Source organism: Triplophysa dalaica, chromosome 8, assembly GCF_015846415.1.
Source record: "Triplophysa dalaica isolate WHDGS20190420 chromosome 8, ASM1584641v1, whole genome shotgun sequence".
Lineage (NCBI taxonomy): Eukaryota > Metazoa > Chordata > Actinopteri > Cypriniformes > Nemacheilidae > Triplophysa > Triplophysa dalaica.
Window position 1 is genome coordinate 3,654,447 of NC_079549.1, and position 115,423 is coordinate 3,769,869.

At 39.8% G+C, this 115,423-nt stretch overlaps 1 protein-coding gene across 2 annotated transcripts; it reads right to left on the reverse strand.

Moving 5' to 3' along the window:
* Positions 1-19,409: 19,409 nt before the first annotated feature.
* Positions 19,410-92,475, reverse strand: nrp2b (neuropilin 2b). 2 transcript variants are annotated; one of them, XM_056755015.1, is made up of 17 exons: positions 91,500-92,475; positions 85,340-85,514; positions 74,005-74,186; positions 63,686-63,913; positions 61,249-61,404; positions 60,981-61,150; positions 58,070-58,225; positions 47,000-47,144; positions 45,012-45,361; positions 44,269-44,413; positions 36,108-36,185; positions 34,489-34,632; positions 31,454-31,719; positions 30,554-30,650; positions 28,659-28,691; positions 21,828-21,890; positions 19,410-21,189 (listed from the first exon to the last, which is right to left on the reverse strand). In XM_056755015.1, exons 1-17 carry the CDS (start codon positions 91,570-91,572, stop codon positions 20,885-20,887), a joined length of 2,766 nt encoding a protein of 921 aa, XP_056610993.1. In that variant the 5' UTR covers positions 91,573-92,475; the 3' UTR covers positions 19,410-20,884. The 2 variants fall into 2 exon arrangements, with proteins under 2 accessions (XP_056610993.1, XP_056610994.1); XM_056755016.1 differs by lacking the exons at positions 19,410-21,189; positions 21,828-21,890 and adding an exon at positions 21,904-27,001.
* Between the last annotated feature and the right edge of the window lie 22,948 nt (positions 92,476-115,423).

Genomic DNA, 115,423 nt, shown 5'->3' on the forward strand with positions numbered 1-115,423 from the left:
TTTCTTGGACATTATTCTGCTGATAAAGGATGTGCACTGACCTCAGCAGTTCTCCATGGGAAACAAATTACCTCAAAATCACAAACATGTCTGCTGGCAGCACAAGTTCTGTCGAGTCGGTCGAATCAAAGACAGACACATAGCAGGACTGCAAAGCATTTTGGTGGAACATTGCTTTAAATGTTTTAATGGCAGGATTCTTTTTTGATATGGCCAGCTGCAAAGAATGGCGGTTAGCGGACAGTATGAAAGGGGCAGGTGCGTTGGCAGGCTGGGAAGGGCAGGGAGGAGAGGAAGAGAGAGGGCAGCTGGGGCTTTCCATCTAGCCATATGTGCAGGGCGCGACTTTTGTGAACTCCAGGGTAAACAAAACAAACATTCAAAAAAGTTCATCTTTCGGCCTCTCCAAGAGAAAACGGCACGACTCATTATCTGTTGTTCCAGGCATCCATAGCAGCGCTTCCATGAACATTAAAATCCCTTTGAGAAAGAACGCCATGTAAGGAGTGAGGAGAAAGGGGGGCGGAGATGCTGGAAGCGACGGAGCTGAAGAACTGACACGCCGGAACGGTGAATTATTCCCGCCATCCCAACCGGCCTGAGAAAAGTCTGCCATCGTCTCTCTCGCTCTTTTGCTCCCTTTATTTTCCGCAGACGCGTACCAGCCCTCTTTGGCCTGCGGATATAAATATTTAAGAAGCAACTGCACTGTGTCATCAATCTAAGAGTCAGTTGCCATTACAGTGAGCTACATGCGGATTTGTGCTCGCTAATGGACACCTAAACAGGCCCGAAGCCTCGGGGTCTCACATGCACGCGCACATACGCACGCTGGGGGAACATAAAGACGGTCTGCTTTCAAATTAAGACCTGTAGCTCCATTGCTGTTAATCCTTCCACCCCCTCGGTGGCACACGGTGCCAGCGTGCTGCGTAGACCTTAATAAATGTTCCGACGGTGAGCTGCGGTGAAATGTAGAGCTCATAAGAAACCAAAGAGGCTAATAAGTCAGACGCCGTGCGGATTTAGCAAACGGCACATGGTGCGATGGGAAGGAGCAGCCTCGCCAAAGCAATTGTTCGAATCCATCAGAGGAAGCATGTGAGAATGGAGAAGAAACAATAAATCGGAAAGAAGAATGTTAATTTTAGTAGATGTGTAAGAGGGAAATATGGCATGCCTGTGCACATACAAAAAGTCATTATTTTCTCGGTCTACATTTGAAAGGAAGGCACACAGATTGATATCGGATCATTGAATCGTGATGATATGGTTTCACTGTGATGTGATGGTATTACAGCGAGAGAGTGAAAGAATGAACTGTGTGAAGAGAAGAAGCCCTCAAATAACTTGAAGATCAATGAGAAGCATAACCATAGATTTCTTCCCACTGATCCGGGTTGAAAGGCTGGAGGCAACTAATCTTTACGTCCATATCGAGTTTTATGACAAAGACTACTAGAAATATGTGCTCTCACAGGCACATGACCAACAAAGTTTCGATACATTTCTGCATAGCTTAAAACTTTAAAAGTACTCCATCTTTTCAAAATATTGTCGGAAGACCAGAAAAGAGAGATATGCATGCCATTTTCTATGAATGATGTGACCTGATGGGAAATGGCTGTGCATCTTAAGCATTGCCGTCATCACTGTATTCTTACTTTACCATTGCCATCATTGTTGTGACATCATCAGAGTCCTTACCAAAGTAATCATTCTCATCTCTGTTCATCGCCACTGTCAAGATTATTCTAGTCAGAAACCCTATCGTCAAAAAATGATTGACACTCATCACATAGTTTAGATTGGCGGTATGGTTCTGTTCTGGGAAAAACTCCCAGCCCATCCATACAACCAGCATGAATAAGAGCAGGGGGCGCAGCGATAACCCTGTTTTGGTAAAACAAGGTTATTTTCGTTAACTCAAATTAAAACTTTGTAAACATTTCTGTTCATTGAAATCAAATCAAATATTGACCTAAAAAAGATTGGAAAAAAATTAACTATGGGGGAAATTTAAATGTTGCCTCAAAAATGTTACCTACTTACTTAACCGAGCTTTTATCACGTTACAACCCATCACGCTCGCTGAGATCTCAAAACTTAGGACTTTTGACAATACCTAGAATAACAAAATCCACCAAAGGTGGACGAGCTTTCTCATACGTAGCACCTAAACTCTGGAAAAGCCTTCCTGATACTATTCGAGGGTCAGACACACTCTCCCAATTTAAATCTAGATTAAAGACACATCTTTTCAGCCAAGCTTTCACTTAATGCATAGTTAATGAACAGCAGCTACGCTAATTATTCTCTTTATTCTCTTTCCGCCTCTGCCTCGGGATGCCCATCCCGAGGTAGGAAGAAGTTCCACCATGTCCAGACGACCGACAGATGCCCATCCCCATGCCCATCCCGAGGTAGGAAGAAGTTCCACCATGTCCAGACGACCGACAGATGCCCATCCCCAATTTGAGATTACACCAGATACAGCTGCAGACTGACTGACCATCCCAGCTCCATCTAAGGCAATTCCACCAGCTGCCAAGAGAAATATGACCATCAGACCATCCCAGCTCAGACCACTACATCCCCAACCAAGAGCAAAGACGGACTATTTGTCTTATTAATGCTGAAGTTACAATATTTGGTATTAAATGCTAAACTAAAATCACATGTCACCAGTCTGAGTGCAGCTACGACACGTCAGAGGGGATCTGGCCCTCCCGGTTGAGCCTGGTTTCTCCCGAGGTTTTTTTCTCCATTAATCAATCATTGGAGTTTGGGTTCCTCGCCACAGCAGGGCAGTGTTGGCCTGCTCACCGGGAGACTGCATTCATTCATTTATTTATTTAGAAATTAGATGTTATTTATTAGAATGAACTTACTCGTTGTATAAATACCATGCACTGTGCTGTGTTTTAACTTTTCTGTTTTTCCTGTTTGCCCCTGTAAAGCTGCTTTGAAACAATACACATTGTGAAAAGCGCTATATAAATAAAAAAAATAAATAAATAAAAAATCAACTGAAATAAGTTTAAAGAACTAAAATTATAATAATAAGCAAAAACTAAAATAAAAGTAAATCATTTTTTTATAGGAAAAAAAACTATTAACAGATACATTATAAAATGACAAAAGCATATACCTCAATTGCTAAAACTTCAACAAAAATTTACATAGAACTGAAAATCAACAAATATTGCTTTTTGGAATTATTTGCCTTAGGTACTCTTAGACAGGTGGACCCCATAGAGTCCAATTATATGAAGCACAGAGGACTGCGGATTTACCAAACAATCTTCTTTATGGTTCTACTCAAGACAAAATGTCACCTACATCTCGGATGGCTTAAGGGGGAATAAATAAATGGCAAATTGGAATTTTTTACCCTTTAAGAGTAACATAATTGAGAGTCATAAAAAGGAATATCAGAAAGTCGAGTATTGATAGTATAAATGAAGCGGAGATGGGGATGGAGGAGGGTAATTTTCTTTTGAGCAATGTGATAAGCTGCTGATAGCTGAATTTATACGGAAACTGTGATAGCGTCAGATCTATAGTTAGATTAGGATTAGCTGAAGCAAGCTTGACTCACATGACGTGCCAGAACTAACGCTATTGCTTGATTGATCATCATCATTGCATTGTAACCGTTCCATCATTTGATCAGCCTTTTTATAACTATTATCACATCAAAACCATTAGCAACATCACACCATCATCATATTAAATCATATCATCACTTTCATCATCACTGTTGTCACTGGATTAAGGGTGCTCGAAAGAATACTTTATCCTTCATATGCCCGTCCCTTCATCCTTTGCTGGTATTTTCAGTATGTGTATGTGGGGGTGGTAGAGAGTGTTAGTTCTTAAGACCTGTCCACCCCCAGTGCCATATTTCCACCCGCAAATCATAAAAGTCTTACGGGAATGATATTCCGTGAATACCTCACTAGTCAGTCTGATATTTATTTCACACAATAAACTCGGATCTGAATGACATCGCAATGGAAAGTGTTAGTGATTCCACAAACATGACCACCGAGGGAAACTTAGATTCAAAAGGTTGTGTTTTAAACAGGGACACGCCGTGTAGCCAGACTTGACGTGAGTGAGATACCGCGTGGGCATCATCCCGTTAAAAGCGAGGTCACTGCATTACCTTTTAACACTAAAACAATTCTCTTTTATTTTCTCTCACCTCCGACAGAAATCTCAGAGGAGGCAGGCCTAGATCACAATAAAATGCTCTTTTCTATAATGCAGTATTTTTACGGCTCTCCCCGTGGAGCTAGTGTGTTAATGAGACAATATTTTAGGTGTGTTTTAGGTATTTTATTTCAGTGCGGTTCCAACCGTCTTATATCAGACCTATGATCTATAACGACAGGAGCCCAACCAAAGAGCAGTAGCACAATAATGCAATTTTCCTCGAGGCACAGGCACACATGGAGGAATTCACAACCAATGATTTGTGTCTGTTGCTAGTGGTAGTTATTTACATCCCTATTAATGTGCTGTCCATGTTGTTTTGCAGTCTGATTTACTAAAGGAATCGCAAATGAAGTGCTGGGGCAAATGCAGCCTCAATTCCTGTTGTTGAATGCCAGATCTGAGTTCTTCTGGCACACTTTATTAAAGACTGTACAGCATCACTTCACCTGCGGTCCAGGCATCAGATATATCTTTCTTAAATAAGGAAAATGTCTGGGTATAGGTATGTGTCGGCTTAAATTTCTCTTCTTCAAATTGATATTGATCATTCTTTTGATAAATTACAAAATTAAAATGGACAGAATGTAGAAAATGTAGAAAAGTGAGCTGTTTACGCATGAAAGAATGATAATGATTTAATTGAAACACTTGTCCACGGTGGTATTGCAACATTAGAGGGATATTTCAATCAAAAATAAATTGTGCGCCATCATTTACTAACCCTCTTTTCATTTCCAACCTGTATGACTTTCTTTCGTATGCAGAACACAAAAGAAGATATTTTGAAGAATGTCGGTAACTGAACAACTGAACATTGACCTGCACTGGTTTTTGTCTGTGCAATATAAGTCAATAACCAATGTTTGGTTAACATCATTCTTCAAAATATCTTCTTTTGTGTTCTACAGAAGTAAAAGTCATGCAGGTTTAAAATGATATATGATGACAGAATTTTCTTTTTTTGATGTACTGTCCCTTTAAGTTATGTGCTGAAATACATGCAGAGCACTATTGAAACTGTTTAGTGAATTCGCCTCGCAGAATAAGCTTTTTTAATGGAGTGCATATAGCTGGGACAAATGAGATGTCGTTGTTTGCATTTACAGGCATAGTTCAGTATTATTAGTGGAATTAGTTTAGTATTTAATTATAGTGTATGTGTAGGGAGGGCTCGTGCTTTAGATGTTAACTGAAGTGTCACTGTTTATTAGTGTTGCTATTGTTGTACCACGGCTTAATGGAGCTGCCTGCGGGTGGCCCTTCCTCATCTCAGTGGAAAGTTAACAAGACACACTTGGTCATGTTGTTTGGCTCATGTTGTCCTGCACTGCACATCAGAGACTGTTAACTAGTTCACTGTTAGTCTTGATTTATCTTCAGTTAAAGTGACAATTCTGTCATCATTTACTCAACCACCTGTAAGATTTTATTTCTTCTGCAGACTACAAGAGAAGATATTTTGAAAAATGTATTTGATGTCAATTGACTGAAATGCAGTAATAGTTGGAGTTTTTTGTAAACTCTAATAAACAGTTCTTACAGGCCTATAATATTAAATTACTCATTTCCTTATTCATTGAATGTGGTGATGTTTGATGTTTGACAGCTGCTGTTGTTCAAATGATTTTAATCTCTTTCTTGTTCCTCATAATGACCAGACAGATTGTGTGGTATGATCCTCTTGTCTGACTGTCTGGGTCAACGGAGTGGTTTGATTTACAAGATAAAATCCATCTCTACGGTCTGTCTGATTACTGTTGCCAGGCAGGACGGAGCCACACCGAGGTCACTCATATACATGAGAATGAAGTGTCCAGAGATCTCTAATGCCATAAATTACTTCACAAGCTTGGATGGGTTCAAAAATATATCAAAGCCAGCTTTAATGGCAGGAGAGGTAACCGAAGAGTTTTGAGAAGGCTGAAGTCTCCGCCATGGATTGTAAAATATTGTAGTGTCGGCGCACAGTGTGTACCTGCATAAACCATAACGGATGGATTTTGACTGGGTAATAGCTCAAGGATTATGATTAGCAGATGGTGACTACCAACTCTTTACAGTGTAAAGAACATTTCACATGATCTGAAGAAAATGTGAGAGACGTTTGCTTGGGTAATACTCGCCACCATGATGATAGGATGTCTTGGGCGGGTGGCATAGTCATGGTTGAACTGAGATTTTTTTAAGCAAGATGGGTTATTTTATCCCACCGTTGGGTCAAATATGGACCTATGCTGGGTGGTCTTAACCCATTGTTGGGTCAAATATTGTTCTTCTTAAATGATGTCCAAATAATGATTTTTTTTGTAAAATGATTTTTACAAATTTGTAAAAAAAAATTAAAATATTAAAATACTGTATTGTTAAAGTTGACAAGCACTTTTAATACTTTATATTGTTGAGAAATTTGCAAAACCCATTGGCAAACATAAAGGGTGACTTATAATAACGATTCATGGGACTAAATTAAAGATCATAAAACATGGAGATACGAGGTTTCAGGAGGACAGCAGCTTTATAAACAGGTTAATTTTACTGTTGGGTTTGCCCATTTTTGACCCAACGCTAGGTTGAAATAAACCAACATTTGCAGGCACAATCAATTATTTGGATAAGTAATAATGCACTGAAAAGTGACAATGACAATAACACGCAAGAACCGATGATGTGATTATGGGATTAAAATCATAAGGAAATAATCATTCTGTATTTTATTCAAACTCCACTTAATAAGTCTGGTTCCATTACAATTCTTTTAATCATTTTTGGCAAAGAAATAATAGACAGCGAAAGCAACTCCTTTTGCATTCAATACCCTGAGCAACCTGTTTTGTCGAATGATAAGCTTGTTTCACATCTGAGACAACAGAATGGAATTGAATATCAAAAATAGTTTAGCAATATGCCTGTACACAAATTTTGGGAAGCAAGCATGCATACTTTTATCGTATTAAGCGACTTCACTATTTGTTTACTTCATATTTAATTAGTGAGATATATCATGTGCCAAATCTGCACTTTTCTACTGCAAATGCGATACAGAAGTTTTTTCGGTCACATGAAATAATAATAAATGGATCATTATAACAATCATTCACCATTTCTTTATCAAACAAACCTGGGGTTACATATCTGTTACACAATCATCTGTTTTTCATTATTAAAAATAACTGTTAATAGCCTATTTCTAAAAACCGTCCTCAAACCAGTTGCTAATTGCTAGCAAAACATCATCCAGAAACCCTATCAACCATGTTTCAGTCCTGGTAAAACAAGAAACGCTGAGCAACATCCCAGACGCCCAACAGATCTCCAGATTTCCACATGTTCTTATACTGTACTCCAGTTATTCTATGCACAGCTTGTACGATAAATCACTTTCCTCTCCATCTAAGCCACTGAAGATGGCTTTCACAGACCAGCTGCTTGCATCTGCTCTTACCTTACTGAATACCCAAGAGCTTAATTAGCATTGGATCCCCTCGGATCTCTCTACGGAGGGAACATCTGAAACAAAAACAAATTCAGGTAGAAAAACAACCTGTTACTGCCTGCTGCTTTATCACACCGGAAAACACGCGAGAAAAGGAAGGAGATCACTGCGCACATCTGGTGGGGTTTAATAATACCTTTGTTTTATAGATCATGTTTATGCTAGCGTGCATAGCATTCATGTCAGGTAATGGCTACAGTAACTGTACAGTCGGTGTGTGAGTGTGGAAAAAGAGTGAATGTTTGTGTCCACCCCGAGGCTGTGTATTGTCAGCACACACTCTTCAAAACAACGGGGAAGAAATTAATGGACGAGGAAATGAACAATGTCTCAGCCAGACTTCAAAGCCACATTACTAGAGGCTTGGAGTGCATGTCCCCCCACACAAACACTAACTACCCACAGTGATGTCTCTCTCTTTCTCTATCTCTGACACTGCACAAATTGGGCAGGTGTTATAGTCTGTGCGAAATCACCCCTCTCTCTCTCTCTCTCTCTCTCTCTCTCTATGTTGTTGATAAGTGTTTGGTGTGGGAACTCACCTGTGGAAAGGCGAAGGTGGTGTTTTCAGCCAATCAACAGGCATATATTGCGAGGTGTGAAGTCTGTGAATAATGAAACCACTTGATAATATTCAGCAAGTATTTCAACACAAATAATGTATGAAAGTAATTGACATATATTTGATAAGCACATTTTAGAGCAAAAAAATTCACAGACAGAAGGTTTTTGGGCAATAGATACGATGTTAATTTGAATAAAAGGATCTGGTTGTCTTTTGGTTGTCAAAACTTGTTTATAGTGAATGTGATGACTGTGGATACTCTTTCATTATTTGTTATTATTGTTTGCAAAATCCTCTTAGATTAGTACTTTGTTAAGCAAGAAAAACTATAGTTGAGTTTTAGGCTACTTTATTTAAATTCCAAATTGGTATCAGATGAGCCCTCCTTAAATTGCTTAGGAGAAATCAAAAACAATGGATGCAGATTATATAGACCACTTCGCACTTTAATATTTAATTTTTAACATATTTAATTGAAAAGATTACATACAATTGATATTCTGTATAATTTCCTAATCCTAAAGGCCCAGTGTGTGATTTTTGGAATGATCTATTGATAGAAATGCAATATAATATGTATTAAGAGCTTACAGTGAAGCATTATGTTTTTATAATGTTAGAATGAGCTATTTCTATCTACATACACCGCGGGTCCCATTGCATAAGTCGTCACGTTTTATTCGCTGTCGTAGTGTTTCGAAGGGCGGGGTGTAGTGAGCGTCTGGTTGCAATTCGCAACCTTGTCGCGAGATTTCACTGACTGGACCTTTAAGGATATTCATTTGACATTTGAAGTCGCTGTTGTTTTTTCAAATGTTTTTCAACTGGACCAGTGTTGGATCGTTGTACTTGTAAAATCTGATTTCAGTTTGTGTCGTTGTAGAGATCTCTTTTAAAACTATAATGGAGACATCTCTGAGATTTAAAGCTCTTTTTTGAGGACAAATGTTTTCACCCTTTTCAAACCTGTATGACTTTCTTCTGCAAAACTAACACAAAAAAGAAATATAAAAGAAATTTGGTAACTGAACAATGGCAGTACACTTATTCGACTGTAGGAACACAAAACCAATGCAAATCAATGCGTTCCGCCAGAGTGCGTTACCAACTTATTTTCAAAATATCTTCTTTTGATTTCTGCAGAAGTAACTCATAGTGTTTTGTAAAGTCTTAGTATGCAAATGTTTTTGGCTCACATGTAATGTACATTCGCTTGTGCAGATTTGATGGTGAACATCACAGGTTTGTAGTATTTACTCTAGAAACATTCATCTGCATGCATGTAATTGTCCGTGTATTTGTACGTGTGTGGGCTTTAGATTGAGCAGCTGGGGCTGTCAGTAATTCCTGCTCCTGGGGGGGTTGTTATTTTACAGTTTATAGGACTTTACAGAGCTCCTTTCCCTGTCTGAGATACAACCACAGAGACAGAGATGGAAAGAGAAGGAACCAAACCACAGAACTCATATGCCATTATAGAGCCTATAACAGTCATCTCACACACACAGTGGTGCACACTAATATAGCTTCTGAGGTGTGTGTGTGATGTCGTTATGTTTAACTAGCACACACCGGCGCAAACACTCATGCAATACAGACCACCTGCACGCACACATTGGCAGGGGCTAAACTAATGTCTTCTATAGGCTGTGATTGATAAAACATGTCTCGCAGCGCTTACCCACTGAATGAACCTGAGAGCGTTAAAAGGAAAGGTAATGATACCCCTCTTTACCCACTGGAACCGGCTAAGCCGCCCTCTGGGTAACGATAATGTTTTCCTCTTGTGCTCTCATGGCCATGCTGAAGCAGTGGAATGTTAAAATAAGCCCATTAAAAGTTGGGAAAAGTGAGGTGTGTGTGCACATTCACTATGATTATGATCAAAACGTATCCAAGATCCAAACTCTGCTGAACCATTTACAGATTCCTTCTCTATGTCTATTACTCAGACAATGTGCCATTCTGGTGGCTTTTAAACAGTAAATATCCGTAAACAATACTGAGGTCAGATATGTGCCATTGGTGGCTATCGGTATTAAAGCACTGTTGAACCAATCAAAATAAAAGCATTTGTATACACTGCATATTAGACACACATAATGAAATGTTTTTGATGTTTTTATCAAATGTTTTTCTGCTTAAATATATAATTGAAAACATTAACAACAGTGAATTAGTTTCAAACATTTTATTTAATTGTTTTAATAATGAAATGTGAGACAGATGAGAGAATACTTTAACATGCCCAATTTGTATATAAGGGAGTTGGTTTTAATTAAAGGCACAACATGTTATTTTTTCTTTGCTAGAGGTTGCATTTAAAAAAAAATAAACAAACAGCAAAGAACAAATGGATGCAAGTTATCTTCACACCCACTGCAGATGAAAATCAATCCTATGGGACTCACAAGTCAGGTATATGAATGATGGAATTTAATTCTGTTTTTTAACCATTGTGTTTAACCACATGATTTTATTTCAGAAGCCACATGTTAAAACACCAACGCTACATCACTTGACTGGGTAACATGTTCAAAACAATCAAAAGTACATTTGATTTTGTGTTTTTGCAAAAAGAATAAATTACTACTTGTATACATGTTTTAAGACTCTTGTTGTTTTGCAATGCTTTCTATTACAATAAATACAGAAATGCAATGAGGAAGGAAGTTACACTGCTAAAAATAGCTCAATCTGGATAAAAAATTGTGTATAAACCTCTAGGATAATGAACACAAATAAACAAAATATATGACCCTGTGCTTGTTGTGTTTGGACACTTTAAAGGAAAAATCATACATATTGTGCCTTTAAATTATTTTATTAAGTATAATTTTAATATAAATGACAGAATTTTATGGTCAAGATCATGTACAACTGTGTCTGAAAGTTACCTGAATGCTAAGAATGAATGACATAGTGACAGGGTATTCCAGTGTTTAAATTACATTTATTTTAAACAATATAATTTGTGTCTCTATTTAAACAGAAAGCTGTATTTGTGTGGTAATTTGTGAATCCTTGTGAGGACAGGTCTCCTGCCAGGTTGAAGATTTAAAAAACTTGGCGTAAGAATGAGGGTCGCTATCTCCTTCGTTGGATGTCAAATTCCAGGCTTCTGATTGGCCAAAACGGCGCTCTGGAATACTTGATTCTGATTGGCCAATTGCAACATTCCAAGGGTTGTTATTCTCAGATAACTACCGATCCCAACTAATAACACCCATGAACCCGGATGCTGCAAATCATTTTGAAAGGTGCAGTTTAATATTACACAAAATAAAATGTAAATATGTCTTTTAATAAAATACATGACATTATGTTTACAAATGATTATTGATTGAATATTCGAAAGTAAACAGCATTTCCTCGCGGTAAAATGGGCAGATCGAATATTTCAAATTTACATTTCATGTCCAGTTGTTTTCTCATGTGGCAATAAGCGGGATAATGTACAAGCAGCCGGCTGTTATCGTGAAATAAGCCCCTCCAGTATGAAACACCTGATCACACTGTCGGCGCTTATTTCTGTGATAACAGCCGGCTTCCTGTACATTATCCCTTACATCATTTGCATAAATTGAGCAAATCTCAATTTTACTTTGAACAGGGCGTAAGAGAACGAAGTGAGGAAATGAATGAAGTGAGATTTCTTTAAAGGGCAGTTTAAGGTTAAAATGAGGTTAAGGTTAGGTTAGGGCAAGGCTCTTAGTTGTGATGATCAATAAGAAGAAGAAATTGCATTGTGTCAAGGAATGTCCATAGGCCTACTAAAATAGATGAACATGTGTGTGTGGACAGATCAGCTTTAATCTCACAGATTAAAACACTTTACACATTAAACACTGCTCACTAAACACACATACCCCATACACAATAACAGTGTTTGTCCCATGTATTGCTTCAATACACAAATTCACTACACACTGACTTAGTGGGTCTATTAGGTCTATGTGTCATCTGTCAAAAGTTTGCATTTCAAAGACAATTATTTCTCTGCTAGTTCTGTTTGGGAAATAATTGGCAATTTCTCTCTGCCGGGCCAAATATCCTTCTGCTTCCTTCCAGCCATTCGGACTCAACCAGACTTTTTTTTCTTCCACCACTGGAAAAAGTACATCAACGGATATCGATGTCCAATCCAACAATCTCAAGGTAACACTAACAAAATAAAACAACACATTGTTGATGCTACAATTACAGAACTGATCATAAATTTCATCTAGTTTAGACACAAGCACCCTTTTTATCTCTCGCTGTCTCTTCCTCTCAAAACACACACACAAAAACACACACGGGGACGCAAACATTGTCATTTCTTCCAGCGAGATGCGAATTTGATTATCTGCTGAATAGATAATAAGCACCAACGATGATTTATAAAATCGTTATCGATGAAGGCATTTTTACAGCCTCAATATAACCATATTTCATAAAGTTCATTCTCCCGCGACAACCCAACCTAAAACTTTCACCGACGATATAAAACAATCAAAACATCCCAAATAATTATTTTCAAAACAATCATGGCGGAGAAAGAGACGGTGAAAGATTTTCAGTGAAATGTAATTTGATTTTGCTGGAGGCGGGTGAGTCAGAGACTTTCAGTGCGTGTCAGAAACAAGACTGCGAGCTGCCCGCAAAAGCCAACTTAAATTTCCAACAGTTATATGACTGGGCATTTTTAACCTGCCTTCACCCCAACCCCCCACGTCTCCTCATTTACATATGGAGGAATAATGACCCAGAGATGCCGAGCTACAGAAGCGATGTGACGTGCGGTGTTAATTTCACCTTGGCTATCAAACATAATTGCGGCACAAAGGGAAAAGTGAGATGTATGGAGCCCCGTCTGATCTCAGCAGTAATTTGCATGCTGTTACCAAATACCTCGACGGCGGCAGACTGAGCAGCGAGACGAGGCTAAAACCAGCTTTCATCGGCCCAAACATCCCACTTATGGCGTTTAAACAGCCTTAATGGCAACTAGCGCCAACTGTCTCCCCGCTTCGAGGGGACTCGGGTCTGCCCAGAGAAAGATTTCATTGCTCTGAGGTTGCTCTAACTCAGGAGACATATTGGAGTTCTCAGATGAGTTTCATTCAAATATTTACTTCGTTCAATAGATTTCTCCTTACATTCCGTAGGGGAAGTAAGAATAGAAACAATCTTACCAATTGATGGCATACGATAAAAGTGGAGACCTCTAAACTTGATGTAGACCTTAGAACATGTTTCCTAAATGTTCTCAAAAACATTCCGGATCTTTCTGGACGTGATAAAGTAAAAGATGTAAAAAACAGGAGAGGAATGTATTTTTACTGAAAGTTTACACGGTCCATCCCGTGCTCATAAAAAATTCCGACCCGAATGAATTCAGAGTCAAGAAAGCCACAACTTTCTTGACTCTTTCCTTTTAAAGCCACAACTGGTTTTGTTCTTAAAAGGACATAAAATGAAACTCGAATGTATAAGTTTGATTTGCTTTAATTTTGTTTGAGTGAGACGGTTAAAGTAAATATTTAGTTTTGTGTGTGACTGGTTTTATTTATGTTTGTGTAACACAGTCAGACTCGAATCGGCCGTTTAAAGTGACCTACATACAGTAGTCAGTTGATACATAGTTATCACAATCATCTCTCCTGAAGTGTATGCTTTCTTCTAAACAACACATAGGAAGATATTTTGATAAATGTTGTTGACCGAACAGCACCGGCACCCATTCACTTTTATTGGATGGACACCAAACCATTGCAAGTGAATGGGTTCTGCTGTCGTTCGGTTACCAACATTTTTGCAAAAAATCATCTTTTGTGTGTTCTGCATAAGAAAGTCATACGGGCTTTAAATGACGGGAAAAAAAATTGGGTGAACTATCACTTATGTTACAGAATTTTGTGTATTTTTGAAATACGGTAAACGATATATTAAGTAAATAACCTGCAAGTTTACAATTTTGAGTGTAAAATAAACATGAACTTTTACTTTACAAAAGATTACATACAATATCTAAAAAAATGTAGGGATGTTTTTTTACAGTGGCAGTGGATTTGCTGTTTGGTAGCTGTGGTAGTGTTGTTGTTCACTGTAAATATAGCGGAGAGTTAAAATAGTAAAGATTTTTTGTTTCTAAATAAGCAAAGATAAAGCATGATGTACATTAAAATAAATTCAGTCAAGGCGTCCAGGACCTCATTGTGAACCTTGTGTGGGTCATGCATCACCCATCAAGGATTATTTTGCAAAACTGATTGGCTTTTTGTTATCTCTTACTTTACAATCTCAGAGCTTGAGGTGGATTCGAATCAAATGGTATTTTGAAAAGCATTTTTATTTCCTGGACCAGAACCCTACTGTGATGATGAACGCAACACACCTCACACCCCTCCTGATCTCACTCCATTGACTACTTATCGCTTCAGGAGAGGAGCAGAAAATTTGAATCTTACCTCAACTCACTCCTACGGATATACATCCTCTGCCATCATCTATGCTTTATCATCTATCTATCTCTTTCTCTTCTATAGTTTTCCCTTGCCTCAGCTTTAATCCTATATTTACAAACAAGACTTGGTTGTTCTTGGTCTTTGACAAAATTTTAAATGCTCTTTCATTTGTAAGTCACTTTGGCTAAAAGGGTCTGCAAAATGAATAAATGTAAATGAGTGTTAAGCAAGTCAATAGTAGTACCTCAAACATTTAACATGGGCCAGATTCTCTCACACACACGGAGTATGCATCCTTTCTTTCCAGGTCTCTTGACACTTTCCCTCGTCTCCAGCCATCTGCCACTGGGAAGATCTGAATCCAATTCAAAAGCCCCCGAAAGCTCTTTGTGATTTTACACACCTTCTGCCTGCCTGTGGTACCACATTCGTTCCTATCAGCATCTTTAAAGAATCAGACCCATGAGAGATTCTTTACTTTTGGCATTTGGCATGGAGACAGTGCATCGATTGTACCGCCTCAAGAGTACTTCTTTTTAGTGAGCAGAGATTCTGAAAAGGGTTTGCATCTTGTTGAGTACCTTGAGTTATAACATTACATGCTGATATGAAAATCAACGAGAACAAATTATGTAACAAGAATAAACAGATATGACAGGAAAAATCAATAAAAAGGATTTTCCCCCAAACCATTACAAGATAGCAGGCATACTGAATAAACAACACAGACCAGACAGAAATCTACACTTAGCCAACGTTAAGTGATCCATCACATCTCCTTTCAATGAATTAGCTTTTGAAAAGATGCTGGAGAGTGTCCAGAGAGTGCTTTTATCCATTTTATGGTGTTTTATTGAACAATTGATTTTAAATGCATTTCATTGATCTTCGAGATGGGTTTTTTATTGTTTACTGCACATTGTGTTTTACACAGTTTTTTTTCAGCTGGATTATTATTTTTGTTGCGTTTTAGGATAAAATTGAGCTTCATTAGCAAAAGCTTCTAAAGTAGATATTCTCACTCTGGACTCTAAAAGCATCTGTAGAAATAGGTCACAATAAAAGGTTTTAATATGATAATATGATGTTTTAACAAAATTCCATATGAAATATGCTCATTTTCCAACTCCCCAAGAGTTAATAAATTGAGTTTTACGGTTTTGGAATGTAAAAATCATAACCAATTTGTTTAGGAACTATAGTCCTATTCCGGCGTAATAATTAATGAAGTTTGCTGCCGTAACATGGCCGCAGCAAGCGTAGTGTCATCACGCAGCGCCTGAAATTAGTCCTAAACTAGGTTTAACTGGCTCTTACTGGTGTTTCGAGTCAGATCTTTGGGTCCTTGTTGGTTTTCACTAAATCCTTGATGTTTCAAGTCTTACGAAATCTTTACCCTAACCCACACCCTTACCTTACTCTAACCATATAAACTACATATGATTGTTAAACTTGCCAAAAAACACGCATGCGTGGTGACGTCAGACTCGACACCAAGGATTTATTGAAAGGTAACTTGTATATGTTGACTGAAGTAATCCTATTTGCACATGCCCTGAATGATAACTCTGCACCTGCTGCGGCCATGTTACAGTGTCATGAGGTTTCGAATCCCCCCTGGAATTCGTTTCCCTTTAGGAACCCGACTCTTACAAAAATTTACATTTTTGTGAATGTTCGGATAGTGCTAGGGCAAGCTTTTTTCGAAAGCGCTAGCTTACCACTTAGTTCTATTCTAAACTAGTTGATACGTAAGCTAACTAAAACAGTAAGAACGAGATTTGTTTGATTTCACTACCTATAGCAGCATATGCATACTAGAAAAGCAAGCACTTAATGTAACAATTGTAATCAGGCGCTAAAAGAGTACCCAAATAGACGTTCTTTCAGCTAATGGAATCACTCGGGGTCCTAAGGGGACCGAATTCGAAGGGGGGACTCGATTCCTCATGACACCGGCAGCAAACTTCCTTGACAATTATGCCGGAATAGGAGCATAGTTCCTAATCAAATCAGCCTAGAAAATCACAACTTTTCTTTTACCGCCAGTATTAGTACACGATATAACTACAGAAGAGTCAAGTTATAAATATGAAAAATATCAGAACTAATTGTTTATTTTTGAACGCGATGCTACTGGTCTAATTGGATTCAATTATCTATGCTAGCTATGCTAAATGTGCTATGGCTATACCCGGAGATCGGCAGAATACATTGCAAAACGGTAACTTATTTATTAACTTGGAAAATTAGCATATTTCCAAAAAAGTGTAATGTCCATAAAATAAAGGAAAATGTACCGGTCATTTTCTGCCAGTACTTCATCCGTTTTTTACGAGAACCTTTTTAACGGTGTGGTGTACACTCGGAGTTCTTTAGCAGGATTAGATTAAGTTTAAGAAACATTGAAGCACGTTCACAGGAAACAGAGATAAACAGCCCCACCCAGGAACAATAACGTGCCGAGGGTCCCTGTACACCCAAAGCCAACAGAAATCAAATCCAGAGCCCCCTACACAAACCCAAACGTCAAATATTATTAGAGAAACCACAAAGCTGAGTGTGCAAACACATTCCTGATCATTGAAAACACCCCTGTTCAATTCTACACCCCACAGTCTTTTTGTTGATAGATTCCGAATCGCATCCTTCAAAAGTGGCATCATTGCTAATGAGAGAGGATTGCGGGCATCCACATGACAGCACATTCATGAACGAGCCACATGACTGACGTTTCATCATGTTATTTGGTTGCTGGCTGTCAGGATCCATAACAAAATAATTATGAGCCCGGATCCTTAGTAAAGCCTACATCAGACAGGTAAAAAAAAATGTGCCCTAGCATCTGCCTGAATATGGATTCAGATGAGACGGGGACCACTGTTTCACTGTGATCCACCTCAAGCCGCTGTAAATTAAAGTTATGCACCACAGAAAATATATCTTATGTCATGTTGCTTTTTGCTTCTGTGCTCATTATTTGCTATGTTTATGTTTCAAGTGAGAGACAAGACCACAATATTGTGTTTAAAGAAAGGCATGAGTCATGGAGGAATGTTATTGTTGAATCTCTCTCCATGTATGGACTTTATGCGTTTGATTGGATTGTGTGTGGTCTAGTCTGAACGGCTGTCTATTAACTGACAGTGTTTTGCAAACGGTGGCGCTCGACTCACCGCTGTCTCCCCACAGCCCAGCTGCGCGGCGATGTCAGGCGCTGAATTAAGGCTGCAAACGGATTTCGATGGATCGCCTGAGAGGAGCTGAACTCAAATGGGACTGAAATGGACTTGATGTGAAATTTACCCCACCGTTATTTGAGTGTTTTCAGAAGGATCGATGAGAAGTGGAACTATTGAGCTAAAGCAAGAAAAATGGGCTTTGTGTGGGTAGATAAACAGACAGACGGACAGAGACTGTCAGAAATACAGATAGATAGAGAGAAAATAATTAAAAAAAGATTGACAGACAGACAGAAAGAGTCAAAAATAAACACAGACAGACAGACAGCTAGCTAGCTAGTCAGGAAAATAGACAGACAGAGAGATTGATAGAGACAAACAGAAAAAAAATTCAATGGACAGACAGAGAAACAGATAAAGACACAGACAGACAGTCAGAAATATAGAAAGACAGACAAAAAATAATTTCATAAGACGGATATGGAGAGACAAAGAAATAGAGATACAGACAGGTAATGATTTCAATAGCCAGACAGCTAGATAGATATACAGACAGACAGAAAGACAGACTGATAGAGACAAACAGAAAATAATTTAAATAGACTTTCAGAGAGACATACTGTATATAGACACACGCAAATGCACACATGCACGCACTCTCTCTCTCTCTCTCTCTCTCTCTCACACACACAGATATGAAATAATCTCAATTGACAGACAGCTATACAGACAGACAAACAAATAGATGATAGATAGATAGATAGATAGATAGATAGATAGATAGATAGATAGATAGATAGATAGATAGACAGATAGATAAATAGATAGAGAGATAGAGAGAGAAAGAGAGAGAGAGAGAGAGAGAGAGAGAGACAGAGAGACAGACAGACAGACAGAGAGATAGAGATACAGACAGACAGATAAAACATAATTTCAATAGACAGACAGAGAGACGCACACGCGCATTCATACACTGACAGACAAACAGACAGAGAAATTTCATAATTTCAGTAGGCAGTGAGAGAGACATATATAGACACACACACACAGAGATAAACACATAGTTATAGAGACAGACAGAAAATAATTTCAATAGACAGACAGTTAGACAGACAGACAGACACACAACATACAAACAAATGGATAGAGAGACAAATAGAACATTGCCTAATAGACAGACACACACACACACACGTGCACACTGACAGAAAGACAGAGAGACAGGCAGGAAATAATTTTAATAGACAGACAACTAGCTAGATAGACAAAAAGAGAGAAAGACAGACGGAGACAGAAAAACAGACGGACAGAAAATAATTTCAAGAGACAGACTAACATACAGACAGACAGAGACAGACAGAAAATAATTTGAATAGATTGACAGACACACAAACGGACAGACAGAAAAAAATCAATATACAAACAGAAAACAGTTTCAGTAGACAGACAGACCCCTTGGATCTCAAAAATGCCAAATAATTTCAGACCAACCACAATTAGCATTATTCAGACTTTATTAAATAATAATAATAATAACAATAAAAAAGAACTTTTTTCTGTACAAAGTCTACAAACAACAATTTTCGAATGATCTGACCAGTGCCGGGATGTCCATCTCTTTTGGTGTTGGCCTCCTGTCCCAGACAGTCGAGGTAATACTATCATAGCTCTGCAGCAAAGCCAGAACAGGCCAGAGCTCAAAGGCACTTGGAATAGAATCAACAAGAGTCCAATGAAAACAGAGCTGAATACACAATCTCTCCTTCTTCATGTCTGCGGCTGCTTTCCGTACCTCCTAATAGGACGAGCCCACCCTCCCCTTACCCACAATTCAACAGGACTCCGGAGTGGATCAGGGGGGCGAGAGGCCAGTCTGAGGTACAATAAAGAAATTTACACATATGTCCCTCACGCGCTCACTTGTTCTAGCGTTCTTTTCACCTTCAGGCGAAAACGTTGGAGGAAATTCTCACCTCTCTCCCAGGTTTACGCCGAACGGTCTTTTAAGCCTTCGTTCTCAACAGCCCGAAATAAACCGTGGAGTAAACAGACAGGTGAAACGAAAGAAGAAAGCGTAAGGCCGGATTCCTCCGAGGCCCCAGTGGCTTTAAACCCAAGAACTGGTGTTTCGAAATGGCTCTCCTCCAAAATACTTTGCTTAAGGCTTGATTGTTTGTACATGAAAGTGGCTTGGGGATTTCACCAAAGTCGCTCTGCCAGCATCGAGAATAGAGTCAAGAGAGAATTTGAAGATGCTCTCTCTCTCTCGACACTCTTTAGCTCAGTGGCTCTGTTTCCTAAGCAATCCATAGGTTGCAATATAATAAGTTGGAAATTGTCAGCACAGTGTCTTTCACGCTATGCATTTAAGTCAAATAGTCCAAAGCAAACAACTGAAAATAAAAGACACAAAACGCAATCCCAATACTTCAATCTAACTTATCTGTAAAAGGATTTTCTACGAATGTCGTCTAATGGTCACAACAAAAACATTCTGCTACAAACAGACTGAAACATTCATGAGGCGCTTGACACTTCACGCATGTGAAAAGGACAATAATAGGATGGGAACTTAAGCAAGTCAGCAAAAAGACACAAAGAGTCTAAACTAAAACGAACGTCCACAATATTCTAGGCCGCAGCGTTCCCAAAATAGAGGCCGAGACTTCACAAGCGACCTCCTAGTCCTAGTACCTCTCTCGTCTAATGTCCATTAAGCTTTATTAGATTGTATTTTTTCTTTATAATCTATAACAATATACATTTCTTTTTTTCTCTCATAAAAGGGGAGTCATTAGATTGAACTGTTTCCACGCTCAATGAGCTGTCCAAAGGGAATCTACGTCCCGCGGTGATCCTTCGACAATCACGGTCAGATTCAGACCAGCGCCTTGAGGTCCATTCACAGTTTTGGATCGAGCCGGCACCCGTTAAAGAGCAGATATAAAGGGGAACCAGAGAGGAACATCTCTCAGGCCTCGGAGCAGCACCGCTGCTGGTTGATCTTGACCTTGTGCTTGATTCCGTCATACAGCTCAAAGTTGTAGTTCTCCAGGGTGGTGGTGCTGCGAGAGGACAGGCTGTTGTAGGAGCATGAGCAGTAAAGCAGAAGTCCGGCACACACGGCCCCCAGCAGAACGCCAAGGGAACTCATGACGATGATGGTGACCAGGATGGGATCCAGAGAGTACAGCCAGGCGTTGTCTTTCTCTGAGATCCGCGTTACTGGAGGTTCTCGTGAGGGGTTGGGCGTGGTCCAGGCAGAGAATGGAAAACCTTAAATAAGTACAAACAGATTTTTGTTTTATTTATACTCTATAGCATAATTGGTATCAGACTTTTGTGAAAATCAATCAAGCTTATGAGAGGACCATTTAAAAAATATACTACACAGCCATGGAAAAAAACGAAGAGACCATTTCAAATTGAGTTTTTTAAAATTGTCTATTTCTATATATAGGGATGTGTTTAGGTAAAATTGACATTTTTGTTTCATTATGTGAACTACTAACAATATTTCACCCAAATTTTAAATAAAAATATCGCTTCTATTTGCAGAAAATGAAAACAGGGGAAATGGGTCGAAATAACAGAAAAGATGCTCTGTATTTATTCACACCTCAAATACTGCAGAGAAAACAAGTTCATATTCAATGTTAAGCAATACCACAGTAAGATGTATTTAGAAAAAGGTTTTAAAAAGGTTAGATTTTGTTCAAATTCAAGAGATACTAGAATGAAATGGCTACACTCCTATATCTATACATGCTGATTTAATAAAAACATTCAATTTTTTCTGTGAATGTATATTTAAAAATGCACTTGCATTTCTGTACTTTTTTAAATGTAAAATACTGTATGCTTGTTTAAAAAATTCTTTGAGTATACACTTGAAGGTTAAAGAATAGATATACCTTGACCGATTCGTTCTCTGCCATGGATTAGAGGATTGTTTCCAAGGTCGTCTGGTCTTCGCTCTGTTTGGAAGACAAACAAAGCCCAAAATGAGTCGAAGGTTGCATTAAACAGAATTGTAAAGAATGCAAAAAGAACAGCCTTGTGCATTTTTGTCTCAAGAGCTAATAATATCAATAGTGCAATGTGTGAATACAAAATGAAGAAACAACATTTGACCAGAGAACAAATAGCTGTAGATGTGATAAAATGTTAAATCATTCATCGCTCAAAAAGCACAAATCACTATAGTTGTAGAAAAATATCACTTTATTGTAACATTCCATACAACATTTCCAAGACCATGAAATTCAAGCTAAAATATACCTTATACTGTATTGAAACATTCTGAAACGCTGCATCGTGAATCAAACAGAGAGCTCATATTCATGATGGTGTGAAGCCATGAATTCACAAAAAGTGCACACGACCATTACATCATCAGCGATCATACTGATGCAAATGAAGCATGATGTCAACATAATAAAACGTAATTCTTCAAAGGATTTCAAACCCGTTCCTGACTTCATGTGTAAGCACACAATATACAACCTGTAGCATTTTTCCTACTCTGACTCTCGAGAAGGGTGAAAGAAGTTTTATGCAGGTATCACAGTCCAGAGATGGGATCTTCTTCCCTCAGAGTACTTTTAGTAATGAATATTTTTCAGGGACAGCAAAAGCAAAGACTCCCAGCGAGAAAGCTTAAGACAGGCTTCATGAAATGGAATCTGGTGCATTAGCTAATTAGCATAGAAGCCCTGAAACGCAATGTAAAAAAATATAGCGGTGAAGAAAGAAATGGTCGTACATTCCCCTCCTGTAGTCTAGCCTAATTGTTTTTTACCCTTCAAAAATGTTTTTGCTCATTTAAAATTTGTTTTCTCTTAAAAAAAGTTTTTAAAAGACAAAAAAGTATTTTTGAAGAGAATTAAACAATTAGGCTACAGTCTAGACCTAAACACTTTGACTTTTGATGTTCAAAATGAGAGAGGAAGAGACTGGTCTCAATACTGGCATTACACTGCAAAAAATGATATTCTTACTAAGCACTTTTGTTTTGTTTTCTAGTAAAAATATTTCAAACTTTATAAATGACGATACATTTACATAACAAGAAAAGTGACCTGAGATATTTAGTCTTGTTTTATGATTGAAAATATAAGAACTAGGTAAATTTATGTTTTAAAAAAACTGTAAATTAAATCTACAGTAAGTTCCTGGCAAACCTGCTGCAGACCTACAGCAAAGTTTTACAATATACGCTACAGGAGGAGAGTGTAAGGAAAAAAATGTCTTCACTAAAAAGAATTACATTGCTGTTACGGGCTTCCGTAAATTAGAAATATTAGCAACTCAGCTTAAAATGTGATGAAAAGCACTGAGAACAGTGATGAATCAAATGATAAAAAATGAGTCTTAGTTAAAGATAAATTTGTACATTAATCATACGCATATAATGAACCACCAGACTGATCAGTAAAATGTATCTAGCTCAATGTGAGACGTCAAAGAGGACAAAATGCTCAAGACGAAACAAGACAACTACACATTCAGCTGTAAGAACTCAGAAATCTGCTGCGTATCCTCAAATTCTGCATTAAAGAAGAGGACGATTCATGACATAATGAAAATCACGTGACTCAAATCCTAAAAAACGTTCAGATAACTGTATATTTGATGTGTCTTTTAGATTTCACATTAAAAGCTGTCGCATGCTGTCCCGTGATTCCTGAACACACTTTATTGTATTGAGGATTATGTGGGATGCGAGGAGACAATGCTCCGCTACAGGCCTGCCAGGTCAGGTGGTCTCTCTGGCTGTCTGTGGGATCTTTCATGTGCTTTTGTGATTCAAACAAACCCCTTCAGACCCTAGATATTGCGGAGAAGGTTTATATTTAGAGAGGGCTTTCCTTTGATCTCGCCTTCCATCTCCCCACACATTCTTTCGTGAAGAGCAGATAAATGGGCGAGAAAGGAGCAGGCTGTCCATGATGGGGGATTATTTTCACCTATTGCCAGATGGAGGACAAAACAAGATATCAGGATTTACTTTCTTCTTTCATCTCGCTCGCTTTGGATGGAGCCAAAATCTGACGCGAGCACGCCCGGCAGATGCTTTCGGTAATGGATGGAGCTTCACACTCTTTATGTGTAAAAAGGAAAATATGTTTGGTCGGGGGAATTTCCACCCGGAGGTCTGATGGTGCCTATTTTGTGTTTGTTTAGTAAAGAAGAGAACATTGTACATCTTAGACCGTAGCATGTTTTTCTGTTCAAAGGTACGTCGCTGCGTTTTTCAAGACATGAAAGAGATGGATCTAATACTCAGAGTCAGACTTTGAATTAGTATGCAGGGAAGGTGTTTTGAAGAACATTTTAAAAGAATATTTTATAGACATTTTTATAAATAACATTTGAGACAAAAAATACGGTGTGCAGCAAGATTGTCATATGCAAATAATATAGATACAAGCAAAAAACTTTTTTTGCAAGAATTCCTTCATGTACACATTCAGTTATAGATGGCCTGGTGACTAGTGCACATGCTTATATATTGGAAAAAAAACTTTAGTTCAAAAGCTGTATTAAATATATAAGTTAAATCCGATTGGCTTTCCAGGTTACTTGAATTTAAATGATATTAAACCTAGTTATAAAATGAAGTTAAAATTGTGAAGTCAGTTAAAAAGTAGTCAAACGATAAATCGCATCCAGAGTAAAAGTTTCAATATACAGTTTTTCCTGTGTACTGTTTATATTAATTATGCAATTACAAATACATACATGTATGCATATTTAGGAAATATTTACATGTATTTATTTAGATGTACCAATGATTTAAATTATATATACAAATATTCTTAAATATATGCAAATATGCATGTATTTGTTTATAAATAGAAAATGAATATGCAAAGTACACATACATATATAATGTTAACACAAACTTTTATTTTGGATGCGATTAATTGTTTGACAGCCCTAGTTTATTATCATTTCAATTCAATTGATATGTACAGTAAAGCCAATTTCAATACTTTTAAACTCAAGTTTTTGGTTGTAAAAGGTGGATTCTTACAGTGTATTTGGACATTGTTGTACACTCTAGCCTCATTTAAAAATCTTAAAAGTCATAATGTCATGGCATTATATAGAAAATATAAAATGTGGAATCTGCAAACCTTTTCTCAGAATTAACTTCACTTTACTTGCCTTTTTCTACTTTAAAGCAACTCTAGTTCGTTGTATTTTATTTAAAACGTAACATATTACATGAAATGTTCTGCTTGAAAAATAATGCGCATTTGTGCTATATTTTTAATAAGATGTCTTTGTCATACAATGCAATGATCTTTTAACATTTTTAAGTGTGAACTAAGTGTCCAAATGCTCTTTACGGAGGTGTGAGTCCCCCCCGCCTACTCTCCAAATGTCCCTATCAATAAAATGTCAAACCCCCCCAAAATCGAATCATAAAGTGTCGGTTATGAATTCAGTAAGACATCAGCAGGTATAATTTTTGAGGCTATAAGGAGGTGGACAGAGAAATGAGCTGCAGCTGTAAATGTGGAGTGTGGAGGTATAGGGCCAACGTGCCAGCTCGACTAGATCCCTGCAGCAAAATCATCCAGCCAAGTGCTTTAGCACCGTATGACATTTGGCACATATACAAAGATTTCCTTTCTCTCTTAAAAGACTGTGTGTGTAATCGAAATCTCTGCGGGAACAACACGCTAGCGCACACACACACTGCTTAAATGTTTTAGAGTCGACTATAAAAATAAAGCGAAGTCAGTGCATCAGTTAACTGCATGTGCGGCGGTATTAATCTCCACTCAATGAATTCATTTCATATTAAATAATAAATGTGAACAGTAATCGGCTAGCCCACGAAAGCGTCTTAAGGCCAATGTTTTGTAAGTTAGCCAATCAGAAGAGTAGGCTGGCTAAGGCAGGGTCATGTGACCTTTGCATATATGCAAAAAACATTCTGTACATATCTCCGATGACCTTCCGAAAAGTTTATACATAGACATATTGACGGACATTCAAATGAATCCTCGGCGGCATTCAAAATGCTTTTAAGAAGCTTCCGTCGGTTCATTTAATGGCGAGGAGGAGATCAAACAGGTCGTTCAAACATCCGCCTGAAGAATAAAGATCGAATCCGTTGCTCTAAAGGTCTCTTACTGATCTAAAGCTCTCAAAGTAAAGAAAAAAAGACCAGTCCTCATAGGAGGGCACTTTGTACACGGATTAAACAATTCTGTATATTACCCAACCCATCCACACATACAGTATTATGTTAAAACACAGAGACAATCTGGTTCCGCCAGCAAGAACGGAGGATTTGTGACACGTGTCCCACAGTAACGTTTTTTTGACACTCATGCTTTGAATATTCCTGTCACACGTCAAGCCTGGAGTGCACGTGAGATCCAGTACACATGCGAGTTTCCTGTTTTTCCTCAGACCCGTTGCTTTGCTCTTGTCTCAAGCTCTCCTCACAATTTGGCACCGAGTTCTCTTGACTGTACAATCGGATTGGTCCTGAACAGGAGATTAGAGCTTTCTCCACAGCGAAAAAGAGAGAAGGAGAAGCGGGGAGTGCCTGCCAGTCAGGATTTTGGCTCCTCTCTCACAGCGCCACAAAAGAATCCTAAAGAAACCCAAAACTTTACAACTCTGGTGCTTATGTACGTCCTTCTCGCATCCCCGGTTATCTCGTTTAGCATCACCACAAACGACATCCAGAGCTGATCCGAGTCTTTAAGGTGTCTGGATATTACAAACTTCATTAGCAAACACGTCGGCGTTCAGCACTGTGAACTAGGCTCCTCCTTCTCAAGCCTTATAGTTAACATGGGCTCCACCCCGGATCCGGCGACCGCCCCGGTGCCGTTCCCCACGTACTGTCCTGTGTACGTGCTCTTGTAGGACACCGAGGGCTGGCTCTTCTTGGCCGCCAGGTGGTAGCGATGGCAACACAGCACCATGACCAACGCCACGCAGCCCAGGAGGAAAAGAGCGCCACCTCCGGCTATTACGTAATACCAGTAGGTGGGCATGGGCTGCAGGGACACGGTGGTGTCAACCGTGGGGTCACTCCAGCCAGGTAAGGCTTCCCCTGGTGGAGAGACACAGAAGAGTTGGCTTGGGGTAGAGAGGCATGCAGACTGCATAGCGTCAGCCATCTTGGATTTTACTTTGAATGATTTGTGCTCTGATTTGGTGCCGCATACAAACAAAACAGACACAGACACGCAGATGCACATGCATGTTGCCTGTCCACAGCCCCTACGTGGTTCTGTGTGAGCCAATAGGTGCGACTGTCTCTTTTTTGGTCTCCTTAAGGCAGATTTATAAATCACATTACGAGTGTGGCTGCGTGTTTTATGGGGCGTGAACAGATGCTGTGTGATGAAGAGCTCGGAGAGTGTGCCTGAAACGCCGTCTAAATGTCGTCGCAGAATTTCGTTTCTCAACGTTAAGGTCGAATGGGGCGCAGGATAATGTCGTGTATATGAATTAAACGAGTTTGTGTATATGTGTCTGTTTCTTTTCTTTCTCCTGCATGCATGGATCTGCGCCAGCTTCGTCTGCCTCAAGCCAAAGTCTTCCATGAACCCAACTCGGCAGTACATGGAAACTGCTCAGCCAACACACACACACACACACACAAACACACACGCCTGTGAGATCAATAAACCCACTTTTTCATCTCATCTTTCTCTTGTCTCCGTGTAAACATGAGCGCATTCTAGGAATTCTAAGTCCACCTACGGGAATTTCGGCTTCAGTTAGAAAAATGGATGTTAGTTACAAAATAAATATTTTATTACCGCGCTTGAGCGCAATGTCATTTACTACAATGATTTAAAACAGGGTGTATGGGGATTATACCACCGCAGTCGGCTGCATCCTATTGGCCGCAATCATACAGCTGTCGAGAATAAACACCAGCCATCCACAGCAGGTCACACACACCATCAGCGTAATGCTGACACACTCCGAGAACTCTCATTGCAATGTTTTAAACATTTTATGATATTGCCAATGTGAGATTACTTAAGTCTTCGTAGGAAATGTTGAGGCTTAGTTCACCCAAGAATGAAAGCCTCATGTCATTTCCAACATGTATGTCTTTCTGCTGCAGAACACAAAAGAAGATATTTTGAAGAACGTTGGTAACCGAACAACATCGACTTCCATTGCGTAGACACAAAAACCCCCAGACATTTCTCAAAATATCTTCTTTTGTGTTCCACAGAAGAAAAGAGTCATACGCAGGTTTAGAATGAGTAAATGATGACAGAATGTATATTTTGGGGTGCACTATCCCTAATGAGAAACGTACAATTCTGCGGTACGATTCAAAGTATTTATATGAGGGGTAATTTGTTGATTGAATCTATACTTTATCTATTGACGTTAACACGCGACACCATATGAAACGGCACACATGCTGTGATTCAGCCCATGCTCAAAACATCTGTGTGGCAACACTGAAGGTGATGGGAATGGTTTGACATTGAGGCAACAACACCACTGAAATCACAGCGTGACACACAAGACTGCAGTGGATCAGCTGTTTTGTATCTGATTGAGTTATGAACCTGGGCTGCGGGACTGGAAACAAACTCGGCAGAAACCTAAGCTGTGCAAAACACGACTAAAATATATAATGATACATAAAGAGCCCTTCAGATGATTCGAGCTGCTAGGCAACAAGCAGGAAGCACAAACATTGGCACAGGAAATGACAATATGCCAGTTAAACTCACCAGTCATATCAGGAGGGAACGCTGAGAAGGGTTCTGAAAAGAGAAAAAGTGAAGTTGAGTGAAATCAAGTTTGGCAATGACAAAATATATCCATATAAATAACAACAGGCCAGATGGAATTCAGACACACGTGACTGAGAATGATTTATATTTTATGAAAGAAAGTGGTGACAAATTCATTTCTAAAGGTGCTGTGAGAGGATAAGAACACACACACATTCTACAAAACCCCGCCCCCAAAGCCATGTCAGCAAATCAGATGTCAGCAACATTTTCTGATTAGCTAAACAATAACAGGTTCTTTTTTGGAAATTTAAAGCTGTGGTCCGCGAATTTTACCTCATCAAATTACACAAACATAACATAACAAGATACTTAACATCATCGAAATGACAATATGTGAACAAAGAGCTCAAATAGTAAATACTATAAGCTTACTGTTGTGAATCACACACAGTTTTTATTGTACTTAAACGAACAGTTCACCCAAAAATGAAGATCTGTCATGATTTACTCGCCCTCAAGTTCTTCCAAACCTGTATACATTTCTTTGTGCTGATGAACAGAGAAAGATATTTGGAAGAATGTGTCTAACCAATCAGTTCAGCACCATTGACTACTATAGCAGGAAATTCTTTATCATTTAATTTCTTTGTTCAGTTAAACACAAAAGAAGATATTCTGAAGAATTTAGGAAAGAAAACAATTTTGGGGCACTATTGCATTCCTACTACGGTAGTCAATGGTGGCCAATAACTGTTTGGTAATAAGCATTCTTTCAAATATCTTTATCCGTGTTCATCAGAACAAAGAAATGTATACAGATTTGGAACAACTCGAGGGTGAGCAAATGATGACGGAATGTTCATTTTTTGGGGCGAACTGCTACTTTAAATAATTCACTCACTAACTCTTTTAACCAAAGAAGTTAAAGTTTGCAGCTTTAAAGTGTGTGGGTGTGATTTCTCAGGACACCTACTGCAGTGACACAGATAATAGGAAAATATTCTGCTATTATACAGCTGCCTTGTTAAGCAAACTTCCCAGAAAACCCCTTTCCTTCACATAAGGACACTCGCTTGACCAAAGGCAGGTACATACAGTATGAAAGACAGAGAGGACAGGAACATCAGAAAGAGAAAGAAGGAGCGGATAAAGGAGAACAGGATTGGGCCGTGTGTCATCTGGCAACCTGTCTGCACACACTCGCAATGCCAGAGAAACAGAATGTTTTGAATGCACAGGCTTTTAAAGGGAACACTGTGGAGAAGCAGGGGACAGATTTGGCAGCGGCACAGGGGCTGGCGCGTGGAAGCCGAACAGCTTTAATTGATAAGAGCGCTCCCAGAACCAGGACGTGTGACAAAAATGAGTATGTGAGTGAATGCAAGACAGCTCACGAAAATATCTCGATTCCGTCAAACATGACCCCTTCTATTTTTGCTGATCGTTGTGTTTAAGTACAAGTAAACTACACGTCCTTAGAGAAAGGCTGTTCTTCTCAGTAAATAACCTTCACAGTTCAGCGTTTTGAGTGACGGGTTTGTGGCGAAAAGCTTTGTTAGACATTGACGTCTGTTCTGTGTTCTGTGAAAAAAGCCGGGCTGCCTGGTTATTCCCTGCAATGGCTCTGAAAAGCTCTGTTTACAAATAGGAGCGGAGAAGGAAACTAATGAAACATAGATTGGGATCAGAGCCCACAGGGCGAGTGTGGCCTAGTTTTCAGCTTTAGTCGAACACTTGAAGAGTGTTTCCGTGTGATGAATTTGGGGTTTAAATGACTAGACTTGGGTGGTAGAATGTTGTGTCGTGGTCAGAAAGTGTCATTCGGTGACATTCATTTAAATAGAAAATAAGTGGTGGGCGAGAGTTCAAAAAGAGATGTTGAAACTCACGTGTGCACTGCTCAAGCTCTGTGCTGGTGCTCATATGAATGTTGTCGACCCAGATGTGCCCCCGACTGCCGCGATCGAAGAAACCCTCGAAGACAACCTGGCACATGGAAGAGGAGAGAGAGGGAATCGAAGGCCGTGAGTTAACACCATGGACATGGCTATTCTGATCTCAATTTACTTCTAATCTCGATTGAGTGGATGGTTGTCTAGACGTTGTTAAATGGTTGCTAATAAGTTCTGAGTGGTTTGCAATGCGTGTCATGGGTGTTTGCTAGATGGTTGGTTATTGGCTGAGCCCCGACTTCAAATGTCCATGATATTCTGGTCTCTAGATACATTAGTGGCCAAAAGTGATGCCCAGGTATTTGTTTTTTGTTCAATTATCTAAACTGGACAAAAGACCAAACTAAAGCATATAAAGGATTTTTTTTAAATACTGTATATAAAAAAGGGACAAAAACTAAAAAGCTTGTTGGAGGAAATAAAGCATACATTGACAATTTGATCTATTATTAGTATTTGTTGATTCTCTTGTGTGATTTTAGGCAGTTTCCTGAGATACATCTTTTAGCCAAAGTCACTTAAATTCTTCTCAAAATTAAGCTTGGGTTTACACTCCAGTAACACCAATGTGACATGAATACAAATAATAAAACATATACAATGATAATATATTAATAATGCAATTATACATATTAAAATAATACATCATTTTACAATGTCTTTAAAAACAAGTGTTCAATTGCCAAAACCTGGACATCACTTTTGGCTGGGACTGTAGTCTACATTACTCATTCAATGTAGATTCATTTTTTTTATTTTATGGTCTGTCAGCAAATAATATATAGCTTAAAATAGCAAACAAGCGGTTTGAAGAAATTGTACTCCCTAACTATGTACCTGATATTCTTTAGGGGACTGAGGCAGGATGGTGCGGCCCTCCCTCCACATGGGTCCCTGGTCTCCTTTTAGCATCCAGAGCAGCGCCTCTTCCTGTTCATCGTCTCTGAGCAACACACGCAGACTGTCCTGACTCTCTCCCTGCAGCTGGTAGTAGAAAAGCAGGCAGACGGGCCGGCGTTCGGGTCCGACCACCGGACTCACTAACCGGGCGCGCTGCGGCTCCGTTTTATGACCCGCCTCCACGTACAGGAAGTCACCAAAGTCTGTGGTGAGAAAGATGCAAATGAAAATGGTCAGACAAAGCGTGCACATTTTTATTTTTTATTCTCTTTAACAACTGATACTGTAAGTGAAAAATAAAATAAAATGCGTCAGTGGAAACTTCTTTTTTTTTACTTTACTTTCTCAATACTGTAGCATGACGTTGATCATGTTAGTACACTCTTTATGTTTGCCAGTGATAAATAAACAATCAGGTATGTTCGTTCTCCTTTCAAACAGACAAGAAAGCAGAAAATAGGCCCTGAAGTGAAACTGAAAAAGGACAGAGGAGAGGAAGAGCGGAAAAGACGACCAGAGAGGAGCAGAGACAGGAGGAGGCTGGGAAAGACTCCTGTGAATGATCCGACTGGACAGTGTGGCACCAGAAATGATCATCATTACCCACGCTGCCTCATCTATAACACGGATGCTCCCACCTCCACTGATGTGCAGAGAGACGGCAACGTAATTCCATTCAGTCTGTCCTACTTTGACACATTTACCAACTCTGAAAACACAGCGCTGAAATCAGATCAGCCTGTTGTTGCGTTTCCTTTCTGAACGGCCTAAACAGATTACGCATTTAAATAATGCAAAAGAATTTCCTCTGTTTGATGCTGCGTACACATACAAGAAAATTAATTACCCTTTCACAGGGAACGTTCACAGCAGCCTTGAGTCTTCTTAGAACAGGTTGATGTTCCTGTGAGGTAACCGGAGGGAAAGAAAAGCTACTTCTGGGATTATCGTTTTTAATTGGAGCCGTATACATCTAGAGTTAATGAGCCTGCCTGCCAATTAACCCTTTCTGAACCCCTTTTTCCTGAGACGCACACTGGGGTGTGAACACTTTCCAAGGGGTTTTCAAGGAGCCGTGAGTTCTGTGATGCTAAAACATTTGACGAGATTGTAAAGTGGACAATCATAACTCGGATCAATTGAGCAGATCTCGTCCAGGGATGTTGAAACATCCCTTTTAGAAAAGACACATGTGAAATGGGATAACCTGTTAAAACACATGGGATGACATGTGCGGCGTGTGGTGATATGTCTCCACATGTGATCACGTGTTCTTCACATGTCACCACATGTTGCACCATGGGTTACATGTTATCCTATGTGTTTCGCATGGGTATTCTTAAGGGATTCACACCAATATGTTCCAAAAACACGCATTTCACATGTTTTTTTTTCACATGTTAAACACATACATGTGGTCACATGCGGAAAAACACGTGCAAGGGATAGTATGCAAACGCATAAATGTAGGTGCCTAGTTCTGGCATAGTTTTTTTATTGATGGTAACAATTTCACATGTCCTAAAGTGTGTGTGTGACAGAAGAAGAGTGATTGTAAAGATTTGATCTGGGATTTTGAGGGTAAATTTGGCTTGGGAATAGTTAAAACAGGAGTGAATGTTTTCCGCTTGACTCCTGGATCTCTCTTTAAAACCTTACATATGGAAAACAGAGCAAGACTGTTTTAACAACCTCCCAAGGCAGAGTTGTCCAAGAACACACTGAGGACATGAAGAACTGTACGCTTAGTTTGTGTGCACATGAGAGAGAGAGAGAGAGAGAGAGAGAGAGAGAGAGAGAGAGAGAGAAAGCTAAGAATTTTTAGGTAGGTACTCATCGGTTTGTTTCAAGGAGGCTTTATAAAGGTCAGGTAAGCTCAGGGATGGAGGGATGAGTCCCATAGAAAATGATGACGATGAGAGAGAGAGTGACAGATACTATTCCCAGATTACAGCTATCACATTAATTACACACCAGTCGTGAGATGGATTAGCGCCCCGCACGGGCCTCAAATTTAGGCTCTAGTCCGGCCCTTGTCCAATAGATTATCAGAACTCTCAGCCAGAGTCCGACTGAACAGTTTTTTTTAAGTAGTTGTTTTTAATGGCAAATTATTCATATTTCCTAAAAAAATGTTTGGAGTATTTTTTGTTTGTGGCTCAGGTGCTGAATCTAAGTGTGGATTTAAAGTCATGATATGAATGAGACTGTTTAAACTGTTGCAGTGGTTATAATGGTGAAGTTTTTTTCTATTGGTAAATTATATTTCGTATAGTTTGTTTTCGAAAAATGTTTTTGTTTGTTTTTTTCTTAGGCAGAGAACGCCAATTTGAATGATTTAAATACATGAAGGGCATGAGTCTGCTTAAATTCCTCCTGTAACTCCAGCTGTCACTGTACATTGTAAGAATAATTAGCCTACGGATACACGCAACACGATTACCCGGTGTCACTGCATTCCAAACTGATCAAAATATCAGTTTTGTCGGACATCAAGCAGCGCTGCACAAAACAATCGGTGTGTACCGCAGGAGAAAGTGTCTTTCGTTAATTGTTCTCATGTTACTCTGATATCACAAGCTGATGGGTCTGCGCAACACGCGCATAAAACTGAAAACATATACATCACGAACCTAAAATTACTCTGTTATGTTGAGACAGAGTGTGCTTTTCTTACACTTTAATTCAAAACAGTCGAAGCATAGTCCGGGGAGAAAAGTGATACTGTCATGCAGGGGAGTGGGAACCATGGCCATTGGGCATGAGACGGTGAAAAAGGCCCGACCCGCGTTTTAACTATATGACTTGAAAACTGTCCCAAAGCCCGGCCCCAGAAGTGTAAATTATTGGGGCCCGTCGGGCTGAAATGCAAGGGTTTATTTTCACCGAAATTACTGATACTCCCGATGTCCTCAAATGTTGTTATCGCAAATATTTGTTAGTAGAAATATCTTCAATTTCACTGGACTTACTGTCAGATCCAAGTGTCTGGTCGAAGTTAGGACTAGAGGAACTGTAGTGAGACCATTTCAGATCAGACATGGAGTCGTGGGTCCATCCACACATGCTTTTTTCAAAGTCGCACAGGCCGCCAAGAGATGAGAAAGAGGTCGGAGCTAGAGAGAGAGAGAGAGAGAGAGAGAGAGACAGGGATAAAAATGACACTATTTTCTATATGCACAAACCCATCAGAGAGGTTTCTCACACACAACATGAACCCATATTCCTATGTCCATATCTCAAATAGCAACAGTAATTGATTTAAAGGAATAGATCACCCCAAAAAATGGTCCCCATTGACTCTCCACTTTCCAATTTAACAGTGATTCAATACTAAATCATTTATCTTAGCTAAGTGCAATGGTTTGGTCTCCATTGATCTTGAAAATGTGTAAAATATCATTATATCAAATGTTTTGTGCGAAACCTGCCTGATCCTTATGTAAATTTGCATATATGATATATTGATGCACTGCATGCACAGATTCCCATCTCTCAGTCTCTACATTTGCACAGGTGTTTGTGTTAATGTGTGTGTACACAGATTTCCGTCTCATTGCATTTGTACAGATTTCTGTCTCTCTTTTAATGTGACAGTTGGGCGTGCTGCTGTTGCTGTGTTAACATACAGACAGACCCAGAACAGCCTCATCTACATGAAGCGCTGCGCCTCAGCAGTCAGCGGGCCTCCATCAACGATCCATTCAGCCGCACGCTGCTAGGCTAGTTAGCATAATGTTAGCACTCACGCTGCGACTCACTACTCATCGAGACATAAGTGTGTACAAATGGAGGGTTGGGAATGTAATATTAGAGCTCTGTGAGGGAGAGAGTAGGCCTGCAATTACACTGCAGATTACTGTAAAGTGTTTGTGTAATATGCTTAAGTATTTGTTTACGTACATGTACATTTATGAATGAATATAGAATTCAGTAATAGAGATTCTCCTGACTTAAATCGACAGTTCATCCAAAAAAATCTGACCCTCTTGTCATTTCAAAACTGTTCAACTTTCTTCCCCCAGTTGAAAAACCAGCATATGATGGGCTAGGTATGTTTTGATGCTGGTTTAAGCTGGTCATGTGCTCGTTTTAGCTCTTAAACCATCTCAGGACCAGCTTAAACCAGCACATGACCAGCTCCAACCAGCATCTGACCAGCTTAAACCAGAGCAAACCAGCATCAAAACATACCTAACCCAGCATACGCTGTTTTTTTTCAAAAGGCTCAGCAGAACTCAAAATAAGATGTTTTGAAGAATGTTTGTAACTGGCACCCATTCACTTGCATTGGTTTTGTGTCCATACAATAGTGTGAATGGGACCAGTGCTGTTTGGTAACAATCTTTCTTCAAAATATAAAAAAGAAAGTCAAACAGGTCTGAAATGAAAAGTGGGATAATAAATTATGACAGAATATTCATTTTTGGGTGAACTATGACTTCAAGTTAAGGCAACTATCAGCATGTTAATATGCTTTGATGATCTGATTAGATGTATCGATTGCCATTTTTTGTTATTTGACCTCATTTTTGTTTAGTTCACAGCAGTTATGAATTTGGCCTTTTGAGGTGAGTGGGTGATTGGTTACCTGCCGTTCGGTGGGCGGTACTCGTCTCCTCCTGAAGCAACAGAGTGGGCGTGGCAGTGGCAGGAACGGTTGTAGATTCTAAAAAGAAGATAAAAAACATTTAAGAAACAATAGCGATTGACACCTCTATGCCTCACAGGTGATTGTAAAGCTCTTTGTGTGTCCAGCAATAAACAATAAAAATGTATATTTAAATGCCTCCGCTATATTAAATGCCTTATTCATTCCCAGTGGTTCCCAAATGGTGGTACGCATACGTGAGTTGCGTTTATACCTAAAGTTTAGGAATAAATAATGAAAATCAAAAAGTCAATAAATTATGATAATAGTATTGTTATGTGAAATTAGGACTACACAAATATGCATAAAAAAATATTCTTAAATTTAAAATGCATTTTAATTGATAAGAGTTTCGTTTGCGGTTAAATGTTATTTAAAAAAAATTATGATAAAAATTAACTTTTCCTGACAGAAAAACACTGATTTACCTTTAACTGTTATGCCCGAATACTTAAGAGATTTACATAGTTGCGTAAAGCTACATACAGAAATGTTTATAAGCAATAAACCTGCTTTGGGGCATCAGATATAACAACTGTCTGACTCTCATTTAATGTTGCGGTCTGGTCAAAGGGTACTTGGCTTGTAAAAATCCTAAAAAGGGGTACTTTTAGTTTAGTTACTTAATAGTTTGAGAACCACTGTTCTAACCGAATAGTCACACTTAGTGCTGATTGATGATGTGGTTTTATGTTTCCATAGACAAAATAACTTTTACACCAAATCCTCACAGCAAACGTTTTTCAAACATCATTTTTAGGGATCAAAAAGTGTCCCCACAGGGTCAAAAATGTGTAATACTTGGTATAACTATTGGAATTTGGTCCCCGCAACATGAGATTTAGCACACACACACTGTATACACAAAACACAATCATACATCAGAAACCGTGCCCCCAAAAAGAGTCACCAAACCACCAGGCACACTTGCAAACATCAAACCACAGACAATTAAAAATGTACGCATGCAGACACTGTACATTTACAACAACAGAATATTACAAAACCACAGCTGGAAAATATTCTGGGCATCTGAAAACGATTTACTGTGAAGCGCTCTAATTGGAAGGCGAGAGAGAGAGCGAGAGAAGGGAAGAGAGAAATGCTTATTGGGTGACTGAATATTGGGTAAAATAAATGGTTCACCACCCTGCCATTACACCTCAGACCACTGCTCTTACTGTACCAGTTACCCACAATGCCTTTAATAGTGAAACCACTGCTGCCACAGCTATTTTCCTATGAGTCACATGATTCGCACCGTCAACCACTCACTCTTCCCCCATTTTCCCTTCTAAAAGAGTTCGATACAGTTCAAGTCCTTCTTCTTCTCTCGCCGATGATAAAGCTACTGGAAAAGAGTTTCTGACCAGAATGAAACAGACCAGACGGCAGCAAACCTTTCCGCCTTTCCGATTACACCCATGCTCCTACGCGGATAATTTGTTGTGACACACAATGTTAAATCAGCCGCTCCATCTCTCTTGGTTCCTCAGCGGGGAATCGAGCCAATGAAGATTCAGAGACAACAAGGCGTAAATGAGCAATGATTGTCAGCTCTTAAACTCATTAATGTCATTACTCTTAACAATTCCCCGCTTAATTGACAAATACGTGAGTGGCTTAACACTAATCATGTAGACACTTCAGCTCAACATGAAAAGATGAGACCTACTGTAATATTAATAAGTTATTAATTTCTATGAGCGGGTGGGTACATGAAAGAGATGCACCAGCTGGCTGCTTCTGACATTAAGCTCTATTAATTTTCTGCCCTTTACAAATGCAATTAACCTCACAGGAAGTCGTGGATGTTTGGGAACTGAGGGCTCTCTAATGCACACACCTTTATTTAGTTAAAGCGGGAGGTTAAACCTCAAATACCTGTTACCTGGAAGAATCACACACTCCTGGAATGATTTTGCCTTAAAGGGACAGTTCAACCAAAAAAGGAAATTCTCACCCTTGAGTGGTTTCCGAATCTGTCTAAATTTCTTTGTTCTGATGAACACTGACTACCATAGTAGGAAAAATGACATTGGTCGTCAAAAGTGCCCCAGAACAGTTTGTTTTCATACATTCTTCAAAAAATTTCTTTTGTGTTTACCAGAACAATTACGACTACTATGGTAGTCAACGGTGGCCAAGAAATGTTTGGTTCCAAGCACTCTCCAAAGGTCTTTCTTGAGGTTGAGTAAATGAAGACATGGTTGTTTTATTTTTGGGTGATCTGTTCCTTTAAAGGTGTGCTGTGCGGGATTTGTCAACATGAGGGGATACGCAAGTTCTCAAAGTCTCAACTTAAAAAGAGAGCTGAATATACACCTGTTGGCTGAGAAAGTAAACCAGTTTTCAAAAGATAACCAAAAACTAACACAGCTCACAGAAGCCAGTCAATGAAAATGTCTTTAATTAAAGTCAGTTGTCTTGGCGGCCATTTTGTAAGATTAAAATCCTCACAGATTCCTGCATGTTTCAATCCTACAAATGTATTTATTATATTCAACAAAAGTAGTATCAAAATGATATAATTTGTCGTTCTTGTTTTGCACAACTCACACACAAAACCTGTATATTTGGCTTGGCTAAGAATGTATTATAAAATAAAAGTAACGCTTCCTTAAGAAACTATTAAAAATATCTTTAAATGACGCTAATTTCTTAATGTCCGTTATCCTGCTGCTGATTTCTCCCATGGATCCGAGCAAAAGCCAGCAATATATTTCTCCACAAAAATCTCAGTATGCCTCAAAGCCAATTGACGCAGTCTATTGATCTGGATCCCAGAACTCTCTGGGCGTCGTCGTGGAGATTTCCTCCACAGCCTGATAACACATTAAGGCCGTGAAATGTTTCCAAGCCTCAAAGAGAGACCAGATATTTACAAGCAGGGGCTAGTTTGGTGTTCCCCCTTCCTCACCTGAAGGATTAGCGTCTTACTAACCTCTATATCCAAAGCACGGAGCGTTAACCCGGTTCCTTTCCCTGAAATCTCTGTCTCAGCATTTTCTTAGCAGGACGGGAATAATATTCAATTATATAGAAAGCCTTGGAGTAAATGTCTGGCAGGCGGATCAGCAGTACAGTACCTCTGTGCCTTAGTGAGATTTTGTACAGACTCAATGTTTTGAACACAAAGCCTGATGAGTGTTTTGCTGATTGTGGGAACCAACAAATAGAGAACAGGAATCCGATCGGATTAGAAACAGTGAACGGCAAACCAAGAGACGGTTCGAATGTGCAAGAGTTGATTGTTCGAGTACACGGCCACGCAAAACAAAACCATAAACACACGTACTGTACAAACGCCGACGTTTATTCATGCAACCTAATTAAACATTTCCAGGCTTTTGGCCTCCAGAATTCACTAACAATAAAGTCATTTTCCAGCTGCACTGAACTAATTAAAGCTTTTGTCTCTGCGTCTTTTGAATACAGAGTTACGACAGAAGGTTTATCGTGTTATCTGTGAGCCGGTGAAAAACAAACGCACGCGCTCGGAGTTCAGGCGGGTCTGTTTGCTTGGCCCTCGATAAGGACTTTTCTCCTGAGCTCAGTTAAACCCACAAATCGTCTCCAGGTGATGGATATGAAAGAAGCTCAGCGTGCCCAGAAATATTAAAACCCGCCGTATTCATATTCACATCAGATATCCTCAGAGATCCCTGCTTCAAAACAACAGCGTTGAGATCCAAAAACAATCTTCAGACGGAGATGAGCGGCGCAACAACTCGGCGGAGAGCGAATCTTTCACAAACATTATAAATGGTCAAATATGCTACCCGAAGAAAGGTCATGTAAAGTTTCAGGTTTGTGATTTTTAAAGAAAGCAAGGTTTAAAAAACAAAGATCGTTACGATAATGAACTGTCCATTCGAGGGAAATCCCCAAGTCACTTCCATCGAGGAGCACGTGAAGTACGCATGGGAATTACAGTAGGAAAACTCTACTTAAAATTGTAAAAACAGAAGTTGGCAAGCATCATAATGGAGGGCATGACAGACATATTGTGTATGGGAAAAGAGGCGGAGAGGAGCAGAGCTCAGCCAAAATATTTACACAGGGAGGATTTGATGAATGACACGCGGGCCGTGTGCAAGCGTCGGTTGAGGGGCTACGCTAAATAGAAACATGTGGATGATAACTTCAAAGCGCCAATCCAACTGGAGGAGGAGAGCTGACGTCTTTCGGTCTGCATGCTTCAATCCTGACAGAAAGATGCCGGGACGGAGAGAGAAGGACACAGGCCGAATAGTTTGAAAGAGAGGTCGGGTCAGAGATCAGGGAGAAGAGATAACACCTGTTTTTGTGTTTTTGAGGGGGGGGGGGTTCTCCTGTAAAGCTACGTTGGAACAATGCACATTGTGAAAAGCGCTCTATAAATTGAATTGTGCATGTGAAAGACAGAGGCTCCGCCCCCATGTGTGCATTCCACATGTTGAGTCGACTTTCTCTCTCTCTCTAAGGTGTGTGGCATACTTGTTCACCCATGTACGGTGTGTTTATGCTGTCTATAAACATTAGTGCCATGTGTGGCCGAATGCTCCGGGCAGATCTACGCTTCAGCTTTTTTTTGGATCAAAGATGCACAAGGTGAACTCAAAGTCTAACGTACAGTAATACAAATCTGAGATCAATGATATAAATTCTGCTTTTTCAGCTTAAACCATGCTTAACATTCCTGAATCTTTACTTAAATGAACAGGCGGAGAATGAAAAAGGCGCCAAAAACTGCCCCAAAAGTGTTTGTCTGTAGCTCCTGCAATTTCGGGACATGTTGCCCCCAGTAGAGGTCACTGTCCCCACTCCGTCCGCCGCTCTCTTTCTTTTCTCCCACTTTCTTCGCTCGGAGTCGAGAGACCTCCGTTTTGATGCGGAGCCGAGTCCAGTAATGAATAATGGACAAGGGTGTCTGATTGAAATATCTAAAGTCCCTCTGTGTGTCTTTCACGCTCCCGCTCGCGCAAGGTCTGTCTGCTACGCCTTGTGTTATTTATTCATCAATTCATTATTTCTCCTCTCGTGTCCCTCACTCCAGATTTCCTTCCGGAGGGGATTGAAGAAGAAAATGCACAGCTGAGAATGACAGGAACTCTGCCTCATGACCTTGGAACTGCTGTTGGAAATTTGTGTCAAGTATGATGTGTTGGACTTGGGGATTGTGTAGAGTTTAGCTGGTCTTATATGCGAAATATTCCTACGATCAGGTGATCAGGACTTGAATTGGAAGTGGATCACAGCTATTTAGGAAATTGGTTTTGTGGGGACAATGGTGGTCATCGTACAAAATAGTTGTTGACCAATCAGTATGATCTGTGTAATATATTGTCATGACTGTGTCTTTATAGTCAAGTATGCGTATTTATGGATGTGCGTGTGTTTGGTCAGCAGATGTCTATAAACGTCTATGAGCAGATGTTTGATTGGCGTAAACATCTCAGCGCAGTGAAGTGAGACTGATGCAGCCCTGTGAATATTTAACGTCTCTCTCCACAAATCCCCACGGCCCATCAAAACCAGAACAACAGCCGACCGGCCCCTGCATCACCTGACCTATCAGCACAGCTCCAAACAAACACGGTTTACAGTACGACCATTGCAGCGTGCTATAGAAAGCTGAATTAGGACAACTTCATTCAAACGTTAGTCTTGTATGTTTTCAGTTGTCAATCGGCTCTTTTGAGGAACAGAAATGCTGGTGATCACCGTGACGTGAATAACAGATGTTAAGGAAATGAACGAGTCGTGTTTCAATCAATCTGTTTGCGCATTTTGAAGTATCGCATCCGAAACGAGTGAAGGAAATGCCAGATTTCAGAAAATATCTATTCAAAATAGTTATACCAACACTTGAAGTGGGTTTCTGACTTGCGTACATTTAAATTCCATGACATAAGATCCATGTGACGAATCAAATTATGTCTTTCTGTTTGAAAAAGCACCTATTTTGCATTTGTTTAGGAATTCTTTTGTGAAGAAAGAAAGAAAGAAAGAAAAATTTAACGACCAAAAGAAAGAAAGAACGACGAACGGATGAAGAAAGATAGAAAGAGTGAACGATCAAAAGAAAGAAAGACCTTAAAATAATAGATAATTAGAAACAGTATTCCTCTAAAATTGTTAAAATCCTAAAACTATGACAGAATTTTCTGGCGTCAATCTTAATGCTGCAAAAAAGTGTTAATACTTATTAGTCTAATTATTTTTCTCTTTTTAGAAGTCTAAAACGTTTGTTTTATTCGTTTGTTCATCATCATTTATACTATATAGTTTGTATATTTTCTTTCTGAAAACGAGACTTAGTATCTTAGGTCATTTAGCTTCTTAATATGTATCTTGATTTCAGAATTTTAGACATTTGTTCTAGAAAAGAAAAAAGCCTAAAAAAAGTATTTCTTTATTTGCTGTGTAAATGCCAGATATTCAAATCAGTGCAAAACTTTTCCTAGACCATCTACATATGTTTACATATAAGTGTGTGATGATAAAAGTTTGTGTGTGGTTTGTATGTCCCAGGGTCTGTATGTGATTAGATTCATTTGGGAGATTAGAAACTGCCGCTGTAGTTTCAACAGTGAGTGGGGTAGATCGAGCCCCCTGCGTTTCCAACATCTGGCACGCAGTTGTGCGCCGCGGAGCCGTACCATACTGTCATCGCACACCCTCGCTTTCCCCCGCGAGCTCACGCGAACATAACCGCCAGTGTACACAACAAAATCACCCATCAGTCCGGTTTCCTCATTCATTTCCTCACTTGCTTTGATCATTCTCTGATTCCTTCCATCTTGCTTGATGATCTTGATTTCACTCTCTCTTGATCTTTTACATTCATTTACAGCCCACAGGCGACGTAAACCTGTGCCAACCTCACACACATGAAGCTTTCATCCCAGATCTCATCTTCTGCCTGCAAAGTGCCACCAAGTAACCCCAAGCGAGCGCCAGCTCTCAATCTTTATCTACCTTTCTTTCGACTTTAGTCCTGCCACGCTAATAAAACTGGACACTCAGCCCCGAGGCTTCCTCTGGCCACCGCCCACAATGTCTTTTCTGCCTTCTTCCAGCAGCTTCTCTAATGTCCCTTAGCCTCTGGCGCACCCGCAGACATGGAGCTATGAGGACAGCCTGTCGATCACTGCCCCATGGCCTGACGCTGTATGGAGACCGGGTTAGTTCCACAGGGAGCAGCCTGTGTCCTTTCGGCTGATCGTCAGGCTGTGACAGGTGAAAGATTCAGGAGGAGAGGATATCAAGGACGTCAGGGACAAAAATGGAACTGAAAAATCGGTTTAAAGGTATAGTACACCCAAAAATGAGAACTCTGACATCATTTACTCACCTGTTCAAAATCTGTATAAATGTAATTGTACTGATGAACACTGAGAAAGATATTTGGAAGAATGTTTATAACCAAACAGAGCTTGCCCCCCATTGACTCCCATGGTAGGAAAAATAACTTTATCCTTTTTTTCGTTCTGTTGAACACAAAAGAAGACATTTTGAAGAATGTAGGACAGCATCCAAATATCTTTCTCAGTGTTCATCAGTACAATTACATTTGTACAGCTTTGGAACAACTTAAAGGTGAGTAAATGATGACAGAATTCTTTGGATGAACTATTCCTTTCAGGACTCCTCTGCTTTCGTGCTAGTCATGCTAGTTGTGTAGCTTTGGGCTGTGAAAAACTGTTTGGACTCAAATCAAATTGTATACAAACCAACTTTAACACCAACCCACATGTCGCTATTGTGCTTTTGACACCTTGTATCTCCATATTTTTTGTCATAAATCGTTAATATTTGTTAGCCTATATGTTTATCACTGGGTTTTGCAAATATTCAACCAATAAAAGGTCATAAAAATTGCTTATTGACTTTGATAAAACCACATTAAATCATTTAAAAAGTACAGTTTTTTTTCCATCTCCTTAAAAACAGCGAATCTGGACATCCAAGGTTTTGAAAGGACAGCAATGATTTCATAGTTTCCAACTTAAACATGTACCCCATAAATGCCCCCAGTTGATCCGACATCCTTGATCTCGTGTAACAACAATCTTCAATACTCTAAAAGCACTGTAAAACTCATCTAGCGTCTTACCTGGCAAGTCACAACCCAGTATCTCCAGTCTCATTCCGATTCCAGCGGGGGACCACCTCTCCGGATAGACCCGGATAAACTGGGCCGCAATCTCCTCGAAGCGCCGGATCTCCGGGGTGTCGTAGTGCGTGTTTCCCTCAAAAATCTGGAGGAGCAGGACGACAAAAGCACTTTAGCAGAGCTGTGTGATTGAAAGAGAACGGCTCGGAGATATTCTCCAGATTTCGGTCTCTGACAGAGCTCTGCCGCTCGGGTTTTAATTAACACAACTGTGGATGATTTCACTGGAATGTTATCAAAGCCCAGAGTATAATTGAATTCGGCTTTCAGAGTGGAAGATTGGGAATCTAGAAGCCAAATACTGAGTTGCTAAGAAAGAAGGAATAAAATTAGTCTGTTAATAATCTGATTCTGGCGACTGTTGATTTGCGGAGTCTATTCAATAAAGCACAATCTCAAAATTTGCATGATTAACTAATTTACTTTATTCTTCCCCTGTTAACTTCTTCATTAGATACTTCAGGGCTAAAAAACACCATGTAAATCATATTTAAAGGGATGGTTTAGCCCCAAAATGTTCCTTATTTACTTCATTTAAAGATATACTTTAAAGAATGTTGGCACCCAATGACTTCAATTGTATGTACACAAAACCAGACAAGTTCTTAAATATCATGAAAGTCTAAATCATCATGAACTATCAAGGGTGATCTGCCAAGATCGACAAATGATTTGGTTTTCACCTTTTGCAAACTGGTCTTAGGATCCATGATGTAACTCCAGTCTTTTCCATTCAAGCTATGAGACAGTTTATACTTCCGCACGAAGGCCCGGTTCTCAGCGCTGGAACTGCCGTCCACTCCACGGGCCCCTTGCGTGATGATACCCCGTACAGTTTTGGGGACTCCCAGGTCTACCTGCAGCCATTCCTCCCCGGCCACGGGCTGCGTGGGACTGGGGAACCACCCAGAACGGCTGGCAACCAGTCGGGCGGCACCTGTGGCCCCGTGGATGTCCCTCATGGAGGAAGCTGAGATCTGGGAGTCCTGCAGAAGTCCAGAGAGCATTCCCTGCATCTCTGAGCATGGAGCATCTGAAGCGCAGAACGAGAGATGAGTAATGGTGAAGCTAAGAGGAATTGACATTTTAAGGCTGGAGAGATCAATGTTTCATGTTGTTATGTCATAAGAGCGGCCTTAGGAGTAAATAATAAATAAACAGTGTGTGTGTGTGTTTGTGTGTGTTTGCACAGACATGTGTATATCCTCCTGAGTGGGTGCTTTTGTGCGGGATTTATTACAGGAAGACTTTGGCGTTCCGGTTGTGCTAGGCTTCACCTCTATAGAGTTGAAAGAAAACCCACTTAGCCCAAAACAGTCATTCTCTAGCTCAACCAGCGCAAACACAAAGCAACCAGAAATAAAAGATTGATTTTGGCTCATGGCTTAAACACAGAACAAAAGAAGACGAAAACAAGCTTAAGCATCTGCTTTAAGCCCATCCTAACACTCACATTACACCCAGAGGTACGCCCACACTCCGAGACAAAAAGCAGTAAAACACAGATTAGGGCTAACGGCACACCGTGATCGATGGCTTCGCGGGCATCTTTATGGCCGTGGCACTGCCGGATACCCCGCGGGCCGAGCATCACTCTTTCACCGGAACGACAGGAAGGGCAGCCGCATGCCTCAGTGAAAGCGACCTGTTCCGGGCCGGGTGCCCGAGGGGTAGGGGGCCCCCTGGAATCTAATGTGGGGGCCAATGGCGTGTTCATACGCCGTTTCGGTCAGTGCTGAAAAAGATTCCTCTCTTAAAGCGCATTTGTCTCATTCAGTGTTGCCGAATATAGGAGCGAATCACTGTTTAATAACGTAATGATGGAGTGTGATGTGCGTGAGAAAAGCAGTTCACCTCCCTCGTCCAATGCAGGACACGCTAACAGAATTACAAGACTGCTATCTCCCCATCTCCATAAATAGCCTAACTCAATCAGGACCCTACAGAACTCTAATAATCACGGATCTGAGTTCACTTGACAGGGACACAGTGGGTGTCTGGAACAATATTTGTCACGTACGGTATGGGTTAGCCTGCTGAGTGTACGAACGTTGGGATTAGAGAAAGAAGTTTTTTTGGTGAGCAGTGCAAAGTTTAGCTTTATTTATATTAGCTTTATATAACCTTCACATTTTCAGAAAAGTTTTGTCAAATCAAAAAACAAATGTCTGGAACAATTGTGTCATTTTAATTCAGTGGTTCTCAAACACTTTCAATGTAAGACCCCCTTTGTGTAGGGTGCATCGCTTTGCGCACCCCCAAATAAAGACGACTTATCCTAAGCATCAATTCTTTTGGTCGGTGGTCCTATTTGTCTGATGTTTGACGGCATAAAAAGTATGATCAATATTTATAGTTCATAAAATGCCACATAATCTGCGGTCCCCCTGGATCCATTTTGGGGCCCCCCAGTGGGCCAGGGCCTTCAGTTCGAGAACCACTGTTGACACAGGAACAAATTTGACTTTACGATGTTTCCTGTAAGTAGATCTGCTGCTAAAATCATAAGACACTGGGTGATTTTTATTTGTCCGCTAGGCCCAATGAGTAAACTGTACTACATAGGGCCCCCCAATCCCATTTCCGGTTCCCCCGATGAAAACCGCATCTTAAGGGATGTTTATGATCATGTGCAAACTCTGAGCAAGTGTGGTGTGAGATTTTCACTGACCCGTGATTTGACAGCCATAAAGTTCGAACCGCAAAGCGATTCCATTCTTCCATGTCTGTGGTCGGATGCGGACAAACCGAGCTAGGACAGGCTGGATGATCCGGTTCAGGACCACCTCTGAGGGGTCCACATTAGCATGAAAAACCTGTAGAGAGAAAGAGAGAAAGAAGATTTACTACTATTCAGGACGTGGTTTGGCAAAATGCTCTCACTTGGCAAAAACAAACTACTCAACAAACAAACACAAATTCTCAAACAGTAAGAGGCTCCTAACTGGGGTCAAGTGAGATTTTAACTTTAATCGCTGGAAAAATACACAAACACCCCTGCATACACAGACGTGGGTCATAAATTCAAACATGATACGCTGTTCCCTCCGGGATGAGTAAGAGACTGCAGAAAAGAGACAGTGTGAGAATGTTTGAACAATCTATTGTCACTCTGAGAGCTTAAATGTCTTTGTGTAAACCCATAAACTCAGATGTGACCACGTTTTTGGACGTTCTCCAGAGGAAACTTTTATAGTTCAGAGGTTGCTCTGTTCTCAGTTTCATTTATCTATCAACTTGGTCTCAGATGTTTCTTCTAAGATTTCTTGGGTGAAAAAGAAACAAATGAGGCAATTGTATGTAATAGAAAATACAAATATTTGTGATTTATCACAATGAGCCTGTTGCAAACAGTGTTTTATTCATTAATTACATAACTCCATTTCTCAGATCAATAACATTTCAGAAGACAACTCCCAAACCATCACACAAATGTGTCATGTGCTTCCAGCACTGCATCCTGGGATGGTGAGGATGGACAAGATGACAAGCTTTGATAGCATCTCCATCCCTCCTTCCTCAGAATCTGAGTAAATGTCAGTCTTTTTCTCCAGAGAGGAAGATGAGAAAGTAGGAAAGAGGAGAAGGACCAGAAAAGGACAAGTCTCGCACCACGGCACAGAAACAAAGCCTGGACCCTAAGGACCTGACCCCTCTCTAGATCTAATGGCATCCGGGCCAGCTGGCCTAGGTCAGGCTTGTGCTAGCCAGCTTATGTAGTCCAGAAAGATGAACAAATGGGGAAAAATGAGAGGGAGAAAAACGATACAAGCCACTTGACACTTGGTAAATCACCCGATTATGAAATAAAAGCGAGGGAAACCATTAACTGCTGACCTGTGGTTATTTATCATTGCCTGTTTGGTTAGTTAAAAGTCATGCAGGGGCAAAGGGTAAAATGAAATAGGGAACAGAAGGTGAAACAGAAAAAGAAAATATGAGTATGGGAAAATAGAGAGCGTGATGTGTTAAGGAGCAAGTAAAGCTGATGACGGCAGGAAGTTACCACATGCATCACCCAAATCTGCTTTTGTTTAATAACCTCATGATGGAGTATGTGACCTTGCCCCATCTCTGCCTATGAAGTTCTAGAGTACAGCATAGTACGTGAGAGCCGAATGTGTTGGTTTGAGACGACTAGGATCAAGCAGTGTGTAATATATCACCTCTTTAGTGCATCAGAGAATCCTCGGTTTCTCACGATTAAGTGAGGAACCGAGACAGGAATCACATGAACACATCAAATTATGTGGTGTGTGATAAGGAGCTATCACAAGAAAACTGGCAGTTTTTGTGCGATTTTCCCCTGGCAGTCCATAAACCACCAATATCATATTTAGGGATGGGTAACGTCTTTCAACCATTCTACAATATACTAGAACCACACAACACCTTGTTAACCACTGAAAACAAGCAAAAATCACGTTTCTTTTAAATTTAACTTCTCAATTATCCATCGACTTGTAGGTTGGCTGTTCTGGCTTCTGATTGGCCAGCCGGGTTAATCCAAACCAGCAGGAAACTGGGAAATATGATTCCTTAATAGCAAACCAACAGATGTTTATCACATGGGATTTGGGTCAGAAGGCCCACTGGTCATTACGGGTGAAGTTTCAAGCACAAGGGCAGCGTATTAACAAAGAAGATGCCAAAATGATCAGAAAAATGTGTGGAAAACCCTAAAAGGCGTGACAGGATTGAACATACCAATTACTGTGGGGACTTAAGGGAACGGACTGAGATGAGGTTGAGTACTGTGATTTCCCCCTGGTCCTTTAGGACAGAGGAAGTGGGGAAGTAAGAGCAATGACAGCGATGGCATAAAGTCTTGGACTTTGACAGCAGCGTTCAATCTATAACAGGAGGCGGAGTCAAATACTCGTGAGGTTTGAAGTCCACTATATACTGTAGACCATTTTGCAAGACGTAAAAGTGGTGTAGCACTTTATGTTTTAGTTTCATGGTTTATCACATACAGTATATATTAAGTCAAGATATATAATAAGTTCTAACGTTTGTGCTTTGTTAAAAACATGAAATACTCTTGGACAAGTGTTGTTGATGTCTTGAACAGTCTATAATAGTGATAAAAAGGCATATAAGGGCTGAAAATTCAAACAAGCATCAGATATTATCTTTGGGGAGTAAATAAAGGGTGTTAAGGCCTATTCACACCAAGAGTGACAAATATAGCGATTACTAAAATGATAACTTACTTAGCGTCCATGCCAGTGGACGATAAAATGTATTCTAAGCTCACGCTGCTTGGTAGATTTAGTCAAATGTATTTGAATAGATTTGACTTGGCTGACAATGTTTCATTGTTATATTTGCGCCGTGGACTTCACTATTTTATTACATTTTAAAAACATATCTTTATAGTTTATCATTATCCATGGTGAGAATGCGCCTTTACCCGAGTTTATCACCGATGGCAAGTACTAAATTTGAACAGTAGGAACATTATTCTGACTGTTGCTCATTGACTGTTGATGTGACGGTTGCAATTTAAATACATACAAATCGTCTTCTCAAGAAAACATTCGAAGCAACTCATGCAACCTCAGCGATAAATGTACCATAACATGTTTCTCTGACACCGTGTCCACTCCACAACGTTGTAACACATTAGCAAGCATCTTTTCCAAGTTGTTCTGAGTTTTGGTCAGCAATTCTACAGATGGTTTTATCGGACACACTCGCCTGCCCGAAGTTAACTTCAGCTCCATGTTTGTTTCTCGGTCTGGTTATACTATAGTAATAAAAACGATTTATATTATATTTAACTCATGTTTCTATTAATTTATATCATTAATTTCTTCTATAATAATTGTTTTAAATAATCTATTTGTTGCATGTTCTTGTATAAACATTTTTAAATAAACTATTTGTGACCCTGGATCACAAAACCTAGTCTAAAGTAGCACAGGAACATTTTGAGTAAAAGACAAAAATACATTATATTTATTGTATTATTATACATTTCTCTTTTATGCCAAAAGTCATTAAGATATTAAGTAAAGATCATGTTCCATGAAGATATTTTGTAAGTGTCCTACCTTAAATATATAAAAACTTTATTTTTGTGAGTGGGTGACCTGCTACAGTGCCCCTGTTTAAATACTTCAAAAGGTGATTTTCTCAATATTTAGATTTTTTTTGCACTCTCAGACTCCAGAGTTTTGTCTCAGCCAGATATTGTCCTATTCTAAAAATGCATACATCAATAGAAAGCTTATTAAATCTGCTTTCATATTATGTAAAAATCTCTTAAGACTGGCTTTGTTGTCCAGGGTCACATTTGTTGAATGGGTCCTGTAACTTTTAAGTTTAGCTAGGTAACGGTTCTTCTACTGGAAACCCCAAATAATACTGGCTAGACATACTTTTAACTTGTTTGCTAATGTAGTTTACTTGTTATTTTTTTTGCTTGTTATTAGAAATAATTTGCAGGGACTCTTCTATGTTCTATGCGGATGTGCATCAGAAGTTAAGGTTGGGCCACCGCATGCGCCGTTACGTTTGTTTATGTTGTTGCTTTCAAACCGTCAATATTAGAAACAATCACAAAGGTATAAGATGCCCAAAGTTCTGAACCCTCCAGAGCACAAGGTTTGAAATTTTCTAAAGCGTGAATATTCAAATCACAGAATTAAAAAAATCATGTTGGATTGATAATAGTGGCTGAGACTGATCCTGTATGACCCATTAACCTTATCTGTCTGTCAAAACTATACAAGGAAAAATCGGTAAAAGTGTTCAGTTGTAACAGGAACAAAAACAAAAAAGAAACTTGAAATGGTGCAAAATAAACATTTATGACTTTTATGAATTAAAATGTTATCCCTTTTGGGCTCTGGTTACAACCGCACTAGCTTTCTCTCTCTCGCACACACACATAAGCACCAGCTAATGTTTTCTTTGCATCCATGTGCTCCATTGGCCCCTGACTGGTGTTGTGTTGACAGACACACAGGTGCTGATAATGACAGACTCCCAGTAGAAGTGCTGTCAGGCCCGCTGTCACGGGCCGCTTCCCGTTCACCGATACTAGGCCACCTCTCACGGCCCTCGCGTTCTCTCTCTCTTCCTTGCCTCTCTCTAACAGCATGTTCTCTATGTCGCCCTGTCCTACTCCGTGATTGATGCGTGCTCAGACTGTGCATGTGTGCCCGTAGCCAGAGCTATCACAAATGAATACTCCACATCAACCACCACTGCCAAATTACCATCATGAATCATGCATTTGCATGCGTTACTTATATCACGTCGCCTCTGGCACCGCTGCTAGTGTTTTTAGAGTCCGTGTCGCCTGTCTCAGGCAATGATGCTGAATACAAACTTGCATATATCCAGCCTGAACAGGCCCACACGGAGACTTTTTTCATAGTGCGGTATTCATGTTGGGAACTTTCCTAAATACTTTTATTGAGAGTACCATCTGGATTTGATTACTAAAAAAATGAACTGTAAAGAAGGTCCTTCCGTCTTCGAATCATTTACTGATAAAAGAAGCTGAGTACAGGGTAACTGTGTGGGTGCTGCGGTGCGAAATATTTGCACGTGTGACTCTGAGAGAAGGAGACATTATCTGCCAATAATGGCCATATTGAGAAGCTGGCACCCATAAACAAACCTTAGCAGTCAAGAATTGACTAAAGAAACTACTACTCATATTTACGAAAACAATTAAATTGACTTAAACAGAGTTAGGCAGAAAGATGAGTCCTGTCACAGAAGAAGAAACCAGCAGAGAAACGAGATGTAGAAAGAGAGAGAGAGAGAGAGAGAGAGAGAGGGAGCATCGTGTTCATAAAACTAGTGGATGCCGAATCCTGTTACTTACACATGCCATCTGTCTGTTTTGCATGTCTGAGTGAATTAACTGCACAGTTTAACATGCTACACGTGTGATGCTCATGAATTTGTCTGTGTCTGCGCTTATGAAGATATGAACACATGAACCTCATCTCCAGAGTTGCTCTGAGAGTTTATTTCACAAACGTTTATTTTTTGAGTGAAGAAATATTTAAAACACATTTTTATTTATTAAAAAATAAGCGTCTTCCGACAAACTGTCAAAATAAAAGTCCGGTTAGCTCTGCATTTTATCTGGACAAATATATTAGTATTTAATACTTAAAAAAACAAAAGCTAGTTTAGATAAACTAAATCTATCATGCTTTAACCTTTGAAATTATTCTTTATATTTTTATTAATGTTCATTATTTATACATTTGTATAATATTTCATTTTGAATGTAATAGAAATATAATGTTTTAAATGGTTTTACTTTTAAGAGATGTAAATGTATAGAATTCCTGCAATCATTTTTTAATTAATTTTTTATATAAAGGAAACAAATTATTTTTTGTTTATGTTTAAGAGACCCGTCTTATTTTCTCTTGTTTATTAAGTATTGCTCTTAATAAAGAAAAAAGTATTTATTATATGAATACCCTAATAATCAATGGAAAAATCAGTAGGATCCTCGATTACTAAAACAATTGATAGCTACAGCCCTACCCTTTATAGTATGAATGAAGATGCAAATTACTAATATAAAATCTGAATCAGGAGACAAATGTGTAAGACACAAAAAAAGGTCTGAAGTGTGCCAAAAATCACAATGCAGTCATAGTTTCAACAAATTTCAATAAGGCGAAAATATGAACAATTATGTAAAGCTTGAAAAAGTCTGCCAATCAAGAAGTTGTCATGTTGTATTAACAATACAGAAAGAGGTCAGTCTAGGTGTGTGTATGTGACTACAGTGCGTTCACAAGGTGAAATGTGTGCCTCAACACTGACCAAAAGGGCATTACATAGGGGTTCCGGTGGGGGGAGAGTTCCAAAAAATGTATGTGAATAATTCAAATCTCCACGGCACAAGAACAGACTGCTAAAATAATAAAGACCCCCAAACGTGAAAGCTTTAATGTAGGAATTTGAGTACCGAGCAGCCACAGTAACATTTCACCACTGTTCATATAACCGACATATATAACGAGAGAGGGAAAGAAATTGTGGTCACATAGGTGCTTGGATGCTCTGGCATTGCCAGGGTCACAGGAGATGAAAGAGGATTTGTGACAGTCAAGACAGATCTATGTTCCCCAATCCTGCCATCTTTCAGCATTCAGTCTTTCATTCTGTGCATCACTCTCTCCCTCCTTCTAAGCCTGCTTTGCATTGGCTTTGTGCCACACTGTTTTCGCTCCGACCGATGGGGCCGCTGGGAAATATGGTCAGCAATCACATCTCTGCTCAAACCATTACCTCCCCCTCCCACCCTGGCCTTCTCCTGCTCTCTCCCACACCTACACGCCCCAGATGAAGACGTTGACAGAGCAGCCTGGCTTCAGTTGGCTGCAGGCCAGCACGGGGCCAGTAAGTGAGAGAGATAGGAAGAAGAGGGTGGCATGAACCGATAGGGCTACACATTCTGCATTCCCAACTAGAAAATGAAAGAGCAAAGCTGTGAGGTGTAATGTTATGATGTTTGTACACGGGCAGCGTACATTGTATTTCTTCCAAGTGGACTTGGAAGTTAGAATCTGAGTAATTGCAAACCACCTCAGAGGTGTAAATATTCCATCTGAAACCACCGTTTGTCGTAGAGCATGACAGCCACTCTTTCACTTCTCCAATCGCACTGTATTTCTGTTTGTGTGTGGGCAGATCTGTAAACTACGACGGCGTTTAAGTGCCACGTTAAAAAAAAAAAAATCCAAATTTGTCTTTTGGTGCATCATCACGGAGTTATAATTAGTAAAAGGACACTGCAGCGGTTAGGTAGGAAACTGAATTTTTTTCAGAAGAAAAAATCAGACATGAACTAAGAAGTAACTCACTGGTTCAGATGACGTGCTTAAACATAATTTAAACTCTTAAACTACAACTTTCACGTAAACAAAATACGTATTACGACAAGTTTATTCTCGTAACATTTCGACTTTAATCTCGTAACATTTCGACTTTATTCTCGCAACATTTCGACTTTATTCTCGCAACATTTCGACTTTATTCTCGCAACATTTCGACTTTATTCTCGCAACATTTCGACTTTATTCTCGCAACATTTCGACTTTATTCTCGTAACATTTCGACTTCAATGTCAAAATCTTGTTTTTTTATATTTTTAACGGCACTAAAACCCTGTCGTAGTAAACCGCTTTCCTGTGTTTCAATGAACCTTTTCGGCCATCGATTCTCTACATCGCAAAAAGTTCCATCCTACTGAGGATTGCTTCTGGGGTCTGGCAGTGGTCTACCATTATAGACGCGCTCCATTTGACGTACAGGAATGTGCAGAGATGGACGGAGCTGTCAAACAATCCGAGCCCATGTCACCTCCCATGACGATGCTCGCTCTTACTGTTAACACACATACCATATGTGCTCTCTATATAAACCCCTTAAGAGTGCCTTGATGGTATTGTTACAAGCAAGGAATTTACCAGACCTTCATAACGATCTCTGTCAATGGTTGGGCCTGCTTAGGAGCTTTGTTGAGCAGGCGTGGGACCTTGCGAGAGAGGCCCACTCATTTTTCTCTTCAGTGGAAAGGGATTGAGACCTTCTGACTTCACTGCGATTTGAAAGTATGTTTTAAACACAACATAAATTGTCCTGTCATTAGTTGGATGTCTTTATCAGATACATTCTTGGAAGTGTGTGGAAAACATTGTTTTGGGATTGGGTGTGCATGCACATGTTTTTGTGTGCGCGTGTGGACCAATAAACTACAAGTTTCCAAGGGATGCTGGAGCACTTAAGAAGCAAAAAGTTCATGGGAATGGGAATTAAAAATACCAATGAGACCAAGTGCTTTTTCTATATTCTTCTATATATGAAAATTGTATTATTTATTATATGTATTATTTAATATACTGTAAACTGTAATATATAAACAATGTATTTTACTACATATTTTCAAATATATATATTAAATGATTTATTTCAAGGCATTAGAGAGAGTCCTAAAGAAGATACAGAAAATATTTGGAACTAAAAATTAAAGCATTATGAAACATGAGAATGTTATGTGACTTTTATGCGGTCTGTCAAGGCCGTTTTCACATTTGACTTCTTTTTTTATAAAAAAAAAGCAGCGATGTGTTTACAAATAGCAGCCGCAGTGTTCAAAGATAGCATTTGTGCACGAAAGATAGGCTTCATAGGGAGCATAACGGTATTCTATTTGAATTACAAACAGAGAGCATTTTTGCTATAACCAATCACATATTTAAACTACAATACTAATTTCTGGCTAGAAATGCAATCAAAGGTTATTAAAAGTAAAAACGAAACTTACATTCATACAAAACTATGCTCCAACAGGCGTTTCAGCCGCCATTTAATTTTTTCAAGCTTGAGCCTTCTCAACCAATCACGTACCTTGCATGTTGTAATGGAAATACAGGTCTCTGTTATTGGTTGGCTGTGAAAAAGATGCTTGACATAGGGCGTTTTGTTGACGTAAAGGGCGTAAAGTTGAAGTTTTTTTAACATCAAAAGACTCTGAGCTGGAGAAAAAAGACGATGGCACTTAACAAAGTGCTCAAGACTTTTTTTGAAAACACTGTTTACTCCCAAGATTATAATGTAAAAAAGACGAAAGCAGCTTCAAAAAAGAAGTCAAGTGTGAACATGGCCTAAAATGCCTCATATTATTAGGCAGTATTGTATTGACTGTATTGTAAGCACAAGCAAAATCAGCATATATTATGTTAAGCTTAGTGGGGAATAAAGAAGAATATATTTCACTTAAAACTGGGATATAAATAAAATAGTCAAAAAATGTTTATTAATAAAAATGTGATCATAAATTGTATTTTCATATTGAGTCATATCTCTTTTAAACAAGCAGGATTTATGTGATGCTGCCCATGCAAAGTTTCGAGGTCAGTTATTAGGTTTATTCCCTTCGAAGGCGGTAGACAGCAAGACAGCTCATTCTGGTCTGAACTGAGGTTGTGTGATCTTATCAGACCTGATGTAGTTGTGGCTGAACCGTGTTCTGCAGGTAATCTGACGGAGAAGTGCCAGAACCACCACAGACTGAAAGAAGAAATTAACCTTAACACTGCTGATATCACACTTTCTACATCATTCACACACAAACACGCACGCCCACACTAAATTGATCTCTTTAGCAGTTCTTTCTGTTTATCTCCACACACACACAATCTGTTAGTTTCCTCCAGACCAAGTACACACACACCTCCATCATCACCTCCAAAATGTGATGCTATCAATCTAACAGATCACCATACAGCCCTAGAAATAATAACCTGTCTGTTTAGATGAAGCATGCAGGCAATACCGCTAACTGTATTGCAAATTTAGATATTTATTTAAATGCTGACACATTATTTCCAGTTAATCATATTACAGTATTTGGTGATATTAAAAAAAGCCTCTATCTGCAGGGCTGAGCCATCCCGCATCTCGTAGCTGCCAACATAGAAATACATTTCTTCCAGGCATTTGAATAAATAGCAGACTATTATAAAGTAGAGTTCCTAAATAGACACCGATTGGTCACGCCTCCAAAAGGGTGCATATCTTCCATTCCAGACCCGAGACTTCTTAACAAAGCTAAGCAGGAGCTGTTGATACACAACATACATTAAGGGAGGACTGAGCTCTGAGATTTTAAGGGAGATTAAAGCTAGATCCTATTCCAGCAGGGGGTCTGGGGCTAAAGACCCCAACGCCAGTTGGTAATGATGGGGTCTTACTGTATCCGGACGTCTGATTCTGTTTTTTCAGCTTCTTCCAGCATCATACTACTAACATCAGAGCTTTCAGATGTACCCGTGGAGCAATCAACTCCAAATAGGATTTCAAGAGCTTTGTTAATAAAAAAGATTAGAGGCGCGTACCACGCAGGAGACGTCACCCCATGACAGCAGATGCTTATTTAGCACGGGTCTTCTTTGCTTATTTGAACTCTTTCTCTCTTAAAGGGATGGTCCACCCAAAAATACAAATTCGGTCATCATTTCCTCACACTCACACAAAAACTTGTATACATTTCTTTGTTCTGTTAAACACAAAGAAAGATATTTGGAAGAATGTTAGCAATTTTCAGGTCTGGGACATCATCCTCTACCATTGTGGAAAAAAATGATTTGTTCTGTTGAACACAAAATTAGATATTTTGAAGAATTTATGAAAACTAACAGTTCTGGGGCACTTTTGACTGCCAATACATTTTTTCAAATATCTTTCCCTGTGTTGATCAAAGCAAAATAATTTATACAGGTATGAAATTCAAGTGTGAGTAAATAATGACATCATTTTTGGGTGAACTATCCCTTTAAACCTGGATATCCACGTTGGCCGAATTGTGCTGCCTAGTTAAACATCCTGATGGAGACACCAGCAGATCAGTTCCTGAAAACTCCACCAACCCACCACAGCCTCACTACCGAAACAGGAAGGCATAATAGTCTAAAAACAGATCAAAGTAAAATAACAAGCAAGCACCTTCTCCTCACCTTTGTACTTATCTTACTAGTTGTTTTTCCTGTTCTTTTGTCAAAGCTGATTAACAGCTCGATAAGAGTTTCACAAGTGCAGCTCTTGCTGTGACACACAGATGTGTGTGACAAAACTTCATACATCTCTGATAAAAGAGGAGAGAGAACAAGCCAACTGCCGTATCTCTCTCGCTCTCTCTGATTCTCTCCGAGGCCCACATTTCTTAAAATGTCATTTTTAGTGATCCTACCTTGTGGTTCTTGCCATAGCGGTAGATCATCCAGTCCTCTCCATTGGTGCTGACCTCCAATTTAAAGGTGGTGACAAAGTACGATTTGTGGGTTTCCTTGGAGACCGCTCCCTGGGTGGCAATGCCCGTCAGGACCTTCAGGAATTGCAGGTCCACCTAAACAGAAAGAGAAAAGAGGATGTTGGATAAATAAGATTAGACTAGATTGTACTGGGTTGTATGTCTTTTTAGCCAAGAACAAGTCTCTATATAAAAATCAATATATGCCTTCGATTTTTAAGAACAATCAAATTGTCAGTAACAGGTCATTTCAACTATTGAATGTTTTTTATGTCTTTCAACTCATCAAAATATGTATATTTCTATACGTTCCAGCTAGTCAGCAAAAACTTCAAATAACTTTTTATATTTGTTTTATACGTTTTGTTATATTTTTTTATTTTATTAACACAAACTAAATCATTTCGTTTTTTTTTTTATTATTATTATTATATAATTTTTATTACAAGGTGTTTTATTTGTTTCCATAGATTGTTTTTGGAAAGTGTTTGTCGAAATCACCCGTGACTCTACAACCAACAGAACATTTTATCAATCATTTATTTTCCACTTTCTTATCCTTGGTGGTGTACCAAGTAGCCCCGCCTACAGTGAACTCTTATTGGTCCAAAAACCTATGTGACACAACTGCACAATAAAAAACAAACATCACGTCGCGTTTTCTGCTCGGTCTGAACGGGAAAAACTACCTGCCTATGAAGAACTACCGCATTGCGCCATGTAAGGACAAAGTTTAAGACTTTTCAACTTAAAAAATGAATGATAGTTATGTGATGCACTACTTAGCAAACACCGCCATACAGTAAATGGCCCGATGAGAAAGTGATAGGCAAGAGGGAGGAAGAAGAAGAAAAATGAGAGAGAAGCGTGAGAGGAATGAAACAGACAGAACGATGGATAGAGGCGAGCAGTGGGAATATGAGACTTCCCCTCCCTGCAGATCATGGGCGGCAGCAAAGGTGTTATCAGGGCTTTAAGATCAATCACCTCAGCTCTGATCTACACTAACCACCTTCATTTAACTCTCTCTCTCTTTCTCTCCACAAAGATGATCATCCTCCCTCGGTCCCTGCACACCCCCTCCATGATGATGATGATGATTACGCTATGAGAGCTGCCTTTCCGACGCCCCGCCTCGACTGCAGTAAGGTCTGTAATCAAGCATTCTGTTCCCGTCCTCGAGGAGGGCTGTTACCCATGATCCTCGGCGCTCCCCGCTCAGCGGGATGTCATCCGAACACGAGCGAGAAAACTGCGCCGTTTGTTATCTGTTAGAAAGACAGGTGTGGCTTTCACACACAGATGTGAGCGCGCACACACGCTACCTTCTGTAAAGCTGCTCAGGCCCACAGAGAAACACACCTAGACAAAAAATCAATAAAACCCTGGACTGCTGCTAACTATTTATTCCTAGGAAAGCACCCTCATCAATCAAGTAGCTGTTACCATCAGAGCGGGCTGTGCATCATCAACCCCTGCGCAGAGAACAGAGAGAGAGAGAATGATGCAGCCTAGCGCGTCTGAGAAGTGAGGCTTGAATACATTAGACCCTGATGAATGGTAATAAAGATACATGAAGAGAAATAGAGAGACTCACAAAGACTATATCGAAGAAGAGAGGACACGAGTAAAAGATGGCACATGGTGTCCACAAATTGTTCATGGGTTCTGTACAAATTAAAGGGGTCATATGGCGCGAATACATGTTTTAATGTGTCTTTGGTGTGCCCATGCATGTACTTAAAATAGCACAAATTAAAGTGTCGGAACAAAAGATGCATTCGATCTGAAAGCGAATAATCGGCCAGACCTTCCTGAAACGCCTCGGGTAACCACCCCCCCACAAAGTGTTATGTAAGTTCGTGGTATGATTTGACTAAGACCGCCAAAATGTATATGCAAGTAAGGTGGGTACACATGTCAATACAATTGCTTTGGAACCTGATGTTCCAAATATGGTAAGAGGCGTTACATTTCCGTCTCACGCTTGCTATATTCGACCAATCACTATGCACTTGTTAACTGACCAATCATAGCACACCTCGCTTTTCAGAGCGATGAGCTTTGTTAAAAATCTGTGCATTTCAGAGAGGCGGGTAAAATAGGAGATACAAACATGGACTGTATGTGAACCTTAAATCGTGTATACACATTGCATTAAATCTAAAGCAAACGATAATATTCATTTTAGCTGTGTCATATGACCCCTTTAACATATTTAAACAGTATCTTTGGCATCCTCTCGGTTTTTGTTAAAATACATGACATATTCGGTAAATAAATAACAATCCTAACATTAATTTGTCGTCATGTTGTTCAAAACCTCGACATACGACTCATTCTTCTGTGAAACGCAAAAGAAGATATTTTGAGAAACGTCATCCTTACAATGAAGGTCAATGGAGGCCAATGTTGTTTTGTTACCGAAATTCTTCTAAATATCTTCTTTTGTGTTCTGGTACAAAAATGTGGTACAAAAATATAAACTATGTCACTTTAAGAGAATATGAATTAATCCAAACACACATAGAGCAGTGGATAAAGTACAGTCCTTTGGCATGTTGGCATTTACGAAAGGTGTTTGTCAAGATAGATAGCTTCAACACCAGCCCACATCTCAAATACAGCAGACTACTAAAGGTAATAATGAAAGTAATGAGTCTCATTCCAGAGCCCTGGCCAGGCATCAAATCTAAAAAAATTGACCCAGAATCTGAAACGCTTCAGAAAATTAAGCAGCAAGCATAAATTAGTATATACTGTATATGATGATTACAATCTTGCTTGACTCTACCCTCATGTAGACACAATGAAGATAAGATTGAAATACACAAGTGAGAAAAACCCTCACCTGGATGTATTCTTTGTTGCTGTCCTCATTGGGCGTCCATGCATTGTCATCAAAGTTAAGGCGAGCTTGCTTCGGAGACCAGCGGCCATCATAGAAGGTGGACGATGCGGAGATCTGGTCATCGCTGATCTTGCCTGATTCCATGCCATGAGGATTGCTGCAGTGAAAATCTATGGAAAAATGAGAATTGTCAATTTGCATAAAATTTGATATAGAAGAGACATGCAAGTTAAGTAGTGTGTTGGTATGCATACGAATGGGCACTTACTGTCATTGACTTCCTTCACTGTCATGTTGTATCGGGCAGAGAAGCCATCTTTGGCTACGGCCATGTCCGTATGAAAGGACAGAGACAGGATGCCCGTGGACGACTGTATTTCAGCTGGGATTTTGGTGCCACAATGGCGTCCAATCAGAGGTCCCACTGCAAAACATAAATAAAACAAACGGTCAAAAACAGAAAACATCCATTATACACCTAACAAGCATCAAATCAACGTGCCTGACAATTTTCTCTGACATAATAACATCGAACAGCTTGGAAACTGAACAGCAAAGTCTGGCTTTAATATACGAAATCCTTCACTGACAAACGTAAGCCCTGCTGGATTCAATATGCATGTGTACTGAAGATCAGTAAAGCTGTGCTCAGATGGGATATGGGAAATGATTTCTGAAACGTAAACTGGTTTCATTCCCCCACCTTGCTCCAGCTGGCCCTTCTGAAAATGAGAATGGTTGTTTTTTTATATTTGCTTACAACCTCCGCAACAGCAGCTCTCTGAATCCTGAAGCGTTTGTCTGACAACAGATACATGTGATTTAGTTTGGTCTGGCTGTAATGTTGTAAAGGGGCCACTATCTCACAGTAATGAATCCATCGTCTACCCTGACACACACTCACACGGAGTCCAGGATGGGTGAAATAGCCTCGTATCAATCATGCACATTGATTTCTTCTCATTTGGAGAGGAGAGAGCTTTAATACAGCAAGTGCTCTCAAACGGTTGGTTGAAGTAATTCTTTCTTGCCCTTTATAGTGCTGATGATCTGACAAGGTGGTTACAGTATCCTGTATACTTGTATCTCTTCAATCTGCTATTTGTGACTTCTGCAAATGTGACATTTTGTCTTGAAATTGCATTTTACAGTCTAAGGTCCTGATTGGTTTACGCCCAATTTTTTGCCAAAGTTCAGATTTTTCAACACGCACGATACGCTCTATTCGTGCTGCTTCATTTGCAAACATACAGCAAATAGGTTAAGTCAAATAGTTTGGCCCGTTGAAAAATTCGCCTTAAGGTGATAGATTACTCAAAAATGAAAATTCTGTCATTAATTCACCCTCTTGTCATTTCAAACCTGTATGACTTTCCTTCTTCCACAGAACCCAAAAGAAGATATTTTGAAGAATGTTGCTAACTGTAAATATATGACATAGTTTTCATTTTTGGTTGAACTATCCCAAAATGACGATAAACTCTGTCTTCTTATACTTATATTTTAAGAGTGAGGCTATAAGGCTATAAAAGAGAAAACACAAAATAACCTAAATTCAATTTCATTACGTGATCATTTTACAAGTTCTATTACTTTATGTATTAATATTTATCATCTTCATCTGAAAAGAAATTGTGATATGTTGTTATCGTAAATTTTTATCGCAAAATAACCGTGTAGCAAAAATGTGATATCCTCACAACCACAATTGTAACAAAAATTACCATTGTACAGTTAATCTTCGATAAAAAACGATAATAAACTCCCAATAGTGCTTGATCTTTGATTACAGTATTGAGTATTCAAAAGAAACGAGAAAGCCTGTCACCCTATGCACTGTTGTGAATTCCAGCACATTACACATTATGTTGGTAATGATTTTTCGTCAGCTAGACTACCAGCTTCTATCTTGATCAAGTTGGTTAGAATTGGTAGAAACTTTTGATGTATTGGTATGCTGAAGTGTCTACGATTTTTATGTATCTGATTAAAAGCAGACGGGCGGAGAGACCCCCCTAGTATGCAGTGTTAGGGTTGAAGCATTAATAAGACAGCTCGGGGTGGGGGGTGGTTCGGGGGAAGTAGTCCACAACGCTCTACTCCAGGAGAGGATTAAATCCTACTGCAGTGTTATTCTCACCCCACTTTTCATTTTGCTGATAAAGGTTTCCATGGCTGCTCTTACCCCCATCCTTCCTTTCCTCCACCCCTCTGTGCGGAAGAATACGGGAGCCGTCGCTTTTTGGCCCGCCTGCCGCAGATAAAGCAAAGCAAGGCCTTGGGCTCTGCTTTCATCTGCCAACGCTCGGCACTAAAATAGGTCCAACGGCAGCCGCAGTAACAGCACATCAGCGCCTGAGTTTAATACCGCCCGAGCATCTAGCACAGCAGGCACTGGGCAGGTTGCGAATGTCACAGGGTAAGAGCGAACAGCTGTATGGACTGGTGGATAAACTAACCAGATGGCTCAGACTCTATCCCATAGTGTGACAGTGAATGCTATGTGGATAGGAAATCATTAAGGGACCAAATGATGTACGACAGACATGCGACATACTGATCTCAAAGCAGACAATGAGGTCACACGGAAACGCAATCCTCTTAAAGTCACGGGTGGTCTGGACTTTGGAATACCACAGTCCTAATCCGAATCCCGACCATAAATCCACCAGGAATTCTTCAGGATTACAAACGTCTAATCTCACCCTGTGGTAGGCCGTCCCACACCTCCAGCCAATCGTACTTGCACTCGCTCTCCGAGCCCTGCAAGGGGTCGTTTTCCAGGTCGAAGGTAAGAAAGGTGAGCGTGACGTCCATGTGAGGAGGAACGACGATGATGAAGGTGCATTCCAGATTGTGGGGGTATTTGTCTGGAAAGCCTGGCGACTCTATCACCCCTGACGGGCTGGTGAAGTTTCTGGAACAGTCAGAACCTGAGGAGAAACAAAAAAATGGAAAAATAAAGATTTAGGCACACTGGAGGGATTGCACTAACAATGAACTGACGTTATTTCAGCGCATTTGGCGCTCGGTTAAACTGGATTGTGGTGGCTAGTGAATTAAACATGTTTTGTGCTGAAATTGTTCAAGGAATTCGTTCCACAGTGCAAGACACGAGGAGCAGACAGATTGGTATTGACCAAAACGTTCCCGGAGTGCACTTATTTTGGATACGCATCTCATATCGTTCTCGGACAGCTAAGCAGACACACTCAGTTAGCAACATGAGAAAAACATATTGATGTGTGTGAAAATGGGAGCATTCATCAAAGTGAAGCTTTACAGAAAAATCCTTCATCTGCAAAGTGCTGAATTAGAGTGATTTCCCTTCCCTGGAGCCGCTGTCAATATTCATTTTCCACAAGAGTGTAAAACAGCAGCGTTTACGGTTCCTCATGCTGAATGCCTGCTTGTGAGGCTCTCGTGAAGCAGCAATGACTTTTTATGACTTCTGTGTGAAATGAAGTCATAACATTTTAATTCTGTCATCATTTACTCGCCCTCAGATTTTTCCAAACCTGCATACATTTCTTTGTTCTGCTGAACACACAGGAAGATTGACAAATCTAATCCCCAATAGTATTTATTTTCCCTAATATGGCAGTAAATGGCGGGTGAGAACTGACTTCCTTCCAAGTTCCTTCCTATGTGTTCAGCAAAACAAAGAAATGTATGCAGGTTTGGAACAATCTAAGGGTGAGTAAATGATGACAGAAGTTTCGTTTTTGGGCGAAGTATCCCTTAACAAGTATCTAGATAGATAATTCAATTACATGTTGCATAGTTCTTCTTTTCTGGCAACAAATAAAAAAAGTATCAAACAAGATGCCACAGCTTGATGCAGCCGCTCTAACGTCATAAGCCCCGCCTTTTAGTAATCGACTAATGATGAAAGTCTGGGGTAAGGACGCAGTACAGTGTTGTTACTCTTTGCACATGCAGACTATCTCAAAACTAAACTAAAAAAAGCGCAATTTAAACTAAAGAAACGTAATTTATGTTAGTTTAAATTGGTTGCAAAAATGTTGTTTAGTGACCTTAGTCAGCTATTTGAAAGAATTTCTGTCATCCACCATTTAATAAGACTTAGGGTGAGTTGTATAAACATAAACATAACCATAAGTAGATACTGTTTCTTAACTATTCTCACAGACTAGCAATTAGTTAGGACTAATTAGTCTTACTTTTCATATTTCAATTAGAGCAATTTACATTTTTATGGAACTGACTTGAAGACAAAAATGAGGTGACTAACTTGTATTCTAAGCAGTTTACACAACCGGCCCCCGGTCCCTTTTGACCGAAATAACTGTCCGGTGGCGTTGCAAAAATGGTCGCCTAGTGGCATGATTTCAAGAGACTTTGGTAAATAAAGGCAGAATTTCTATTGTGGGTGTACTGGCCTTTTAAGTCAGTGTAGTGAAGCTTCGCCATAAGTGTTGGCTTTGTATTACAAAGGCTAGAGTTCTCTTTATGCTAACACATGCACAGTCGTGCTTCACCTTCAGCCGTGGCACACGTGTCCTACACATCGAGTCGCCACCGCCCTTTGACACAACGCGAGCCACATTAACATGTATTGCAGTCTCTTTAGAGACATGCAGAGTCCCTGCGCTCATACTAATGCGTAGACACACATGCGGCAGCCTATGCAGATAAAATCTCACAATATCCTATTAAGTATTTTTACTGGACACTTCCATTATTTGAAGAGAGGGAAGGTAAGAGAGCGAGAGAGAGAGAGAGAGAGAGAGAGAGAGAGAGAGAGAGAAGCTGTTGACAGGGTCTTGGAAAAGGTGGAGTGGGCTCAACAAGGGGATCAGAGAACAAACGCTCGATGATCTGTGCCTCTTAACTCTTCAATAACTCAAACACTTTAACTATTTAAGATCCTAGAGAGCAGCTGCGTGGGAACCGCTGATCTATATAAAGGACTAGATTGCTCATGACGTCATTACACTGAAGCTACCCTGCCACCATGTTGGTATGCCGAACGTTCTATTAAATTAACAGGGAGTTATCAAATATTAATGATAAAACACTAACTTTCTATACATTGATTTCTATACGTCGCTTTTCTGCCGAAAATAAACAAAAACATTGGAAAAAACATCAGAAATAACAACTAAAACACACATGTGAACTAAAAACGTGTAACGCGCCTAATAAGCTGTAAAACGGTTTGTCTATATCGTCATTTTGACTGTAAGTCAATGTCGCTCTCTGTCCGTTGGGCATACCAAGATGGCGGCGCGATCTCTTCTGGTGGCTTCACCTCCTGCCGTTGGTTTAGCGTTCTAGGCGTCCAGTCATTTATATAGATCAGTGGTGGGAATTCGAGCAGACGGGAAGTGACAACTGTGTCTCGCAAATATGTGCGTCCTTAAATCTCCCATATACATTTAAATACTGTATGTATATCCTTACCTACTCACCAAAAAAAATGAATAGTAGTATAGTATAATATCATTCAGTTCAATTCAGAGTCACAATGGGATCCTAAAACTGTGAACTAAAATAAATAATGCAAATGCACATGTTAATTAAACGATAGTGTTTAGATACAAACATCCTGTTAGGCATTAAAAACAAACACACACGTCTGTTCCCAGACACTAACACATTGACAGACAATCCAGGAGTCACCTCTCCCTCCATAGCAGTCAGACCCTTAAATAAATAGTCCTGTTGCAAAATGAATAGCGATCTATTTTTAAGCGCTAGAGTTGCAGACTGAGCAGTGTACTTTCCGAGGCCCTTAATGGCGGGTCACTGACCCCACTGGGACGCGTTCGGGCCTGTCCCTAGAACACGTGAGACACACAAACACATGCATGTGGTTTCATGCACAGGAGCCGTTCTAGGATTTCAGCCGGAGGGAGCTGAGCCCTTAAGGAGATTGAATGATGTTGTGGTTTGGAGGTAATTTTGTTTTGCTTTGAGTGCAGGAGGTTGCAGGTTCAATATCTGCAGGAAAACAGGTGAAATTAAATCAGAAGATGAGGAACAGAGGAGCATTTGATCGCATTTCGTTTTTCTGACTTTGCTGAAACTAAACACAAGTCATTCAGCGCCCGTCGCATCTTTAGGAGATGAGGTAACCATATAGCTTTATGGGTGATGACATCTGAATTATTCAAAAATGTTTAGGGGGACGGAGATGATAGACAAGACGGCCTGAAGCTCATGCAACACCTCAATGTGGGCAGCACACAGGAAATCTGGCCCAGTCTGGCACCCTGACAGCTGATATAGAGAGAGACTGGTCCCAGAGAGACAGCGGGGCTGGTTTATGTTTCACTCGCTACTCTCCTGCAGTAATACGGCAAACTACATCTGTTCAAGGCCTTTGTGTGTATGCTCGTGTGTGGATGTGTGGGACTCAACCCTCGGCCGGACGGTCAAGTATGTACGCCAGCACCTGCTTGTGCACGTCTTACAATTCTGTTTTCTTACTTCCATGCATACACACATTCTTTCCTTACCGATCTTCTTTTTTCCGGCAGTGATATAGATAACTCATTATACATCTCTGCATTGTCTGCACAATTCCCAGCACGTCTCAAAGTAACACAATGATACAGAAATCTTTATCCCTGTCCAAACTGATAGCCCCAAATTGCACCTAATGCACAAACAATGACCAACTGGAGAAGGACAACACAATATAACAGAAATGCAATGTTGTCTAATGTTGTTTAATGTTAAAGTTCCAGTAAAATTAAAGATGACAATACTTATTTTTTAATGAAATATTACAGCGTTCATAGTAAAAGGCTTATCAATGTGGGTCATTTTCTTGTACCCTCATAATCTTCAGGTAAAATTTTCCGGTTCATGGGAACTTTTAAGAGATAGTTCACACATTCATTCACCCTCTTGTCATTTCAAACCAGCCTTACTTTCTTTCTTCCGCAGAACAAAAAAGAAGATATTTGGAAGAATGTTGTTAACTGGCCCCCTTTCACTTTTATTGTATGGACCCAAAACCAATGCAAAGTGAATGGGGGTCAGTTAACAACATTCTTCCAAATATCTTCTTTTTTGTTCTGCGGTAGGAAAAAAAAGTCATACAGGTTGACGGGGGGAGTAAATGATGACAGAATTGTCATTTTTGGGGTGAACTATCGCTAAGACAATGGTGACATACAACCAATCTATACAGCTGTAAAGTTAATGTAGACAGTTAAAGGGATAGTGCACCAAAAAAAAAAAAATTTACCCTCAGGTTATTTAAAACATGTATAGGACTCTTTGTTCTGTGGAACACAAAACAAGATATTCTGAGAAATGTGTCTGTGGATTTGTGTCCATACAATGGAAGTCAATGGCAGCTGATGTTGAAGCACCAATATTCTTTAAAATACCGTCTTTTGTGTTCTGCAGAAGAAAAAAAGTCTTACAGGTCTAAGAAAAGGATAATTAAATGATTTTATCCCTTTAATTTTGTCTCATATGAGACCATTATGACTTTACATGAAAAGTAAAATCATTTTTATTTCAATTTGTGTTTTCATTCCTACGGTTCAGTTTTTGTCATTGTGTTCAGCTTTTCCTCAGTCCTCTACATAGTAATACAACGCAAACATGTCTGAAAGCATCCAGACTGGGTGTGCCATGTTACCCACATTACTGGTTCGAATCTGCTGTCAGGTCCCCTTTACCCCCCAGTGGTGACGTTCTGTTTTATTACGGCCAGATTCTCAGTCTGTCCTCAAGAATTTCTGACCCTGTTTTTTGTACTTACGACTCACACGCCGACCCCCTCGTACTCACGCTATCTCAGACGGGCAGACGGTATGCCGCACCCCTGCTGAGAGGCCACTGTACTGGGCTACAGTGTGTACAGTATGCATGAGTGACCCTGACGCCATCATTAATTCATGTTTGTGCACATTGTAAAAACAAGCAGTATGGTGAAGACTGGGGAAACTCTCCCGCACCCCTCTTCCAGCAGGGGAAAATCGCGTGTTAGGGACTCGGCGTCTGGATTGGCGAGCGTGGCTGGGTTTGTGTCTGGAGGGGAAATGGGGAATGTTTTTACGCAGCGTTGCTGGGTAGAATAGGGATGTTGGCCACGGATGAGTGAATTTGAGAGATTATTTTAGCGTATGTGGGTGGTGTGCTCGCATGATTATGTCTATGATTTCTTACCAAACACACACATGAGTAATAATGTACATGATGTGAAGAGTTCTGGCTTAGCAGAAGTGTTCATAAGCATCTATGATGTGTCGACATTTGTGTGCACAAAATAACATTTGGTTTTTTATTTGAATTCATTTTAATTAGATTTTCATATTATATTTGTTCACAGTTTATATTATATTTATACACAGTTTAAATGTCTTGACTGTCTCCTCAGTGTTTCCTACAGAATTGCTATACATAAATAAAACATGAATATAAAAATAATAATACTGAAGTCACGAGAATGCAATACAATTGTGTTTGTATTATATAGCAAAGTGATAATTGCAAGAAAAATTACTTTAAAAAAAGATCATTAAAAAGATACATTTTATAATTCAATATTTATTATTTTGATAAGAAATGGGACAGAAATACTTCTCGTTTGCCTCCTTTAACCACAATTACATATTTTTTTTTGCTGTGATCTGATTGGTCCACACACAACCGTAACAAAATATCTAGAGGGCATTATCTCCATCCATAAGCTTTTAACTCTGATAGTAGACGGGACACATTCACTACTAGACGAGTGGAACTATGGCTGTCGGGCAATTGAGTCTTGAGGTATAATTGGCTGTTGCTCTTCTAGACTTCCACAGATAAAGATCTGATTGGCTGTGAGTTTTCATATTGTAGCTGTGGCAACAGCATCATTGGGTCATGTGTGTACGGTTGAGTAAGTTAAGAGGTTATTAAGACTAAGGTTCAGATGGAAGGCACTCTGTAGGGTCACTGGACTTGACTGCCATAACTTCATGATAACGACATGTGATGTTTTGACCGTATGAAAACAAATGTTTGCTTTGGGGCGTATCCTCATGAGCTGACACACACATTCATTTTGCAAAATAGGAGTCACGGCCAAAGCTCCAGACAGCTAGAGAAAAAGCATGCAATTTTGCTTTCAAGGTCCCAGAGCTTAGTGGCACAGGTAGTGGTTGGGCGGCTCAAGGGCGACGAGATACTGATTTCTTGTTTGCAGCAGGAGGTGGAGAATTGATGTAGTGTTCTTTTCCCAGCAGGCTGTGCAGCACAAGGCGGACACACCTCTAGGCTGTGTATTTACTCAAGATTTCTATCAATGCGAAAGAACACTGCTCTGACCACGCCAGGACATGTCCACTAGTCTCACCAATATAAATAAACAACACCATTCAGGGTCTCTGGGATCTGTTTCAATCTCTTTGAAAAAACAAAATGTTATTCTGTTTTCTCTTTTCTTTTTACTCAATATCTGGATCGTTTAAAAAAAATTCTCTTTCTGTTTTTTTATAAAAACAAATTTTCCCATAACTTTGTAGTTAATGAATTCAGTTCCACAAAAAATGTAATAACAGCCCAATGTATAATCGCTGTCACTCATATCATCAATTTATGCAGCCATGCTTTTTATTCATGTCATTTATTCACACTGAAACCTACAGATTTCCAATTTCTCAGTTTCAACGAGCTTCAAAGGTTCTGATAAATTACCACACATTATAATGTCATGTTTAAGAAATGCATTAACAAACTACAAATTTTATACATTTAAAGGTCCACCGTGTGAAATTTAGCGGCATCTAGTGGTGAAGTGGTGAATTGCAACCAACGGCTCACTCAATTGCTTGCCTCCCTTTCAAAGCACTACAGCGGCTGACACAATACTAAGATAACGTCATGTTTTTGCTTATTTGCCGAAGGAGTTAACATATTTAAGAAACACGTTCTGTAGAGCGGTTTGTCCGTTTAGGGCTACTGTTGAAAAGACATGATGAATTCCATGTAAGGGGACCCGTGGTGTATGTAGATAGAAATAGCTCATTCTACTGTAATAAAAACATTATGTAAGGTCTTTATACAACACTAAAGATATAGTCAATAGATCCTTTTAAAATTAAAGGAGCCACTGTTTGCTGTTTTAGAGGCATTGATTATGTTTTTCCCTCTTCTCACTAAACGACTGGATTTCTTCCGATCTATATAAAGTAACTCCTTCCGAAATGCTCTGTCGTGATTGGTTCCCCGCTTAGAGTGTGTGTGAAGATGTCTCACCCAAACCGTATCAGTCTCTCAGTGCACGTGTATTCAAAAACTTTGGCTTTGAGCATTAAACAGTAACAATGGCGTCAACTTTTCAACTTTATCAGTTAAAAACATGCGGCTCGATCGAAGTGTAATGGAGGTCTATTAGTGCATGAGCAAATGTCAATCTTTGTTAGAAAGTTTTTGTTCCCTACTATGGCGAGGGAAATGACAATGGACCGAATGGTCTCAGACTGGTTATTTTAATTAACACTAATAACAGAAGCGTTAGTTTTGCCTTTTTATATTGGATCCAAGTTGGATAATAAAACAAGCAGATTGACCAGGAGACATTTGCAACCAGGACTTCAAATTATGTTTCATAGAAGTGTTTAAGAGGTAAGCGCACACACACAATGTCAGAACAGCTTTCACAGTCTATGTTAAAGTCATGGACGCTGTTATTTGACCGTTGGTTATTTTAGAATGTGTAAAGCTGAATTCTTATCACCAGCTGTAGGACTGTGATGAAAGTGAATGTTGCTCTGTAATAGCAAAATCAGTTAATAGCAATACCTGATACATTGTAATATACAGTGGTGGCAGGGGGGGGATACGTGTATAATTTTTAATGCTTTTGATGCTTTATAAGATGTATGGTACAAACTGAAAACTTGTCAGGTGATTTTTAGTCGAAACCATTTTCGCAAAAAAAGGCTCATAGGAAATGAAGTATATATTGACTACAGTTTTATCAATCATTAATATTTCATCGATCCTCTCTTATAGTAATATTGCTGCATGTGTCGCTGGTATTTTTGGCCAAGCATCCTAAAATTCCTTAAATGCTGAGCGTCAGTTTACACTTCAAGCACAACTACGCAACATGCACAGAAAAAGTTTAATACATCATACATCAGATAAAGAGTGAAGCTTTGACTTCATTTTTGGCCACCACTCTACATAACAGATACTGTATATAACAGATATAACACCGGCCATCAATGTGTCTGATCATGTCTGTAATAATGAACATGTGGGTTATGTGGGTGATGGCTTGAGGTGTTATGATGAAACAAATCCTTGTATATCACCAAATCACGGTGGTACATGTAAGCACACATTTTTTCACAAGTTCATTACCGTCCAAAAATCTCTTTGTCTTTGTGTTTCAACCATCACGCATCCACACACACACTCCCACACGTTTTCACACGCACCCTCTGAATATAATGAGATCTTGTTAATGCCATGGCAACCGCGAGCTTCCACACGCCGACGGGTCTCATCATTATTGCTTGTTTATGATTAAAAAAACTCGTGATAGCTTTCATCACCGTCTCGGTTTGTACCTCTGCTTTATGTCAGCCAGGTTGCTATGGAGCTCTCACACTATCAGATCACACTCAAGGGATTGTGGGATGGCATGTCATCACTTCCTCCCCGAAGAGGTAGGTGGGGGGGCTCTCTTCACGCTAAAGTGTTCGCTGATATCTCTTAGTGCTGGGTTGTCCACACTAATGAGTGAGCTTTGCTTTTCATCTGCCTGGTGGAACTCATTAAAGACTCTCTATTGTGTCTCACAGAAACACTGAATGTCACTTTCCCCAGGCCTACACCCAGAAAAAAACCTTCCCCCAACTTCATGACAGCTGTTTTAACTCTATATCCCAGTTCACTAGTGTGGCGAACTAATAGAAAGGAGCATCACACGTGTTGTGTTAGTAACCCCAGCTGCCCAGCCCCTGCCTCGGGGGACTGTATATTGGGAGCTAATTAAAGAGGCATTCCCGGAATACTTTCAGAAGGTGGAAAAACGAACAAGGGATGTTTCCCATATTGTTTATTTTGCCCACCAGCGTTGGCCTTGGACTGAATTTGTGACTGAGCATGTCAAAATGACCCACAGGTCAAGTAGAGAAAAGCAGCTTTGAGCAAGTTTGATTTATGTTGCTAATATGTTTCATTATATGAAGCATTGAAAGAACAGTTAACCCAAAAATGAAAAATCTTACATCGTGTATTCACCTTCATTTCATTCCAAACCCGAAGGAGCCTCGATTTCTTCTGCAGAGACATTTTGAAGAACGTTGGTAACCAAACCACACTGGCCCACATTGACTTCTATTGTACGAACAAAAAACCACTGAGACATTTCTCAAAATATATTATTTTGTGTTAAGAGTCATTAATAGGTTTTGAACGACATGAAGATGAAAAAATAATGGCGGGCTATGTATTTTAACCATGGCTAAAATGAATACACTAAAGTTGTTTTGTCAAAATCTCATTTTAAATCTTGAAGAAAACAATGATGGAGATCATCACAATGACCTTTTCCAGTTCAAATAATAACCAATAACAGACTTTCCCTCCAATCCATAAAAGCCATTTGTAAGTTGTCATAAATGTTAATCACTTCTTCTTGCGTCTAAACTCCGCAATCAGAGCTTTTCCCTCCAAATCAAATCCACACCTTTCAAACAACCCATAAAAATGGTGGGCTGTCAAAGACGCCAAGTTGACCAATCGGGGACCTTCCCTCCGATTTACAAAAGCCAATCAACACACTTCTCAAACAGTTGGGATTTGACACATTTGAAGGTGGGCAGATAAAGGCACATGTTTCCTGTGTGAAGTGGAGAATGTGTAATACGCGTTAACATCAACACGGAAACAATACGTTTCTGATCTTTACAGGCTCTCTCCTTGCTTTAAACGTCGTGTTTGTACAACCCCGAGAACACTGAACTCACGCAGGAAGATAGGCAAGGTTTTGACACGTTGTTTATGATGAATTACATCCTGCTGGGTAGCACGCGCTTACCTGTCTTATAGATTTCATAGCGCAGCGAGAAGCCTGCCCCCTGGTGGGCATAGTCAGAGACAAATTTGATGTGCAAAACAGGGCCCGAGGAGATGATAGCAGGGGGCGCGATGTTGCTGCAGTGTCTCCCCAACAGATCAGCGCTCTCCGAGTTCCCATCCCGGATCTCGATGAAATCGTACCTATGAGAAGACCAAACAGAGAGATGTTTAGTCAGATGTGCTCCGTGTGCTGTGAATGGAAATGATGTGTGCTGGAAATACGAACCGTTAAATTTTATTATGTGACATATAAACTATAAAATAAAACTGAGATAAGTAAACTATTCGAAAACTACACATAAGTGAGGCAAATGCATCAACTTTTTGAAGCGCTTCCAAACAATCATTTAAAAGAAATCTTACTTTGTTGGCAGGACAAAGCCTTGCCTGGAAGTTTAGTCTGAAGTTTAGTTTGAAGTATATACGGAAGATATACAGATTTCCTTCCTGTTAACTCTCAGGTTATGAACCGCCTAGAGACGATTAATACACAATGGGATGTTTGATCTCAATTAAGCAAGAAAACCAGGTCAGTTATACACACCTCACACGTTCTGCTTGGTTGTACAAAATAGATGATTTTCCCTTAAATACTTTAAAACGTTGACCTTAATGAAAAGTAATTAAAAACTCCAAAACGCTTTCATTCAAAGAGACAATGAGAAATACAAAGAGAGGTGCATTATCTCATCCCTTTTGAATATGCGAGTTTCTTTATGAAAGCCAAGGAAACCCGGGTCCAGCTGGCAAGCACAGAGATGTAAAAAGCGCTGCTACTTAGCACAATGCTGTCGTGTTAATAAGGCTGAGTTTTATGAAGCTGTACTCGTAGAATCGTGCTTGACACCAAAGCGTGACTCCACGCAGCATGCTGTGCCTCATTTAACCTCCCATTCAACAAGCCTATGGACTCTCAGCGTCTGTAACCGACAGCACTGGAGGATCATGGTCTCAAACACTGCTGCAGCTTACCAGACAAACACGCAGACAAAGAAATCAATGAGCCTCGAGTTGGAGAGACGATGTTCTGTCTGCTCTGATATATTCATTGAGCGTAATGTAGTCCCAGCGAAAAAAAATTCTTTCATGGATTGGAGTTTCTTTATAAATGAGCAAAATCTACTTGTTTCTTCCTAACCAGAAACAAATGCAGTAAAATGATGACGTACAGTACATGTAAAGTACATGGCTTTTTGTATGAGATGAATGTGGGTAGGACGGATAATTTAGTTATTTCATAAAAGTCAGATTTGAGTGTCTTTCTCAGAAAGAAGATGTTTAATTTGCAGAGAAAGCTAAAACATTTTTGAGAACTAAAACTCTAAATTATGTATAATAACTCTTGTTATTATGTAACTCTAAATTAAAGGAACAGTTCACCCAAAACTGAAAACTCACTCTCCATTTGTTCAAAACCAGTATACATTTCTTTCTTCTGTTAAACACAAAGAACGACATTTGGAAGAGTGTTAGCAACTGACATTTCTGCGACATCATTGATAGAAAAAAATTCAATGGTAGTCAAAAGTGCCCCAGAACTTTTTGGTTTCCGAAATTCCTCAAAATATCTTAATTTGTGCTCAACATAACAAACAAATATAATATTACAATATTGTTTTCTAAAGCGGTAGTCAATGATGTCCCAGAAATGTCAGTTGCTAACATTCTTCCAAATATCTTCCTTTGTGTTAATCAGAACAAAGAAATGTATCCAATTTGAGGGTGAGTAAATGATGACAGAATTTTCCTTTTTGGATGAACTATCCCTTTAAACAAATATTACACAATGCAAAATATTTAGTCTCAACAATGTCTAGTAGAAACATTTGCTATATTAAAGCGATCTCATTTGTGATGTTTACTTCCAGTTGGTTTACACAGAGTGAAGGTCTCCGAGGAACACATTTATTTCATGGCTGCTGACCTTAAAATATTGCATTACTTTTGCCCTTGGGCTGGATTATAGTTTGTACACTTTCTGTCATTTTAACATTGTACAGACGCCGGTAGTTCCTTTTTAGAGGTAAACAGTGTTTTTTCTAACTTTAAAATGGTTAAGTTCCTTAGGCTGTATGTATTATACTATCAAGACACAGGTATGTAGAGCATGTACACATCCCGATTCATTAACAGGATGTACACTTTTGTGAAAAAGAGCTGGACAGTTGACTATCTAAGTAAAAGAGTGAAGGATATCTGTGGGACCAAGCACTGTCAAATCAAACATTTATACACACATCACCTGATCTCACACCGTCTGTCATTCTCTTCCCTCAACATGACAGTAAACTCTGTGATAAAGATGAAAACATGACAGACAGTGAGAGAGATATCATTTCACTGTCTCAGACAAGGGCAGTTGCCTTCAACACCCCAAACACCAACACTGTGTTTTAGATATTGCCAAAAATATCTAGAATAATTGCAAGTCATTCAAGTAAAAATGTTTTCCAAACATGCGCATGCAGACACAAATAAACATTGGATTTGCAGAGATGGATACAGTAAAAACAGACGTTGTTCACACATCCCAACACATACACACTGTTCTCTTTCATAGAAGTTTAAACTTTCAGGTGTTTTTCATTTACGTTTCATTTGAGTTTCTGTCTTTCTCTCCGTCTGAGCCTGTTAAAGAGGCTGATTCATCACCATCTCCAATTAACCAAGATATAAACGCTGCTATAGAAACCTCATTCACCTATCACTGAGAACACATGCTGTGTGGGGCCATAACAGTCACATGGGCAACAAAAAGCAACACAAACACTGGCTTGTCTTTACTGCGGATGCAAAAGCAATTAGATTTTCATGGATCTTATGACTGAATAGTTTTACCATGGTGAATGTGTTCAGGGTGAGAATGCTGGGATTGTTCAGACACGTACGTAAACTCCAAATTTTGGTAAATTACTGATTTCCTTCTTTTTTTTATTGTTTCCGTTCTATTAGTCACTTTTTCTTGGCACAACCAATTAGGATAAACATAGGCTTTGGCACTCTGAGTGTGTGTTTGCTTCACTTGACCGAGGTAGTTTAACTATATGCAAATGTTCCCCTCCTCCACAAAGCCGGATGTTAATTATCTTCCATGCATTGTTTTATGATGCTTTTCACACCTGCAAATATCTGTCAAAGATTCTCCACAGATTCCGGCATCTGATAGTTCACGTGTTCTTTAGACACGGGGTAAAACAAGACTTTCACAGCAACATACTGTAAATCAATGTATATACGCCCAACAAAACAACATGGTTGGGCTACCGGTTTGTCTGATTAGTTTGCTTATTAATTCTTTGCAATTTACAGCCGAGGGCATTTTTTTATTTGAGATGTTTTTCTTTTAATATCACAAAGCCTACAAAATATGTGGGGATTTTTGCCTTGAGCCCTGTTCGTTTCTGACCCTGCTGTTAATGTCACGGTCTTACCAGGCACCCCATAAACTTTGATTTGTTTCAACACTAAATCACACTCTCGATCTTTAGCTAACTCGACAACACAGATACTCTGGCAAATATCCAAGAACTTACGTAAGTCTAGAAATAAACATCTGCAGACTCACATCGGGGATTCTCACCCTCTGAGCAAAAGTAAATAATCACTGGTTTTGCATAAAAACCGCAATCTTACCCAGCGGAAGAATTAAACTACTTAAAGTGGCTCTAAAATATTAACTGCTTGTTTGAGAGAATTCCCAGACCAGGCTCGGATCGCCCATTTGTTCGGCCGTAAAATGGCAAAGAGCAAACAGACAGGGTTGTTATTGCCTTCAAAATGCGAATTACAAAAGTACAGTGTGTCATTTATCAAATCTGATAAAGATCTGAAGTATTTTGTTACAGACCGAATTCACCAAATACAGACTCCTGCCCTGTCAGCCCAGAAGACCTGTAATGGTCAACCGATACGCCCGTACTCTGAGAAGAATGTGATATGTGTTGAAGACCTGGCTGACCCCCTGAGTCCAGTCCACCTTCACACCATCCATTGATTCTTCATTACAAGCGGAAAACGGGCATTGATCAGAAGAACCCCCGGGGAGAGCAACAGAGCAATGATATCATCCTCTACAGTTCGCCTCGCTCGGGAGGAAATCTAGCTGTGAGGTCAGATGTGTTCATTTGTCAAATCTATCATGGATAAAGACCTACCCGAGAAACAGAGCGAGAAACTGCTGTGTAAAATAGCCGCTCGAGCCAGGGCTAGCGTGGCATCACTGCCGTGCCCAGTGAGGTTACCGCGGGAACAAAGGGAGATGTCTCTACCCCCCAGCTGGAAACGGTGGGGTGCCATAGGGTCTGTGATCGCAGCTCAGCGTGTGACCGGAGTGGAGCGGCTAAAAATGCTCCCGGGCTATCGTCAGTCAGTTCGGATCTCCACGTTTACAGATGACAGAACCAGAGCACCAGTGATGGTAATACCTGAATGACTAGTTGACTAATAAGGCTTAAGGAAGAAGAGAGAGAGAGCAAAACAGAGCAGAACAGTATACACCATGAACTAACTGTGCTTTGTCTTTGCAATTCCAGGGTTACGGATGCAACATTTTCAGTCAAAACTTGAAAAAGTAAAAAAAAAGAAATTTCATGGAATGTATTTATTACCAATTTATTGAACCGTGTGATTCTATTTCCCAAACCCCCGATAATTGTGTCCAAACAAACAAAAATCTGTGTATAGATGAGTTATGGATGTGACAAAAAGGACGCATGCTTTTGAGAGACAACATACTTTGAAGGATTTCTTTGAATTAAAATTCACAAACTAAAAGCAATACCAACAAATGAAGAAGGGTGGCTCTAAAGAACATAAAATAGTTACTATTTTTTTATTTTCATGTGCCCTTATGTGCGCAATATGGACGGTTGTGGATGTGACAATTCACTTATCTGACTATGGAAAATTATGCATTAAAAACGCACACAAAAATCTTAAATCCAGACTTTGAATGGAATGTAAACCACCAATATTGACCTCAGATCTATCAGTAGGATGAAAAACAAGATTTTTTCATTTTAAAGGTGACTGAATTGCACAAATGTTTTGTACTGTTATGTCACCATCTGATATCTAATGTATTTAAAAATGTAATACACTGCAGGTCAAATAATCTCTAAGTAATCTCTAACCTCAATTTAAAAATGTAAAATGTGGATTGCACATTGTGAAAACCTCAGGGAGGATATTGTTCTAGTGAAAATCGCCCGGAAAGGAGTATAAGTGAATATGCATTTTATGTGTGTGTGTGTGTGTATTAATCTGATGATTAGATAATATCAAAAATTCAAATGCTGTGCCTGAGGGAGGAGAAATGAGTGTTAAGAGCATGGATGGAGAAAAAAGATAAAGACGAAAGAGAGAGAGACTAGCAAAAAAAAGAGAGAGAACCGCGTCTTTAACATGCTCTGCCTGGTTTCTATATCCATGTCATTCAAGAGAGCGGCTTTGCTGATTGCATTACAGATATATCATGATAAATAAAACCAAGCTTATTACATTTATTCCACAATAATCTATTTATAACTTTTAGGAGCGGGACACATTTGATGCTGTGCCAGGGATCCGTTGAATCAGAATGCGGTCGGTGTGACAGCGCTCGCACCGGAGCGAGAGCAGAGAGTGCAGAACGCTCTGAGCTGTTGCCTGTAAACTCTAATACATCAACTTCTCTTGAATTGCATCTGGTCCTTGTCATCTACCTGCCGTGGCAGAGTGCAATGGGCCACTCTGGATTCCATCACTTTTTCTGGCACCAGAAGAATATATCTTGTGCCTTCTGTCTTTTTCCTACTCATCCTGTGCGCTTTTGTGAACTAATGGCTATGTTCCAAAAACTAGTGCACGGCCTATGTAGACTGCATTTTGAGGTGCTCTCCAAACTCTTCCAAAATTAGGATTTTTTTAGGTACAGACTGACCCTGCCTTCTATGATCATTTCTCAACTGTTGTGTCGGAAATTAAAGAAAAATACATGTCAGGTGTAAAATTAAAGAAACATGTAAAATTTATTTCAATCTATTTCAATATCATTTTAAGGTGTTTTTGTCGCCCTACAGTAAAAATTGCTTTTTTTTCTGTTTTTTTTTAAGTGTAGCATTAAGTGTACACTTGCTATCTCAGTGCATCACGGGATAGAATAAACGTCTGTACCTTTCATAGTGCACTACATAAAAGTAAAACGTTTCATGTAAACTTAGCTTAGCAACATGCTGATACCAAATTCTTTTGAAATCCAAACAGTTTCAGCTGCAACAACATAAACAAACGTAATGTGTCCCAAAACTAACTTTCTTGTAGACCTCTGCAATAAGTTGATTACTGTTGAGTAGTTTACTTTTTACATAATTAATATACAATAAAATATGAATAAAATATAAAACAAAATAATCTAACAAAGAACTGAAGTTAAATTTGGGCCAGGCGTGTGCGAGTTTTGTGTGAGATTCACGATTTGTATGTTGCTTATGTAGTTAGTCTCAAATCAGTCACCTATCAGATTTTATGTCAATAAGGATGCTGCCTATGTAGAGAGCTGTCAAAAATAAAAAAATTGCCAGCTGGGCCACAAGAAATAAACCATACAAAAATCCTGTAAAATGATGTTGTTACCGCATTTTACTTGTAAATTTTGAGTCTTCAGGCTGTATTTAAAAAAATAAACTGTAAAAAAAATCTTAGGCAGCTTGGGCGCCAGAAATAAACCGTAAAATGTATGTTTCCATCTTCTGAAAAATTTGATGTTTCCCTGTTTTTCTTTAACATAGGCATGTTTTCTTTTGTAACTTTCGTTTTTTACCGTATTTTTACCGTATTTAAAAAAAATACATGAGAAATCTATATAAATTCTGTAAAATTAAGCTCACTTGGCATTTACTTCAAAACCAATGCCTCTATGCTTTCCTGCCTGACATTCAGCACTATCTACAGTTTGGTCTCTGCAGAGCATTGTAAATGCTGTCGAGGAAGCGTTTGCTGCAGCAGTGTGGCTGGACTATCAACACTGTTTACTTCATCTGTCTGATGGGAGAGAGGGCTGACTGAGGTGGAATGTGGAATAAAGCAATGTTGAGAATGGGCCGTGCCTTGGGAGATGACTCATTTTAATCAGACCGAATGAATGAGGCCAAGGGACGTGAAAGTAAGAGAGGGTCAGAAAAGGAGAGAGAGAAGGAAACAAAAGGAAAGAAAGGCCAGTATACCTGGTCACCATAAAACAGAAAAACAGAAAGCTCCAGGCTCTATTCACTTTTATTGGATTTCATATGCTAATCTTAGCTGGTCTTAAAGACGGCAAGGGAAAAAGTGGGAATTAAAAAAGGAAGAGTGACAATGTCAGAGAACATGGGTGTGGTGTCAAAGAGGCAGACTAAACTTCACAAGGTTAAAGGAGAAACCCAGAGGTCCAGCCCGATTTTTGGCATGAGTGTACATAAACATAGTATGTCAGTCAGAGTCAGGACTGGAAGGTATCCTGGATGGTTTCCCTGAGCTGCATAATCATATCTGACAGAAAAACTGCTTCAGGTTAAATAAATTAAGTATGGAGCTTAGGCTGTCGATGGAGCCAGTTTGTGTCCAGTAGAAAGATACAGAGCTCCCCTCAGGATCGCCAGAGAACAAATAAAAATCTTCTTAAAGTGTCTAAAACATAATCTTTACAGGGCCAAAGCATGCTGTTCACAATCTCAATAAGAACAGCAAGTAGATAAACACAGTGTTATGAAACTTATTTATTCCATATACGACTAGCATAGGCTAGCATTACACTACAGCGTTCATGCCAATAAACTGCTTTATGCCAGTTTGGTGGCATAACCATGATGTTCATAAGCAAAACTGGTTGACCAGAATTTTTAGAATGTTCGGATGTGGACTTAATAATAAATAATGTGCAGTATATGATGTCCAATAGTTCCTGTATCTTTGAAAGCCTTGTCGAGCAGTTCTTTAATCGATGCTTGCCCTTTTTGGAGCTTCAAAAAATCAACACCCATTCAATCCCATTCTACCGCTAGGACGCAAAATGATACGTGGAATTATAACTCTGACTGGATTATTCTTCCAGAAGAAAAACATATTCAGTTAGAAAACCTTGAGGGAGAGTAAAACATGGGAAATTTTGATTTGGTAGTGAAATGTCCCTTTAAGCTCCAACAAGGTAACTTAATGATAGTGATGTCATTTCTCACTGAAATCACTTAAAAATAAAACCGTTTAACATCTCTTTTCTGTTAACGTTGTTAATAAATACTTTTGAGAGGAACTTATTGGAGGATATTAGATGCTATTTGATTGCATACAAATCCTTAATTCATTGACATTCAACTAAATATGAAGATTAGACAGATTGTAACCTCTCAGCTTGTTACTATTAGGAAAATGAACCATGGTTTTATTATATACAGTAGTATAGTATAGTATTTTTAGTGTACTAACCTTGATGTGGGTTGATTACCATTTGCATTATCATAGGTTCGCTACTAACATCATGGCTAGTGAGAAATTATCGTCGAGGTTACTTTGGATTACCATAAATACCCTAGTTTGCCATAATAAAACAATGGTTAATTTCTGTAAGGATAAGGAAATAGATCTTTAACAAGCAGTCTTATGCAACATACTGTATGCATAAGCAAAATGCACCCTATGTAACATCCTCTGTGTCTCTTTATATCTGTCGTGAGTCCGAGCAACACAGCTACACGATCTGTCCACCTCAGAGACTTTCTTTTAACACCTCTTCAACATGGCATCTGTCTTCTCGAGAAGTGTTTTCTTTGATGAAGCTAATGGGAAAAACACAACTCCACACTGCTGTGTTTGTTTGTGCTAATGGTCTGGATAGATCATTTTACGACTTGTTGAGTAAAGACTAATGTTTACTGTACATTAACAAATTAGGATTGTGTTGGGTAGCGAAATAACTCGATACTCCTAAATTTGCCTGCCTGGCCGAGGGACAAAAACAATAATCACTAGTAAACCAGCAGGGAACAAGCCAGAGGGCTTAAAGAAACAATAAAGAAGAGAAGTTTTAATTGTAATCGGTGTTGTACAGTACAGAGTGACATATAATTAATATGTTCGTAAGGCTCACAGATCAGACTGTAACAGTAGACTTTACCAAGAGTGAAATCATAGGCTGTAAATAACTACTGTGTGTCTGAAATGGTCACAGAACTTCAGAAAGAGAGAGATATCAAGTGGACGCACAGGTTCAAGGAGGCAATCGGCTGAGCTCATTTTGCCGAAGTCACCCTTATCAGCATACTTGGCAAGAGTTTACAGCTCAATTTAAATGCAATTCTGCTCTCACCCCCAAACAACTGAAACGGCAGGCAGCTATGATCAGCTTCTTTTCTCTTCCACTGCGAGGGTGAAACAGGGACCATACAAAGTCTTTCTTATCATGTGAGCTCAAGGCAACACAGCAAAATCGCCAGTGTTAAAAAGGTCAAATTAACACTAACGGTGTATATATAATACACACTTTAAATATGGATTATATATACACAGTGAGTGTTCATTTGACATTCTTTAACACTGACGATTTTGCTGTGAAGCATCAAGCATTTGAAGTCTTAAGTATTGAATGTTGACTTGTAACTCCTCCCACACGGTTGAGGCTACAGAAGTGAATCATACCTCAAATTTAGTGGAGAGTATGCAACCATTTTCTAAAAAACCCATGGAGTGACTTAGAAGATGGAAGCAGCGCTCCATGTGTACACCAGAAGGTCACTGACATTTAGGGGTTGGCTCATTTGACCGTCTAGAACAACTTGGCAAATGCATAGCGACACCTTGGCAACCACCCAAAACGAGGCAGTGACTTGTTGTACCACTTTTTTTGACCATACTCTCTTTAGCTAAAGTTTGTTGATTTTCAGCTATGCAGCAGGTGGTACGGTGACACAAAGAGGTTGTGTTTTTAGTCTCGGATCTGGTAGTGTTAACAAAAATAACTGTCTACTTCTGTCCTGTCCAAATCTAGCAACGTATCTGATTCTAAATGGAGTTCTGTTAACAATTGCAAGTGCACGCAATAGGATGTGTGATGTAATAGGATGTTCAGCATCTTCCGTCAGTCAAACAGAAAAAGAGCAAAAGATGAAGAGACAAAAATAACAACAGTCCCATCCCGTGCATATTCCACTGAAGAGGAAGCAAAATGTTGAAATGGAACATATATCAAGCTTTCCCGTCTCTCGTTTGATCTCTCTCCGACGCAGCTCTCGCTGGAAGTGCAAGAGACTTTCAACAAGAGCTTCTGAAAAATGAATGCTCCAAATCAACAAAGCAATGTCAAAAGCCACCCCATAAATCTCTCTTTAAAAACACTTCTTTGTATAATTAATAGATCCAAAATGTTAATAAATGCCAAAAAGACAAAGGGCAATATTTAGAGAGAAGAGTGAGAGAGTGTGAAGTGGCAGGTTGTGACAGGCTTTGTGGCTCTGCCGAGTAGGGTTTGTAAAACATGACTCACGAACGTCAAAGTCTTCAGCTGTTATTGCTAATTCCCCCTGACTTTGTCCCATTTTGCGAAAAGTGGATACAAAAACAAACCCATCCAAACTGTGATGAGAAAGCAAAACTTTCCTCTCGTGCAATCTGTATGTTCCCATGTACCTTGTGCCACGTTCCGTGCATTTCTCGACCACGTTCCATGCATTTCTGCTGATGTCCAACAGGGGGAGGAATGGGCACAGCTGTCTGTGAAATGCACGCTGTGAGCTTAAGCCTGCACATTTTCATGATTCCCAGAAATGTGTGTCAAAGCTTTGTTTATTGGATATTTAATTAAAGTGTAGCCTGTGTTTGTAATTTTGACTCTAGAGCCAGACTCAGCAAGGCATTATGGGAAGACTCCCAACAATCAGCAGGCGAGAGACTGGAAATGTCGGCAGTGTTTTCCAAGTCACCTTTCATCATTTCAGGAATAAAAGCATTACACTTAAGGACGATGCTAAGCAGCGGAATTAATACAAAATATTCATTAAAAAAGAAAAAGGGACATAATTGCCTTGTTGCCCTGGGTATATGAGTCACAGCCTTATTAGAGAGAATAATTTGCCTTTCTTCTTCCTTTTCCATTTGCTTTGAGTTCCCGCAGCAAAAAGGAAAGACACCCAAAACGGTGTCATGGGGAAATATAACTCACCTTTGATATATTGAATGTACTGACACAGCAAATATTCTTGTTTGCGTTTTCACCTTGTGAACATATAGTTCATAGTTTATGTGCACATCCGCCACGCTTAAGATTTCCTATTAGATTCATTACTAACCTGCAGTCGAGTTTCTCCAGTTCAAAATGAGGATTGAAGTTTAGGACGATTCGTTGGGACGATTCGGGCACTGTGATGACCCATCTGCAGATCTGAAGGGGTGGGTACTCCAGAGGGTAACCGGGTGAGGTTATGTACCCGGCGTCACTGGCATCCAAGTGCCCACCACATGGCTCTGTGGAAACACGACGTGAAAGGGTGAGAAACGACATTTGTGATTCACTCGAATGTTTCAATACATAGTGATTCATTCAATACACATGAAATGATTGTTTTGTTATAAATCAAAACTGGCCTATCAGAGACGAAGTACATTGTTACCAGCAGCATCTCTTTATAACTGTATCATTGACAAGCAATCTGCTAACATTAGGACACAATCTTCAACACTATTTGCCTGTCTTCACAACAATCGCTCTATCACACGAGTCAAACTATTCTCTGACAGGAAGTGTGTCCGCATGAGGTGAAGGGTCAGCCCACTGCTGTGAGGAGTCCAGTGTTCAGCCACAAAGATTTCTTTCTGTGCAGAGAAAAGCAAACAGATAGTGCTCTCTTCTCTCTCCCCTGCCTGTGTTTACCGTTCTCTTCCAGAACAAGCCCTCAGCTCCCACAGCTCAAATAATTGATATTGCTTTCATTAATTATTGCTCTCGTCGTAGTATTAAGGCACAGCTGTTTAACCTCTGCTAGAGTGCTATGATGTCATCGCACACTGAGCACACATGTTCAAGGAGAGGCGGCGTATGAATGTTTAAAGTGGGGAGACGTTGAAAGATTACACGGCCTATAGCACCGACTACAGTGCATTTCACATTCATCGAAGAAATCGACTTGTTCTAACTTCTGTGGTTACTGTAAACTCACAATGCCAACGTGTGCCATCACCGGTGCCGGCGTTACTTGAGATTCACAACAAATGCACCGCAACCGTCATGCACAGAGTTGATGATCCAGCGTCACACGTAGTGGCCCAGTGGGGACGCTGGGAAAGAGTTCAGAGAAAATGTAAGCTCTGATTGACAGTTTGAGGTCTGTGCCTGGTTTCCACGGTGCTTTCTGTGAACAATTACAACTCATCCGTATTGCACACTCGCTCGTTCGCTCTTTCTCACCGGTGGAAAAACAAGGCGGGTGCGCCCTTTTACACCTTCGTGTCCACGCCGCATTCAAATGCGCGCTGCATTTGAAGCCACACGCAACTCTGCTCTAACATGATTCATTGTCAAATATTAAAGAGGGGAGAGGTACAAGGTGCCTGAAGTGCAACAGAATTTCAAGCGGTGACATTTGCAAACCTATTATGACAGCAGGTGTGTACAGCGCTATATTGGATTTAAAACCCAGCTGCCCTCCGCTTCTATGCAGCCAGAAATAGGAAACAAAATCCACTTCAGGAAATAATAACAAACCATGTTTTCAAGTACCATTAAACATGGAAAACGAACGCAATCCCACATCAAATGACAAATCTCGTTCAATTCAAAGGGTTCGCCGTGGGCTGTTTTCATGTCACTATAAAACACTAAAACAGACTGAAACCGAACAATCACGCCCTCTCGTATGGTTTGGGTCGGCTCAGTGTTTGTGTGTGGTGCAGCGAGAGGGTCGACGGGCTGATGGGTCTCATTAGAAGGTGTTCTTCTCTAAGCTTTGTGTATGTCAGTACAGAGATCTGTTTCCGAGAGAGAAAGAGAGAGAGAGAGAGAGAGAGAGAGAGAGAGAGAGAGAGAGAGAGAGAGAGAGAGAAAGAGAGATAGGGCGAGAGAGACAGAGTGAGAGCGATAGAGAGAGAGAGAGAGAGAGAGTAAGAGAGAGCGAGGGAGAGAGAGAGATATATAGAGAGATAGAGAGAGACAGAGAGAGAGAGAGAGAGAGAGAGAGAGACAGAGAGATAGAGCGAAAGAGAGATAGAGAGAGAGATATAGAGATGGAGAGAGCGAGGGAGGGAATTAGAGAGAGGGAATTAGAGAGAGAGATATAGAAAGAGAGAGAGAGAGAGAGAGAGAGAGAGAGAGAGACAGCGAGAGACTGCAGTAGTGTTGTGTTGCTGTGTGAGGTGGCCTCATGAATTATTGTGTCTGTGCTCCTAAAGGAGTCTATCCATCTACAGTCTCTGCCACATGCTATCACAGCAGTACAACACAACCGTGTGTGTGTGTGTGTGTGTGTTTGCTATTCTTGTAGGTGATTTGCTATGCAGCAAATATAGATGAAAGTTACATCCACTGAGAGTTGGGAAACAAAAAGTTTTTTCTGCTTACAAAATGTGCTCAACAAATTGTCCAATGACCTTACATTCATTAATAAGATGTGTTTTTAAACCTTGAAAACGGTTTTCTGATTTTATACATTTTTATTTGACAAAATCTGTTGATTTATCAGCGTATCGTAACCTTCTATGTATCATTTGTGTTGAAGCTACAATCTTGGCAGGGCAGGTACACATAAATCCTCATTGTTGAGCCGTGCTGTTGACAGCATAAAGCAAGATTTCACAAAAAGCGTTTTCCTGTGAACTTTTTATATCGGCCTGGGGAGATTAAAGAATGATAAACGGTCTTAAATCGAACTCGTGGCGCAGGATTGTGCTTTCTCTCTCTTTGCTACGACACAACATCCCACTGCTCAATAAAAACTGAATCCACTTTCACAAACAGAACTCCTTCGATTGACAAAATCAAATCTTGACGAAGCAATCAATAGCTTTGATTGTCGCCCGAGTCAATACAGTCTCCCATCCTCCATTAGCCCAGGACTCGGCTCACAAATGCTCACTATTCCACACAGCCCATGTCAGCTTTCCTTGCTGCCGAGTACACACAACAACAGCCACGCATCTCATTCTGTCAGAGCTTCCGGGTGTCGGCACTTTGTCAACTCGTGCAACCCAGCGCCTCTTTGCTCCTCAGATCCTAGACGTCTCCCCGCCTCACTTCCTTCTAGATTGAGGATGCTGCCGGTGGGCAGGCCCGCTGCCGGCCCCCTCGCTTCAGGACTATAAGTAACTGTAAACGTTGTTGAGCAGGTGGGTGGGGGAATGAGAACGGTGCTGCATTATTTATGGGATTCTTGCTTGTTTTGAAATTCATCCTGATAGCACTGTTTCAGCACTTTTCCAGCGCCTGCCGTACAAGAGTGAGTGAACGAGTGCCTGTGCCTTCGCTGGCGCGAATACAAATACCTGACCTTCTTTGAGCTGATTTACAGGCCCATTTTCTGCTGAGAGAGTGCTAATACTTCCCATTACACGAGACGGTAAAGGGAAAAACTGTGCAACACACAGAGCAGACATGACAACAAACTGCAACGATTTACATAATGGCCGTTGTTAGTGGTGATTCCGTCTATTTATGCCATTCAAGTTGATTACAAATTGCAAAAACATATGTGGTCTAATTGGCCTGTCGCTCATTTGTTTCCGCTCAACTGCGATGGTCTGTGATGGAGATGAATTGAGCCAATGCTTTTTTACCAATACACCTCACCAGAACCGTGAAGACGTGGCTTGTTTAAAACAGGGCACCGACATCTTTAACGATTACTCAGCAGACTTGGAATGCATCGCCCTTGGTCAACGCTGTGGTGTTGGTATCAAACCCTCAGCGCCGAGAATTCTAGTACAAGGAGTACCATACTCTCACACCACAAGAGAGTTTGCCAAACTCCGCATCTGTCTTTCATCTGTGTCAACAGAATAAAAGCCTAAGAGAAGGTGAAGCCGGACAAGATCTAACTCTACAGACACGCGCATAAGTACATACACAAGGTGAGGATCTAACAGACTTCAAGCACATTACTCACAGAGCAACAGCTCAAAAGGAGAAAAAGGCAAAGATGCGTGCATGGAACAAAATAAGCTTGAGGCCACTGAACAGCAGAAAACGAACATGACAAATGGGCTTAGCAGGGATCCTATGAAACTTTGAAGACAACCCATTCACTCCGCGCGCCACGGAAAACAACCAGCGCCAGGAGAGAATTGCTCACATATTCCCCCAGAACTGCAGAACGACGCGCAGCGGCCTCCATCGCGAGACCGACGCGTAATGCACTCGTGTGAGGGCAGATTTAAAAGCGGCTGGCGAGGCTCTGCAGGTGGTCAGGTGTGTCTGCACAGCTGCATAAGCATGTAATCAATCGCAGCATCGCCTCAAGGCGCAGGTGGCGTATGCTTTGCCAACAACATGCACTCATACCAGCAACCTGGAATCGCATGTGGACGCGTTTCTGTCAGGACCAAGCGCGCAGATTCACGCGCGTTCTGCTGGATTACGCACGCGTCTCATCTGCTGGAAAATAATTTCAGCTGACTGGCAGAAGTCTACACGCTTTCTCATTTTCATTGAGTGAACATCAGCTGATGAATCGCTGATATTTAATCACAGCGACGAGACACTTAGTGCTCTGCCATTCTGTCTTATTACATTTTGTCTACACTGGAATAAGAGGCTTCCTATGATGTAGCATGTGCTTCATCAGCTGCTGAGTCCAGCTCGCTTTGAGCAGTGGATATTAGCCCAGCAGTATATATTTAAGCCTCTCTCTCTCTGGTCTAAACTGTTCATCCACATCTGATTCGGACCGTCTGAAGCTTAACCGGACTAATTAAGGCGCTGTTGTTGTGTTGGAAAGATAGCTGGGCTTTTAGAGGGACCCCTGTGGAGATCTTCCTTTTGGATCAGGTGCAGATCAACATGCAGATCTGTTGTGTCTGGCAACACAGCCATGCACATTTGGCTGTAAAACGAGCCTGACTGTAGTCCAAAAGAACTGGAGAATATCGTGTTAGAAAAGGTAATACAGACGCTGGCATTAGGGAAGAAAAATTGACCGCATTTCTTACGTATTTAAGTAATATAAATTAAAACCTAACATGTTGTAAACCTGTCAGCTATACGTACATTAGATGTGTGCAGAAGACACTGTAATATAAAGCGTTACAAAAATAATATCAAGAAAGATAACACGGATTGTGTAATGCGTAACACAGCCTATGAAAACTTTTACCATAACCGTCTACGATATGTTACGAAGTTACTATTAAAATAATCTAAAACACGAACAGCTAACAGACACTCGATTATGGGAAGATATCAGATGCATAATTCAATTCACAAACGTCCCGTCCCAAAACATATGGTGTCAAAACCCCCTTTATTATCCAGTGTAATTCTGGATCGTTTGTGCTATTCACTGAGGAAACGACATCCTATCTTCGGGTGTTTATTGAAGGATTCGTCAAAGCTTCAGTCACTTTATTAGTCAGATAAAAAACTCATTAAATCTGCTTGAACAGACGAAAAATATTCACAACGAGCGCAAAAAAACCATAAAAGACTATTAAAATATTAAATACAAGCACGCATTCTCGTGAAGGCGTTATGTTTCAGGCATAAATACTTTATATTACTTGTATACTGTATTTCCACTGAGAGTCCCTGAAGGTGCTTGAGCTGCCCGCGGCGGCACAAATACAGTCGTCAGGACTAAGTGACCATGACACGAGAGCAAAGTGACAAGAAATCACCAGTGACGGAAGGGTTATGACTCTAGCCTACTATTAGAGATGTTTAAACAAAAAAATGACCGATATTTCATAAAAGCCCAGAACAATTACGCCGAATAATGTAGGCTATTCCGGACAGTTTGTGTGAAAATATCCAAATTCCGAATAATGAGTATAGAGGAGTGTACTACGTAGACGGTTAAAATATGGAAACAAGTAGTGAAATAAAGGGTGATGTGGGTCCGGCGTGAACCGCGGCGTTTGTGTGAGCTCATGCCGAGCGCGCGTCTTCTCCAGCGGGGATGAGGTCGTCTGCTTGCGCTGTGAGCTCTCACCCATTATCTGACCAAATCCTTCCTAAACCTGACTAAAAGCTAATAAAACGTAAGTGTTCCTTTTTCCTTTTGTTCGTTTAAAAAAAAATGTGGTTAATATTGAATGGCATAATATGACATATTTGATGTTTGCCATATTTTAAATCTAAGGTACAACTTTAATCTAAATAAAATGTAATGCAAATGTCACTACATTTAAATCTATAATCTGGTTTTTGCGCCTTGGGCAGTATCATATACAATAATACGCGCAAGCCTAGAAAACGCACCGATTCAGGAAAATAAAAAAATAGTCAAAGTGACAACAAAAACTTACCATCTGCTCCGTAAACTACTGCCGATAAACACAAGACAAATAATGATCCACAGAGCTTTGTGAATAAATCCATCTTTCCTGGGTGAATGTTCACCCAGCGCGAGAAGATCAAATGCTGAGAGCTCGAAGTTGTTCTGATGTCCTTTAAAAAACTGTTCTCGTCCTCAAATGTATCCACTGAGATCAGCTCGTGTATTCAGTCTGATAACAATTTCTTGTGTTTGGCGACACGCCTGCTTTCTAGACACGCTTCAAAATCTATGATGTGTAAATTCAATCCAGACGTGGATGTTTAACATCTCCGAAACATCCTCTCCGTCAGATCCTAAATGAGCCAGGGCAACAAAATAAAACAACTTTCTTTTATACGGAAAAGTTCAGACAGAAAACATATTTCAGAGAGCTGCGGGACTGGCTTGATTTCCTCGAGCAGTGAGTGAGTGAGTGAGCGCGGCTTCGCTCGCCTTCAATCCAAGTGACACGAAACGTTTCCCGTGCTCTTCCTTCGCAATCCAACCGCACACCCCTCTGTCTCGCACGGAAAACGCCACCGGTGGCGCAAACCTGTCAGGAAAAGACAGTTGGGTTCAGATCTTCCGCGAAGCGAATCCGTAATTCAAGTATTCTGATAGAGATCCTGCGCGCAGCTCCTTTGGCACTGTGCGTCTCCGCGTTTGAGCGCTGAGTGTAGCGCGGGCGCAGCTATCGCATTACAGTCAGCACCTCGGCCCGCCTCTCCAGTCTCTGATTAAAGACGAGCCACTCGCTTTAGTCCTGCAGTTAGGCTATAAAAAGGCGAGGGAGAGAAACACAAGCGACCACATACACACGGGCTGCTCCAGTGCTCGTGGCTGTGTGAAACCACAACAAGCTGGAGTTTCTTGAAAGTGGTGAACTGATAACAATTACAGATAGGGCCAAAACAACAAAAGGAAACTGTTGCGATTATAATAATTATAAGCTGCCATTACATGCCATTGACTTGATGTTTAAAAGTGAAACGGTCTCGATGCCCTTCGGTTGACATAAAAGTGAAAATGCTGAGTTGAGGCAGACTTAAGTAAGGCGATGGGCATGGTAATGTGTGGCCGAAGCTGAATTAATTCAAACGTTTCTGACAGCGAGCCAAGAGAGATCAACAAGGGTACAGGGGTCAAACGCCGAGCAAAAGTACAGCCGATCCCTGACGGCGAATATATTTGACAGCATAAAAAAGTCTGTTTTCCAGACGTGTGACCGATGCGTTGTTGAACAATATCCACACGCACAATCGCCCAGAGTCAAAATAAGAACAAGAAGCAGAAGTTTGTGGTCGGATGTTGCGAAAGAACGGAAATCAAATTTGGAAAGACCAGCATCCCTCTAGGTCTCATACATAAGTAATCCTTTAATTCACGAATGAAAACCTGATCGAGGCTTTTAGGTACACTGGGAGGTTTAGGGCAACAGGGTTGAACAAACCTCACAAACCACTGGACATCAAAGCTTCCATATCCATTCGAGGAACCCAAAGTCTTTGCTGCGTGTGCGCAGACCTCCTCTGATCCACCCAAAGCAAGACCAACGAGGGCCCCATTCTCCCCCCATAACTACAGTGGCCTTAATGACACGGCATTACCCCGCAGAGCCCAAAATAACTTCTCTCCCTTCAACCGACTCCGCACGGTGACAGCAGAGGAACTTTTCTTTGTTTGATGCCTTGTAAGTTTCAGGTCGCCTTTTACAGAAGTCAGATGATTAGTCATGTGTTGTTCCAGGTCTGAGCTGGTAACTGAGAATCACATTCACACTGTTTGAATAAACAGGAACAGAAAACACGCTTTCGCAATACCCGCCTGGATGAGCAGTGGATGAGACGTTTCGCAGATCAGCTCGACATTGACAGCTCACTGTGCTCTTATCTCTTGGAAAGCACTGCATCTTTCAGCTGGACTATTTGACCTGGGGCATGCGCCTGTCGACAGTAATGCTTGATAAAGGTGCCTGTTTTACACTGTCCACAGATCAGTCTTGCAGGTTCACTTATCCCGGGCCGAGGTCAGTTTGGGTAGCGAGGGCCGGTCCCGGATCAGCGCAAAATAACAGCTCCCCTTTGAAGTGTTGACAGGCCTGGCCCATGCTGTCCGCACACACCTCGACCCACAGCAGACCTGCGATCATCCATCTTATGCAGGAGCAACAGTCGGGGCTCTGTATGTGGCAGCGGGGCTATGTGCACTCATGGGGGAAAGTGTTAAGCGTGTAGAGAGAGGAAAGTCCCTGATGCTGTACCAGAACCTACTCTGCTTTAAGAGCTGCCAAGAAGCAGCCGACGCCGACACATCCGCTTGTTTACAACGACTTCTGCTGCTATTACTTCTGGACGTATTGCATAGATTAACACCCAGATCCAATTACTTTTGCTAAGCAAAGCCTCGGAGCTAAAAAAGCGCACCGCAGCTGGAACGGGCGGTCCGCGTCAAACTCTGAGGAGACGCAAACACCCAAATTGGGGCAGAGCGTTTTTGATGATATACAGGCCTGGAGTGAAACCAAAATGTGTTTACTGCGGAGACGTAAGCTATTGGTGTGATACATGAGATACAGTCTGTGGTCTCCCACTGGAGTGTCATCGATAAAAGTTCACTCATTTTACCGAGACCACGTGAGAATTTGTATGCATGGAGAGCTTGCGTTATTCACTTCTAATGCAGATGCACACACACATCCACATTGTTATTCGCTCTCTCTTGTTTTTCTCAATGAACTGAACTTACTTCTACATAGGAATAGTAAATGATTAGATGGACAGTCCATCGGAGACTCTTTAATACGGAGCTCGCCTCTGCTGAAACAGATCTTTGCCTATTTACCCAGAACACACACAAGCATGTTCACACGACTCTTTGAGTTATATCTGCTTCTCCATTTCACCCGCCGGCGCCACCCACACACAAACACCCAAAACAAGTAATCACATCTATCCTCTCTGATCTGGCCGTTCGTGTACCCAAGTCGCGCCGGGCGCAGTAAACCTAAATCCGAGCACAGTAGATCTTAAGCCCGGGTGCCTGCAGGAGCGGACTTTTATTTTCTTATTTACTGCTGTGTGTCAGCTGTGGCCGCCTCCAGCGTGATTATCACTGCAGGTTGAAGCGGTGTCCTGGGGTTCATACAGAAGAATAGTGGTGGAGGAAACTGTGCTTCTCATTATCCACAAAGCCGTCCGACTCCCACAAGGCCCTTTCGTCTCTCCGTACGCTAACGTTCATTTAAACCAGCCCGAATAAATACCTACTTACTAGCATCTGATCGGAGAGGGGCATTGGAGGCCGTCGTGTGTCTTGCTAATGTTGTAACCTTGCCAATGAGTTCAGAATTAAATTGGTTTGAGAAAATAACTCCATTAGAAGCTCACGTTGTCCAGGTTGTTGTGAACTCATGTTATGAATCCAATTTCTCTTATCATTAATGAATTAATAATAGTAATCAACTTAGAGGAGCTGCGTTTTCCCCACACAGATCCTTTAATTTGAATTTAGGAGCCCTTGGAAAAATGTGTTGCAGTTCGTATTTGTACCATGAGGGGGCATGTGTCTGCCAAAGGAGAGGGATGGAAACATTGCCAGATCACACACCAGACAGAATGAAAGCCTATTGATAACACACAGACATCAAATTAAACATTGAAATGTAAGTTTATGCTTTATCAAAAGCACATAACCAGTGGGTGTCAGTCTGCATAGAGATTGCTTATAATCTCAGCACAGTTTCAGCTAATAAGAGGCTGAATTTGGTTAAATCACAACGGACTGGAGAATGGAGAGACGAGCTTATGTAATAACACTTTTAATACCTAAACCTGCCGCATCAAAATGACAAATGACATCAGTCATTTCTAATGATCTTCACGAAAGCATCTCTCTCAGTATACCGCCCCTTCAGTATACGACGTTAGCAATGACCCGCTGTATATTCTGTAAACATAATTTACTCCACTTTGATTTGGGACTTCATTTTTGTAATAACCACCTATACCCCTCCCTCCTGACGTAAAGTGCATGCACTTATTTACAAAGACCTAAATGAGCTGTCAAAGAGCAGGTAAAGCGCCTGGGGTGGATAAACTCCCGGGAGCGCATTGTGTACATCTTAATCTCGTTTTAATTACGCAATTTTTAAAACACCACTATTTTAGAAGCATGAAACACATATTCACACTGTAATTGAAACGCCTGGGGTGAGCGCCTTCATTGACTATAATGGCAATCACTGGTGGGGCTCTCAAACACTGGTCATTGATAAGCCCGGGGGTTAGAGGTCAGGGTTTCTAACACTGATAAGAACGTCTCTGGAATCCAGCAGGGCAGATTGGGATCTGAGCAGACACACAGGCCGGGGAATGTGATGGTACACTGATCAAACACTGAAGTCTTCACACTACTCACTCCCTATGGCACAACAAATCCACTCCCCATGAATGAAAACAAATCACAAAGATCTCTGTAAAGACCTCAATTTGGTCATCTCGGGCTCTCCGATTTTTTCTTCTCAGAAGTACTCAGTAACATTGACTGTTGGGTTGTCCTCAACTTTCCCATCTGTTCAGTTACACGTTTGGAACTAACATGCCCATCTGTGCTCAGGTTATCTGACTGTTTATGGTAAATATCATGGTCCAGCGGGAACCCAGCAGGAGAAACAAGTAAGCGAGTGTTGTGAGAGAAGAACATCTTCAGGCGTTTCTCCATTCACCCGCTTATCAGAGCTAAGGCTCTCGTTGCAGACACAAGTGCTGGAGCAGAGCTTAGAGCGAAGACAATCTTGAGTAAAATAGATAAATGCAAGGACCCTTCATTGTTTGATTGGTACATTTTAGGATTTAGGCTCCTTTACATAAGAGGGCTAATCTGCCTGATTGTAAAGATCCTATTGGCTGGAATAAGTGACTGAAAAAGGGTTCACCCGAAAAAGAAAATGATGTCATCGTGTATTCACCTCACATTGTTTTTAAACCTGTATAAACTTCGTTGTTCTGTTGAATACAAAAGAAGATATCTTAAAGAATGTGGGAAACCAGTCCGTTCTGCGGCACCGTTGACTACCGTTATTTACTTTCATACGATTGTAGTCAATAGTGCCCCAGAATTCATGGTTACAAACATTCTTCCAAACATCTTTCTTTGTGTTGATATCAACAAAAGCTATACAGGTTTGGAACAACTTGAGGATGAGTAAATGATAACAGAATTGTTATTTTCGGGGACACTTTCCCTTTAACAGCCAGTTTTTTACAACATACATCAATGAAGAAGGCAGTGCTTTAATAACAGCACTTTTGTAATATATTCTCTGAGTTATGAGTATAAATGGATAAGTTGATGATTGTGCGTTACTGTTTGAGATTAATATATCCCGCATTACCCCGGGCAGAGCTGGCAAAGCTTTATTTTCCGAGTATAGTGCCGCGCGATCGTAAACAATTGATTAATCAAAAGTAAATACAGAAAATGCTGTATAAACGGAGATAGTAGATCATACAATTAAGTAATAAATGAAATGTCATTCGAATGCATTGAATTTTTTTAGTGATACAGCGAGCTCGTTCTTGCTGTGAGTTCATCGTGTGCCATCAAAGCCAGTCACCATTTGGGTAATTAATTTGAGTAATGAAAGCAAAAGCTCAGACATCTGCATTTCCCCCTGTTAGGTCATTTCTCTGGGCGTCTTATGAGAGGCGGTAAAATGAAGCGTAATTGAAACACATGGAGTTTTACCTTGTTCTTTGTTTCAAGCTTTTCATCAGCAAGATATATTACCAAACAAGGTGTCAATTCTAACAGCCGGATCGAAATGAAAATAAATTGGATAATTACCAATTTTACATATGAGGATTGTTTTGGTTGTGCCGGGTTTCGCTCATACTGTCACGTTGAGACATTTAAATCGAAAAATGTACACCCTACTTTTTTTTTCGAGAAGAGAAAGTCCAGATGTGTAAAATACACAAAGCATTACTGTAAAATGTGAGGGTTGGTCAACTTTCCCGTGTTTAGAGCTTAAATTACATTACAGTAGCGTTTTAAGGTCTCCAAAGGCCTGTAGTATTCGTTCCTTTGGTTCGTCTTAAACTCTCCATTGAGGGTGAAAGACTTCCATTGACAGAAAGACAACAGAAGATCGTGAATGATAAAAGAGCACTTTAAAGTGATTAATCACTAACCAGCATTGTTTGAAATGAGTGCAAATGATCTGTGAGCATACACAAAAATGGATAAAGACAGGAAGAGGAAAACATAAAGAGGGGGTTTAACATACCAACGCTAATTGATTTAGTGTTTCTTTTAAGAGATTTAAAGAAGTTAGAAACTTTAATGATAAAAATGTGATGTTTTTAATAAAGAGTGCTTCAAGGATTGATTTATGGATGTTAGTGTCTCTCTGAGCTTGAAGAAAAAAGATAATGATGGTAATTGTGTGTGTGTGAGCGCGTGGCCCTCAGATTCAATTTGGCATTGAAGTGTCACTGATACGGTTCACCGAGTATCTGATATGAGTGACTGATTAACTCAACCTAATTGATTGAGAAGCGTCACTCCGACAAACTAAGACGGAGACAAGGGGGTCAACATCTGCTGCTTTCCCAGATCCCCCTCCTTTACTTTATCCCATTACCCATCAAAATCCCCTGTCAGCCCCAATACTCACAAAACACAACATCGACGTTTAGCACTCACAGAAAGCCAAGCGAAAAAAAACTGAAGGAAAGATGAACATTGAACGCTAGCATACATTTTTAATCAGACATGATTAATTGTTGTTTTTTCCTCTGGCTTTGCCATACTTGCAGTAAAAAGACTCATTGAAATAGACTGTGATTAATGTGAGGCAGTGAGGAAATCATAGGCTTGCTGAAATGAAGAGCTATTGATTATTGACCTCAGCTAAACTAACAAAATACATTCATTCGGGGTTTGACTCTACGCTGACAGCATGTCAGATTTCTCTTTGTAGATTATTAAAGCCAGATGGGGAGATTATGAGGAGGTTCTGCCTGAAGCTTAGATATTAGGGGGCAAAGTTGTAACACTATCAGTTTAACCAATTAGAAATGAGCTGCAGGGTTAAAATCACTATTTTGCATGAGCACATGAGATGATAGCTGTAAGTCTATCCAAGTAAATTTGAAGTAAAGAAAAACACTACTGGTTTAAGACTTAAAATATGATCATGGGATTTAATGTCATGACATTTAGTATACAACTTAATATCGATAAATACTCTTCTACATGGTTGACGGAAGAAACAATACAATCTCAACAGAATTTGTAACTATTTTACAACAAGGCTAATTCGTAGGAATTAGTACAATCTCATTCGTGCTTTCAGGTACGATTTGCTTGTGCGCCAGCGACAGTATGTTTGGCCCGTGGGCTTCGGTATCGCGGTTTTCTAATAATTGTACATTTTTGTATGAATCACATATGAATACATAATTCATCTTGTAAATACAAATTCCCTTGAGATCAGGTTGGAAAAGAAACATCATGGTTGGGGAGGGTTGTAAAATGAAGCAATGGCCTATTTATAATTGCCCTAATATTTTTTTAATTTTAGCTTGAATGTTTTTATGTTTGTTTTGAATTTTATTTGCTGTTTTAAATTCAATATTTGAATTACAAAACTTGCAAATTGGTAACACAAAATGATCATAATAAAGATAACTGTAGTCTCTACCTTGTACAAAATGAGAAATTAAGTTATCTACTTTATTGACTTTCTGCTGAAATTTTCATACCGTAACGTTGCCCGGTGCATTATATGTTGTAATTTAATTCTAATAAACAATCGGATGTCCTACTAGATGTTCTCAAATGACAAAAAATAACAAAAATGTTTGACAGAATATTTATGGATAATAAAAATGAAGAAATAGTGAAAGATTGTCCAAGACTGATATTATCATCCTCCATAACATTTTTAAAAGACTGTTTAAACACACACAAATATATTTACATTAACTTTGATTTCATGTGAAGAAACAAATCTCCTACCTTTTAAATGGCTAACAAGTTAACAGATTTCTTTATATTTGTATTCTTTTGTCATGCTGTGTACACAATTTTATCATTCTCATTACCGATACACGTAGTTTTCCGCATTTCAAAAATGTTACATGTAAAATTGTATATTAAAACATAATTAATTAAAGGGGTCACATGACACGGCTTAAACGAATATTATCTTTTTTTTTTTTTTTGATGTTTTGCAATGTATATACACAATTTAAGGTAAAAAAAATGCTGTATTTTCCACACACCGTGCATGTTTTTTATCTCCTCTTTGCCCCACCTCTATGAAACGCACAGATTTTTTACAAAGCTCATCGCTCTGAAAAGCGAAGTGTGCTTTGATTGGCCAGTTAACCAGCGTTTAGTGATTGGTCCAATACTGCAAGCGTGTGACGGAAACGTACGCCTTTTATTTTTTATTAATATTTTGTTATCTTCTTGAATGTCATTCATACCTGTCACAAGACTGTCCAGGGTCACTAAATACCCCATAAAGACATTCATTTTACACCAGGGTGCTGATTCCTATTGCACACCAACCCATGCATGCAATCAAATACCATAGACAGGCATGCACGCACACACAAACACGCGCACAGACGCATAAAACCTTTGCTCATGTGGGACTAAAATCTTTACACAATCATAACCTACATCCAATAACTATTCACCTGTCACTCTTCAAACAAGCTTGGAGGATTTTTGAATTAAGGAGAAATACAGGCTTTGCATTCCACACACACTCGCAGACACAGTTTCACAAACAGGTTCACATAAAGAGACACACACACACCGATCCCAATATAATTCCATTTAAATCCTCATTGCTTTTGTTCTCCTTTGCAAAAAAGCATAATAGTCACATTATTGGCTAAAGGATCTTTGATGTGTGGACGGAGGGCTCAGTGAATAGATTCAGGAACAATCAGTGTGGTGAGGAGGGAACCTGGGGAGGTTCTGAATACACGCTTTGATGTCCCTCTATTAGTACAGAAAGGGGGGGGTAATAGTGGTTTCCATAGTAATGGTGATGTTGAGGCACTGGTTTGTGTGACAGAAGATCATTGTTAAAGGTGAAGTGTAAGTGGAAAAATTTTTGAAGTACTTTATACTTTTTCTTACAGCATTTTTGATAATAAGCGCAGACAGCTATAGACCTCTTCTGATAAGGTAAACTTTAAAAAGTGGTGCAGAAAGGAAACAATTCACCTCTAAGTCATCCAAACAAATGTTTTTTTTAATGTTCAGCTGTAGAAAACTGATCAAAATCAAATTGCATATGCAAATCAAAAAATGATTGACAATCCCCGTTTTTGCAGTCACGTCTAAAACAGACCACAATAGGGAGGGACGTGTTTTTGTAAGCCAACCCGGAAGTTAGCGGCGCACGGGTTCCCTCGATGGAAAGCCTATGCATTTTTCCAATAGACTTTTGGACAGATTAATAAAAAAAAAAATCACACACGTGCAGACTTTTGAACGTTTGCGTAGAAAACAATACATGAACAAATCTGCAGATGTTCTGCAACAACACCAGATTGAAGATCTGGGAAAAAAACTGAGCAAAAGTCTTGTAGTGTATTCCAGCCATTGTCAAGATAATCGTTACAAATTGACACCACATTTGTTACTTTTGAAGCCGGCAAAAGTAAAGAGCTAACACAATGCTATCAACAAACTACACACTTAAGGTCGCTCTAAATGTCACCACCACCAAGCCTCCCACATTCAAACTTTATTACTTTATTAAAAATGTGACCTATGGTGAGTAATTACTCCGTGAATGAATCCACATCTACGTTTTAAGAGATTTGTGCCCATGCTGCATTATTTGTGAGATTCACATGCGTGATGATGTCTAGCATCCCTGCTAATGATAGTCACTTTTAGCAGGTTGTTAGCAACTGCCACACAATAAAAAAAATTACAAGCAAGTTATAATGGGTGTGTTTTATGTCACAGATTTTTTAAACATTTTTTTAACTAAGACCTTATTTCGGTCGATTTACCAAAAACCCATTTAAAAAACCCATTGACATTGGAGCGATGGAACCGGAAGTCCTAAAACGCTAACTCGCTGAGCCTCCCTATTATCTCCACTAAACTGTGTCTGGTGCAAACTCCACATAAGAAGTGAGCCATGTGAAACAAGTAGGAACAGCAGTATTGTTTGCCCCAGAAGTGAAAGTAAAGCTCATTTTCCATAAGAAAAGATTGCAGCCCAGAGGGAGGAGCCTGACAGGTAGATGATACATGGAGTGAAAGAGGTCTGATTTATCTGAAAGAGGGAATGAGGGCTTGATGAGCTCAGGAAACCAACAGCAGACAGTAATTCCACAGCGTCTTTGTCTTTTACCGCAGCGTCCGAACAAGCTTCCCAAAATGACACAATAGATTTAATGAAGCACCTCTGCACACTCTAACTCAATTCTTTTATGACAGAAGCAACACCACAAGTTTTATAACACCGCTGTAAAAGGCAGACAAAAGACAAATGGCCGTCGGTAAATTACTGAAGCTCTCTGGGCTGAATGCGGGCATGGTAAAGTGAGTTCGGGGGGAGGGAGGTGGTTGCCAGACCCCACCAAGAAGAACATGGCAGTGGACCACTCTTCATTCCCAAAAACACACATGGCTTTCCTATCCCATCAGCTTTAATGTGTCCAGATTGGCTGGCAAAGCAACGCTTTTCGGTTGCTTGCTCAAACACCGCTTTTTATTCCCATCTTTCTCTTAGAGCTCCCATCAGGGCAGAACCGAGCGGAATGGCATCTCCAGTACTTTTCTAAAAGAGTTATTGGAGTGTGAAATAGCGGTATGGATTCCATGCTGGACTTCAACATTTATACTCCTCCTGTCCCAAGCTTTGCCAAGAGCACATTTAATAGTCCTCACTTGGAAAGCTACATCTCGGTTTCAGTAATAACAGACATTTGAAAATGGTTTCCATTTGATGGGAAAGTTATGATTCAATTAAATGACTTCCAATTGCAGACTTTGGGATAGTGGCACAGCTGAGACCCTGTTGAGGCGTGTTCAGAAAGACCAAGGCACATTACATGCACACAGTTTTTAAGATAGCTTAGATTGTTTCCAAGCATCTTCAAGATGTTGCCAAAGTTCTCGATGGGATATGTTGGGGAGGTGTGGGACAATGTGAAACACTGGTGAAAGGTAACATAAAACTCTGATGTAATGTCTATCCATTGTCTTTTGATTTTGTTATTTAACAATTTGCCATTTAATTCATTACTACAACATAGATAAGGCACAAATAAAAGAAATAACAATTTCATATATAACAAAAGCATATATGGACTGCTAACAGTTTTTCTAGAAATAATTGTATTCATGTTTATTTTTACAATTTATATATTTTCAAATGTCAATTGGATATTGGATATTTTCAACGCAAGGTTGTGGGTTCGATCCCAGGGATTGCAAATACCTATGCAAAATGTATAGGATAATGTTAGTCGCTTTGGATAATAGCGTCTGCCAAATGCCTAAATGTAAATGTAAAAAATGTAATATTTTAGGAGAATATTGGCCCAGTAAAAGCATATTATCATTACAAAAATAAAAAGCACATATTTTACTCCATTAAAATCACACTAAAAGCCCACAAAATTTGATTCTATATTGTATCCTTGTAGCTGTTTGTATTTATATTTCTTGATTGAAACTTTGAATGAGCTTTTACTTTAAAGGCAAGTTGGTTTGACATTGGAGACGTTGGATTTTGCGTTTGTAAAAGCCAGGTTGCTGCTTTTGACATAGTGCTGTTAAATAGTTGAAGTCGGCATTAAATAAAAAACAAATACAATTTTTTTTAAATAGTAGTGAAGTATTTATTATACATTTTTTATCTGTGCACATAATTTTTTTAAATGAATATGCAGTTGTAATCTTTAATTAAAAACATTAACCTCCTCCCCCTCTCGCAACGACCTCTCCTCACTTCTGGTCATGAAGAATGGTGTGCGGGTGAGGCTGCAACGACTGACAGATTGCAGCCGTTCAGATCTTTCACCTTTTAAGAATCCAATCAGTTGTCGGTGGATGAAATCGAGTCCCGCCCATTTTAGAAGTTGTTTCACTTAGGTATCCGTCAAGATACGAAAAAATACTTTAAATCATGCAGACTTTAATAATATGACGTAAAAAAAAAACAAGTGGACGAGTAAAAGAGCCTATGCATGTTTCTTAATTTGATGCTGAAGATGCAGGACATTTTCCTAATGAGTGCGGGATTAGATCATCATAGAGAGGTCAAATCTTTGCGTGGGCCATAATGTCTCATGTGATGCTCAAAATCTCACTTATATACTACAGTTAATAACAAAAATGTTAATCTTCCACACAGCCTCCAAGACTCGTTCCCCAAAGATAGAGCTATTCAGTTTCTAGGTTTAACCATGTTGGGGGCTTTATGAGACCCCCTACCACCCTGAGCACCTAGGGAGCAGGGTCAAAAAAATAAACAGACCACCTTCCCTTATCAGTGATCAGAACCACCTCCAAACACACCCTCACAGTAGATGAAGCGACAACACCCCACTGTATCAACACTGATAGAGATTGTGAGACACACCCCTCTACTGTAAAAATAGCCCATCATTTGAATATCAAGCAGACGTGTGATGGGCCCTTAATGCGGCTAATTGATCGAGCGTCTCTTTTGTTTGTAGTTGCTAAGACGAACTTAGAGAAACAGCAACGCTCATGAACGAAATAACACGCAGGCGTAAACATCGTCAACAAACAGACAAATCCTTTCTTTGACAAGACTCGTGGCGAGGGTGTTTGCGTATGTGTAGATGGCTGTTAATTGATGCACGCTGTCTTTTGTTTCATAATTTAAGAGCCTCCGTCATTATTGTGCCATTGTGAGCACAGAGTGCATCCACCTCGCTATAAACAAACAAAATGGGCACCCTCAAAAGTCTCATTTTATCATGCTGACTAGAAGAGCGTGTGCACGTGTGTTGGGTATTGATGATCATATTTACAAAGTGTTCGTGCATTAATCATTCATGAAGTTTAAATGGATGTGCGTGGGAACTGTCCGATTTTAAATGATGGGAATTTACAGATTTTATTTGACGCCTCCCATACCTGATCTGTGCGCAATGATACGCAACAGATGCCTGGCTTTGTGTCTGTTTCCATCCGAAGTTTTTTTTTTCTTTCTATTCAAACTGAAAGTGTGCGTGTTCACAGCAAACCACAAGTTCAGACGAGATATTCCAGGATGGATGGCGGAGACCTCCAGATATGACCTCGCCAGGTGAGCACCTGTGTAACTGACAGCAACTCTAACAAGTCAATTATAGTCCTGCGTGAGAAAATGTCATGGTGGCGGTTGTTACAGATCTAAACGTAAACCGCGGCACATCAATATGCACTTGACATTCAGCTGATCTGTCGGAGAGTCACCAGAGAGCGAGAGACATAGCTTTCTCTCTGAGGAAACGCAACGAACGCGTTGCCACAACGTTGCGCAATTGATCTGCGGCTAAACAACCCCATCTCGGTAAACAAACACAAACAAACAATTTAGAGAGAGAATACTCACTGCACAAACTCAGAAAAGAAAGAAAAGGGGAAAGAAAGAAACGGGAGGGTACAGACGTGACCGACTTTACCGTTAAGAGGATTTCGGTGGTTGGCTGAGTGGAGGTATGAGAGGAGATATTTGAGGAGTATTACCCTGGAATATTAAAGCGCTGACACACTCCCTCCAACAAGAGATACAACCAAGAACCAACACACACCTTTAAGAAGCTTAGCGACTGCAGAATCCCAACACACAAACCAACTTAAACATCTCATACCGACTTTAATTTTAAGTGTAGACACATTAATGGACAGATATGAGGGGAAGAGGATCTCACAAACAACTCTTGCTGTTATTGCTTTCCAGATGTGTTATTTAATGGCGTCCATATATCGTGAAACTACTAAATTAAAAACAACACAGTCCAAAAGGAAAATGTGCGTGAAGGACGAAAGACAAAACTCCCAATGTGTCAGAATCAGACTGGTGTCCTTGCGCGATACGAACACGGCCTCGCTCCGTAGGTATCTTGATCCAAAGTATGAAGTTGGAAACAGGGCACGCCGTTTGCGACAGAAGCCAAAGCCAGCAATAAAACTCTCTTTTCATACCGCACTTGAAGAACCCACTGCCAAACATGTGTGCCGTTAGTCTTTTTCTTTGCGGCAGGGAGCTTTGAACAACATGCGCCTGTGTTTCTTCATCAATGGATGTATTCATGGTGACTATAGTGCTGAACGTACCCACCACTGTTGGCATGCGAACGCTCAGTAATGAAGTGTGTTCGGCGGCTCTGGAGGGGGTGGAACGGAATAGATAAGAAAACCATAAAAAAGCCAATTTTCAACCCTGTTTACCAAGAAGGTCAAGGATCCTGTTTGTTTGTGAGAAAGGTCATTCATCTGTTGCTGCGTGTGGACATACAGACGCAAACAAAGCCGTCTGTGTCACCCAGTGTTTGGAATAAAGATCTTTATCAGTTTCACAATTTGTCGAAAGCCAGGTAATGAAACAGAAAGGAGCCCACACCTTTTCTTATTTCTTTAAAAACACGTACCAGTCAATGCGAAAATATCTCAAAGACACCCATTGAAACCGACCACTCAGAAACTCAATTGCTAATAGGTACTCAAACCAAAAGAAAGGTCACTTTTGACAAACTTCCTTTTCTTTGCCGTCTCAGTGGTCTCAAACCATGATCAATCAATCTGTCAAAGGCTTGGTTGTTTTTTCTTCGCAGTTGTTTCAACAAAAAAAGAAGTGTTTTAATCTTCGCCTCTCTCTTTTGATTAGCATTAGCGCTCTGTTTACTGAGGAAAAATGGTCAGCAAGTGGAAAAGCACCTATTATGCATTCATTAGCACTCGGGCGCCCCTGGGAAGTGCAACTTCCTGTACGTACACCTTGTCACTAACTATTTGTTGGAAAAACATGCAGGCAAATCTCACATGCTAATTGAGCGTTTTCCACATTTCAGCTTTATTACCTTATTTTCATCAATTCTTTTCATAGTAAAATCCTTTCTCATATTATTCTCCACAACGTTGTTGAAAGGCCTTAGAAGTGAGCATACAAAAATGAACAATGATTTAAAAAAACAACAGCAACATGGTTTTACTTTGGTGAAAGCAAAAAAACATGATTACTGTAGTAAATAGATGGTTACCATAAAATAACCATGGTTTTGCCAATAGTAATCAATGCACCAAAAAACACATGGTTTCATGGTTCATTTTCATGGCATGTCATTACAAAAATGCAATCCTTTATTTGTACTGTCTGAGCTTGCAATCCAACGCTTTATGAGTTTGGTTTCAGAGTTTGATTCTTATTTGTTTTGAACAACACAACACCGGTCTCTAGGTGCAGGTTATATTAAAGAAAATCACCAGAACAATGCACAGGGAATGCTTAGGTTATATGAGATATCTTGAAGAAATGTCACAGGCGCTCCATGACTCTAAGATTAGCCGGAAAAGCTGTGGGCTCTCTCTTTCCGCAGCGGTGGACGTGCAGCTTATTAAAATGGCAACGAAACCAAGTCTGATTCTTAATACACACTTCATATTGTGATTGCTGTTGCCATGGTGAACTCTAGGCAACCTGGGAGCAATCTTCAAAACTAAATTTCCCTTCAGCAATTAAACTTAACATATTCAAACATACACACACATACAACACAAACATCATGGGGTATCCCTTCTACCTATCAATCCTTGATGAACGCTATCACAGAGCAAGAGCGAGGCAGATCTTTTTAAAGGTCTTTTCAACAGTTTTGTCTCCTACTGAATGCGATTAACTGTAATTAGCTTATGCAGATTGGTTTGCGGCTGCATGCAGATGTTTGGATGAGGCAGGGGGCGGCTGAGGTGCGGTGTTATTAGATTACAGAATGACCCATCTGGGTCAGATTCTTATTCTAACAAGATTTAACATTGGGATCTCAAATCAGATGATTTGGCTCAATTGTTTTTCTGGCTTATTGTGGTTACATTGACAGAGAAACTAATGTACCAAGGGTTGCATTTTGAAGCCATTTTACTTCTCGTTAAAAGTAAAACTGATGCTAAATAGAGATTAGGTTATAAAATAGCACCTATGTTTTTCTCTACACTGAATTGTTTTTATTTAACCTTATTTGACGTTTTGTCACAACAAGACTTTTAGTCATCAAATTGATCTATTAAGGTTGGGGCTACATAGTGATTTGCGCTGTGATCAAATATAATTGTTGAAACTGTGCAAGTTTCCACTTTCAAACATACTTTCAATGAGAGAACATAAACACGCTATTTTAAGTGTTTTTCAAGTAAGAACAGGTTATCAAGCACACCTGATTCATCATTAACAGGTGCGTGAGAAAAAAAAGAGAAATAGTGTAAACAATGCACATTATTTAACCTCGTAATGTTTGAGGTCAAATTGACCCCAAACATATTTTAAAAAGTCTCTTAAAATCAGTTTTACATTTTGAGTCTTTGAAACACTCTGCAAGAAAATTCATTTAAATGATAATAAAATACATATCTAAAAATTATTACAATTATTTTCATATATTCTTTTTCCATGCCTTCTGGAACATAAAACGTGGGAGTTCAATTGATTTGTTTTGCGTTTTGAAAGAATTTGAAGCATGTATGAGAATCAACAGCTTCTTGTGGATTCACTTGGAACCTGGTTAAGAGATAAAATAAAAAGATCAAATGTACAAATAAAATCTATACCAATCAAACGTTATGTTTTGTCATGATCCATCCATCCATTTTCTACCGCTTTCTACCGCTACCTCGGGTCACGGGGAGCCTGCGCCTATCTCAGGAGTCATCGGGCATCAAGGCAGGATACACCCTGGATGGAGTGCCAACCCATCGCAGGGCACACACACTCACTCATTCACTCACGCACTCACACCCTACGGACAATTTTTCCAGAGATGCCAATCAACCTATCATGCATGTCTTTGGACCTGGGGAGGAAACCGGAGTACCCGGAGGAAACCCCCAAGGCACGGGGAGAACATGCAAACTCCACACACACAAGTCGGAAGCGGGAATCGAACCCCCAACCCTGGAGGTGTGAGGCGAATTTTGTCATGATATTTTATAATATTTAAAATATAAGGCGGATAAAGTGTGAATTAAAAAAACTAATAATTTAATTTGTATTAATTTATCATGTATCAAACCATTTGTGGCCTCAATATAACCCCATTTTTGAAACAATTCAAATTTGCACATAACAGTAGGGTTAACCTTTTTTAAATAAAATATATATTTTATGAATAAAGTTTCAGCCCCATGACTTTCATCAGGATTTTGTTATGTTATTTCTATATATTATTTATTTGCGTGGTTAAATAGTGAGCAGGATTTTTTCTCTTTTTTTGAGGTGTTTTTCAGGAGAAAGACTTATTAGTGTTTAATGTTCTTTTCTGTTGCGAATTTGTTTTGTGTGTACTATTGTTCAGGTGCTTGTGGTTACATGCTGTTGGCTTTTACATTTATTGTAAGTTCTCTTAACCTAAAGATAAATGAACGTTTTAAGTCAGTTTTTAAGTTAAACTCTTATCAAAATCCGAAAGTTTTACACACAAAAATCATGTTTATTTAACAAAAATAAATTTGAGAACCTGAACATAGCTAAACATAGCAAATAACAATTTATTTATTTTTAAATGTCAGTCCAACTTTTTTGAATAAATATCAATAAATAAATATCAAATTACGTAACAGACTGTTTTGACCTTAAGACCGATTTCATGAACTATATTTAAAGCATTCTTAAAATGTAAACATACATCCTGTTAAATATGCCATGTTCCATGTTGTCTAGGAAGTGCAAACAGCCCGCATATATCTTCTGGTTCCTGCAAGTTTGCAATTTTGAGTGATCATTGTGACCTTTGACCTTTCCCATCGCATAGTTTAAACTAGCGGTCTGATGTTATTCCTGGCTGCTAAACGAAGCAGGAATGACACCGATGAAAATAGGCCCAGTTGGACTCTGTACTGGTCCAAACTGGTCGCAGGCCAGTGCATTTTACTGCCTCTGAAACTCATCACCTGTGGAGGGTTTACACAGCGAGAACTGAAATGAGCTAAAACCGAACATGTGGGTAACAACCATGAAAGCCAGCAAAGGTGATTATGGATGAAAACAGCCTGCTTGTGTGGGACCTGACCACCACATATGAATGCTTGAGTTGATGTCAATGAACGTTCAAACACATCCTGAATGACATCCCTCTCTCCATTTCACTTCTATCTTACCATGAGATACGAGTACCTCGTAGGCTGAAATAGACATTCCCAACTTTGTCAAGTTAAGTGTGATTTTTCGAGCCCTTCCCTGGAAACTCAAAGGGACCAAAGTGATTTGTGTGTCTGAGTCTGTGACTGGGCTGAGAGATAAGAGAGACAGAAAGACAGAGTCCTACTCCTCTGCTGACTACAGAAGCATCACAGTATGGCCTGCTGAGGTTGGGGGGATCTGAGACATTAGCACGCACCGTGCAGATTCACATTGCTGTCCTGAATTTAGTGCTGATAGCACCACGAAACACTTCCCTGATTGTCTGTTGGTTTGGAATGACTGAGGCTGTTTGAAACCGCTCCCTATCTCCTATATAGAGCACTATATCTTGTTTCCGCCATTTTGTCCGAAACCTGAGTGAACTAGTTCAATTACATTCGTTTATTCTTTTTTACCCACAATGCACTCTGATTTTAAGTGTATATTCGATGTTCACTAACTATTTTCCATGAAACAACACGTGTCGAACGCTTGATTAGAATCAGCTGAAGCAGAGTGGCCGTTAATGCAAATTAACGCAAACATTTTTTAATGCAAAAATAAGAAAAATTAGAACCAAACAGTTTCGACAAATGAAACTTCAGTAATCACAAATAATAAACTCTCCTTATTGTTCATAAACATTTACTCAGTAAGTTTTAATCAAAGTAACTGAGTCCAGCTGTGTCATGTCAGAGGAGATCTGGCCCTCCTGGCTGAGAGTGGTTTTTCCCGATGTTTCATTGTTTTTCTCCATTTATTTATTATTGGAGTTTGGGTTCCTCGCCACAAGGCCTTGTTGGCTTGCTAGCTCACATGGGGGACTGCATTTATTAGATATTATTTACTAGAATGATCTTGCTTGTTCTATAAACACAATGCACTGCTGTGTTTTACATTTCTGTGTTTTTCTCCTGTAAAGCTGCTTTGGAACAATCCACATTGTGAAAAGCATTGTATAAATAAAATTGAATTGATGCCACGAATGCACGTTTATACACTTGTGTTTATACTTTTGAATTATTTTTGTGTTTTTGAGAATAAACAGATTAAATTAATGTTATAGATAGTGATGCTTTATTTTAAATATTTTAAAGAGTACATAATGAGTGATTTTTTAGGTTTATGGAGTGTCCAAACACAAATTTACGTACAAAGAATATCATTTTGTAATAATAAGCAGTTATTCTTACCTTACTTCTTATTGACTCTCAAATGATTTGTTCCGCGATTCATCTGTCTAAGCCCCTCCTTTCCGATAGCCTAGTCTGATGTGATTGGTCAGATGGTCCAGTCTGCGGTGATTGGTCTACTGAGGAATCACACTGTGTGGGGGAGAAGAGTGAAGTTTTCGCGGCCATCATAACAAAACGTAGGCGTGGACTATGTTTAGTGATATAATTCCGCGGCGGTTCTTGAATCGGACTAGGGAAGACTCGGTTTGCTAGATTCAGAGTCGACTCCAAGCCAATAACTTTGTTATTTATTTACCTTCTGATTTAAAACTTTTCAAACACGACAACATTGTACGAAATGTAATTTCCATGATCTCAAGTTATGTACTCTTTAAATAATTTCTATTAAACGTTAAAGTAAATAAACGTGACAAACAGTTTTTTTTTTTTTTTTTTAAACGAATACAAAAACGTGACAAATAAGGTGAAAATGAACTTCACCATTTTGTTAAGCAATCCATGAATCCAGGTAAAGGATAACCGCTGTGTCGAATGTCCACGACAGTACTGTCAGACGCAGGTTATGTTACGTCAGTGTCTGAAATTGTTCACTCATTTTCATTCACTTATTCCTCATATAGTGGACTCAAATGTCATTCTCTATATAGGGGAGAGTGAAGGAGTGAGCAAAGTAAGGATTTCAAACACAGCATGAGTGTTCAGTGATGGAAATGTATAAGAGAACAGAAGTACTGACACAGCTATGAAGGGGAATTGAGACGGAGCCGGAAAAATCCTCAGAAATTGAATGCTGTTACAGAATTAAAACTTTAAAAGATATTAAATGGAAGGCGATTTAGCTATTAAAGAAGATTAAAAACAGATTTTTTTGAACATAGAAACTGAAGTAAGACACTGTGGATGAATGGAGCTGAAGCTTCTGTATGTTTCAACGTTACAGATGATGCAACTCCTTATTCATTTGACTTGTGAAAGATAATTCACTCGCCCAGTAAAGTGAAAAACAAGAGGGCATTTGGGGAAAGAAAGCCGAGGAAATCCAATTGAGAGAATTAGTGAGCGCTGAAAAACTGTCTGAGGCGAGAGTAAAATAATAAACATGACCCTGTCGTTTATTTTAACTTTAGACCTCAATTAAGTCTAATTGCATTTTTAATGAGGGTGACATTTTTCAGCCCTAATGAGACCTGGAGAGGTGCTGGAGAACTCTCGCCGTGTTTGCTGTTGGAAAGCTCATATATCTCCCCTCTCTAAAAGGACGGCGTTCTCGCCCGCTCTCTGAATGTTTGTTTAAAATACCAAACCTGGAATGTTTCAAGGGCATTAGCAATGGCTTTTAAAGTAACCAAACACCGAGTAATAGATCTCTGCAGACTGTCTATGCATTGGATAGAGACTCTGAGGTCTCACCGATTCTCTATAGAACGTGAAAAAAAGAGCAAACTAGTTAAAGCAACAGACAGAACCGGTGTTAAGAGTTAAACTGTTCATAAATAGGGAACCTGAGAGGTTGAAATGGAATCACCGTCCAGGTGATAATCGTTTCTCACAGCTCGGGCGTAATTACTCACATCACAGAAGGGCCATCCGATCCGGTCCTCTGAGAGGAAGCCCACATGGGCATTACGCTGAAACAAGAGAGACCCAGACCACGAGTATGAGTGTTAGAGAAACATACTGCACAGTGAGAAATTACACATTCAATTTATAACTTGAGAGAAGACAGGTCCTCTTTCTGTGTGTGTGTTTCTGACAGAGAAATGCAGAAACAATTTTTACAATAGGCCTGAAAATATTTGGGTAAGTGTTAAGCATCACTTAAAAATTATATATAATATAATAAATGTATATTTCATAATAAAGTCCAAAATATCTCATCCGAAATGAGATAACTCAAAACTTATGTTTTTATTTGCATTCCAATTACTATCAATCGAACTGCAGTTGTTGTTATGTTTTGATTTAAGCCATAATAACAAAAAAAATACGGCTAACTAACACAATAAAACACAATAACATGATAAAAAACATGATTTTAGAAAATTTTAACTCTTATAAAAATGTAACAATTATTCAACATTTATTTTGAAGACGTACCACACAAGAAAAAACTTTTTTAATATTTCAGTTTGTTAAGTTTCAAAGTGCAAATCAAAAGAAGAACAAAGTTTGAGACAATGTTGATATTTCTGAAACTGTCGCCCTATCACATGACATTAAAAGAGTCTTATTCTGAACAGGAAGAAAACAATTTGAGAAGCGGAAGGATTAAGCGAAAACCTTGAATTTTATTGCTGTCTTAGAGAAACAACGGAGATATAAAACAGATCACGTCTCATCTGTGATGACATGTTCTTTCCTGAGAAGAGTAAAGAGGGCAAGAGTTTATATTCCTTCCTGTGCCAACCCACACTGTACATTTGTTCTCAATGATTTGTAGAAGCTTTCAGATGGAAACAGATTCACGTGTGCAAACTCCCAAGTTCAGTAAACTTCCCTGCGAGTTACAGCGACATATGGGCCATCTCCGGGGATCCAGGATAAGCTGTGTCCCAATACATCCTACTCAGCCCCGAAAACTGAAACATACACGATGACAGCAGGAGAAACGGGTGGCGCTAGTATGAGAGAGAGAAAAAGACACGCGAGCGAGTCTAAGCGTCGCCGTGCTGGGTGTCATGTTGTTTACATTTACTCGGACACAGTTCTGTGTGTTCTCACCACAGACTCTCTGAGTCAACAACAAGACGGAGGTGTTACGTGTAAACCGTAAATGTTCCACAATGTTTCACTTCAACTGTCCGATTGTTTAGAAGGGGATTTTCATCTACTTCAGAACCTTGCTTTGTGTATTCATCTCTTTGAGAGGTTTGTCAAGAGATGACATTTAACATAGTTTCAGGTAAATGGATTGGTCCACTTGAACGGCCATTACAGCAAAATTCCAACAGCCTGGTTATAAAACAGTGACTTTAGATTCTCAAATATTTGTGTTTGCGACCTATTTTTAGCTCCATTTCACTGGCATTGAGAGCAAATATCAGACTTAAAATTGAGGTGGTTGTTTGAGTTTTGGTAACTCTCTTTGTGTCAGGTCATAAAACATAATTTCCACATTTCAAGTTTTGGGCATGTTGAATCCCTTATAGAACACATACACATGGAGAGACGTCTATTTGAGGTCTATATTTATGTTGAGCCAAGACGTTTTTTTTGATTGTTTGCTCATCTGCAAAACGCCTCTATGGTTTAGAATATATGTAAAACTGCTCTTTCTAAGATGTTTATCAGATGTCTTTACACACCAGGAGTTTCCAGACCTCCGGATCTTTTGTAGACATCATACAGACTTACCTGTGCTATCTGCGTGTCATTGTCCTTCCTCTTCTTGTCATGATTTTTGAGTCTTGTGGCAGGATCATGAGAGACCCACGTGTTTAATGTGGCAGGATCATGACAGACCCAAGTGTCTAATGTGGAGAGGAGCATGTCATTGTTTTGTTTTGACGTGTCATGCATTATCTCCAGTGTCTTGTCTCTTGGCCCTGTCCCCTTCTTTCTCCTTTAGCGTCCAATTATTGTTTCATTCCCTTTACCAGCCCTGTGTAACCTTCCTGTTTGTTTCCCTTAGTGTTTGATTCCCGTCACCTGCCCGTCACATTCCTAGCGCAATCATTCCTTATTAGTGTTTCCCTACTTCTAGCCCCAGTTCCCTTTATCCGGTGTCGGTTAATTGTATGTCTTATCCTGGCTTACCCTCCTTCGTGTTGGATTACCCATGTTCCTGTTTGGTGTGACCAGTCAATTTTGTGGTCTTATTATTTATATTATTCTTGGACTGTGTTTATTTGCCACCTCATGTGAAGTTTTAGTTTGAATTCCTGTTTTGTTCATCGTGTTTTTCCCATCGTGGGTTTTTATTTTTGTTAAATAAAGTTTTGTGTTTACCCTTTGTCTGCCTGCGCATGGCTTCTGTCCTAATCCGTGACACTGCGAAGTTTAGTTAAGCAGAAAACCCCCTGATAGAACACATACATCTGTGGGCATCTATTTGATGTGTGTATTTACATCTACAAGATGTATTTTTTATTGTTTGCTCATCTGCAATACGCCTCTTATACGTTTCCTGTCAGATGTCATATGGGCATCTAGAAAATAAATGTCTGTATGATGTTTATTCTTTAGAACAAATGCAAAAATGCACCTTTGAAGACATTTATCAGATGTTTTTACACAGGAGATGTTACCAGATATACAGACGTACATGCGCTATCTTGGACAGTATCCTTTGCTAAATATTTTAAATCACAAAATCATTCAAAC

What these genes read in the sequence shown, in the direction of transcription:
- nrp2b (XM_056755015.1), bottom strand. Translation starts at nt 91,572, where the DNA reads ATGGATTTATTCACAAAGCTCTGTGGATCATTATTTGTCTTGTGTTTA. An exon ending in CTATGAAATCTATAAGACAG is followed by an intron (nt 63,914 to 74,004) that starts GTAAGCGCGTGC and finishes GTTTCTCCTCAG; the next exon opens with GTTCTGACTGTTCCAGAAAC. An exon ending in GTTCCCTCCTGATATGACTG is followed by an intron (nt 21,891 to 28,658) that starts GTGAGTTTAACT and finishes TCTTCCAAACAG; the next exon opens with AGCGAAGACCAGACGACCTT.